The following is a 144,179-nucleotide window of genomic DNA, read 5'->3' on the forward strand; positions in this document are numbered from 1 at the left end:
TTGAAATTATTTTGGTATTTAATTTTAATTGCTTTATATATAAATATTGGTTTAATTATAAATTGCAATCTTACAATATACAAGTTGTAACTGCAAATTTACAATATACAAGTTGTAACTGCAAAAAACTGCTCAAAAAAAAAGTATTAATTTGTTCAGGATTTGTTTAGTAACTAAAATGTTTAGAGTAAAGTCATATATTAGCTATTGTCAGTATAATAGCCAATGTATGGTCAGGTTATCCTGCTACTGGTAACATGTAACCCAGAACAACCTGTTTCATATCATGCTGCCTTGCAGAATACGCTTTTCTAGGCAAAGGCTTGGAAAAGCCAACTCCGACTTAAAATATCCCCTGCCTTGGAGCTCTTAGTTAAGTTAAGGCTAGAAATAGTGACTCGATAAAAAGTACTCATCATGGGCAGATGTTAAACGCATCCGGCAACTGCCTTGTAAATGGCCTCCAAGGAGAAAACTTAAGGGGTAAACAGATTCTATCTGTTGACCAGCCTTGCATCCCTTCGTCGTCTATTAAGCTGGCGCAGATAAATTTTTAATACATTGTTTCCAGTTTAGGATTTTGAATGCTGAATCTTCTTGACTGAATGCATGGGTTTTGCTTGTGTCTTTGTTTTTATGACTAGGCAACTCATTCTATTATCTCCAAATGAGGGTCCAGTTCTAAAACTTAGCTTTGTTGTTCTGAGGCCGGCTGGTAGTCAGGTTTCCCGAACTCTGTGGTAGCTCTCAGAGAGGCTGATTCCATTAACAACTGAAAAATATCAGAGTATTAACAGAGCCATGTTGCACATGGATTGTGTTCCTGTTTGTACTTTTGGCGTGCATTATCAAGGTCACAATTGAAGTCCTTTGTTACGACTTATGGTTTATTAATAGTAATGAGGCAATTGCTTAGACTATTAAATAGTGTACTGAGATCTATCTATGCTTTGAGTCAAGTTCTTTAACAAATTTAAAAATATCTAAAGAACCAATAACTTTAAAACACAAAAAACCATCGTCATCACCAAGTTCTCTAAACTTATTATTCACTAATATTTGTGGTCTTTGAAGTAACTTTTCTTCTGTTGAGTCTTATCTCTTGCAAAGTTCAACAGACTTATTTGCTCTTTGTGAGATCATTTTGAATTCGGCTGTCTCATCTTGTGATCTTAGTGTTGATGGTTATCTTCCTTTAATTCGTAAAGACTCCAATGGTCACATGCTTGGCCTAGGCATTTACATTCGTAAGAATTCACGCATTTGTCGGGAAACTTGGTTTGAATCACAGACTATTCTTTTATGTGTTTCTCATTTAGCACTACTTCACTCTATCGCCTTTCTCTTTGTTCTATATCGCCTTCATCTCAAAACTGCACTCTTTTCGATGTTATTTCTAATCAAATTGACCAAGCCCTCTCTCTTTATCCATAAGCTAATATGGTTGTTGTCGGCAACTTTAATGCTCACCACACTGAATGGCTTGGCTCTAGTGTCACTGACTCTGTAGGCGTTAATAGCTTTTGCCTTTCTCGATCCCTAACTCAAGTAGTCAACTTTTCAACTCGCTTTCCCAACAACCCGAATTATTTACCTTCTCTATTTGACTTATGTCTTGTTTCTGATCGTTGTCAGTGCTTAGTTTCTTCATATTTACCCTTAAGTGCTTCTGATCATGGTTTGATCTTTCTAAAGCTATAATCTCATTCTTTTTCATCATCAAAATCCCCCTGTCATTGTACCTCTTACAACAACCTTAAAGCTGACTGGGATTCTTTCCGTGATTTTCTTCGTGATGGCCTTTGGGCAGAAATCGTTCGTCTTCCTGCTGACAAATGTGCTTCTTACATAACTTCGTGGATTCAGGCTAGTATAGAATCTTTTGTTTCCTCTCGACAATTCCAGGTCAAGCCTCACTCTCCTCCATGGTTTTCCTCATATTGTGCTGCTGCAATTGCCAATCGAAACCATTACTTCCATATCTATCAGCAAAATAATTTTCCAGAAAACAGATGTCTATTTAATACTGCTAGAAACTATTGTAAAAAGGTTTTGTCTAACGTCAAAGCCCGCTATTCTCAGGTCATGAAATCTCGTATTTTACCACAAAAATTCGGCTGTTGTGACTTTTGGAGAACCTTTAATAGTACCTATTATAAAGGCAAATCTATAATTCCACCTCTCTTATAGTTCAGATTTTGTCACCTCACCTAAAGACAAAGCAGAATTGTTTGCTAAAAACTTTTCATCAATATCATCTCCTGATTCCACTACTTGCGTTCTACCTGATAAACCCAATAAACAAGTTAATCCATTGCTTGACATTTGTATCATTCCAGCTTCTGTATCTAAAGTGATTTCCTGCTTAGACTCTTCTGTAGCTTATGGTCCAGATATAATACCTGTTATAGTCTTGGAGAGGTGGTTTCCGGAGCTGTCGTCTATACTTTCAAAATTATTTGCTAAGGGCTTAACAGTCTTGTTTTTCAGCCTGCTGGAAAGCGGCATCTAATATCCTTATTTTCAAAAATTCTAGAGAGTAATTTGATTTATCTTATGAGAGGAAAAAGACTACCATCCCGTTAGTCTTCTTCCTCTCATAAACAAGGTTTTTAAGTCTTGAATTAACAAACACTTAATCTCTCATCTTGAACCTAATAACTTACTTTCTGATCGTCAATATGAATTTTGTTCTTTTCGTTCTACAGTTGATTTGCTAACAGTAACAACCAATAGGTTTTATCGTGCATAAGACAAAAACGGAGAGGTTGAGCCCATTGCACTTGACATTTCTAAAGATTTTGATAAAGTTTGGCATGCTGGTTTTCTCCATAAGCCTTCTCCTTACGGTGTATCTGGCAACATCTTTAAGATTATTGAATCCTTCATTTCCAATTGTAGTATAAAAGTTGTCCTCGATAGACAGCACTCTTCTTCATATCCTGTAATTTCAGGGGTTCCTCAAGGTTCAATCCTTGGCCATATACTCTTTTTAATAATAATACATAATATTAATAACAAATGCATTAACGATCTTCCAGATATTCTCACATCTAAGGTAGTATTGTTTGCTAATGATACTACCATTTATTCTTGTCATGATAAAAAGCCAACACTCTCTCATTGCTTGGAGGGGGAGTTTGAGCTTGAAAAAGATCTCACTTCTGCTATAGCATGGTGCTCACAATGGCTGGTGAACTTTAATTCAGATAAAACTCAATTTTTTTCAGGCAATCTTTATCACAATAATTTAGATCTTCCTATATTTATAAACGGTAATGTACTAAATGAGTCATCTACCCTTCATATTCTAAGATTAACTCTTACTTCCTATCTTTCTTGGTAATCGTATATCAAATCCATTGAAAAATTTGCATCTGCTAAGGTTGCATCTCTTTATTGTGCTCGACACTTTCTTACTCCGGATTCTATTCTTTATCTCCATAAATCTCAAATTTGTCCTTGTATGGAATACGGTTGCCATATCTGGGGCGGAACTTCTAATGATACCCTTTCTCTTTTAGACAAGGTGCAAAAATTCATTGTAAACATAGTTGGACTTGCTCTTTCACCAACCTCCAACCATTATCATATCGATGTAATGTTGCTTCTCTTTCTCTTCTCTACAAATACTAAAACAGGCACTGCTCTAAAGAGCTTGTGTCTCTTGTGCCATCTACTAAAATTCATTCTCGTATTACTTATAATTAAATTGTCTCATCCTCTTTCTGTGACTGTTCCTAAGTGCTCTAAAAACTCTGATTCCTCTGGTTTTTTTCCTCGAACATCAGTTTTTTGGAATTCACTTTCTTCATTTTGCTTTCCTGATTCATATAATTTGCAATCTTTTAATGCTGTCAATCTTTCGTCTGTCAATCGTTATCTTGCTCTACAATTTTCATCTTTTCTCTTCAGTAACTTTAATAGTGGTAGGAAGAGAAATGCTTTGAATCCCAATTATAAAATCGATAACAAATGTTAGTCAGCAGCGGATTATCATTGAGGCAAATAAGGCCATAGCCTGTGGCGCCACAATTTAAGGGGCCCCAAAATTTAGTTTTTTAAAAGAAAAAAGTTTCTGAACACATATTATTTTCTTTAAGCCATATTGTCTAATTATACGAGTTTACAACCTTACAAGGTTATCACTTCTCAAGGAAGCCATGCAAAAGTTTAACACTGGATGTAAATACAGCCGCATTTCTAATGCATTCCTTAAAAACTTTTATAGAATCACTCCGCACAGAATTCAGCTTATTTAAGGAGCAAGGCATGATGTTAAGTAAAATAAAGATTTATAAAGAAGATAGTAGCAGAAACAAGTAAAGGAAAGTTCAGTTCAACGAAGGATTAGCCAATAATGAATACTCTAGGAACTCGGGTCAGACCAATCTCAGAAGAAACGTATTTCTCTCCATTCTCAACAAACTTATCAATGCCCTAATTCAACGTGTAGATGCATATTCTGCTGTTTGTGGCAATTTTGGTTTTTTGACCAGTTTAACTAATTTATCCCCTGACACAATAAATGAACAATGTGAAAATGTCAGGATGGCTTACAGTAAAGATATTGAACTAAGTTTAAAAGATGAAATGGTTCATTTTTCCATCTAAAAATTTAATTCGCCAAATTTGCAGAACAGTATAAGGACAAAAATTACAGTAAAGAGTTATTAATTTACAAGTTGATAATAGACTATGGACTGAAGGAAGCATTTCCCAATGTCGAAATTACATTTCGTATTTATTTGAGTCTGATGGTGTTCAATTGTTCTGAAGAAAGAAGTTTTTCTAAACTGAGTAGAATTAAGAATGAACTGAGATCAACAGTGACACATAACTGATTAAATAATCTGTCACTAATGTCAATTGAGCATGAAATTTTGAATGAAATTTCGATGAAGTGGTAGAAACATTTGCTATAAAGAAAGCGAGAAAAGTGATGTCAAAGGAAACCGAAGAACTAACTTAATTTTGGAATTCTCTATAGCATTGTAGTCTAAAATAAACGATACACCATGGATAAAAATAATGACAAATGTAGCAACGTCCAGGTATTAAACTAATTTACTTTATAAGGGCCCCGCAGAATTATTGGCCTCAGGCCCCTCGTGTGCTTAATCCGCCACTAATATTAGTATTTAAACTTTTAATTGAAAATCTAGAAAAAAAATCTCTGTTTAAACCCATCCCAAAACTGTATAACTCTAAAGGTTTTTAAAAATACTAAAACTCTTAATAAGTCCTCTTAAAAACGATTAGACAAAAAAATTGTCAAATTTAAATCAATAATATAATTATAAGTTCTAAGTTTTTGGGAATAGAAATCACACATAAACTTTAGTTCGACTAATAATTTATGGTTCATAATATAACCTATAATATAACCAATACTATAATACAAACAATACGTCGAAAGCTCAAAAATGTATCAAAAGCTTTTGATACAATTGATCATAAAATTTCATATAATTGATCATAAACAAATTTCGACATATACAAATAGCGTTGCCAGATATCCGGTTTTTACAAAGGAGAACACAGTAAAAAAAGTTATTTTTGGCGCTGATTTCTCCTCCGTAAAAACCGGACGTAAACCTATATACAAATTTAATACAATTGATCATAAAACTTGATACAATTGATCACAGTGTCACGAAATGATTTTTAATATGAACCTCGTGACCCTAGAAAATCCTTTTGGGGTATTATAGTGGAGATATATAGGAGTGCATTTGAAGTGATTTTGAGATCTTTTGTCATCGACGTGGAAAAAAAATTGATTTGAAGTTTGAGCATTTTTGAAGTTTTTTTGTAAAGCCAAAGTAAGTAAAAAGCCTATTTTAAGGCAAGAGTTTGTTATATTTTGTCATAAAGGTTGCAAATAGAGATATTGTTTACATTTTTACATGAGTTATATGCATTATTTATTTATTTGAAAAATTTCGGGAACATTTTTACATGAGTTATATGCATTGTTTATTTATTTGAAAAATTTCGGGAAAGGGCTGAATGCTAAAGCATTTGCTTAGTAAATTTTAGGAAGAGCAAAAGTGCAATCAACATTTCTAAAATGCCTAATCAAGTAAAATGTCATGATGAAAACAGGAAAACTGTATGTTTTCTTTGTTTCATCACACTGCTGCTATGATTGAAAGCTGCCCCAAAGTCTTTCGCTGACCAATCAGCTTTGAAGACCAAAGAGTTCCAGTTGGAGTTTATGAAAAATTTCGCACTATTCTTAGAAGAAAAGAGGCAGGTCAAGATGTCCAACTTCCCTCTTTGCCTGATTATCAAACAATTAAAGTTCAGCCAACAACAAGAGAATCAGTTTGTGATTCCTTGATCTGTTGTGTTGGGAAAAAAAGGTTCAAAAGCCCAGAACCAGTCAAGCCAACTCACCCAACTAATCCACCAAAAGAACTGCCAGCTGTTGAAAAACGCTGTTCTGGATGCTTTTCACTGATTGGAAGAGGGATTCCCCATATCTGCACCAAAAGAATGCTTAGACAAAACTTACTTGAAAATGTAACTAAAGATGAAAAAGCTGCTCAGAGGGTGGCTGCCACAGTGATTATCAACAAGACACCATCTCCTCATGGCAGAGTTGGCCTAAGCCAAGGGTTGGGAAAAAATCTTACACTGACTCCAGGTATAAATACTCTGACTAAAAATCAATCTTTTAGCATTTTTTAAATGAACATTGATGAAAGAAATAATTTTAATTTTAGGATCTTCAAGGCAAAGAGAACTTTTTCCAATAACATCCACTTTGACTGCTTAACAGCTCTTACAAGTTCAAAATTAAACTGGCTTATCTAACAGAGGAATGAACAAGCTTATTTCAACTCTCAACAAGTTACTCCACATCGCCTAGTTGAGAAAAACTTTAGGATAAAGTTTGAATCACTTGGAAAGCATCTTTCTGATTTGTTTGTCACCTGCAACATTATGGACACAACCAAAACTGACAGCCAGGAGTCCAAGAGACTACTTGTGCACAGCAAAGATATTATTGCTCTGAGAAACACTGATGTCCCAATTTGAGGTCCACATTTAAATGAACTTATAAAAATTGGAATAGATGGAGGAGAAGGTTTCTTGAAAGTTTCTCTAGGAATAATTGCCTTAGAAGCACAAAGTGTCTCCCCACCATCCAAAAAGCCTCTTTTCAAAGATTCAGGTGTGAAACGCCATTTGTTGGTAGCTGTTTCAGAAAATCTACCTGAAAAGTATGGTAATATGAAACAAATTCTTGACAAATTGTGCCTTGAAAAGTTGTCTTTTGTGATGTGACATGAAACTTGCTAATATCATCTGTGGTTTACAGTCTCACTTCAGTGCACATCCTTGTACTTGATGTGACATTGAGTCTAAGAATCTTCATCAGAGTGGTGAGCTCCAAACTTTTGGATCTATCCAGAATGACTACACAGGCTTCCAAGCTGCAGGTTACCAAAAAAAAAAGAGCACGGGACTTTGTAAATGTTGTGCATCAGCCTGCTATCAGATTGTTAGATGATACACTCATCTTAAACTTCATTCCACCAATGGAGTTTCACCTTCTACTTGGCATTATCAACCACCTCGTCAAGAATCTCTATTTGTTGTGGGAAAATGCAACAGAGTGGCCAAAGATGATGAACATTTAACAACTGACATTTCATTGAGGACAGTTTGCATGAAATTGTTGCAGAAAGCTTTTGAGAAAGTTAACAAGCTTCAAAAACTTGAAGAGGCAAATTCTTGTTTCTTGGCATTGCCATTCATTGATACATACCGAAAGTTTGATGCAGTTGTTCATGCCTGTTTTGGACGTGTATTTAAGAGCGTTTTAAAAAACTTATAATAATGGCGAAAAACTTTACACCAGCACAACTTAAAGAAATCCTTGAAAATCATGAGAATATTATGATGAAAATTTTTAATGATTGGATTGAAAAAATGGAAATTAAATTTAATAACTTAATAGATGAAAACTTTACGTTAAAAAAAGAATTATCTGAGGTACAGAAAGCTGTCGAATTTATAAGCAAAAGCTATGATAAAATAATAATTGAACTTACAGAATTAAAAAAAACGGAGTCGAAAAAATCACCAGAAATAAGTAATATTGAAAATGGAAGCAATAACATAAAAGAGAAAATAGCTGAACTAGAAGACAGAAGTCGTAGAAACAATTTGAGATTTGTTGGGATTGAAGATAAAGCTAATGAAACTTGGGAAGAAAGTGAACAAAAAATCAAAGAATTCCTCAATACAAAACTTAATATACAAGAAAAAGTTTTAATAGATAGAGCCCATCGAGTTGGAAAAGAAATAGGAAAAAACAGATCAATAGTTGTTCGATTTCAAAACTACAAAGATAAAGCCCTAGAGTTAAACAAATATGCGACGATGAAGCTTTGGAACGAGCTGTTGTACGTTAACGAATAAAGCTTTTCAAAGAAGCGAAAGAATTGAGAGTGAAAGGTAAGTTTGCTAAAGTAACTTACAATAAATTAATTACGCGTGACCTATAATTATAAAGGAATTCTTTTAATATTCTATAATTAAATTTAAAAACATAAAATGGATGACTACGAATCCTTTACTCTTAATTTTCATGATAAATACTTAAAATCAGATCTTAATTCAGATCCAGATGTCAACTTTTTTAATGATGTGAACACACGTTGTTCTCATCTTTATCCCAACAAGTTAAAAGAATTTCTTAATAAAAACGGCACTGAAATTCAAAAAATCAGAATCCTTCATATTAATATTAGAAGTCTAAATAAAAATTTTGAAAAGTTTTGTGATTTTTTAGATGAAACTGAAAATATTTTTAATATAATTTGCTTAAAAGAAACATGGATTTCTTCGAATGAGTTTAAAAATAATTCTATTTTCCATCTTCCAGGTTTTGAAACAATTTTGTTGAAAGACAAACAAATAAACGGGGTGGAGGAGTTCTGATTTACGTTAAGGAACACATTGTACATTAGGAATGATACGTGCGTTTCTGACGGCGATAAAGAAATCGTAACTATTGAAATTTTAAACAATAAAAAAAAAGTATTATATTAAGCTGCCGTTATAGACCACCTGATGGTGCGTCTGAAAATCTAAGTTTCTTTTTACAGCGTAATATCATTCACAAAGGTAGCAAAGAAAACAAAATTACTTTTATAATTGGAGATTTCAACATGAGCTGTCTAATTTATAGTAAAGATAAAAAAGTAAAAAGTTTTTATGATGAAATATTTATGGCAGGAGCTCTTCCTTTAATTAATCGCCCTACTAGAATAACCAAAACTTCAACGACGTTGATTGATAATATTTTTACAACAGATATTTATAATAAGAAATTACAAAAAGGAATTATAAAAACCGACATATCCGATCATTTCTCCATTTTTCTTACAATTCATGCTGTATCCTCTAATAACCCCGAAAGACAAAATATGATAAAAAAACGTTTCTTCAACGAAAACAATATAAAATCCTTACAATATCAATTATCACTTCTGCATTGGAAGTATATTAACTTTAGTGATGACGCAAATACAATATATAATAAATTCTTTGATACTTTCTTTTCAATATACAATGCAAACTTTCCACTTTGTGAACAAATAACAAAACAAAAAACTTGAATAGTCCATGGATTACCAAAGGACTTAGAAAATCCTCTAAAATCAAACAGAAACTATACATAAAATATTTGAAAGCAAAATCAGATGAAAACCAACAAAAATATAAAAATTACCAACATTTATTTGAAAAAATTCGTAAAAAACTAAAAAAAAATTATTATTCAAATTTAATTAGTAAATTTAAAAACGGCTCAAAAAATACTTGGAGAACGTTGAAAGAAATAACAGGAAAACAAAAAATAAATTAAAAGTCCCTTCCTAAAGTAATTAAAATAAATAAAAAATATATATATGAACCAAACGAAATTGCAAACGAGTTTAATAAATATTTTATTGATATAGGAACTAAATTGGCAAATAAGATTCCTATTACGGAAAAAAATTTATTGATTTCCTAGAGCCTATAAATAATTCGCTTTTTATAGATAATTTATATTCTGACTTATCTTTTGATGAGTTTGAGAGAGCTTACAAATCTCTCAAAGGAAACAAAGCTACGGGTGCAGACGAAATAAATGGCAACATAGTCATAGATTGCTTTGAAAATTTAAAATGTATTCTTTATAAAGTGTTCAGGGCATCTATACAGTAAGGTGTATTCCCTGACCAATAAAAAATAGCTAAAGTTACTCCAATTTACAAAGACGGAAAAAAATCAAATGTTAGTAATTATCACCCTATCTCAGTTCTTTCAACCTTCTCGAAAATTTTAGAAAAAATTTTATACAATAGAACATACAATTACCTTAATCTAAATAAACTTCTATATAAAAATCAATTCGGTTTTAAAAAAAATTGTTCAACTGAACAAGCCATTACACAGTTCATTCGTGAAATCTCCAATTCATTTGGTAGATCACAATATACACTAGGTATTTTCATTGACCTATCAAAAGCATTCGACACGGTCGATCACAAAATTCTACTTAAGAAACTCAAATTTTATGGAATTAATGGCAAATTAATAAAATGGTATAAAAGTTACTTGACAAATAGAAAACAATTTGTTTTCTATGGAGATTATTTTCAAAATGAAAAATTAATTGACATAAAATGTGGTGTTCCACAGGGTTCTATTCTAGGCCCACTTTTGTTTTTAGGCTATATAAATGATTTAAATAAAGCTTCTAACCTTACGAGTATCATTTTTGCGGACGATACTAATTTATTTCTTTCAAACAGTGACATTTATGAGCTTTTTTCAAATATGAATAAAGAACTCAATAACATCTCCAACTGGTTTAAGTGCAACAAGTTAACTTTAAACATTGACAAAACAAAATGGATCCTTTTCCACTCCCTCGCAAAAAAGCGTTTTTTACCAAAGAATTTACCTAAACTTTTTATTGATAAAATTGAAATAAAAAAGGAGTCGGTCACAAGATTTTTAGGCATTTACATTGATGAAAATATTACATTGAAGTATCATATCGACTTTATTTCTACTAAATTGGCCAAAAGTATTGGAATTCTCTATAAGGTAAGATACTATCTAAATAAACAAAATTTAATTCAACTCTACTACTCATTTATTCATAGCTATATAAATTATGCAAATATTGTTTGGGGAAGTATCTCTAAAAGTAAGTTACGAAATCTCTACCATCGTCAGAAACACGCAATGCGTTTAATATGTTTTTAAAATCATTTTTCTCATTCTAATATTTTATTTAAAAACGTTAAAGCACTTAACGTTTACGAACTCAATGTCTATAATATTTTATGTTTTATGTTTCGTTGTAAAAGTGAACAACCATTGTTCATTTTTAAAGATCTTTTTACCCATAAAGCTATAAACAAATTTACTTTACGAAATAATGATTTATTAATTGAACCCTTTTGTCAAACAAAGTTTAATCAATTTTGCATAAACTATCGAGCACCGTAATTATGGAACAAAATTGTTGTTCCAAATTTTGATTTGTCAATTTCGTTTTCCGTTTTTAAAACTAAATTAAAAACCTTTATTCTTTCTACTGACAATATATATAAATATTTTTGAAATGAAAAATTATTTTCTGTTTTTGTTCATTCTACATTGTTAATAGTTATTAAATCAATTGTATTTTTATGTTATATATACACGTTTGATATATTTTATATAGTTCGACAAGATCTTTAGGATCTTCTTTCAGATACCAAGTTTATATATTGTTATATTGTTATATTACGATTAATAACTGTAAACTAAAAAAAAATAAAAAAATAACCGCTCTTTGTGTCTGTATTCAGAACAAGCAACAAAATCGCTGCATCACAACTTCAACAATCATTGGCAATGTTTCTAAAGGCCTTGCAACCACCTAGACTACCCAAAAAATTTTCTTAGCTGTTTGATCGATTACAACAGCAAACATTCATTTCGATGTCATTACTTGAAAGAAAGAAAGAGAATTATATTTTCTTATGTGTGCTCTATGTCAGAATCTATATATAAATCTAGATCTTAGTTGAATTAAGATAGTAATTTAGGTCATTCAGAAAAAATATTGAAGTTTTTAATGAAAGTCAGACTTTCATAGCTAAAAATCAAATTATTGCTTTATTTTCTAAAGAAATTGTAATGTTTATTTTTTTGTTTGTCAATATTTGGTTTGGTTTGACAATAGAGTGTTTCGGTTTGGTTTGATAATAGAGATGCACAGAATGAATAAATAAATTTCAAATTTTTTTAAATGGAGACTTCTATGAAATTTAAAGTCATTATTTAAAGCAGTAATAATAGAAAACTTTGATTGGATTTTTCTTCCACGGACTATAATAAAAGATTTTATAATCACTTCTAATACACTCCTATATATCCCCAATATCAAAAAATCCCAAAAGGATTTTCTTGGGTCACGAGGTTCATATTAGAAGTTATTTCGTGACACAGTGTGATCATAAAATTCTACTTAAAATATTGAATAATAAAAATGACCCTGCCAATTTATTAAATACAACCTGTGAAGTACTCCAGAACTCTATACTTTGATCCCTTCTCTTGTTAATTTATTTTTGTTCCATAGTATACATTTTCGTGATTACATAATAAAGATTCGTAAATGTTGAATATACATATAAATATAAAAAATCACAAACATAAATAATAAACAAACTTCTGTAATACGAACTGTAAGAAGAGCGCGGGAAACTTGCAGAAGACCAAATGGTCTTATCATCAAGAGCCGCTTTACATTGTCATACATATATATATAGGTATAGAAAAATAAAAATATTTACAAAATTTTTACGTTAAATTGTTACATTATAATTGTATTAAAATGTAAGATAACAATTATACAAACATATATCGTTACTTTTTCTTAATATTACTACGTTTATTGCTAACGCAATGTTTGAAATATATATTAAAGTATATTAGAAAATAAGAGTTTATATAAGAAGTCAGCAGTGAAGAAATTTAGATAAAATCAGTAAGTAAATTTTTATACTTTAAAATACTCTTTTTAATAGTTTTTTTAAAGCCATTTAAGTTTTCAAAACTATAGTAGATTTGTTTGAGTAGTGGCTTTTTCAATAAATGGCGTGATCGATATATTATTCCGATACTTTTAGATATTTTACTACCTAAATAGGCGATATGTTTACTCCAATTTAGATTTTCGTCAATAAAAACACCTAAAAATTTAGTAACATTATCCCTACTTATTTCTCTATTTTCAATAAACAATTTTGGAAGAGAAGATTCGACTTCTTTTTTTTTATAAGAAGGATGAAATTAAGAAAACTTCGTTTTACTTGAGTAGAAAGTTTATTTGCCCTTAACCATCCAGAAATTTTTTTTAATTATTGATTCATTTCTACGCACAGTTCGTTTATAATTTTTCCGGAGATAAAAAAGTTGCTATCATCAGCAAACATTATAGTTGAAATTCTTTTTGATGCCCGATAGAGATTGTTAACATAGATTAAAAAAAGCAAAGGCCCAAGTATTGAACCCTGAGGAACACCACACTTTAATATAGAAGGATTAGAGAGTTTATTATCTCCATAGTATATAGATTGCACACGTTTGTCTAAGTAGCTTTCTATTCATTTGTTCGTTCTACCCCTTATGCCATACATGTTAAGCTTTGATAATAATATTTTGTGGTCGACTGTATCAAAAGCCTTAGAATACACCTAATGTAACTTCTCCGTTTGTAAAAGAGTTTTTTATTTCATCAACTAGGCGAAGGATTGCGCGTTCAGTTGATGAATTTTTTTGAAAACCGATGTGCTTGGAGTAAATAAAATTATTTTCTTTAAAAAAAGTATATACTCTATTGTGCACAATTCTCTCAAGTATCTTAGAGAATGTAGAAAGTATTGATATTGATCTGTAATTGCCTATTTCACTTGTATCTCCTGATTTAAAAATAGGTTTTACTTGAGCAGTTTTCAGTTTTTCCGGAAAGATACCTTCCTTTAAGGAGTGTTTAAATATCTTAAATAAAGGAGCTTTAAGCTCGTTTTGGCAGTTAATTATAATGTTGCTATTAATATCGTCGATTCCGGTTGCTTTGTTTCTTTTTAGGCTTTTAAAAGCATTGTCAAATTCTAACATGGTTAGTTTTTCGTTATTCAATTCATTTTTATTACGATCTAAATATTTTTCAAAAGATTTATTTACACTAGGAACTTGGGATGCAAGTTTAGATCCTATATTAACAAATATTAACAAAGAAGTTGTTAAATGTTATATATATTCACAAAGAAGTTGTTAAACTCATTTGCAATGACGTTTTCATCAACAATTGTTTTGTGGTTGATAGTTTTAGGAAAGCACGGTTTGTTAATTTTTGGTTTACCAATAATTTCATTTAATAATTGCCATGTTTTCTTAGAATCTGTTTGACACTTTTCAAGTAGTTTATTATAATAACTAGCTTTAGCGGTTCTTTTAATTTTCTCAAAGAGACTTGTAAAATTCTTGTATTCTGATTTTGTTTTATGGCATTTTTTTTTAAGGTACTTTATATATAATCGTTGTTTCCGCTTAGATGATTTTTTAAGACCTTTGCTCAACCAAGGTGAATTTATATCTTTAAATTTAATTGTTTTTACTACTTTGGGGAAGTGTTTATCATAAAGAAATAAAAAAATATCTACAAACGTTAAATTGTTTTAATTATTAAATTAATACATTAAATTGTTATCATTTGAGGATTCTAAATCTGACCAGTCAATATTGGCTAACTCACTTTTAAAGTTAAACTGGCTATCCAAAGAAAATTGCCGCCTTGTGATTTTATTTGAGGTATTTATTGAAATATATATCGGAAAGTGATCCGATATAGATGTTTGAATTACTCTTTTCTTTAAGGAGATTTCAAATAAAGAATTTGTTAGTATATTATCTTTTAGTGTTGCCGAATTTTTTGTAATTCGGGTTGGTTTATTTATAAGAGGAATTACACCAAATCGAAATAAATTGTTGTAAAAACTTTGTGTTTCTTTATTATTTTCATAATTTAGAGCATTAAGATTAAAATCTCCTAGGATAAATAAATTTTTTTTTTCTTGGAAGCTTTTCAAAATAATATTTTGAAGATGATTTGAAAATATTTCTGTTGATGTTTGTGGCGGTTTATAACAGCATGATATTAAGGTATTTTTAGAGTCATTGTTAATGATTTCAATAGAAACAAATTCCCTTTCCTAATCAGATATGCATAGGTCGTTTCGTAATTTATACCGCAAACTATTTTTGATGTTAATTACAACACCTCCGCCTCTTTTTTTCGATTACTTCTGCAAATGCACTCCTTCATAGTCATTTAATTGAAAAAGCGTGCTTTCGTTAAATTCGTCATCAGTTAACCATGTTTCGCTCAAACAAATAATATTAAAAATAAAATTGCTTTCTTCTGAGAATATTTTAAAGTTTTCAAAATTTGCTTTAGCACTTCTAATATTAAGATGAAGAAGAGAAAGGCTCTCATAAGGTTTACCATCTTTTAAATACTTATTTATTTCATCTGGAAACATGTAAGGTGTTTCCATATTTATTAATGAAAAGTTATCAATAAAGTTTTTGTCAAGGTCATATTTATCAAAAGTGTTTTAATCATTTATTTTAAAAACCTTATCTGAAATGTTTTCAAAAAGACTTTCGTATTCAAACGTTTTCGGATTCATTTTAAATGGTTTCGTTATTGATATATTATCAATAAAAATATTCAAAAAATAAATAAAAGTTAAATAAACCGTAAATAAAATAAGTAGAAAATTATTTTTTATTTGTCTTCCACTCGCGTTTAATAAGCTTGTCGTATGATATGTAAGCAAAATTTCCCGATTTTCTTTTAATTTTCATTTTTTCACGCAATTCTTTTCCTTTTTTATTCGTCTCCATGCAGTAACCTTCGTTAATATATATTTTTTTCCCTTTAACTTTGAGGCATTTCTTAAAATTTCCTCCTTATCTTTAGAGCCCAATAATTTCAGAACAATTTTTCTGTTCCCTTTTACGCCTTTTTTACCAGCTCTATGTGCTCTTTCAATTTTTACATTTTCTACACCCAAGTACTCATTAAATATTTCTTTTACTTTTTATTCGCTTTCCAGCCACGTTTCATTATCATCTTCTTTAACTCCGGTAACTCTTAGATTGTTCCTCCTTGTTCTATCTTCAATTTCTCTTAGCTTACTGTTAATTTTTTTGAGGTCAGTGTAGTTATTTTGTATTTCATTATGGTTAGATTTATTTTTTATGAAAATATTTAACGCATTTTTTTAAATATATTCCTCATGAAAATTTAGACTAAACTTTATTTCTTCAACTTCTGTTGCAAGTGTTGATACTTTTTTAGCGTTCTCTAAAATATTTTTTTCTACTTTGTCTAATCTTTCGTTTAAGATTTTGGTGTTTGCACTAACGATACTTATAAAGTTGCTTTCTTGTTGCTTAAGCGCAGTTTCCGTCTCTACTTAGTAGTTTGTAAACAACTCTTTTATCATTTTTTTTAATTTCCACAAGTGTAACTGCCATAATATCAATAATATTTATTACCACTATTAATTTAAAAGTTTTTTTCTTAATATATATAAAACATTTTTTTGTAAGTTGTTATATATATATATTTTTTCTCTTTTGTAAATTTTCAACTTGCAAAAACACGTCCGCTCGTTACGATAACCACGCACATTTGCATTAATGATTTACATAATACCTTGAATATAACGACAATAATGGTAATATTTGCTGATGATACAAACCTTTTTTTATCTGATGCTGGCATGTCAACATTATTTCAAAATATAAATAATGAATAGGCAAAAGATTTGGTAGGTTTAAAACGAATAAGCTTTAACTAAATGCTGAAAAAAACAAAATGTATACTCTTTTATTCAGCTTCTGAAACAAAACTTCTACCGTGCGATAAATTTTTATTGATAGAATTCAAAAAAAAGTGTAACTAATGCAAATTTTTTGGGTATCTTTTTATATGAAAACCTTTGTTGAAAATACCACCAGCGAAGGATCCAGTATTTTTTGATGTTTGAGATAGCTAACTTCCAGACATGGAGCAAACTCCAAACATTTGTATAATTATACTTATGTCATATAATGATGCTTTGCAAAAAATTACAATGATTGTAGGCTGGGAACAAAAAAGCCCTAAAATTTCATCCCCCTTGCCCAAAACGTGAGAACAACAATTTTATAAAATAATTTTTTTGCTATTCTTAACTAAATTTATAATCATTGATAAATTTTAAGCATTATTGTACAATCTCTAAGCGTTCAAAAATTATGACCATATAAAATATAAAGCCCCCTCAAATTGAGGGAGGTTTAAACTTTATATGGTCATATTTTTTGAATGCTAAGAGATAAAACTATAAAACTTAAAATTTATTGATGATTGGCAAAAAAATATTTTATAAACTTGTTGCTCTAACGTTTAGGACAGGAGGGAAGATAAAACTTAAGGGCTTTTTTTGTTCCAAGTCTCCAATTATCGCAATTTTTTATAAATCCTCATTATTTGACATCAGTATTAATATACAAATACTAAAAGTAGCTAAAAGTATAGGAATATTGTTTAAATTTCAGAAATAGTTTAAACAAACTTTGTCGTAATCAGTTAGATTTCTCATTGTTATTTAAATTATGCAAATATTTCTTGGTGTAATGCCAATAAATCAAAACTGGAGCTTCAACAGAAGCATGTTGCTTGTCTTATCAACTTTAAAAACAGATTTATTAGCGATAAGCCTTTTTTATTCAAGATAAAAATTTTTAATATATATTGGCTCAGTGTTTTAAAAACATACATTATTATACTTATTTTACTCCTAATTCCATTCTCTACTTCTATAAACATTTATTTTGTTGTATGGAATATCTTTATCATATTTGGATTAGTTATTTTATTAAGTGTCACAATTAGACAAGATTCTAGGTAATTGTTGTAAAACCTTCTTTAGCTGCTTAGCTTAAGCAGGTTCTACTAAGCAGGGTCTACTGCTAAGCCTTAAGTACTATCGTGGTTTATGCTCAAGCGAGCTATCGTTCCTTCCAACTCAAAATTTTTTTATTCATCTAGTTTTTTTTCTCAAACATTGATGAATTTAAGTTCTTTCCAATTTTTATGTTTTCCATGCAGTTTAGAGTTATAAAAGTCTTCTGTCAATCGCTTTTTTGCTCTTCAACTCGCTTCTTTGCATTCCCATCATAATCCCATAATAAATTGTGATTGCTAAAAAAATAAGATTTCTAAAAATAATCTCAGTAACTTAGAGTTAGTCAAAAAAAAATCTGGTAGATTGATTTCCTGAAAAACCTGATACATTGATTTCCTAAACCAAAAGTGTAAATGTTTTAGTTGCTCAGAAGTAAAATGAAACTAAACATGTCTGCCGACATATTTGGTTTCATTTTTCATGATGCTTTATTTTATCTTAAGAATGCTCTCATGTTTTCAGGAAAAAAATGTGCGAGTCTAAAAAGTAAATTATTTGACAACCCAACAACCCAATACAACCCAATGCTTGATAAGTCAGTCAATTATTCGCTGACCAACGGTTGCTTTTATTCCTATGATTACATAAAAAACATGTTCCAGCATTTTAAAAAGATTCATATACTGGATTTTAAAGTCACTTTGCTTTTCTTCATATATCGGATCTTTTATCAACTTGATTTGTGGTCCTACAAAAATACCCTTGTTTATCTTAGTATGACTTATTCTTGAAAATCTCATCCCATTGCCTTTACAAAACTTTTGAGCAGGTTTAATTTATTATGCAATTGTCGAAGAAGTATGGATGGATCTACAAGGTAATGCTTCCTTTTGTCTTAAAATTAAGGATGGACGCGTAGGCTGTAATTTTATAAAATGATAGGAGCTTGTTCTGCCTCTATCCATCAAATCTCTAATATCCATCAACACCAAATCCCCTGTCATGATTTTGAAAACAGCTGATTTTAATTTCATGATGTAATTTATCCATCTAATTCAGATCCAAATAATTCTGACTGCTTTTGACAAATTCAAGTCGAAACCAAATCGTTTAGATCTCCTTGAGTTATCAAGTGTGACTTGGTTAAGATTTCTTTTAAACTCATTAAGATATTGCCTTGAGGTGGAGGATTGTGAATCATCAATTTCAACGTACGCAGATGCAACTGGTATAATCAAAGTTTTACCGAGTAGTTTTATGGATGAAGGTAGACTAGAGTAAATAAATGCACGAGACATTTTTTTTTTTTAATTTGTACCATTTACGCTAGTGAGAAAAAAAAATAGTACTTTAAAATGTTATCTCTTGGTTAGGTACAAATCAAGGGTTTACAAAACATAAGATAGACGACTGATCGAAATAATTCTTCAGACGTTATACAACAAATAGAGACCCATGATTTGCCTTGATTTGGCCACAGTAAAACAAAAATACCGGCTCGCATAAAGTTTTATGTTAGTTTTGTGAAACTGGGTCTTTATTTTTTGAAAGTAATTCTCTAAAAACATATCAAAAAGATTCAGAACCCTTTACTACACTTTCTCGATATTTTGATAAAATTACATACAAATACGTTTATTTTTAAATTCTTTGAACTGTGCAACTCAAAAAACAGACGTATCTTAATTCGACACTGATTTATAGAAAATCGTATCTCACCGTTTAAACTTAAGCTTTTGTTTAAGTACAGATTTACAAATTTATAATAAATACAAACAATTCTATTGTCTCCATAAAATTAAGATATTTTACAATTTAAATTAAATTAATCAAAATTTAATAGAAGTGTTTTTTTATTGAAATTATATAGACAGCCTTAAAAATAAATTATATTTAAAATGTTCAAACTTTCCCAAATGGAAACTATACAAAACGTTTTTTTATATAATAGTACGTTGTATTAAACTTTTTTCCAAATGTCGCGTTAAACAAAGTTAAGTGGTGCATTCATAAAAATTTGATTATATTTAACAGTGACAATATCAATATCAAAATAGTGGATTCGTTCATTTGTTTAGTAGTAATTTCAAACACTATTTCTTAGAAAGTTCATGAATAAACTCAGGTAAATGAGATACTTTTAGCTTAACGGTTTCTGGTAAAGAATCAGACTTTGAATAACTAAAAAAAAGTATAATGGAATAAAAAAAAGCACAACAACAAAGAAACTTAAATATTTAAAAAATAAAATAATTTACTTGAAGGTATCGCCTTGATGATTAACATAACGTACTGTTACACCATTAAAAATAATTTGAGTTCCATCGTTAAACTGAACATCTATTTCTCCATTACGTAACTAAACAAAAGATATCAAAACGTAAAAAAATTCTAAAAGTTTTTGGTCGCTGTAATAAATTTAATAAGTTTTTTGATGCCGTACTGCAATATAAACTTGGTATCCAAAAGTTCTTGGCTAACTAAAAAAAACCCGTTAATATAGGTTATTTAAATTGATAAGCCTGTATTTTCAATCGCATATAATTAAAAAACACACTGGGAAGGGCAAAACCTGCATAATAATTATAATTTACAAGTTATACATAAAGATTTCTGTATCTGTTAACAAAGGCATTATCAAGTTTTAAGTTAAAGAAATTATTTGATAGTGAAAAAATTTAATTGGCTCATAATTTATACTTAATTCATCATTTGTCTGGCTAAGCATAAAAAATAGTTATAAAGCAAGTATATAACTATTTTTTTGATCCACATTTAAATGTGGATCAAACAAAGAAATCATAGTTTAAACTAAAAAATATGTCTATGCAATAACAAACTTTATCACATTTATTTATTTAGTTATTTTAAAACCGTTTCAAAACTGATGTTGTTAAAGTAATATGAGACATTTAAAAGAAAAAAGAAAAACAGAATCTTGCCTGAGATCCCCAACCAGCAGACGGTATAAAAGTTTTCTTAATTACTTCAGTTGTTTTAGCTATGCGATCCATAGAAGAAGTAGAACTTGCACGAATTGGGCCTTTAGGTCGACTTGGCAGTATACCAGGCTTAGCCAGAGTCAGTTTTTTGGGAATATCAGATAATAATGTTCCCTCAAATGACATTACAGAAACAGATACAGTATTTGATTGAGGTGAAGATGGGGCACATGATGACAAAGCATTGCAGGGTCTAATTTACAAGACAAAAATGTTAAAATCAATCAAACCTGTTGAATAAATCTAACATAAATTTAAAAATTAAAAATAATTAACTTTAAATTAAAAATTCTCACTCAAAAGTTAAGCAAAAAAAAAAAAGAAGATATTTTCACCTTGGTTCTGATTTTTTATTTCTTTTTCCAGTTAATGGTCTTTTACCCATGACTACAGGGTAATAGGAAGAGCTACATTTAAGATTACGCAAAGCAGATTCCAAAGTTAGACAATGTTGTTGACAAGTTCGAGTATGTGTTAAAAGTTCTTTTTCAGAGTTTGAAAAAGAATGATCTGAATGAGCATACTTACTACATCTGCCATTAACATCAATAATTTTTATAGCATCAGTTGAAAGACTGACTTTACAACCTAAAAATTGATATCTTTTTTTTATAAAACATTTACTTATATTATATACTTTTTTATACAATGTAGTTACTAGGACCACAATAAAAATTTTAAATAACAATAAAACAATAAGCAAAGCTTATTTATAATCCGACGTTTGATAAAATAAACCCAAGGCTAGGTTAATTGCTAGGGCTGCATTTTAAAGGCAAATAAACAAGCTTTTTAGAATTATCAAGGGGGGGGGGGGTCATATTTATATTTAAGTCATTGTGACTGGGGACGAATGTGTTACTAGGGATGGAACAACGTGTCAGAACCAGGTTGTTTCATCCCTGAACAACTAAAGACAACAACAAAAATATATATATGCAACCAAAAAAATTTCAACTCTTTGGTTCTATGAACTAAAATATTTTCTCTACACTAAAGTTAATTTGGGATTTGTATAATAAGTCGAAACAGATATAAACTTTGTTCTTTTCTCCCATAAAACTAATTACAAAAATCGTAAAAAACAATATAATATATAACAAATTAAATGTCATACTTTAAAATCAATATGTAGTTAATGATAGTATCATAAACATGGCGTATTATAAAAGTTTTTTTTTTAACAATATATAGTCTTTTAACCTGACTGGTATATATGCTGTTGTAGGGGGTTCAGTTGTTGTTGGTGGATCGATTGTTGCAGGAAAGTTTTTTGTGGTTTGGTGGTATTATTGGTTCAATGGGAAATTTTATCAATAGGAATATTTCTCATAAAAATCTTCGATTTTGCAGTGTGTGTCTACGGGTTCCATCTATTCTTACTCGATATTGTTGATGCGGCAAGGTTTCAACAACTTGTTCCATGTTTTGCCATTTTGTAGGCAGGTTGCCATGCTGATTCTGAATTGCTACGCATGAATCTATGGTTAGCGGGCGGTGATATTGGGGCTTTTTAAACTTTAATGAATTATGATATTGTTTTATTATAGTTCTTTCATGAATATTAGCTAATTCAGACCATTCCCTTCTAAATTGTATTGGATTTGTTAAGTGGTCATTTATAGTTCTCCCAAACAATAATTTGGCTGGAGATGCTCCAATATCTTGAACTGGTGTATTTCTGTGTAATAATAGTGCTCTTTCTACTTTATTAGTATTTAATGATCCACTTGGGTCACTTGGGTAATGAACACTTGTAGTCAATAAACATTTTATTGATTTTACAGCAGCCTCTGCTGACATTGCTTTGTGGGTAATAGGCGGAAGATAATCAATACTTTATGCCCCAATCATTTAAAAAGGATTTCATTTTGTAAGAGCTAAACTGTGGTCCTCCATCTCTTTATATTTCCTCTGGGATTTCAAAACTAATAAAATATTTCCTAAGTGCGCTACAAATACAGATGTGTTTGAGTTTGTTTTTGTTGATGCTACTTCAGTCCAACCTGAAAATTGAGCATATACTATATAGTTTCGACTTGTTATTTGAAATACGTCTAATACTGTTATTTGGAAAGGATATTCAGGTAGTATTGGTTCTGCAAGCAGCTCTTTATGATTTGAAGGCGCAATCTCATTACATCTACAACATTGAGCTTCGTAGTTTTGTATTTGAGCACTCATTCCTGACCAAAAAAATCATCCTTTTGTGTTTTCTCTCATTGCGGCTACATCTTGATGTCCTTCATGCAAACTACTGAGCAAAATTGATCTCAGCCTGTCTGGTATTAAGACTTTACCATCTAAAAACACAAGACTATCTATAGCATATGTCATACCGTTTAGGCCAAAATTCTCGAAAACGTGTCAGTATACTTGACTTATTTTCTGGGAATCCCTTTTCTACGAGTTGTATTAGATCTTGATGTGTAGGTTTGATTGATGATTCTGCAATAATTCTATCCATTTTAATAGGACCATTGAAATTATTAAACAGATAATGAATGGTTCCTAACAAGCTACTTTCAATGTCACTTACTTTGTTTAAGGTGTTACTGTTATTGTTATTGGCTCGTGACATAGCATCAGGTGTGTGATTATTTTTTCTGGGAATTGAAATAACTTTGAAATTATACATTGGTGTTTTTTTGCAAATTCTAAGGATTCGAGGGTTTTTTATCTCATTCAGGTTTTGATCGTTGAATATTTTTACCAATGGTTTGTGATCAACTGCAATAATTAGGTTTGGACATCCCATGACGAACATTTTGCAACTTTTTAAACCATATAATAATAAGGATTTGCTTTCAATTAGAGCATATCGACTTTGAGTGTCTTTTGTAAACCGGGAGCCAGCAGTGCATGTCTGGGCACCTGTATCAGCTATAACTGATGATGTAATAAAAACATTTAACATTTATCTCCAAAAAACATACAATATTTTTGTACACACCTTGTGTTTATAAAAACCTTGTGTAAATAATTCGTTGTTATCACTTCTTTTATTTTTCAAGTGAACATTAAACACTTCATGTTTATATATATATACATACATGTGTCATGTATTTTTTGTGTTGAAACTGTTATAGTACTTGCAATAATTAAAAAATTTTTTTTTCTTTCTACATTAATAATACAAGAAAAAAATGTGCCATCATCAAATATAATTAAAAAGAGGTTTTCAAATAAATTAATGGTTCTATTAAAAATGGTATGGATCATTTAACCTTGCCGTTAAATACAATTAAAGTAGGGATAGGGTAAAAATATCAGCAACAATTATTATATAAGGAAATTACTAAAAAATTTCTAAAGCTTTTTTCAGATTTTTATAGAAGATTTTTATTTCTTTGATAACATAGCATTGCCTCATCAGATATTTTATTATGCCAAACTTTGATTACATAATATTGTCTCATCAGATATTTTATCATGCCAAACATTGATTACATAATATTGCCTCATTAGATATTTTATTATGTCAAACTTTGCTAAAAGTTAAAAATAGTTTGCTAAATCAAAATTTGAACTATAAAAATTAATCATATAGTTTATATGGATAATATAATAATATCCTTTTTTAAATATTGCTTTTAAGTGTAAATGTAATACTGAACTTTTATTTCATTATACAGCCAGATGACTGTACATTAACTAATTACTAAAATTAGCTAGTCAAATTAGTTATCTTACACATACATTTATTTTTTTTACAGCATCAAATACATTTATTGTTTTGACAGCACTTTGTATCACTTCACTTATCTTGTCTACACTTAACCACATAAATGACAGTATAATAGAACTTCATTTCTCACACAACTATAAATTAGAAGCTTCATCAAATATAGTTAAGGCTTTGGAGAGATAAATATATTTTTAAAAGAAAGAAAATCAAAATATACAAATCACTTCTCGTGTATTTGATAAATGTGATTGATCCGCTATTACTCAGCACTTTGACATGAGATACTAAATCTTTCTAAATTTTTATTAAATACTAAACAATGGCATCCAATAAAAACATGTTTATTGAGCACACCATTCTTTTGTTAATAATATGAAGAAAACTCTTATTATAAAAACATTTTAAAATAGAAAATTGCTACCATTATAAAATGTAGCTTCAAAATCTGGAGGAATGTTTTCCATCAAAGAGCATTTTGCTTGATCTGAATAAAACGTAATCTGAAATTAAAAAAAGTTTATTTATGAATCACACAACCCAATAAAAAAATATTTGAAGAAATAAAAAAGATGTATAGTTTACCCTATCAAACTTTGATATGTCACACGCTTGTCTATTAATATTTACATAAGGAGAATAAATACGCAATTAAATCAAAAATGCTTCAAGTGCTTTTTAAGTGATGTAAGGATTAATTTGCATTATCAGCTTAATCAGTCAGTTTTTGCACAATTGGGTTTTTTAATTTAACTTTTTATCCCTTTTTTTTATTTACATTTTATCCCTTTTTTTAGCTTACATTATGAAAATAATTATATGTTACATAAACTTTATATACTAATGAGGACTTTGAAATAAGGTTATCTAGTTATGATTTATGATTTTTTTAAACAGGACGAGTTCCAGCAACACACAAGCATTTATTAAAAAATACAACCAACACATTAGATAAACAACCTTTAAGAAATGCTTGCATATGATTTTGCTAGTATTCTTTGACTCTACTTTTTTTAAATATATTTCAAATACTAAAATAAAATACTGATATTATATCTGACATCTGCAAGTCTGTACATCTACAGATAAAGGACAGATTTACAAATAATAGATATATTTAAAAATTATTATTAAATTGAAAAAATAAATATATGTTTATAAATAAAAATGTACGTATTGACATTCATTAAGGTTGCTTACATAATTCTAAAAATTAAACTCATTGATTTTTTCAAGTTATATTAAAACATTGTCAAGTATAATTCTAAAAAAACACAATCATTTTATAAATTACATTAAAACATAATTTATGTAATAACAAAGTATTACTTTATCAAAGGATTGTAAAAAAAGGATTGTATTGAAAGTTTCCTTCTTTTTTAAAATTTTTTTACAATTATAACTATTAATCAAATAACTTTTAAAAATATTCAAAAATTTCATGTTGTCAGACAACCTAACTACCAGGCTACCAGTGAATTTATAACTCAAAATTGTAAACATAAAAATTACCTTTGGTGTTTTCATTTTTACTAATCGCACAAATTTATCTGCATACTTATATTTCAACCAAAGTTTTTTTGGTAAGCCTGCAAATGCATGGCAAACTGCTGATGGTGGAACAGAAACAGGAGTGTCTTCTAATGGAACACCATTTGCTCCATTTGGATTAAATACTGTGACCTTAATACCATCTGATGATATTCGGAATACTTCAACAACATAATCAACACCGCCTCTATTTTGTAGAAATTCCAAACATACAGTTTCATCTTCAAGAATACTTACTACAGCATTTCGAGTCTTTTGACGTATAGGGCGCAAACGAGCAGTAGAAAGTGGTTCCATAATCTTATCTAATGATTGTGATGGCTTATTTTCATCTGTTTTAGTATGGCAATGATTTTCTTTATCATTGAAATAATTTTTCAAATTTTCCCTAGTTCTTTCATCTATAACGTTACTACAATCTTGAAGAGGTCGTTTTTGGTAATTATAGTGCTCAGAAATACTTTTACAGGAAACATCATTACTTTCATGCCAACAGTATGAATGCAAACAGTTTGATGAACAATTGCACAAGGACCTTGAAATACAATGTCTATCATTATCCCGGTGACATGTTGTTTCAGTTGAAAATGATGGGAAACCTTGTGTAGAAATATTTCTTTTCACATAGATTGAATCATCTTCAAACTTATCACTAAGTATAAAGTTAACTAAATTTTTTTTATTTAATTGAAATTTATTTAGTATATATTTTAAAAAGTTTTCCACTTTTATTCATATAAAGCATTTCAGTAGATTTTTTTCAAGTGAAAATGTTGTAAAAAAGTATATATACCTTTTCCCTAATTTAACAGGTGGTGAAGGGGGATGTCTGATTAAATATGAATTAGCCTTGTCTGAACTAGCTTTACTAATATTTGTTGACAAAGTTCCATGACCACTGTCAATTGAAATCAAACCGTCTTGATAGGAATTCTTTGTTAAGAACAAAAAGCATTCACAAAATAATAAAACAATAAATGAAAATATAACTTTAAGAACTTAATTGTACTTTTATTATAGAAAACAAAAAAAACAAGATAAAAACAGAAAAAAATAAATAAACAAGATTTAAAAGTACCATAAAATTTTCTTTTCCCAATAAGAAAGGGTGGTCCAAAATTCCTATACAAAATTAATAAAAATGACATTTACCATAACATTTACAGTAAATCATGTTTACTCTCATAAACTAGAAAAAAATATTACCTGAAAGAGTTATTCTGTCATTTGGATTCTATAATAATATAAGATTAAAAAATCTTTTAATCTCAAAAAACATTAAAAAAATTTTAATAATATGATAAAAAAAATATAACTTAAAATTTATGTAACAATTTAATATAAAAACTTCTAAAACCTTTTTAAGAAGTTTATCAATAAGATCTTTAGCTTCAAATGATAAGTATCTAGAGAAAAGATAAAATAGTGCAAAAATATCTAGTAAAACTATAAACATCAAGTGCAAATTTAGAGAAAAGATAAAAATCTAATAAAAATTTAAAAAATAAATAAATAAATGTATAGAAAAATGATAAATATTTAATATATCATTAAACAAAAAAAACAACTCATTTTATATTAACAGATATGTAGAAAAACTTGTTTTTAAGTAATCGAAGAATTTTTTAAATCCAAAGGCAATGGTATAAATACCTAATCAGCAGCCAAGATTATATAGTTTACCATTATTATTTATGACTCGGAAACTTTTAACTCTGCACCCCTGAATAATATATAAAAGTAAAAAAAGTTTAAATATACTTTGGTACACTGTAGTCAGCCATCACTACACGATTGAGCGTTGTTTTCACACCTTCTGTCTGGAATTAAAATAAATCAAAAACTTATAATAATTATAAAAACTATTAATAATAACAATAATAAAAAAAAAACAATGAAAAAAAATTGATTACATAGAAACCATAACAATAATTAGGTAAATTTTGGAAACAAAGAGAGAAATTAAAACAAAAAAAGCTTACATCGAAAGGAGGTTTGCCTACAAGAAGAGTGTAAAGCATGCAACCTAAACTCCATACATCTGACTCAAGACCATGGGGACTCCTTGTTGCAATTTCCCTAAGAATTATTTGAAATTAAAAATAATACAGCTTTTGTAAAATATTTTAAAATGTCTTAAGGTTTTGAGAAAACACTTGTTTATAAAACAAAAAGTAAACAAACTTTTTAAAAAACTTTAAAAGAAATGTAAACAATAACTTATTATTTAGCTAATTTAAAGAAGAAACTGACGGTGATATATAATTTGGAGTACCACACATGGTATAATGTTTATCTGTAGGCATATTAAGCTTTGCAGCGAGCCCAAAATCTGCAATTTTCTAGTAAGGAAACACAAGTATATTAACAATTTTTTATATTTACCAGTTATACTAGTTACTAGATCACTTATCATTTAACTAGTTACTAGATCACTTATCATTTAACAAGAAAATAATAATAAAAAAAAATCAATATTCATAAAAAGAAATGATAAAGACAGAAATAACCAAACATAATTATTTGATTTATAAATTCACATAAAAACCATTCATAATTACCACTACTTACAATATCCATATTTTTGGTTAAAAGAATATTTCCAAGTGAAAGATCTCTGTGTAAAATACCATGAGAGTGTAAATAAAGTAAGCCAATAATTACTTCTCGAATTGTTTTACGAGCTAAAGTTGAATGATAGTCATCATTAGCATCATTAGATGAATTTCTGTAAAGAAACTCTACATTTTTATGGAGGATTCCTATTTCACAACGATTGACAATGTTATAGTTTTTGCATTAATTGTTCAGAAATTTTTTAGATAACATTAGCATTAAAATAAATTAAAAATATAAAAGTTTTAAAAGATAGCGCATAAAATGTGATGTCTGTGTTTCTATATTTGTTGTTATCAAGTTTAAATTTGCTATGAATCAGTTTAACTTTTATTTAAGTATGTGGCTAGCACTAATCTTAAAAAACTAGGAAAATAATTTACTTGTTTCACTGACACAAAATTTCGCGATTTTTAAAAAAAGAGAAAAAATATTTGGTACTTTTTCAACTGTATATTTGTAACCATCTTGACTAGAAAATGTTTTGTTAAAGAATTTATTGTTTTAAATCAATGAAAAGTTTGTTGTTATTTTTAAGGAGGGGGAGGGGGGGGGAATAGTTTATACAAAAATTGTATAAATTATTGCTAATTGTATAAAACATTGCTATCCTAAACATGAAACCAATTTTGAAAATCTATTCTTCCGTTATATAATACATGCAAAATGTTATATATATAATAAATAATAATACATAATAATAATTAATACATGCAAAAATATTAATTTATAAATAAAATTTTCTTACAAACCAATATGTTAGTGTGGCAGAGTGGATTCCGCTTCAAACTAATAAACCAAGGGTTCCAGGTTCGCCTCTCGGTATCAAAATTATTATTTTTTAATTAGTGCACAAAGGTTGTTTTTTTTTGTTGCTGCACACTTTTGTGCACAACTAAATAAAGTTTTGTACTTGGACCATTTAAAGTCAAAGCGCAGAACGTGCACTGCACATAGACTGTTACAGCCATAACAGTCTGTTAACAGGCTGTAACTACTCTGTCAACGGAGTATACACACCGACTATGTAAGATTTAGACGTAGTTGATTTTACAATCAACATGTAGATACATCAACTTAGGGTTTTGGTTTGGTCAGATACTCTTTTAATTAAAAAAAAGTTTTCTCTAGATTTGAAACTAAAAAAAAAAAAGTTGCGTCACAAAATTGAGACCCCCTACTCCTCGTAACAAATCATCACAAAATCACCTATTTCCCCCCCCCCCCCAAGTGTGACAATTTATGGACAACCCCACATACAAGTCTGTATGATATCTGCATAATCATCACATAATTGGCATCTTTATAGAGAAGGGGTCAAGTGGTATATTATTAGGGGGCTCAAGTTTATTTAAGGGCCCAGAAAAAAAGATCAATTCTGCAAATATTTCTGCCCCAGAATCTGCCTTGGCTGATGACAGCAACTTGTGACGTTGTATGGTTTAAAATGATGATATTGTATGTTAAAACATGTTAGCAGCAACCAGCAAATTTTTAGGAGGTTCTTAGCTTTAGGTTAGAACAAGAAAAAATTTATATAATGGAAGACATTATGTCACTAAGTCTGACAGGAAAATATTTTATCACATTCAATTTTAAATGCTTTTTCCGCCATTATAGATGTAAAAAAAATAATATTGATGTAAAAAAAATCTTTATTTTGTTTATTTTTTAAAATAATTTCTCAACAGAAATATACAAGTTTTAGATTTTGTTCACATTTTATATCAAAAAGTGCTTTTTTGTAGTGTACTACCTTAAATCACTAATGATTTTCTAAACTCTATCTTAACTAGAAAAGCTAAATCTTCAAAAATCAGCAATTTGTTTATATTAAAAAATAAAACTAGAATAAAAACAACGCTAACAAATTATCTAAAACAAATTAAAAACTTTCAAACTTAAAATAAAAGTACAACTTTTTCAAAATAAGACGCAGAAGATTGTATATAATTTGAAACAAATCATTTTTTACAATTTTTTAATTTACATAAGTAACTTACATATCTATATATATTATTTATTTTCTATAAATAAAAAAGTTTGTAAAACTTTTTCTCAATATTAACAAATAAAATTGCCTCTGGGTCAAAATGCATGAGTTGTTGCTGATAATTTGATCTTATATTGCAAGGAAAATTCACCACTGTTTCTTAAAACTGCTAGAAATTAGGCAACTCTTAAGCTACCACACTACCATACATTAATTACTACATACAAATAACATTTCAAAATCAATACATAAGTATACATGACTTATTAAAGACTGACTGATCAGATTTTTAGGTTTTGAAGTTTCTACATTTCTACGACGCAAGAAAAATTACAATTTTACTGCCAGTGAATAATCTGAAGTTAAAACTTAAATAGATCTATAATTGAAATCATTGGACATTGGACATATGATTCAATATGAACAAAACTACTTTATCTTATACCAAATACATACTTTATGTCAGTAAACAATTTGCACCAGAAAAAACAATCTTCCCCTTCCTGTAGTTGAACATTCCATGTTAGTTTGAAATTAGGTTAGCTTAGAAAGCATACTTTATATACTATTTCAAGAACAAAATTTACGAAAAAAGTATTCTGATACAAATTTTAATTTCAACAAAAAATGTAAAAAAGAAACCAGCCAATCCGATGTAACACATCTTTACCAAACAGCCACTAGCACTTGTCGACATTTTATATGAATTACATTTTGGTATAAAATACAATTAGTTATAATACAAATAAAAAATACAAAAAAATGCATTTTCTATGTATTTTTATGACAATTTTGATAAATAAGTTAAAATTTTTCCAAATTAAATATTATTTTTGAAATTTTTATATAATTTTGCTTCATTTGAGTACCAGGTTGACATACTTTTAAAAAACTTTTTTTTTGAAAATATTAGGGACCCATTAAATATTCGAGGGTCTTGAGGGACCCCTTAAAATATTTTTTATGCAAAAACATTTTAAATCTAGTGTTTTTGTATTAGATAGAACACATTAAGGGGGTCTCTGCATGTTTTTCAAAAATGTTGTTTTTTGGGACACCCTTATTTATATACATATATATATATATATATATATATATATATATATATATATATATATATATATATATATATATATATATATATATATATATATATATATATATATATATATAAATACACACAGGGATACAAAGACCCAAAAGGACTCTGGCTATATATCTCTATTTTTTCCTAGTCTCTGGTTCCCAGAAGCTTTGAACATGTTGGTTGACTTATGATCTGCTATATAAAAAAAACTCTATGATCTGCTACATTAAAAAAAAATTTAATGACTTGAAACATTGTTTTTAAGCCTGGAGTCCTTGCTGCCATTATACCTAAGGATTCTGGGTTCAAAAAGTGATTGTTCCTCTAACCTAAAAGTCTTAATTTTTTTAGCAATACTAGAAATCGCCTTAAGCGATTTCACGTAGTTAGTTTTAGTTTTTCTTGCATACCAAGAAAACTAACTTTTTTATTTTAGTCATAATATATATATATATATATATATATATATATATATATATATATATATATATATATATATATATATATATATATATATATATATATATATATATATGCAAGATAAAAACAGAAATGTAAAGAAAAATGCAGGAATAATTGAACATTGTTCAACTATAACACAAGTCTGACCACAAGTTTGAGGACTGGTATCAGATCTTATGTCTGACACAAGTAACATGGTTTTTTAGTTTTGGGTATATTACATTAATAATAACATTGTCATGGATGTTCTACCGAAAGGCAGTCACAATGGAAGTTACTATATTAAGTTGACTGTAGTGTTATTTTGACAACCAGTCTTATATGTCATTACAAACAGTAAAAAGTCATGGAGCTCAGTCCACAAGGGTTTCTTAATCTTTACAACTTTGAAAAACAATTTTGAAATGACTGCAACACCATGAGGGTAGACTTTTAGGACTTGTATGTACCAAGCTTCAATTTTCTATGATTACAAATACAATTACTCTTTAAAACAAACTGTTACAAAATCATTTGCTTTGAGCCAGCTTTCAATTTAATTTAGATATAAAAAAGAAATTAGTAGTTTCGTTTTATGCAGTTGTTTATTAAAAAGATCATTTTTAAAACTGGAAAACTTTGTCATTGATGAATTAATACTAGAGATCAATAAAAAAAATTAAAAAATGATGATACTATGATTTATGCCGTATTTGGGCACCGCCTAAATTGGTAATAATATCTATAAATAGTTTCAATACAACTCTTAGATGTTTAATAATAGATAAAAATTTAAATGGATAGTGTTATTTAAATAGAAAGCTAATAAAAAAAAAAAACTCAACTAAAGAGTTTGTTCAAAAAAAGAAATATGTTTATAACACCATGCATAGCACTTTTCTTATTTTCTGATATCTAATATTACTCTGCAGAAAATATTTTAATGGCTGAACTAAATCAATATAAACGGCAAAGTGCAACTTAATAAAAAACTTCTTGATAGAAACTCTACCTTTCATTGTAGCTTTTCTATATATAATGTGTTGGTTTTCTATACATTTATGTAATATTTCTATAACACGTTGAGTTTCTATACAAGTTTGCCGAATTTCTATATAGTTTTTTTTAGAAACTCTACACATCCCTATCATCATCATCGTCATCATCATCGTCATCATCATCATCATCATCATCATCATCATCATCATCATCATCATCATCATCATCATCATCATCATCATCATCATCATCATCATCATCATCATCATCATCATCATCATCATCATCATCATCATCATCATCATCATCATTAAAAACAATTCTTTTATGTATATTAAGGAATAAAATAGTTTAAAAGGCATTTAAAACTACTTAGATACTGAAATCATAAGCAATAAAATGAACTGAATTTAAAAAAAGTTAAAAAGAAAAAAATCCTTCTATCTACCCCTAAATTTAATTATCCTTTCATCAATAGAAAAATTTTCATAAAGATAAAATGCTTTTTTATCTATATGAAAATTTTCATATAGTTAAAAACTGAGATTTTTAAAAATCTAATTGCTTCCAGCAAATCCATTGCTTTAGCAAAAATTCCATTGACAGAAAAAGTTAAAAAACTCATATATAATAATTGCTTTTAAGTTTACTTTCTGATTTACTATGATCTTTAATTAACCATTCAAGTATATATTTTAGAAATTTGTGCTATACATTACTTCCAACAACTTCATATTGATAGTAGTTTAATATTCAATTTTTTTGAGGAAACAAATGAAATAAGTTAGAAATACTAATTTATGTAAAAATATAAAATACGATAGTGAAGCATATTAGAAAGTCACATCCATTGTCTTGTGGTCAAAACCCTCTATGAACTCTTTGATTTCAAAACGAAATTTTTTGGTAGTACCATACTCAATTTGAGTGTGGTTCTATCAGAGACATGGTGGGGATTGAACTCATAATTTCTCTCTTATGAAACGAGCATCTACCACTAAATTACTAATGCATAATAACTATATAAACTTTACCTTGTTCTTCATTCATTGGACTTTTTTTCAGATACTGTTGTAGTTCTCCATTGTGGCAAAGTTCAAGAATTAAATAAACATAGTTGCTATCTTCAAATGATCCATACATCTAAAAACACGAAAATTTAAGTCAAAGAGATTCTGAAGCAATAAGTTTTTTATTTAAAAGAAAATAATAAGAAAAAAAGTTCCACTATAATATACCATACCAATTAAATTATGTACCTCAAGTATTGATGGGTGTTTAAGCTGACAGTGAATTTCTACTTCATTGCAAACTCTTTTCATCATGCTACTGCTTTGCAACTTTTTTTTGTCTATCTAAAGAAATTTCATTTTACTTACTTCTTTTCTATTTTATTGTGACGATTAAAATAAAATTCTAAAAAGATAATAAATCTAATTATTTTAAAAATAAGTTTTTATTACTTATTTCAAAAATTAAGTGTTTATAATTATTTTTATCAGTTAAAAATGATATTTATAGGGCTTAATTTAAATTTTATTCGACATATTACTAATTGGACATCAGTAGAGAGTAACAGCTTTAATTGGGTGTCAATGTTACCTAATTGATTATTAAATAGGCATTAACATAACCTAATTGGTCATCATTAAAGATTAACATATTTAGACATCATTAAAAATTAATAACACATTGTTGGATTGCATGAACATCACTGATGTCATACTAAAAAAGTGATTTGATATGTATCTTGACTCAACAATTAGGGCTAGTAATATCTATCAAAGTTCGGCAAAAAAATGAGATTTTTACAAGTTATACAGACTAGATACAAAGTTTCATGAGACTTCCAGATTTTAGTTGAGTTTAAAAAAAAAGTCATTGTTATAATAATTTATCTCGAACCTTGCAAAGTTTGAATGCAATCTAGTACAACAGCACATTTTTTTTTCTCATTTTTTTTCTAAATTTATTTACATCCAATGTTGGAACAACCAAGTCCTACTTGCAGAATCTGTTGTTATGCAATACAAATAAAACGAGTTAAAAAAAAGATTACATTGCAACTTCCTCAAATGACAATTAAATGACTTTTGAGTAAACTTTGGCGTGAAACAAAAGATATTTTAAATATAAATATAGCATAGTGTAAATATAAAACTTTTGTTTTATTTAGTTTAAATATAAACAAATTATTTGTTTAAATAAAAATATCCAATTTATTTTCAAGATTCTTATAAAACATCTGATATTCCAACTCATGATTTGAAGCTAAATATGGTGCAACAATCATGTTTTTAATTAAGATTAACCTAAATAAATTGCAAAATAAACAAGTGCTTCAAAACAAAAAAATATTTGAAAAATAACCATTTTAATAGCAACTTCTTTACAGGTAGGCTTGTGAACACCACGGTAAACTACTGCAAATGAGCCGCGCCCAAGAAGCTCAAAAACTTCATAGTTATCTATTGAATCTTCTTCATCTCTACTAGCAATGGGGGTCATTTCTTCTATGTATAATTAAACTTGTATCTAAAGAAAAAAACTAAACCTATAATAATATAAAACAAATATTTATTGTAACATAATCTACAATAAAACTTAAGCACACCAAAACACACACACACACACACACACACACACACACACACACACACACACACACACACATATATATATATATATATATATACACATACAAACACACACATGCATATATATGTATATATATCCTTAATCTTTTAGATTAAATATATATATATATATAATATATATATATATATATATATATATATATATATATATAGACACAGACCTCAATCTTTTAGAGTTAGGCATCAGGTCAGCAAAAAAAAATTGATACCAAGGACTTACCATAAAACATAGAAACGAGGTCAGCAATTTTTTGCCAACCTTAAACACTTTTAGGTTGGCATTGCCGAATGCTGACCCTAATTTAGAGGTGTGTGTGTGTGTGTGTGTGTGTATATATATATATATATATATATATATATATATATATATATATATATATATATATAGGCCTTGGCCAAAGTAAATGAGTGCAAAAGCGGAGAAATGCTCCCTTAAAACTAACATGGTGAGTCATGCGAACTGTTCCTCTTAACAGCTTTTTACAAGAGCTTTTGATTTTTTGCACAAGCAACCTGTTTATTCATAAAAAATTGCTTAATAGATACAAAACTTGATTTTACTTGTTATAAACTAAAGACTTGTTTGTAATGTTAATAGGCTGGGTGAATAAAAAAAGGCAATTGCTTTTACTCAGTAATTGGTTAGTTTTACGCGAATAAAAACTTAAGGAGTTTTTCACTAATTTTTATTCCCGTAAAGTTGAGCAATTTACTCAGTAATTGCTCAGCTTTGCGTGAATAAAAAGTTGACCAAAACTGTTAAAAATTTTATTCACATAAAGCTGACCAATTACTGAGTAAAACCAACTGCTTTTTTTTTATTCACCCGACCTAATGTTATAATATTTTGTTTTTGAAAAATTCTTTAGACAAGTGTTCTGTTTGAGTTTTTTAATTAACTACCCATTTATTCATAAACAACTTTACTTTATTGATAGAAAATTTGATTAAAAAAAAGCTAGAATTTTATTTTTAATTCCATTTCTAATGTATTTATATAAATATTTATTAAACTAAACTTTTCATAATAATAGCTTTAATATGAAGACATAGCATTGATTATGAAAAGATTTATGAGAGAATATTATCAATTTATTTTTTTATAATAGCATTTTTTTAAGAAACTTTTTATTTTGGAGTCTTTTTATTTTTATTTTATATTAGTTTTATTATTTTATGTAAGAAATCAATCAGTTAGCTTAATCTAATTTTAAAAAATTTGCATTTCAATGTTTTTTTTTCCAAAATAATTTATGCACAAATAATTTATGCATATCTTTATTGTTTTATTTCAAAAATAATTGTTTTGCGTTACATCTTATATACAATGATAATGCTTTTTCTTTTAAAAACAACATTGCAAACTTGACCATAAATTCGTAACAATTCACCCATTAATCTGGAGACTAGGTTTGAATCCACAGACTACTCTTTTATGTGCTTTCGTTTAGCACCACTTCACTCTATCACCTTTCTCTTTGTTCTATATCACTCTCCTTCATCTCAAGACTGCACTCTTTTTGATGTTATTTCTGCTCAAATTAACCAAGCAATCCCTCCTTATCTATCAGCTAATATTGTTGCTGTCGGTGACTTTAATGCTCATCACACTGAATGGCTTGGCTCTAGTGTCAGTGACTCTGCAGGCATTAAAGCCCACAACTTTTGCCTTTCTCAATCCCTAACTCAAGTAGTCAACTTTCCAACTCCTTTTCCAGACAACCTGAATCATTTACCTTCTCTACTCGACTTATGTCTTGTTTCTGATCCTAGTCTGTGCTCAGTTTCTCCACATTTACCCTTAGGTGCTTCTGATCACAGTTTGATTTCTCTAAAACTATTATCTCACTCTTCTTAATCATCTAAATCCCCCTATCATCGTACCTTTTACAACTACCTAAAAGCTGGGACTCCTTACATGATTTTCTTCCTGATGGCCCTTGGGTAGAAATGTGTTTCTTACATTCCTGGATTCAGGCTGGCATGGAATCTTTTATTTCCACTCGACAATTCCAGGTCAAGCCTCACTCTTCTCCATGGTTTTCCTCACATTTTGCTGCTGCAATTGCAAATCAAAACCATTACTTATATATCTATCAGCAAAACAATTCTCCAGAAAACAGATGTCTGTTTATTACTGCTAGAAACCATTGTAAAAAGGTTTTGTCTAACGCTGAAGCCCGCTATTCTCAGGTCATAAAATCTTGTATTTCATTACAAAAATTAGGCTCTCATAACTTCTGGAGAATCTTTAATAGAATCAATAATAAGGGCAAATCTGAAATTCCACCTCTCTTGTATAGTTAAGATTTTGTCACCTCACCTAAAGACAAAGCTGAATTGTTTGCTAAGAACTTTTCATCAATGTTATCTCTTGATTCCACTACTTGCGTTCTACCTGATATAGCCGTCAAACAGATTGATCTATTGCTTGACATTCGTATCATTCCAGCTTCTGTATCTAAAGTGATTTCCTGCTTAAACTCTTCTATATTATGTGGCCTGGACAACATACCTGTTATAGTCTTGCAGAAGTGTTCTCCGGAGCTATCGCTTATACTTTCAAAACTATTTAACAAGTGCTTATCAGAGTCTTGTTTTCCAGCCTGCTGGAAAGCGGCATCTGTTATCCCTACTTTCAAAAATTCTGGAGAGCGATCTGATTTGCCTAACTACCGTCCCATTAGTCTTCTTCCTATCATAAGCAAGGTTTCTGAATCTTTAATTAACAAACACTTATTCTATTATCTTGAACCTAATAACTTACAGTGTATGTGGTAACATCTTTAAGATTATTGAATCCTTCCTTCCCAATCATAGTATATAAGTTGTTCTCAATGGACAGCACTCTTTATCTTATTCTGTAACTTCAGGGGTTCCTCAAGGTTCTATCCTTGGCCCTATACTCTTTTTAATTTACATTAAAGATCTAACAGATATTCTGACATCTAAGGTTGCATTGTTCGCTGATGATACTATCATTTATTCTTGTCATGAAAAGAAGCCAACACTCTCTCATTGCTTAGAGGGGGGATTGAGCTTAAAAAGGATCTCACTTCTGCTACAGCATGGGGCTCACAGTGGCTGGTGAACTTTAATTCAGATAAAACCCAGTTATTTTCAGCCAAATGTTATTGCAATAATTAAGATCTTCCTTTATTTATGAACAGTAATGTACTTGATGAGTCATCTACCCTTCATCTTTTAGGATAAACTCTTACATCCAATCTTTCTTGGAAACCATATATCAAATTCGTTGCATAATTAGCATCTGCTAAGGTTGCATCTCTTTATCAAGACACTTTCTTACTCCAGGTCAACACTTTCTTACTCCAGATTGTATGGAATACTGTAACCATATCTGGGGCAAATCTTCTTATGACACCCTTTCTCTTTTAGACAAGGTGCAAAAACGCATTGTAAACATAGTTGGACCTGCACTTGCAGCCAACCTCCAACCATCACATCGTTGTAATGTTGCTCCTCTTTCTCTTTTCTAAAAGTACTATAATGGGGACTGCTCTAAAGAGCTAGTGTCTCTTGTGCTATCTACTAAAATTCATTTTCGTGTTACTCGTCATTCAATTAAGTGTCATCCCTTTTCTGTGACTGTTCCTAAGTGCTCCAAAAACTCTTATTCCTCTAGTTTTTTTCCTCGAACATCAGTTCTTTGGAATTCGCTTCCTTCATATTGCTTTCCTGATTCATATAATTTGCAATCTTTCAAGTTGTCTGTCAATCGTTATCTTGCTTTACAATCTTCATCTTTTCTCTTCCAGTAACTTCCAACTTTAATAGTGGTTGCTTGCAGCCTTGTAAGAAGAGAAGATGTTTAAATTTACACAACTCAAAAGCATTCAGTTAAGTATAAACCCTTTTGTAAAAAGTAAACCTCGAAAGTGTTCAGTTAGGGGAAAACTTTTTTTTTGGAACATTTAAATTATCTTTTAATTTAGAAATCTTTTGTAAATATTATTATACGCAGGTGCTGTTTTAAGGATGGACCAATTCAATATAAAATCATCAATATTTTTATCTTTCAATTCCCATTATGTACTTTGACAGAATGGTGTCTTTTTAATACTTTTTATTTTTAAAGGATTACTATGATTAGCATAACATATTTTCCACTCACCTTCTGTTAAGTCAATTGATTATCAGGTACATTCTTACAGGAAACAACACATTTATATACCACATTTTTTGATAAACATTTTTCACTTATTAGACAATTGTTTTTTTGTTTACAATTACATTTTTTTGTAGTTTTTTAATTTAGGATTTCTTTTTTGCTTAACAAAGCATTATTTTGAAAATTATATAAATCAGAAAAACAAGATGAAGGAAGTGAATTCCAAAGTACTGATGTTTGAGGAAAAAAACTAGACAAATAAGATTTTTTTCAACACTAAGGAGGTAACAGGAGAATGATTTTAGTATATGGCTAAACAAATTTTAGCAGATGACAAGAGACGCTAGTTCTTTAGAGCAGTGCCCATTATAGTATTTATAGAGAAGAGAAAGAGAAGCAACATTACAACAATGTGATAATGGTTGGAGGTTGGCTGCAAGTGCAGGTTCAACTATGTTTATATTATGTTTATATTGTTTATATGGAGGTTAATGATATCCTTTCTCTTTAGAAAAGGTTGGAACCTGCAAGAGCAGGTTCTAATCTTGTCTAAAAAAGAAAGGACATGATTCAAAGATCCACCCCAGATATGGTAACAGTATTCCATTCAAGGACAGATTTGAGATTTTTAGAGATAAAGAATAGAATCCTGAGTAAGAAATTGGCAACCACGATAAAGAAATGCAACCTTAGCATGCTAATTTTGCAATCAATTTGATATTTGGTTTCTAAGAAAGATCGGAGGTTAGAGTTAATCCTAGATGATAAAGGGTAGATGACTAATCAAGTACATTACCATTCATAAATATAGGAAGATCTAGATTATTGTAATAACGATTAGATAAAAAGCTGCTTGGCATGTCATTCAACATTCTTTTACTGTATTTGTCTCTCCATGCTTAATTTTTTTTTGGTTTTGCATAACAAACCTACAATTGTTAACTTTAAGGATTGATTTAATATTTAGTTATTCGCCCTTTGTTCTTAAGTACCATTTCGATACATTTTGGCATGCTTTCAGAGAGCTTTTGAAAATATTGTAAAGACACATCAAAAATTCAAATTCTTTTTATTTTCGCCATCACTTCTGGAAACAAAGTTTAGTACACTCAACAAATCATTGATTTTATTTTCTTCCAAATATTTTCTACTGGGGCCCGGACTGTTGCTGGGCCACTCCAACACATTATTTATTTGGCTCAAAAATACTTCTTGATTGTTTCAATGTATGACAACATGCACTATCTTGCATAGATAAAATTGATGAATTTCTTAAGGTTCAAGAATTTTTTTGTTTTTAGGAAGAAAGTATAGTGCTGCTACCCTGTTTTCTACTAAAGCTTAATCAACCTCAAACCATTACAAGGAAGCTATGTTTGACACTTCATTAGGATTAGTAAAAAATTTAGAGACTTAGTAAATAAGTGAATTCATTGGTGCCTGAAACATATTAAATTCCCCCACAGAGCAGATAAATTATACAGCTTAATACAGCTTCTTTTCAATTTTCATTAGGTACTAAATATTCTTCATGTCTTTGAAACCCTAATATACAGCTGCCAGATGGATGATAACCTTAAAATCAATGCTAATTACTAGCTAAAATAATATATTTTACTATAGCTTAAAATGCTAGAAACTAGAAATATTTTTGTTTATAATAATATACTTGTGTTTTATAAAGACATGAAATTTTAAAATGTATTCTACAAAATAGAATGCTCTATTTTTAAAAAAAAACAGAGCAATAATAAATTAGTAGAAAATCACTTAACAAAAACTTTTTTTTTATTTAACACTGTACTTCATCAATAAAGACTTATCAGAAATCTGATGAGTCTTTATTGATGAAACAGTGTTAAATGAAATTTTTTTTAAGTGATTTTCTACTTATGTATATATGTATATATGTATACCAAGTGACAACTTTTTTATGTTAAACTTCATTTTTTTTATTAAAAAAGAAGGAAAAATTTTCAAACAATATAAATAAACCAATATAACAGAACAATATAACAGAACAAATAATCAATAAACGATTTTTTTCTATTTACTAAATTAATCTATATGCATAAGACTAAATAGTATTTAGTCTTTGATCAGTTTCGAATTGTACTTAAGAAATATTAGACGAGCTGCATTATGTGGAAGAAGTGAGCTACGGTGATCATTGAGGACCTCCCCAGCCACACTGAACAAATGTTCTGATGGTACACTTGTCGGCGGTGCACCCAAATAAATGCGAGCTACTGTCGCCAGAGCTGGCAATCTCTGCATATTTTAACTCCACCACTGTAGTGGAGCGAGTCTGTTTATCAGCGAGTCTATTTATTTCTGGTTCTGCCAGATACTGGTTTAGCTGAATTTCAATGCTTGTTGGCAATTATAGTTCAGGTGCTGACGTAGATTGAACAATTTCATCAATACATCGCCAGAGTAATGATGATGATGTTGAAGAATTATCCAGCCGGATTTTTTTTGCTGGAACTTCTTCAATTTTGTTAATCTGCTGCTTAGCATGCTCAGATTAACTTTCATTTTACATCGATACCCTCTGCATTGTAATTTTATTGAATGCAAGCAGAACCGCTGCCTTTGCAGCTGTCAGTGTTGCCTGTGAAGAAAATAATTTAGTTTTAAATCGTGGATCAACCAACGTCGCCACTGTATAAAGAGGTTTCTCCTCAATGCCTTTAAAACGCTCATCCAATGACTTAAGTAGTGTTGACTTCATAGTCTTTACACCTGCATCATTGCCTTCATTTTTCAACAGGTTCCGCAGAGCTGTTACAATAGGGATGACCAGTGATATATGTGCTGTTTCATAGCTAACTTCACAAGTAGCCTCTTCAAACGGAGCTAGCACACAAACTACATTCTCCGCCACAGACCATTGATATGCAGTTGGGCAATAAGTTCCATCAATTTCTGAACAGTAGACAGTTAATGCACAACGCTGTTCACATAGTCGGCGCAGCATGTAAAACGCTGATTTCCACCTTGTACTCACATCTTGTATCAGCTGGTGGTCTGGTAAACAAAGTTCAGCCTGCAGCTCCTTGAACTGACCAGTCGCAGATGAAGAATGCCTAAAATGACTAACTAATTTCTTAGCAATACTTATTATATCTGATACTGCCCGCTGGTTGAGCAAGCCATCATGTACACATAACTGAATAGTATGCGCAAAGCACCCAAGGCTATCTATGTTGGCATCACGGAAACATTTCGATATGTTTGCCGCATTATCGCGAAGTATGACATGACAGCGTCCAACGTCAATGTTCCATTTGTCAAGCATCTGCTGAAAGGCAGTCATCAGTGCAAGGGCAGTATGATGTCCAATGAATGGCTTACAATCCAATACAAAGCTCATGTTTTCAAAGTGCTCTGTTAGCCAGTGGGCAGTTAAACCCATGAATGATTGCACAGTATTGCCTGATGTCCATGTATCAGTGGTAAATGATAGAAATGGAGAAGTTGCTGGATCTAGTATTACCAATAGTTGAGCACACACTTCATCGTTTATTTCAGGAATTAATCGCTCTGAAAAATATTTCTGTGATGGAACAGTGTACTGCCTCTCTAAAACTCTCATCAATTCAACGAAGCCTGTCTTCTGAACAACCTGAATCGACTCCATATCAGTTATAATCATCTTAGCAATGGCACAATGAATTCTAATTAATGAGCTGTTGTTATCCCATATATTCATGCGTGCAACTTGTTCTGGAATTGTGTACTGAACCATGGCTTTACTGGTTGTGGCAGTTGCACCAGGCTTAGCATTTGACAGTGCTACAGTTTCAGCTTTCTTCTGTGAGTCAGCAATTTTTATTTGCATTTCGTTGTATTCTTTAGGATGTTTTGAACGAAGATGTGTTATCATAGACGAAAATGAAAACTTTTTAGGTTCACCAGCTTTACCACGTGACAAGATGCTGGGACATAGCAAGCACTGGCATTTTGAGCTGTCGCTATTCTTTAATTTGAAGAATTTCCAAACTGGACTGCTTTTATCATTTTTTCCTTTGCCTGCCATCTAGTTAAAAAAAGTTAAAACAAATCTTATGAATGACTATACAATTTTTGCAAAGTAGTTGAATGTAATATCTCAACATAAATATAGCTAAACGTTAGAAAATTATTTATATTATATTCTTAATTATGTTTGAAATAAACAACTTTAAAAATTTGATATTTTGAATAAGCGTGAATGATTTGATTATTAAGCGAAAATAAAGTAACAAATTACTTCTAAAGATTGTTAATAATAAATAAATTTTATTTAAATTATCAAAGAAAATATTATATTATGTTAATAAGGTAGTTTTATTAATTAAATACTTTAAATAATTTAATTTTTAATTAAGTATGTATTTTTATAAATTTAAATCTTTCAGAAATATTTCAACGACTAATTTTTTCGAATTTTGAATTTTTTTTGCTCTAAAGTTACCAATTTTAATTGTCGCAATGAATGGAATCGATAACTTCAAAGGAGAAAAGGAATTGTAAAGAAATGTAAATACAGATACCTTTACAAACATGGAGTACATAGAATATAGAATTACAAAGAACATTAATTTGTATAAATAAAAGCAAAAAAGATGTAATAAATAACTGACCAAAATTCAGAAATCCGACTAAAATGTGGCCGGATTTCAAAACTTTTGACCGGAGCCGGATTTAGGCCGGATTTGTAAAAATGGCCGGATTTCGGCCGGAGCCGGAATCCGGTACAGCCCTAATATATATATATATATATATATATATATATATATATATATATATATATATATATATATATATATATATATACATATATATATATACATATATATATATATATATATATATATATATATATATATATATATATATATATATATATATATATATATATATATATATATATATATATATATATATATATATATATATATATATATATATATATATATATATATATATATATATATATATATATATGAAATCATTAGTGGAAAAACTGGCTTTATCACATTTGAAAAGTTTTGAAGAAATATTTATTGATCATTAATATAAATTTTTATACAAAACAAAGAAAACTAAATATTAAAAAAAAATTATATTTTGATTAATGTATTTAAAGTTTAATCAAAAATAAAATTTTTATAAATTTTTATTAAAATTTTTTTCTTTGCTTTATATAAAGACTTTTATTAATGATCAATAAATACTCCCTCAAAAAACTTTTTAAATGTGACAATACTGGTTTTTCTACTGAGGTCTTTATATATAAGTGTATGTGTGTGTGTTTTATTGTAAGTTTTATTTTCAAAATAAATTAGGCTAAATATTACCAAGAACAAGGAGTGGTTTGAAACCAGTAACTCCCGCTTAGAAACCATCCTACTATATCATAATTAGTCTCAATACTGATATCAAAAATAATATGGTATCATCATTATAATACTGTCAGATAAAATGCAGTAACCTTGTAATCATTCACATTAATACTTCTAGAGAATAAACCAATGATATCATTAATATGATTGACAGATTTGATGATTATTAGATCAAAACTTTTTGAAAATCAGTTAAACTGAATAAAACTTGATTTAGTGACATGCTAGTAGATGTGATGCTTTCAAATCCAGACTGGTTTCAGCACAAGAGGTATTTAGCCACAACTTTAATTATTAGTATTTTCTAGTTGTTATCTTATCTAAATAAAAAAATATACTATAAAACCCATTTGTCTAACAAATTTCCACAAAAGATTTATTAGGATTGGAGACAATACAACATCAATCAAATTAAGCAGCAACAGAAAAACTTGAATTATTGCCCACTATTTTAATAAACAAATTTTACATTTTAAAATGTCTTACTAATAAAAAAAGCAGACAACAATTTTTCAAAAAATAATTAGTTTCTTCAAAGTAAAAGTTGCTTTTTAGTAATGGTTTCAATGGTTATTTATATAAATTATTACAATTATAATAAAAATTATGTTATGTATTAATATAATTATTAAAAGAATTATGAATCTTTAGAGAGTGAACTGAGAAAGCGTTCTCAGTCCATGTATAGCAAATTTTTAAAACAGACTGATATCTAAAATAAAATTTAACACGTTTAAAGCATTTATCAATTTACTAAATTTAAACCTATCTAGATTCTTTAGATTTATTGATTTTTGTTGAGAGGTTAGGAGTCATCTTAAACTTTTTCGTTAACATTGACACCCAAATTTAAAGTTCTTTTTATATGTTTTTTATAAAATTGTTTAAACTCTCATTTATAAAATATACAGCATATTATATCATGCTACCCACATACATACAAATGAAATCATCCACCTGTAATAATATGTAGGTAATAATGTGCAGGTAATATGTAATAATATGTAAGTAATATGTAATAAAGTGAGATTGATTACATTATTATTAGTATTATTGGTACCATTTTTAAAATATTTCCGCGCTTTTCAATAAAAACGGCCATTGATTATTTTTAACGGGTTAAATATTTTTATTTAAATATTAAATGTGGTTTAACAATAAGAAATAACTATCATTTAAATAATATTTAAATAACTAAAAGCATAGGCGGATCTAGGATGGGGCGAAGGGGGCAGCCGCCCCGGGCGCTAAATTGACTAGGGCGCTAAATTTACCATTGAAAGAAAATAAATTTTTTTGAAGGATTTTTTTTATTTTCACTGATATTTTTATTTTTTCAATGATTTTTTTAATTAAAATTATTTTTAAAATCTATTATTTTTTCACTAATACATGAAGAGCATGTTTGATAGTATGGCAATTCTGAGATCAATCTCAACTGGTTTGAGGTTCGCTTATTAAGTTTACTACAATTAAAACAAACAAAATGGCGTAAATTGAAGAATAGAAGAACAAAACTGCAAAAGTAGATAAAGAAGTGAGAAAAAATCATTTATAGAAATGAAAAGACAGAAGACAAGCGGATCTCAAAACAGAAAAAGTGCTGCAAAAAGAGCAAAAGAAGATCCTTCATCCAAGTAGTTGCTTCAACAAATACCAATGTTACTCCTTCAAACCCAATTTTTTCTTCAAGTACTGCATCAACCTCTGCTGTATTGACTGGCATCTCAGCTTCAAGTAACACAGTTTCTACAGAAATTATTTTAGAAGTGGAACAAGAAATAGAAGTGTGTCATAATAAAATTTTGCTAGAGTTGCATGCAGACTTAGAAAAAGATAATTATGATCAAGTCAAAGAATTAAGAAAAAACAAGTCTCCTCATGATATTGGAATGTGGCAAATGATAATTTCCTCATCTTTTCGAGATGTAATGGTACAAATTGGACATTTCAAACATTTCAAAATCAAAACTTTCCTTTCCCAATTGATGAAGAAAAAAAGAGAACACTGCCTAAAAAATGGTTTACACGTACACTTCACAATGGAAAAAAATTCTTACGAGCATGGTTATGTTATTCTCGTACAAAAAATGCCTTCTGCTGCTGCCTATTTAATCGAGAATCTAATTGATCTACAAAAAATGCCTCCTGCTGCTGCCTATTTAATCGAGAATCTAACTGATCTACAAGAAGCAGCTTTAATCTTAAAAAAGGATTTTCACACTGGAAGAAGCTTAATCCACGATTTCCAAGTCATGAGGGAAGCTCCGCTCATCTTTCGGCATTTTAAAAGTGGAAAGAATTGGAAAGAGGCTTGAAAAATGGCGGGCTAATTGATGATCAGCTTCAGATTCAAGTCACTTGAATTTGAATCAGACTATTCTTTTATGTGTTTTTCGTTTAGCACTACTTCACTCTATCGCCTTTCTCTTTATTCTATATCGCTCTTCTTCATCTTAAGACTGCTCTCTTTTCGATGTTATTTCTGATCAAATTGACCAAGCCCTTTCTCTTTATTATTCAGCTAATATCGTTGTTGTAAGTGTAATGTTTCGTATTCTCGTTTATAGGAAATAGAATTTACTTAATATTTGTTTGACATTTATTTCTATATCTATATATTAAATTGTTACAAAAAATTACTATATTAATTGTGTGTAGACTTCTCATGTCGTTATTTAAAACTTAATTGAGTTTAGCGCTACAACTTTGAAGTGAGAATTTGTGCGGAAATAGGGAACACTTTAGCAATCATTAGGGAATACTTTAGCCATCATTTCCCGTGTCATTCTTCAAAGGGAATTACTTATTCTGTAATCGCTAATTGTTATTCTGAACGATTGCTAGAATTATTGTCCTGAGGGAATTGCTTGCGTAACAATCATTACACCTTCTTTCTTTTAAAAACGCATGTTGTAATCAAAATAGTGTTTGGGTTACGTCAAAATTATTTCTAATCTTGTGATAGTAATGTTGCGGTTTGTTGATTCATCATGATTTGTATTTCAATCATTTTTTGTGTTTTTTGACAGTTTACTTTTCCCATAAGCACGTCTTCTGATTCATTAGTATCGATGTCATCATCTGATAAACTTTATAATATTAAATACCTTTATAACTATTTTAACTAACTTTTACTTAGTTCTTATGGTATGATTTTATTGTTTAAATGTAAACAATTTTATTGCACAACAGTTTGCTAAAATGTTTAAGAAAAGAACAGAAAAAAAAATAATAATAAATAAATAAATTAACTAACTTTCTGATCTACTTCTTTCTTTGTTTTTAGTAGATGTCTTCTGTTTCTTCTGATAACATTTCCATTTAAGGTTTTTACATTAAAACTTCGTAGTTGTTTGCACATGTCTCTTTGCCATTCCGTTTGATTGTTGATACGGTGGGCTCCTAGTTATATCTTTAAACTCCCACTATTTATTAAATTTTGGAATTCTGAAGATGTGAATTGTGTGCCGTTGCAGCTCCTTACAAACTGCGGTATGCAAAGTCAGCAAAAGGTCATGTTTAGTCTCTTTAATCTCATGTTTAATCTTTGTTTGCGATTGGATGTAATCTTTCGATTTCCAAATAACGACCATAATAGTTGACCACTGTTATAAAATCCTGATTATTCGAGTAAAATAAATCAGTTCCTACGATTTGAAACGGATGATTTGGCATTTCACTTGATATCATTAATTTCTTACTTAGTTTTTTGAGTATTCTTTTTTTAACTCGTTTTCTTGTTTTCCTTTAATCCGTTTTACTTTGTTTAGAGTAGATAGTTCTTTTTGCTGTCGGCACTTAAGTTTGTTTATCTCATTTAGTAGTTTGATAGCTTGCAAGTCTTGGGAGATTTGTAAATGATGAACGAGTTTGCTTGTTGTTTCCACTTCATAAAATTTAACCAACTTTTTACAACTTTTGTAGTGACGCAACATCTTTGGTGTTCCAAGTACTGGAATAAAATTCCCTCCATAACCACGTAGTTTAATAACTGTATAAGTAAGGTTATCACGTAATGCTAATTGGTCGGAAAATCTTTTTGCAATTACATCAACTTACACACAACATTATTGTTTGTTACTTTGATGCTCATTACACTGAATGCCTTGGCTCTAATGTCAGTGAATCTGCAGGCGTTAAGGCCCACAACTTTTGTCTTTCTCAATCTCAAACACAAATAGTTAACTTTCCAACTCGCTTTCCAGAAAATCTGAATTATTCATCTTCTCTACTCGACTTATGTCTTCTTTGTGATCCTAGTCAGTGCTCACCCTTAGGTGCTTCTGGTTAAGATTTGATCTCTCTAAAACTATTATCTCATTCTTCTTCATTGTCAGAATCCCCTATCATCTAAATTGTATACATATATATTGTACCTCTTACAATTACCTTATAACTGACTTTAACTCTTCACGTAATTTTCTTCGTTATGACCCTCAAGTAAAATCTTTCGTCTTCCTGCTGAAAATGTGCTTCTTATGTAACTTCATGAATTCAGGCTGGCATGGAATCTTTTATTCCTTCGCAAGAGTTCCAAGCCAAGCCCCACTCTTCTCCATGATTTTTCTCGCATTGTGCTGCTGCAATTTCCAATCAAAACCATCACTTCTATACCTATCGCAAAAACAATTCTCCAGAAATCAGACGTGTGTTTACTATTGCTAGATACCATTGTAAAAAAGTTTTGTCTAATTCCAAACTCGCTATTCTCAAAACACAAAACTTTTTATTTCATCTATATTGCGTCTATAATAAAGGAAATCCGTTATTCCGCCTCTCTTGCGTGGTTTAGATTTTGTTATCTCACCTAAAGATAAAGCTAAGTTGTTTAATAAGAACTTTTTATCAATCTCATCTCCTGATTCCTCTAACCACATCTTACCTGATATGACCAACAAACAAGTTGATCCATTACTTGATGTTCGTATCATTCCAGCTTCTGTATCTAAAGTGATTCCATGCTCAGACTCTTCTACAACTTGTGGTCTGGATATCATATAGTTTGTTAGTGATAATAACTGATAGGTTTTGTCGTGCATTAGATAAATGTGGAGAGGTTACGGCAATTGTTTTCGGTATTTATAGAGCTTTTGATAAAGTTTAGTATGCTGTTCTTCTCCATAAGCTCTCTTTTTACGAAGTATTGGGTAAAATTGGGTAAAATCTTGAAGACTACTTAATCCTTCCTTATCAGTTGTAGTATAAAACCTGTCTTCGATGGACAGCACTCCTCTTCATTTCCCGTAACTTCAAGGGTTCCTCAAGATTCTATCCGTGGCCCTATACTTTTTTTAATTTACATTAACGATCTCCCTGAAATTCTCACATTGTGGCATTATTTGCTGATGATACTGCCATTTGGTATTGTCATGATAAGAAGTCAACACTCTGTGATTTCTTGGAGCATTTGAAAAAAACCTCATTTCTGCTACAGCATGGAGCTCCCAGTGGCTGGCAAACTTTAACACAGATAAAACTCAATTTTTTCAGCTAATAGTTATCGTAACAATCTAGATCTTCCTATATTTATGAACGGTAATGTACTCGATGTAATCTACCCTTCGTCTTGTAGAATTAACTTTTACTTCTGATCTTTCTTGGAAACCATATATCAAATCGATTAAAAAATTAGCATCTGCTTAAAATGTATCTTCTTATTGTACTTAACTCTTTCTTACTCCGGATTCTATTCTTTATCTCTATAAATCTTAAATCCGTTTATGTATGGATACTGATGCCATATCTGTAGCGAATCTTCAATTGATGTCCTATTTATGTAAAAAAAAATTATGCTTACAATTCGCAAAAGCAAATTGTAAGCATAACTTTTAATTGTAAGCATAGTTGGATTGCTCCTGCAGCCAACCTTTAACCAATGTCACGCCGTAATCTTTTTTTTTTTCTTTTCTACAAATACTATAATGGTCACTGCTCTTAGCGTCTCTTGTGCCACCTACTAAAATTCATTCTCGTGTTACTCGTCATTCAATTAAGTCCCATCTTTTTAATGCGATTGTTCCTAAGTACTCCAAAAATTCTTATTAGTCTAGTTTTTTTCCTCGAATTACAGTGCATTGGAATTTGCTTCCTTTATCTTGTTTCCCTGATTTATATAATTTGCAATCTTTTAAGTTGTTTGTTAATCGTTATGTTGCTTTATAAACTTCAATTTTACTCTTCCAATAATTTTCAACTCTAATATTGGTTGCTTGCAGCCTTGTTGGTAGTGAAGGTTCAGAATAAGAAAGGTCTAATTGAAAGTGAAGATTCAGAAGAAGGAAGGCCAGGTCAGAGTATCGTCTTCATGATTACCCTGCTACAGATAACATATAACCCAGTGCAACCTGTTTCATGTTCTGCTACCTTGTGTGATACGCTCTCTAAGTAAAGGCTAGAAGGAGATTGCTTTATGTCACCAGTACTATTTAAAATTGGTCATGCCTATAGATATAACGGGTGATGCGGAAGTTATCGGACAAATCCTAATTTCATTATTTGAGCATAATAATTAGTTTTTGTGGTTTTATGCGTAGCCATAAACGTTCTATAAAATATAAACTTTATTATTTGAGACACAATTATTTAAAATGAGGTTAAATGCAGCTGAACGAGAATCTTTTCGAAAGCGACTAAAAATGTTTTTTGCAAATAAACCTAATATAAAAAAAAAAAAAATCGTAAATCATTTTGAAAAGGAAGGATTTGTTCGAAGTACAATATATGATAACCTAAAAAAACTTGAAACTGTTCAATTGTTTTCTGATAGAAAGCACCCTGGTCGTCCGACATCCTGGACTAGAGAAAAGAAAGACTTAACGAGACTTGTCAACAATCGAAAAGGGGTCAGTCAGAGAAAAATAGGTATTAAATTCGGTGTAAATCAATCGACAATTAGTCGTCAGTTAAAAAAAATGAATATTAAATATAGAAAACGTAAAAAGACTCCAAAATACACTATAGAACAACAAATAAAGGCAAAGAAAAGAAGCAGGAAACTAGTTACCCAACTCAATAACACAAAATCGAAAAATACTTTTGTTTTGCAGGGGACAACATGCCTGGAAATTCTGGATACTACACAAACAACAAAAAGACATGCCCAGAAAGTGTTCGTTTTATAGGAAAAGAGAAATTTCCAAAAAAATGATTAATGTGGATAGCCATATCTGACCATTGTAAGTCCGAGCCATTGTTTCGCACTTCCAAAGCTGTAGCTATCAATTCATCAATCTATATTAATGAATGTTTAGAAAACCGACTTCTTCCATTTATTCACAAGTATCATGGAGACTTTAACTATTTATTTTGGCCAGATTTAGCAAGTTCTCATTATTCTAAAGATTCTCTAAATTGGATGGACCAATATGTCTATTACGTTGATAAAGAATCCAATCCCCAAAATGTGCCTCAAGCACGACCAATTGAAAATATTTGGGGACATTTGGCACAGAAGGTTTACGAGGGAGATTGGCAAGCTTCAACAGAGCAAGTTTTGATTGATTGCATTAAACTAAAACTACAAGAAATTGATTTAAACTTTTTACAGTTGCATATGAAAGGCGTCAGAGCAAAATTGAGATTAATTGCAGATGGTGGTGTTTTTTCATATAAAAAATAATATATTTTTATTAAAAGATAAATGCTTTATTTAAAAAAAATATAATAGTAGTTTGTTTTTTTATTTATAAATAAGTTATTGACGTTTTTATTTTGTCCGATAACTTCCGCATTACCCGTTATAAACATATATATTAATTTTTTTATTTCTATTCTAACTTACTACTCCCCAAAATCTGAATGAGACTCTTTTCATGATTTTTTTCGTAACGGTCCCTGGGTTGATGTCTTTTCCCTCTCAGCTGAAAATGTGCCTCCTACATAACATCCTGGATTCAGGTAGGAGTGGTAGGAATGGATGTTTTTTTTCCTTCTCATTGGTTCCAAGTCAAGCTCCATCTACTCCATGGTTTTCACCCTCTTGTGCAGCTGTTATATCTAATCATTTTTTCATCTTTTTCAAAAGAACAACTCTCTTGAGAACAAATAGCTATTTATTATTGCAAGAAACTGATGTAAATAAGTGCTTTCAGATGCTAAGCTCCATTATTCTCAGTTCACTTAATCTCGTATCTTATCCCAGAAGTTAGGCACTTGAGAATTTTTGAAAATCTTCAACAGCCTCATTAACAAAGTTGAGTCTAACATGGTATCTCTAGTTTGTAGACTGATGGACTGATCTTATTACCTCTCTCAAGGATAAGGCAGAAATGCTTGCAATGAACTTTTCTTCTGATTCAACTCTCAAATCTTATGGCCATTTCCTTCCTTCCATTCTAATTAAACAGGTTAACCATTGCTAGACATACAAATCACTCTAGCTTCTGTTGCTAAAGTCATATCTCGATTAAGTTCTTTTACGGCTTGTGGTCCAGACAACATTGTTTTTCAGAACTCTCATTAATTTTCTCTAAACTATTTAATAAGTGCTTGACAGTTTTTTTTTAGTCTTACTTTCCTTCCTGCTGGAAAATGGCATCTGTTGTTCCAATTTTCAAAAACTATGGCGAACATTTTGACCCCTCCAATCATCATTCAATCAGTCTTCTTTCTGTATAGCAAGGTCTTTGGGTCTTTGATAAACAAATTTTTCAAATCCTATCTTGAGTCAAATAACTTGCTGTCAGACAATCAATACGGTTTTCGATGCTCTCGCTCTACGGCTGACTTTTTCACTGCTGTGACCAAAAGGTTTCATTGTGCATTAGATGGAGGCTAGAGGTTAAGGTTCTTGGCATATCTAAGGCTTTCGACAAGGTTAAGCATGTTGGTTAGGGTGCATCCAACGCCCCATACATTCAAAAATTGATCTGTCCCTATTCTTTAAACTTTCTATTGGTTCTCACAAGACACCCTGTTAAATTTATGTTGGGTCTCAAAAGAAGCGAAACTTTATAAAAATTTTAAAAATAGTTATCATTTTTTTGTTAAAAATACCTTGAAAATTTTTTTTGACAAAAACATGAAAAAAAAGGTTTTTTTTAATTTTTTGTTAAAAAATAATAATTTTTATGCAATAAAACTTAAAATAATAATTCTTGTGTAAAATTTTGTTATTTTTGAAATTTTTATAAATTTTTGCTTCTTTTGAGACCCAACATGTCATACTTTTGAAAAACTTTTTTTCCTTCTGTTTAGGGTCTTGTTGCAAGTTTCAGACTTGAGGTGGCCCCCCTAAATCTCATTCAATTTTGAAAAAATTTAACAGGGTGTCTTGTGAGAACCAATAGAAAGTTTTAAGAATAGGGGCAGATCAATTTTTGAATGTATGGGGCGTTGGATGCACCCTAATGTTGGTATTCTCCATAAGCTTGTTTCATTTGGTGTATCTGGGAAATTTTTTGAGATTATCAAATTGCTTCTTTCTAACCGCTTTATTAAAATCATCCTCGAAGGCCAACACTCTTTTTTATTTCCAGTAACTTCTGGGGTACCTCAAGGTTCTATCTTTGGTCGTATTTTATTTCTTATCTACATTAATAATTTTCCCGAAAAAGTTACATCTAAAGTAGCTCTTTTTGCTGATGACTCAACTTTATATTCCTGTCTTGACAAAAAGTCTTCTCTTTTCGATTGCTTAGAGCAGGCAGCCAATCTTAAATCTGAACTCTGTTATTTGAACAAAATTCTGTTATTTACAGCAAAAAAGTATTACAGTACTGTTGACATTCCTATATTGATGAATGGCAACTCACTGAGTCCTCTTCTTTCCGTCTTCTTGGATTATCATTTACTACTTACCTTTCATGGAAACTATATTTATAATTGATTGCTAAATTAGCATCTGCTAAGGTTGCTTCTCTTTAAGGTGCTTGCTATTTTCTCTCTCCTGATTCCATTCTCTACCTCTACAAATCTCTTATTTGTTCCTGCATGGAATACTGTTGTCATATTTGGGCTGGTTCTTCTAATGATGCTCTTTTTCTACTAGAGAAGGCCCATAAACGCATTGTAAACGTAGTTGGGCCCGGTCTATCTGCTTAGCTTGAGTCACTTTCTTATTGTTGTAATGTTGTATCTCTTTCTCTTTTCTACAAATACTATAATGGACGCTACTCAAAGGAGCTTTCATCTCTAGCTCCATCAACCAAAACTCATTCTCGCTTGACTCGTCACTCATCAAAGTCTCATTATTTTAATGTATCTGTCCCTGCATGCTCAAAAAACTTATATTCGTCTAGCTTTTTTCCCCGCACTTCAACCCTTTGGAACTCTCTCCCATCATTTTAACATTCCTACAACCTTCAACTTTCTATGTTTTCTGTCAACCGTTTCCTTGTTCTATTCTTTTTTTCTAGTAAATCCCAACTTAATAGTGGTTGCTTGCTGCTGTGTTGGGACTAAATCAGAATGAAAAAAAAAAAAGATATTCTTTTCGAAAAAAAAAAAAAAAGAAAAAAAAAAGAAAAAAAAAAAGATTTCCGAGCTTTTTAAAAGGATGGAAAATGTCCCGACATCGTATTCCGATATATGTGTTTTACACCGGCAAAACAAATGTTCAAACAAAATTACTTACCGTAAAGTGAGTCTATCATTGAAAGAATTATTATGAAAGAACTATTATGAAAGAAACATTGAAAGAAACAACTTCTTTTATAGAAAATTACAATTTCAAAAATCAGTTATTTTTTATAGAACCAAGTTCAAGCTACACTTTTGTTCAAGATTTGACAAATTACACTTTATAATTAAAGAGTGAAGTCATTTTTCGTCTTTTTTCTAAACAATCCCTAGGCGCAGAACTATATTAATTGTATGTTTTTTTTTTCATCAAAATATCGATATTTCAAAATAAATCAACTAAGAATGACGTTAAATCTTGTCATTATGAAGTTTTTTTTACGAATATTTTCCGTATTATATTCATAGAGTTCCAGCTGTTATAATAAAAAACAAACAAAAATCCTAATAAAAAATAATGTATATTTAAATCAACCGAAAAAATGTGACAATGGAAGGTTTAGTTTAAATTCAAATGTTAAAGTTTTTGTTTCCTTTCATCATGTTTTTTTCACTCAGTATGTATCAACCTCCAGTAATGCTTTAAGGGTGCAAAAAAAAAAAAAAAAAAAGAGCAACATCTAATGGTTAAACTAAATGAGTAGTTGTAGCTGGAAGACAGATAAACGTGATATCATACTCTTCACACGCATTTATCACTTTTTTAGAGAAGTGTGATGATAAATTCTCACCAATGAAAATTGTATTTCCTTTTTTTTTTTTGTATTTATGGAATAATCATTTTGAAAAACCAATCTTTAAAGTAAAAAGTATTAAACCACCCACTTTTACTACTGTTATAAACAGTATCAAGTATACTTTTCACCAATTTTCCCACAAATTTCTTATTTAATAACAATGCAAATGGGTAACATAGTACCATTAGCAGCTCTAGGAAACATTAAATTTTTTGAGGTTTTAGAAATGTTTAGAATTCTTTCTGGATATCTAGGGCCTTGTTTAAAAATATATTTTTTACTCATCATAGTTGATGTAAACAGTTAAAACATTTGTCATATTTTTCAAGATTATCAGTTATCAGTTATACTAGATGAAGTTTTTGCTTTATCTGTGGCTATATAGGTTGCATATCTACTTAACAAAAAATTAATTGTTTGTTATGTTTTAAAAAACAATTCTTTTCCTGGATGGTTATCTTTTAGAAAATATACTTTCTTTCCATTCTTTTTTAAATATCTTTGGCCATAATTCTCAAATCTAATAAATCAAATGGGAGTTTCCACTCATTGGTAATTTTTAAATTGTAAGCAAAACTATTTTCCTCCTCAACACTAAACATCTTAGATCGACCTGCTGTTTTATGACCATTCATAATTTTTTTATGTTTTATGATTTTCATTCTATAGGTTCTACTTAGAGTTAGAAACTGGAATTTTTTTTTCTTTAAAGATTCAAAAAGAGTGAGTGTTTTGCTTTGCACTAAATAAACAGCCTTTAGCAGATTGTCTTTATTATAATTGTTTTATGCTTTGAATACTTTAACATTCCTGACACATCTATTTTATATTTCTGATCATTTATTGTATGCTAAATCGTAACTATATGAACATATATTATATGCTAAATCAAATATAGTATATACGAAATATGCATGATTGAGGTGGAGTTTCCAAATAACCCCAATATGCTTTCCAAATAGCCGCTTTGTATTTATCTTAAGATATTTTTTTGTCAAAATTGTTATAAATTTTTATTAAACAATCTTTAAAATATTACTTTTTATTTATTTTTTGCTTAGTAATTTTTTTAAATTGAAAAATATGGTTTTTAAATTAAAAAAATGGTACTTGCAAGTTTTAGCCTAATACAGATTATTATAAACCCTATTACTATTTTATTTTAATAACAGACAAGTATTTTAATAAAAATATTTAAAAAATAACTACTAAATCTAAAGAATGTTTAAATGATTAATTGTAAATTTTTTACTTTTTATCGAATTAATCTTAGATTAGTTTTTAACTTAGTATTTTTTTTTGATGATAAATTTTTAATAAATTTTTTAAAAAGAAGATTAATAATCAAACTTTTATTAATTAATATTTAATTTATTATTTATAAACTATATAACAACATTTATTAAAATATACTAATATATTCTTCTACATTATTATATTAAAAAGTTATTTATACAATGGATGATCTTTTGCTTGATCCAGCTATCCGTATATGGGTTATAGTACCTATTGTCCTCATTACATTTCTTGTTGGTGTAGTCAGGCATCATGTCTCCATACTATTGACATCACATAAAAAGATAGATGTAGAGCATTTAAAACAAAGGTAAATATAAATTCTAAATAATAAATCAATATTCAAATTTAAAAAAATAAGAAAAAGGGAGAGATTTTAAAATAAGGCTAAATGTGTTATCTTTTAGCAAAAATGTAATTTTTTCCTGAAGGCAGACTTTTGTGAACCAGTAGTTAAGCATTTTATAAAAAGATTTACTTTGCATCTGCATGATTAAAGTTGGACTTGTATTGGAATAAAGGGGAGAATGATTAAAAATAACATATTTAACTTTTATAACATATTTAAGTCTTCCCGTGTAACACTTTAAAATTATTTTAAGTCTCAATCGGTTACAATTGAAGACATAAGTGGATGAAGGCGTTATGTCGCAAAAATACAAAATTCCACTTTTTTCGTGTTAAATCCTGTTATGGGTGAATTTATATGTAACATAACTCCTTCATTCACTGTTAAAATCGTATTTTAGCACATTTTTGTGCGGTGTCATTATGTTCATGTGAAAGAGCGTTACTTAACACCTTTATTTGTGTAAAAAAGTGGAATTTTGTCTTTTTGCGACATAACGCCTTCATCCACTTATGTCTTCAATTGGTAACAAGGTTACATTATTTAATTAAATGTAAAATAAATAAACTTGATAATGCAGTAAATGTTTTTTTATTATTGCCCTATTGCTAATTATCATCTTTTATTTTATTTTTATTGTAAAATAACTTTGTCTCAATTGGTATCTTTGTCACAAGAAAAAAAAAAGTTTTAATTGGCAACCTTACATTTTTTTAACTTTTTATAGTAATACCAATTAGGACATAACATAATGTAACTGAATCTAGATTTGAGATAAAACTAATATATGTATCAAATATAGATTTTTTTGACATTACGTAATGTCTCAATTTGCTACATTTTCAAATGTAAAAAAAAAATAAGGGCGTAATGTAATAAAATTTATATTTGTGACGTATTTTAATTACGTTTCAAGTTTATAAATGTTTTACATTATGTCACGTTTCAATTGGTTACACTTTTAGAGATAATAAAACAAATAATTATGATTAACCTTAGATTGCTTAAGCACCATAAGTTACTTTAGCTTTTAAAACTTTTAAAGGTACTTTTTTTTATGTTTTATGTTACGTTACTTTCAAAGCTTTAAAATTTTTATTTACCTTCAAAAGTGTTTTTTTGTAAACAAACCCACAAGCTTGTGGGTTAGTTTTTAAAGAAAACTCTTTAAATTGCAATAGTTTTGATAAACCTATTAATGTGTTTACAATATTGTTAATAAATAATATTGTTAATAAAAATTTTTTGTTAAATACCATTACTCATTTATGAGTTACAGTGTTTAATAATGCGTTTGTAACTAAAAAAATTTTCTAACATTTGTAACTAAAATTTTTTTTTTTTTAAAAACTGTAAAATATCTTTCATTTTTATTATAAAATAGATTTGTCTTAATTAGTTACTTTATTTATTTTTTGTTACTAATTTGTCACAAAAATAAATAAAGTTTCAATTTGCGAAGTTATATCTTAATTGTTTTTTTTTTGAACTTAAAAAAAAACTGTGATGTAACATAAATTTTAAAAAATATATACGACGTATTTAAACTGTTTCATATCTAGATTTTATTACGTTACATTACGTTATTTATTTTGTCAATAATACAAGCATAATACTTTTATACATAAGTTTTTATAAACTCGCAAACAAAAAAGTATATAAAATGTCAACTTTTCTAATGTTTTTATAATACTTATTAAATACATTAATTAGTTGTAACTGACTAAATGTTTATTTTGCACAAATTTAACATATAGTGCAATATCTGTATGCTTTCTTTGAACTATCTTTCTAACTCAGCTTTTTCTGACTTTCACAAAGTCATAGTATCTATTTTCATATATATCATATGTATATCTAATATGGAGAAAAAAACATTAAATTAAAAAGATACAAATAGGTTACAATGTTACATCTCATTAGGTCAAAATGTTATATCTTGTTACGTATGTTATATATGTTATGTCTCAGTTACATAAAAATAATATCGTAACAAATCTCGTTTATGTTATATATACAATACGTAACTTTAAAATGTTATAGGGGCTTTTATATTGCATTTGGAAAGTTCTTAAAGATATACTTTTTTATGAACACCAACCATCTCTCTGATTTCTATGCATTAAACATGTTATTAAGTATCTCATAAGTCATTTGATTTCACAGAAGTCTGCCATGAAAAGTCTTTCAATAACAGTTTTAGTTTTTAATTTGTCATTAACTGGTTAGTTGGTTAGGACTTTAAAGGTAAAGGTAACTTATCTTATAAAAAGAACTTAAAATAACTAAAAAATTTATCAATAGGTTGAGTTTATAGACCTTTAATGGTAGTTTTTGTAGTGATGACATCATTTTAAAATTATATGCCAATTATATATAGTTATTCCTACATACCTACTAACTGTTTTCTTGCATTTGTTTACAATACAACCTGTATGCATAAAAAATTAAAACAAACAAAATACTTATTATTAAAAATCATTATATTATGAACTGAAAGTATTTAACATTAACTTATATTTGGTTTTGCTTCTCACTTCATTTAATAAAGTTTTTTTTGTATCTTCAGAGTATTTTAAAAATTGTTTTTAAAATTACACTGTACCATCAGTAAATTTTTTTACTGATTCTGACAATAGTTTATTACTCTTATCAGTCCTACTCCTAATTTTGCTCAAACTCCTTCTGAATTTGAGTTGTTTCCTGTAATCGCTAAAATAAAAGAACATTTCTTTTGAAATTCTAAACATGTTTCATTTCTTCAAAATATTTTATCCATTTTAAATCAGCTGGCAGTTTTGAAAATGGTTCTTTGTCTTTTATTTTATCGATAATTTGTTCAGATGTTTAGTTTGATCAAAGATCAGCAAGTCTTTTATATCTAAACTTTTTTCTGAAAGATATGTTATAAATTTCTTGATTTTTTCCAAGTAACTATGCATTTAAATATAATGTATCTTTTTGATAAAAGTTTACAAATTTTATGGTAATTATTAAACTTGCATTTTTTAAATTTTTTACTGTCTCGCCTGTAATGGTAAAAATTCTTTTTCTTTTCTTACCGTCATATAATCTTCAACTGTTTTTTACTTTCAATGGTAATGTAAGTGTCATTTAATGGGTTTCAAAAAATTTTGTTATTATAAAAGAGGGTTGTTCATGATTTAAACTCATATCAATTAATAAACTGTCAAGCCCATTACAAACACGTTAATCTAAAATATGGGCTGGACTACTTATTTCAATAAGGTTGTCCCTAAAATTATGTTTTATATGTTTAGAAACATTGTTGCTCCTTCTATTATTAATACCACCAAAATTTATATTACCATTATCACCCATAAATGTTATGCATTTATTTTTTTAAGTTTATCTTTTCTAGTGTTTGTATTAATGGCATTCAAGTTTTCTTCTTGTAAAGTAGCAAGCTTTAAAAGTTTATGCCTTACACCAAAAAACGCATTTATCTTAAAAAACTGAATTATTATCAAAAGTTTTCTTTAAAAAAAGTTGATAGAGCTCAATTTAAAACACTAATATATAAATTTGAAATCTATTTAAAAAGATGTTTGGACTTAAAAATTTGCGACTTTATAACCAAAACTAGAAAACTTGGGCAAAAAAAGGAAAAGTTTATAGTAGATTATAATTAGATTAAATTCTCAAAAGAAAGATCAAATTATATTTGAAACATGGCATATTATTCCTTAGAGATGCAACCAACTTGTGCTGCTAGCATTTGAACTCTAGACAAGTTTCTTATCTACATATTGTTAGCCTTAAAAGTTGTTTAAAAATAAAGAACTCAAATTATGAACTTGGGGTAAAATAAATCTAGTAATAAATTCATTTACAAAAATCTCACAAATGTTTTTTTTAATTTTGTATTTAACTACTCGCTTTATTTTTTTTTTTTTATTTATTTTGCAATATGTGACAATAATTATATAAGGCATTTAAATTTTTTATGAACATCATAAAATGATAATTTGTGGATAATGATCTACAGAATTTTTTACACTGTTGGGCCCTATGCAAAAAAATAAATAAATAAAGGCTCTTTATTTAATAAAAATTATTTTATTTGAGAAATTAATTAGTTTTAAATCAAGATATTATAAATTACATTGATAAACTTGTTCAAAACAATCTTTTTCTTACTTTTTCATTTGCGAATGCAGTTTTCAAATTGTCACAAATTAATTTCCTTAATTTATCATGATTAATTGACATAATTGCCTACTTTTGAGTATAACTTGACCCATGGGATTATGCAAATATTTTAAAATTAGTTTTAACTTTGAAAAAAAGCGCTTAGCGGAACAATTAGTAACCATTAAGCATAAGAATGTTTGCAAAACTGTTTCAGTGTTTGGAAAAATAGGGATCAAATGGTAACAAAGTAATTTTGTACATTATTGTATGAGTTTATTTGTCTGTAGCTTTTAGTTGCTCTCAGGTAAAATTGAAAACGAATCAATTCATTAAACAAATTTGCACCAGCATAATCAGGATTTTATCAAGTTTTAAAGTTTTTCATAAAATTCTTAGTTTTCAACTTCTTGGCTTCTATGTCGTCAAACTGCTTGTTTGTATGAGAAATAAACCTATTCAATGATGTAAGCAAGTCTAAACAAGTTTTTAGAGTCACACCCAAAAATTGTTAACAGTGCAAACTAAAGCTCTCCCATTTTCATTACCAAGTTGTGTGCATTAGTTCAAGATTTAGTATCACATAAATGATTCTCACTTCTGTCATCAACTCTTTTCAAGATTTTAGGCCAATAGTTTCTTTCATTTATAGTTTGACTTTGTAGTTGACTTGTAAGGCAATATTATGCATGTTGATTTTTTTTTTTTTTTTTTTGTTATTCACCTCCTCAAGGCCATGAAGGCCACTACAGATGAGGAGGCTACTCAATAGTGGTTATAACCCTCTCTCAACTCTATAACTCCGAAACAAGAACCTCGACGAACAAGGTCGCTGCGCAGAGAAACAAGTTAAGCGCGGTACTACCAGGGACATGGTGGGGATCGAACTCGGAACCTCTCGATATTCGATTCGATTTCTCGACATTCGATTTCTCGACATTCGATTCAATTGACATAGGCCCATGCTTCTATGCTCTGAAGAACATTTTTCATCGAATACATTTTTTTTACTTAAAATCCAGTTGTAGCCAATTGTACTAGGGAAAACAGTTTACACGTAAAACAAAAAATAGCCCCAACAGACAGTGAATACAGTAACCATTCTTGCTTCAAAAGATTTGCAATCAACTTTCCTTGATGAAAAACAAGATATGTTGCAAAAACAGTTTGTATCTTTCTATGACTGTAGAGACTTTTTGAAACTAATATTCCAATGTTGACATTTAGGTTGTCTGTTTTGACCCAAAAACTAATATCCGACAAATAACTCTCATAAGAATTAGGATCTAGTAATAGATCTTTTAATTAGTGTGGCAATTTTTTCTATTTCAATCTCATCTGAAGCAGCAGAAACATCATTAGTATTGAAAGAAATATTTGCAGTATTTATCTTCCGATTCTTTGTCGTAAAAGTGTGAAATAAAATTCTTAAATTTATTAATGCAAATAAAATAGATGATTAAATACTCACAGTAAAATAGTTTTAAAAAATTAGACAAGTAAAGATGAATTTTTACCATTTTTATGATTTTTCATGACTTAAATTTAAATAGAGGTGGTCCCAAGTTATACATATATTTTTTAACTAGTTATTCTTAATTAATTTTTTAAAAGTTTAAAAAACAATTAAGTTATAGCTATTTTTTTGTAGTTGGTCTTTTAGTTCCACTTTTAACATTTTAAAGATATAAAAAACTTAAAAAGGAGAAATCTTTGCAGTGCATTCTTTGCGTTTAAAGTTATGCAATTTTATGTCAAAATTTATGCAATTTAAATTTTGAATGGATAAATTTGAATGGAAATAAATAGTAGTTGCGTTTAAACAAAAACTTTTATCTGGTGTAAAAATTTGCTTTTGTTTTACTCCTAGAAAATACTTGGCTTTTAATTTTTTAAAGTAAATTTAGATACCAATTAAAATAAAAAGTGTTGCAACAAAAATTAACAAACTTCTTTAGAAACAACTTTCCCAGTAGTTGATTAATTTTATTATACAAAGTTGCCTTTACTCAAGGTTGTTCTCTTTAATGAAGTCAGCAACAAATATCTTTTGGAAAATTTCATTAAAGAAGATTACTGCTCACTAGTTATAGAAGCAGTTTGTAAATATGCATCGAAGAACTTCAATGATTATATCATTCTTGCAGATATAGCTTGGCGAAATTTAGTTATATTTCTATACAGAAAATAGAAAAGTGTTATGGCTTTAGAGAAAGATACAATGATAGAATAATTGATGGTTATTACGTTTTTAATCAAGTTTTTGAAGTTAATTAAACAATTAAAAATAACACTGAACTTGAGCAACAGTGTGGGACTCATTGCAATCAGCTTCAGAAATATTGTCAATGTCAACAATTCCTTAGTAGTAACATACTTATATATCCAAACTATTTGAGAAATGAAGATTCAGTAATTTAATATTTATTCAATAATTTAAAATTATTTTGTGAAATGTTTCCCATTAATAAAAAATTAAGAAGATATAAAATACAATTGGAACCAGCGGCAGATACTATTGAGACAGAGCGGGTTAGCAAATAAACAAAAATTAGCTTTACATCAGGCATTTTAGAGAAATTCTATTTTAGCTTGTTTAAAATTACAAGGTGACGCATTTACTTGTGAATCAAATGTCAATGAATGTATTGAAAAAGAGAAAAATATGTTAAATGCTAAAAACAATTGAAGAATGAGGTTATTTATTTTAATAGATACAAGTTGGTCATTGCTGCAAAGATCAACTAAATTTAAAATTGATTGTTGATAAAAAATACAAAAAAATGCATTCTTATGTCTACATAAGAATACACTAATAATTTAGAGGGTCTGCTTGGACAGTCCTCATACCAATTCACAATCACCTATGATGATCTTTTTTTTTTAAGTAAAAGTGCTCCAAGAGGAACTAATGGTCATATCACATAGCACCACAGAAGAGTATTTTAACCACGAATTTCACACCTTCCTTACCAATGTAGCTTCTTTACCAATGTTGCTTTCTTACCAATGTCGCATCTGGTGAGAATCGGCAAGTACTCAAACCATAAATTAAATTCAAATTACTTAATAAAAAATTAAATCTCCCCCCCCCCCTATTTTAAAGGCTTTAATAAATGGTTATCGATGGCACTTGTTATGATAGTGACACTTTTGAATTTTTAGAAATATTTGAAAATATGCTTAAAGTTCTTTTTAGTATATTTGTTACAATAACAAATACATACATGCATACATACTTACATACATACATACATACACACATACATACATACATACATACATACATACATACATACATACATACATACATACATACATACATACATACATACATACATACTCATATAAGTTATTAGAGAATATATTAAAAAAAATTATTTTAGTCACATTCTATTGCGAAGTCGAATGCTACGTGAACATGGAAAGTATATTCCAATTGAGGTAAACTTTTTTATTGTGTAAATATTTTTTTAATAACAAAATAAAGACTAAATTCTTTAAAATAAAATATAAAATTTATAAAAAAATTTCCTCTTAAAAAAAAGCACTAATAGAAAAGATAAATACTGCTAAAAATTTTCAGTTAGAATAAACTTTTAAATATTTTATTAAAAAAAATTTTTTATATAATTTTCATATTTACATTTTTTGTTTAAATGAAAACAATAAATTTAAATCAAAATATGTAAAAATATTAAAAAAAAAAAAGGCATAAAGAATATTATAATAATGCAGGTATTAACACAACAACATTAACTTTCATTAACATAATAGTTTTTCTGTTTTGTTGTTTTTATGCTATTCTTAAAGTTTTAGTGTTGGATAATTTATTTGATATCTAGTTTTTGTATGATGGAATATATGTATTATATACCAAACCATGTATTATATATGTATTATAAAATACCGCGTTAAATACATATATAGTATATATAACATACCATATATCTATTGTATATGTATTGTATGTAGCATGTTTTTTATTATAGCTTTTGAAACTATTTTTTTTTAGCCATTCACTGTTTTAATATTAATATTAATTTATATAGAAAATATAACACCTTTGTTATTATTTTGGATTTTTACATTTTAAAATTTTTACTTAAAAGGTTTTTTAATTAAGTTGTTCAATTTCAGATAAATTTTTTTTTTGAAGATAAAATAATTTTGTTTTGTTATTGAGGTTATCAATAGTTAAAAAAATTTCATTTCAGTCATTTCTTATGCGAAAGCAATTTTTTAATGACAAAGAAAATGGAATATTGAAAGAAGAAAAACCTAAAGCACCTGTTAAAAATCCAATGCAAGGTTATACTTTACTTTACTCATTGGTGGGATTTATAGAAATATTATTATCCTTTATGTTCTCTTATATTTTTTTAGTTTTTTAAAATTGATATGTTAGATCCCACAATGATGATGGACATGATGAAAGGAAACTTGACAAATGTGCTTCCAATGATTGTTATTGGGGGATGGATCAATTGGACATTCTCTGGGTTTATTACAAGTACGTTCATAAATTAAGTTTATACTCTTTTTTAAAAGCTATTTTCTCTTTTTTATTTTTTCGTTTTTTCTTCAATCATAATTTTGTTTTTATTATTTATAATTTATAATATAAAATATAGATTTTTGTATACTTTTATCAGTTAAATTTTAATTAAAAATTCAAGGTTTGGAACAATGAACTTATTTTGTTTCTTTTACCTTTAAATCGGAAGCTTGGTAGACAAGGAACTATTGTTGTATTACCAGGCACACTGGCCCTCTATTAAAACAGCTTTGAAGGCAGTATGCAGTAGTACTTGTTTTTAAAAATGTACTCAAATTAAATGTGAGAACAGGTTAATACAATCACAGCCTGCTTAATCTTAGCTCCAACTTCTGAATCATAAGTTTTTAAATCATATATTTTTTCTTAAACATTTTGAAAATTTTGTCAATATCTTCTCTTTTTTGTTCAAATCAAATGAATTGCTATTGAATCTTAAACTTTAAAAATTTAAGATTCAATAGCAAAAACACTAAGATTAAAAAATTTAATCTTATTGTTGTTATTATTTCTTCAGGCAGAATTTAACAGCACTCATGTTTTGGAGTTTAGAATTGAATGAGAGTTGGAAATAATTTTGTTTGATTTGAGCAAGAGTTTTTTAATTGGGTATTTGAAAAAAAAATTTATTTTAAATATTCCTGTTTTTTATTTTTAGCAAAAGTTCCATTTCCTTTGACGCTTCGTTTTAAGGCAATGTTGCAACGTGGGATTGAATTAACAAGTCTAGATGCATCCTGGTAAATATTTAATGTTTTCTTTTAATTAAACTTAAATTAGTTAAGCTTGAAATGGCCATTGTAGCCATTGAATTACTAAATACAGTTTAAAATGTTTTTTTTTTCTATTAAATTACTAAATCTATCAAATGCATTAAAAAGTCATTCAGCGACAAAAAATGCCACACTTTCTGGCAAATAAAAAAAGTTGATAATGTATACCAAAGTTATATAACACAAACAACAACAACAACAAAAAAATGATATAACTTATCATAGTTGTAAAGTATGATTTCAAAAATAATCACATCATCCATTTGGTGATTTAAATTTGTTAGTTTAAAATACACAAGAATGTTTAAAATTAATTAAAATAAAGAGTATGTACAATATTAAAACATGTTCATATTTATATTTAAAAATTCTATTTTTTTTTATATTTATATTTTTTATATTTATATTTTTAGAAAATATAAATATGAACATATTTTAGAAAATATAAATATATTTATATTTAAAAATTCTATTTTTTTTTTTATTTATATTTTTTATATTTATATTTTTAGAAAATATAAATATGAACATATTTTAGAAAATATAAAAATATTTATATTTATATTTAAAAATTCTATTTTTTTTTTATATTTATATTTTTAGAAAATATAAATATGATTATATTTTAGAAAATATAAATATATTTATATTTATATTTAAAAATTCTATTTTTTTTTATATTTATATTTTTTATATTTATATTTTTAGAAAATATAAATATGAACATATTTTAGAAAATATAAATATATTTATATTTATATTTAAAAATTCTATTTTTTAAAACTGTATTTTAAAGTTCTGTATTTTGAAAACATTAATCTCCTATTTATTAGGCTGCTGCTATTAAAACTTTTTTTTTTCAATTTTTTTTTTTCAATTTTGAAAGCTTGTAAAAGACTTCAGCTGCTATAGTGCTCTGTCTTATTTTTTATCTTTATATTAATAGAGTTTTAAATGCTCTTCTATTAATATTCATTTTGTTTTGACAACTGCTTAAGTATACTTTGTTTGAAAAACAGTTATCTTATATTTTTGTGTATTTCATTCTTTCTCCAGGCATTCACTGCTTATGTTCGACCATTTGGCAAATTTTTATGCCAAAATTTTAATATTTGGCCTTGCCTGTAAGGGATTTATATTTATAGTAAATAAATTTTAGTTATATTTAAAGTTATTTATTATAAATTTATATATCGAAATATGACTTTTTTTTTTTTCACCCTTAATAACTAGTTCCTTTAATTAGATAGATATTAAAATCAACATATATACTATGATGAAAATAGGTGGAAGGAGAAAAAAGTTTCTTTTGATCTATTTGTAATTACAAAGTTGTCAGCTGTTAATCAAGTTATTTCATTTTGGCTGAGTTGTTAACAGAGTATAGCTATCAGCACAATTTTGCATAAAAAAATTTAATTTTATAATATACAGCCTGTGAAGACAGTTCTCTAGGTTGTTTCTTTGACGTTGAATGGATAAGCAAACAAATGGATATGTAGAGTTAAATGGATGAGCAAACAAAGCAGACTTTAACTGCAAAAATGTGTCTGAATCAATCAACTAGCAGAAAAGAGAGAAATATACCCATAATATTATAGAGATTATGATAGATTAAGGAGCAGGATTTTTAAGGGTTTATTTAAGTATTCTTATTTGTGAAGTAATTAAACCTAAGGTTAAGTTCTCATACAAAGAGGATTTAAAGCATGACAAGTTAAAGGACTGAGGAGTTAAGAAACTTATTGTAATAGCTTTTGTTCAAGTTGTCATAGAGAATTACCACAATATCAAGCAGGTAATAGATCTATTGGGGATTTTTTTTTCTTTTTTAAACATTTTCACTTCCAACAAGGCTGCAAACAACCAATATTAAAGTTGAAAGTTACTGAAAGAGAAAAGATGAAGATTGTAGAGCAAGATAACGATTGACAGACGACTTGATTGATTGCAAATTATATGAATCGGGAAAGCAAGATGAAGGAAGCGAATTCCAAAGGACTGATGTTCGAGGAAAAAAACTAGATGAATAAGAATTTTTGGAGCACTTAGGAACAGTCACAGAAAAAAGAAGAGACTTAATTGAATGACGAGTAACACAAGAATGAATTTTAGTAGTTGGCACAAGTTAACATAAGTTGCTTCTCTTTCTCTTTTCTACAATAACTATAACACATAAAGTTGCTTCTCTTTCTCTTTTCTACAATAACTATAATGGGCACTAGCTCTTTAGAGCAGTGCCCATTATAGTTATTGTAGAAAAGAGAAAGAATCCGGAGTAAGAAAGTGTCAAGCTCAATAAAGAGATGCAACCTTAGCAGATGCTAATTTTGCAACAAATTTGATAGATGGTTTCCGTAAGAAGAAAGTTTATGAAGAAGACCAGCATGCCTGATTTGGTAACAGTAATAACTTTTCAGTTATTACTGTTACCAAATCAGCTGTAGAACAAGAAGATTGAAATCCATATTGATGATCAGAAAGTAAGTTATTAGATTCAAGATGAGAGATTAAGTGTTTGTTAATTAAAGATTCAAAAACTTTGCTTATGACACAAAGAAGACTAATGGGACGCTAGTTATACGAAACGGATCGCTCTCCAAAATTTTTGAAAATAGCGATAACAAATGCCACTTATCAGCAGGCTGGAAAACAAGACTCTGATAAGCACTTGTTAAATAGTATTGAAAGTATAGACGACAGCTCCGGATAACACTTCTGCAAAACTATAACAGGTCTGTTGTCCAGACCACAAGCTGTAAAAGGGTCTAAGCAGGAAATCACTTTAAATACAGAAGCTGGAATGATACAAATGTCAAGCAATGGATCAACCTGTTTGACAGCTATATCAGGCAGAACACAAGTAGTGGAATCAAGAAATGATATTGATGAAAAGTTTTTAGCAAATAATTCAGCTTTGTCTTTAGGTGAGGTGACAAAATCTTAACCATACAAGAGAGGTGGAATTACGATTTGCCCTTATTATTGATAGTATTAACGATTCTCCAAAAGTCACGAGAGCCTAATTTTTATGATGAAATATGAGATTTCATGACCTGAGAATAGTGTGCTTTGGTGTTAGATAAAACCTTTTTACAATGGTTTCTAGCAGTAGTAAACAGGTGTCTGTTTTCTGGAGAATTGTTTTGCTGATAGATAAGAGAGTAATAGTTTCGATTTGCAATTGCAGCAGCAAAATGTGAGGAAAACCATGAAGAGGAGTGAGGCTTGACCTGGAATCGTTAAGAGGGAATAAGAGATTCCATGCCAGCCTAAATCCACAAAGTAATGTAAGAAGCACATTTGTCAACAGGAAGACGAAAGATTTCTACCCAAGGGCCATCAGGAAGAAAATCACGGAAGGAGTCCCAGCTTTAAGGTAGTTGTAAGAGGCACGATGATAGGGGGATTCAGATGATGAAGAAGAATGAGATAATAGTTTTAGAGAAATTGGACTGTGATCAGAAGCACCTAAGGTAGAATGTGGAGAAACTGAGCACTGACTAAGATCAGAAACAAGATATTAGTTGAGTAGAGAAGGTAAATGATTCGGGTTGTCTAAAAAGCAAGTTGGAAAGTTGACTACTTGAGTTAGGGATTGAGAAAGGCAAAAGTTGTGGGCTTTAATGCCTGGATAGTCACTGACACTAGAGCCAAGCTATTCAGTGTGATGAGCATTGAAGTCACTGACAACAACAATATTGGCTGATGGATAAAGAGAGAGGGCTTGGTTAATTTGATCAGAAATAACGTCAAAAAGACTGCAGTTTTGAGATGAAGGAGAGCGATTAGAACAAGGAGATAGAGTGAAGTAATGCTAAACAAAAGCACATAAAAGAATAGTCTGTGATTCAAACCAAGTTTCTTGACAAATGCGTGAATTCTTACGAATGTAAATGCCAAGACTAAGCATGTGACTATTGGAGTCTTTATGAATTAAAGGAAGATAACCATCAACACTAAGATCACATGATGAGACAGTTGAACTCAAATTAGTCTCACAAAGAGCAATTAGGTCTGGTGAACTTTGCAAGAGATAAGACTTAACAGAAGAAAAGTTACTTCAAAGACTAAGAATATTAGTGAAGATAAGTTTAGAGAACTTGGTGATGATGATGGTTTTTGTTTTATAGTTATTGGTACTTTAGTCATTTTTAAATTTGTTAAAGAACTTGACTCAAAGCATAGATAGTACTCATTAAACTGTTTAATAGCCCAAGCAATTGCCTCATTACTATTAAAAAACCCTAAGCCGTAACAAAGGGCTCCAAATGTGGACTTGGCAAAGCACACAAAAAGTACAATCAGGGACACCATCCATGCGCAACATGGCACTGTTAATGTTTTGATAATTTGCTGCTGTTGATGGAATCAGCCTCTCTGAGAGCTACCACAAAGTTCGGGAAACCTGACTACTAGCCTGCCTCAGAATCATAAAACTGAGTTTTAGAGCTGTGCCCTCATTAGGAGATAATAGAATTAATTGCCTAGTCATAAAACAAAGACACAAGCAAAACCCATGCATTGAGTCAAGAAGATCCAGCATTCAACATCCTAAACTGGAAACAATGCATTAAAAATACATCTGCGCCAGCCCAATAGATGGAGAAGGGGTGCGAGGCTGGTCAACAGATAGAATCTGTTTACCCTTTAAATTTTTGCCTAGGAGGCCTTCTACAAGACAGTAGCAGTATGCATTTAACACCTGCCTAAGATCAGTATTTTTATCGAGACGCCATCTCAAGCCTCTACTCCACCATGAAAAACATTTCAGGGGATGTTTTAAGTCGGAGTTGGCATCTCCTAGCCTTTGCCTAAAAAAGCGTATCCTCCAATGCAGCAGGACATGATACTGGAAAACATGTTACCAGTAACAGGATAACATTACTTGACAAAATTGCAACAAAGAAGTGTTTCTTAGCATTTGACTCATAGCTAGCAAATATTTATTTTGGCATTGAAGCAGCCTCTACTCACTCCTGCAGTTGGTGTAAATAGTAAAATCAGAACATGCATGATTTCAATAACCTGTTTAAAAATTTAATAATGATACAAGGTATCATTATTAAATTTTTATTTTTGCACAATTAAAAAGTCATGCTGGATATTTTATTTTAGGATTTCAATCTTTTTTTTTTCAGAACTTTTGGTATGATAATGCAGAGAAAACAAGAGATAATGCAGAACAGTACAAAAGCGCTTGTGAAATGACAGAAAAAAAAGTAAACTCTCTGCTTCAAAAGTTGTGTACAAAATCTATTGATAGATCTTCCTGATGAGACATCTATTTCAGAAAACTTCTCCCCAATTGAGTTTTATCTATTTTCTGGAGTTACAAACTGTTTGTATAACATAGTTAATAAAATGCTGCCCAAAACAGAAACATCAGTTTCCATGAATATGTTGAATAAAGCAAAAGGGTTTAGTAAGCCAAAATTGCACATTGGCCAGTTCAAGGGAATAAAGTGTTCAAATCTAGTGGATTACACAGAAACATTAGACATTAAACCTGATAAATCAAGAAAGTTTATGTGTGCAATGATAAACTAAATCATGTGAAAAAAACTTGTTTTCTTTTAAGTTTGAACACATCTTACAAGGATCACATAAATGCCTACAAGAAAGCATATGTTGCATTGAAAGCAAAATCTCCTTAAGTGTATGCTTTAGTTACCCATATGCCTATTTTTCTGGAATCAATGGTAGACAAATACCTTGGATATAGTCATGGTTTTCTAGTCAGAGCAGGCTTCTGAAACTGCTCATTATGAGTTCAAACAGTTCTATGAGAAAGGATACAAAGTTCCAAGTTGTCACAAACTGTATCATTCGAAACTTTTAAAGTCAGTTATTATTTATAACAGTAGATATGCACATTGCAAAATTTAATTTGAGACATTTACGTATTTAGAGTTTTTTTTTTAAGATATTTTATTTATAAATTTTTTGTTTCAATTTTATCTTATATTAAAATTAATCTCTTATTCATAATTCATAAAATATAATATATTCAAATATCAAGTCTTAATATGGTTTCATGTGTCTTAGAAAATAATTAAACAGCTATTTATAATAAAAATAATCTATAACTTTCAAATAACCTTATAAAGACATTAACCTTACACAAGACATTAACATGATTTTTTTAATATTACATAGTAAAATTATTTCAAAATGTTTATCAAAAAATTTATTTTTACATTTTGTCCAATAACTGAGTAATTATTGATATTATAACATGTTATCCATTAAAAGCTCTTTTTATTGTGAACATTTCAAAACTTTCAAAGTTTTTATTATATGTAAAAATCTTGTAGTAACTCATGATTGAATAAAATATAATGCATATAAGTGAAAATACCGGAGTTTTGTGTTTTTACAATAACACATTTTTTTTCTAGGATCTCGAGAAAATTTTTCCTTGGATTTATTTTCTGTAAGTAGACACCAGTACGGTTCCAGAAAAGTATTACACTGATATTACCCTGGGACATATTTTTTGGCTTGTAGCTACTTTCTCTAGGGTGTGTTGTTATAATATTATGTGTTATCATGATAGAAAGTAAGACATTTAAAGATATTCAAAAATAAATTGTGTAATTTATTTTTGAATTTCTACAATTTATTATTGAATATCTTAAATATCCGGGGCTGGTTATTGTTCTAATCAACAAGTTTAAAACACTTTTATTTTTCACATGATATTCCTAATAAACATTGTATTTGAAAATATTGTTTGATGTATTGTTGTTGCATTTTCTCTTTTATAAAGTTTTACAATTAAGTGTTAAAACATTTGAGTTTTAAATCAAGTAAAAAAAAAAAATTGCAATTATTGTAATAATTTCCTTAAGAGCCGTTTTTTCTAAGAATCAGGCAAATTCCTGAAACTGTGGAAGTGACCTCCTCCAAATTGCTTGAATTTTTTATATATTGATCAGAATATAGAGAAAACCTGTTGGGGAAAAAAAAAATTTTCAAAAATGTTTCGTTCACTCGGAATCTGGGCTTAAATTTTTGAGATTTTTTTAAAAATTTTTAGAAATTTAGTTTTTGCCACCTTTGAACCCATTTTTTTGGCAAGGCAAAAAGTTGCACATAGCTTTTGTAGTTAATATCAGACGTAACCCAAAAGCTCTCTCCAAAAAATATAAAAAAGTTGCGTGACACTGTGCGGTTGGCTAATTATCATAGTTCAAAAGTAAAAAATCAATCAGTTTTGTCAACTTTTAATCGGAGTTAATTCTAGCGGCGAAGTGTTGCACACAATTTTTCTTTTAGGATTTGAAATTATCAAAGGTATTGAGTCTAAAAATGCAAAGAAAGTTATGTGATACCTAAGGCCTATTAATATATTAAGGCTTGAAATTGGAAAAAAATGTTTTAGTATACTTACAAAATGAACCATTACGCCAGAGGCGCTTAGTTTTGTAAAAATGTAAACATATCCAACTGTCAATACGAAAAGGTCCTAACATAATAATAAAAAAAATTTGTGTGATTTTGTCACACGCATGATATAACATGAATTAAAAACTGAACAAAAATCTAACATCAAGATAACTATATTGCTAATTAAATAAAACATAAATCAAACATTTAAATGTTTTTCCATTTAAAAATTAGTTTTTCATTTATTAATAGAGTCATTTACACACATTATCCACCACATCACACATAATTTCTACTCTGCTGCAGTAAGTTTCTCTAAGAATAATGATATGACTGTATTATAGTCTTCTTCGGATAATGAATAATCGCCACAACCACTGATTAGAAAAGGAGCATTTACTAAACAGATAATTTTATCAGTTTGGTTATTTATCTCCTCGGTAGTAACTGGCCAGCGAAAAGTATTCTTCTCTTGCCCGTTAATCATACAATTAACTCTGATCCCAGTTATAGATACCTAAAAGTATTAGCGCAACATTTAAAATAATATAATAAAGAGTTTATGATTTGTTTAATTTTGCTTACATTCAATAAAACTTGTAAAGTCTTATATAATGTCATTCTGAAATTATTTTTACATTTTATTTATATTCCTTTTATTTTAGAGCACTGTTTTGTAAAACAAAATAAAAACTTGAAACTAATATATACTTTGAATAATATTACCTCCACAATATATCCAATATTCCATTGTTTTTCATATGCAACAGCAACCCAATCATTCACTTTACATACAAGACAAATTTCTTTTGCAAGATTGGCGATGTCTTCCTCATATTTATTATCATCTTCATTGTCTCCTGCCAGATTAAAGTCATCATTTTCGCCATAAACTTCTTTGTTATCGTTAACCTGACTATTTTCATTATTTTCTGTTGTCGGTTCTTTTGTTCTTCACCGCTGTCGTATTTTAATTTGGTTATTCCATAAGCAACATCATGCAAAATACCGCTTGTAAATATAAAGTCTAAGAAATGTTCACACTTTGTTTGATCAAGACTAGATCGGACGAATACTTTCTTCTCTGGAAATGCCAACCCTTTATGAGATGCATGCCATTTTCTTGCTGTTTCTATACGATGTTTGGTACACTCAAATGTGTTCATTATAAACTTTTTGGTATACTTGGTATGGTCTAATAATGAGAGGATAACTAACTTTCCCATGGAATCACTTTGCTTATATACTTTCTGAGCACGAATAATTTCAATTGGGAGAGGGCTATTTATTTCATCAACATTTTTACTGTTAAGAAAATCTATAAGTATTTCCTCTTGTCCAGGAGCAACAGCTTCCGCAAATTTTTTCTTTAATAAGTTTTCTAGGCGAACATACTTGCGTTTTAACTTATCTTTAGTAGTATCTTCCAGATATTCGAACTTCCTTTTTAATCTAAATTTTATTGGACTTGCATTAAGAACCTCAGTTACACTCTCACGGCTTCTTAGAGATTCGTCCAAAATCTCCTGTGAAACATTAATTTCACCGGGATCAAATTCTTCATCTGGAGTAGCAGGTGTCATATATGTTTGTTCTTGTTGTGTTTGTGTTTCTGTACATAAATTGGTGTTTTCGTTGACTCTAGATAAAGCAGTTTCTTTCTTTAAATGGGTAAAACACAGCATTGCACCAACTGAAAATACTTCATTGTATCGCTTTAACATTGATATGACGACATGTATTGGTGACGCCCTTAAAGCGGGAGATTTTTTTCCTTTTATATTTAGATGGTGAGGATGAAAGCATGTTTTTGGAGGACTCCATGCAATACCAAACGTGTACCGGTGAAAAGCACATATTTGTTCATCCTTTTCAAGATTTCTTTTAAGTCTATTTGCAATAAGTCCATTTTCTTCCCAAATATTATTATCGTTTAATCGCATGACCTAAAAACAATTTTTTAAACAATTATTAAGTGTGTCATTTAAAGCATTGTTTATAATCTGACTCTTCACGAAAAATGTTTACAAGTTTGAAATACATTGTTGTTATTATTAAAATACAATATTGCAAGAGTGTGATTAATTTAGTGATTATTTATTAAAAGAGTGAGGAATTAATTAAAAGAGCTATTTTTTTTTGTTTAAAGAACTTTGTCTCAAAATCTTATTGCAGAGAAGTTATAAAGTATGTAATTATAAAAATTATATTACAGTCTGCGTAAATTTAAAATACATAATTACCTTTAAGTTGATGAGGTGTTTCTTAACATCAACATCTCCCAGCTGATGAATGTAGAACATTTTGTTTATAATTTTATGTTTTTTGAATGATCCACAATTTCCTTTTGAAAAGCAACAACAGTTTTCATAAAAATATTTGTTTTGTTTCATACTCAACTAAAAACAAGTTCTATTTATGCAGTACCTATTTCTCAATAGCAATGATAAAATATCTACTCTATTTATGCAAATTTTAAAGATCGTTAAAATAAAGTTAAGACATTTTTATGGTAAAGTAAACAACCGCCCACTAACTTGTTTCTCCACAATCGTGATATCAACGATTCTTCTTCCATTCGATCACCACAAGTTATTTGGTTATGACGTAAATTTAAATAATTCACTTCTGATCATGTATTGTTTTTTATTATTATTTATTTCAATTGTTATGATTTCTATATCATAGTCAGAAACGCTTAAATTTTTTCTTAACATTACGTGCAATGTTTTGTGTAATGCTAAATGCTAATTTTGGATGATAGAAATTTTATTGTGAGCGAAAACCTCATCTGTGTGTCCAAAAAAATATCTCTTCGTACTTAATCATTTTTAACAATTTGTACCTTTATTTTTAACTTAATATCTAAAGATCACACGAATTTTTTTTATTATTATGTTAGGACCTTTTTGTATTGACAGTTGGATATGTTTACATTTTTACAAAACTAAGCGCCTCTGCCGTAATGGTTCATTTTGTAAGTATACTAAAACATTTTTTTCCAATTTCAAGCCTTAATATATTAATAGGCCTTAGGTATCACATAACTTTCTTTGCATTTTTAGACTCAATACCTTTGATAATTTCAAATCCTAAAAGAAAAATTGTGTGCAACACTTCGCCGCTAGAATTAACTCCGATTAAAAGTTGACAAAACTGATTGATTTTTTACTTTTGAACTATGATAATTAGCCAACCGCACAGTGTCACGCAACTTTTTTATATTTTTTGGAGAGAGCTTTTGGGTTACGTCTGATATTAACTACAAAAGCTATGTGCAACTTTTTGCCTTGCCAAAAAAATGGGTTCAAAGGTGGCAAAAACTAAATTTCTAAAAATTTTTAAAAAAATCTCAAAAATTTAAGCCCAGATTCCGAGTGAACGAAACATTTTTGAAAATTTTTTTTTTCCCCAACAGGTTTTTTCTATATTCTGATCAATATATAAAAAATTCAAGCAATTTGGAGGAGGTCACTTCCATTGACTGCCTGATTCTTACAAAAAATGACTCTTAAGTAACAATGTATTTATGTTATGTTAAGCAATTTTAGGTAAACAATGTATGTATGTTATACTATGTTAATCATATTATTAGTAAAAAAATCTCAAGGTCAATTTATAATTAAACAAATTTACTCAATACAAATAATGTATATTATTTAAGTTTATTGATAAAAAAAAGATCTTAAAATAAAGATTATCAAAGAAACAAAAGAATTAATTATATAAGTTGTGACTGATGTCTGGCAGGACGTCCCAGAATGCAATTTAAAAAATTAACTGGAGATTTGCAAAGTGGTGTACAGCTGTTAAAATCTTAAAATAATAGTTTTTAATAATAATAATAATAAGTTTTTAATAATAATAACTGAAAAAATAAATTTCTATTACTTCAATCAATAAAATTCAATGGTTAAATAATTTAATTGGTTTATTTGTAAATTTGTAAAAAATATCAAACTAAATATGCATAAAAAGTATTAAAACTTGAATTTTTTTGAAATTGGTTTCATTGTCTCTCCTTACATTTGCGGTAAAGATGATTTATTGACATTTCTTTGATTATGTTTTTCGTTATTTAGGGTTAGCTCAGTATCTTGGTATTTCTTGAATGTATTTGGTCTACGTAGCTTTTATTCTCTTATTTTGGGACAAGATAATGGCAAGTTTATTTCTTACATAATCTGATATATATGTATATATATATATATATATATATATATATATATATATGCATTTCAGCATACTTTACTTTCCTTAAGGTATAGTAAATATGTGTGGTATACATATGTATAAAGGTGTATATATATATATATATATATATATATATATATATATATATATATATATATATATATATATATATATATATTTATATGTATATATATATATATATATTTATATGTATATATATATATATATATTTATATGTATATATATATATATATATATATATATATATATATATATATATATATATATATATATATATATATATATACATATATATATATATATTAGTTGAAATTTTTTTTGTTTAAATGATAATAAAATTATAATAAAAACTACCTCTGTTGATATTGCAAATATTTTCAAATTTGCTATAATAACTTTAACAAATGCTTTTCATAAAATTGATTTAAAAATGACTAAAATGGCTTCATTATAAACTTAGTTTTGTTTTTTCTTACATGTGAAATTTTTTTTAACTATACGTGTGTGTATACAGTAGATTCCTGTTAACTCGGACCCTGGATAAGTCAGACTTTTACTAAGTCAGACAGGATGTTTAGTCTGTTTAACTATATTTGTGCCAAATATAGTTAAATGTTAAGTTTGTTTAACTATATTTGTGCCAAATATAGTAAAACAAACTTAACATTTTCACTGATAACTTCGATTTAATTAAACTTTGATTAAATTGTATTTATTAAAAGTTTAGAAAGAAAGCTAACAAGTAAAACTATAACAGAAAAATAAATAATACTAAAGGAACTCAACAAAGGAGAATCATCTGGATCTATATCAAAGAAATATGGTATTCTATCGCAAAAAATGTCTGGATTGTGAAAAGAAAAAACTACAATATAAATTGAAAAAAAAACTTAGGATGCAAGTCTCCCTAAATAAGAGTTTGGAAATAAGGTTAAATTTTGGTTTTAAATACCCGACATTAAAATATTCCTGTGTCATTCTGTTTCAATAAGTCTCAAAATCTTGATAAGTCGGACTTTTTCAAAAAGCTGTCATAACAAGAGCTTTGTTTAATTCAGACATTCATTAAGTTGGTCAATATATATACCACTTCAGAGTCTGAGTTAAAAAGATTCTACTATATATATATATATATATATATATATATATATATATATATATATATATATATATATATATATATATATATATATATATATATATATATATATATATACAAATATATATAAATATATATATATTTATATATATATATATATATATATATATATATATATATATATATATATATATATATATGTATATATATATATATATTTATAGCGGCTGATTCAAGTCGTGTAATGCAAGAACAGATGGCTTGTGGTGGAGGAATGATGGGACCACAGCAAGATCCTGGAAAATCTTTTGAAGTAAGTAATTGATCACAGTAGTTTCATAAATTTTAATAAATAAAGTTTTAGTAAAGTGTGACAACTGGAAGTAAAAAAATTAAAGATTTGACTTTAGGCTAAAAATGTGTTTTTTGTGATGTTTCTTTATTAATTAAAAAATGATTAGTTGACATGTTCAAAAAATGTGTAAAAAATGTATATAAGATTATTCTAAACAAAATTTAAATGTTTATTATTTAAGTATGTAATTAAGTTTTGATTGAATTTTTTCTTTTTATAAAACAAATTTTGATTTAAGTTGATGACTCAAATTTATCATTTTTTTGCTTCACCTAACGTTATTTTAGAAGATGATGATTAATATTTGAGAATAACCTTTAATATTTTGATACCTTTACAGGGCAAGTGTGGTTTGTTCATTTAAAATTATGTAATTAATAGATTTATTCCTTTAAATTATGCGATTAATCATTTTTATAATTTATAATCATTATAGTTTTTTGTGGGAAAAAAAAAGTTTCATTATTTGCATAATTTTTCTGTTAAAATCTTTATAAGATATTTTTGAAAGTGTTTTATTGATTAAACTAATTGTGATTTATGCTGTATTAATGGGAATTTGTGATACTCTTGGAGAAGAGGGAGCAATATCTGCTTCCTCTAGCCATTGTCTAGAGGAAGCAAATATTTAAAATATACAGATGATGATATTACAAAAATAAAAGTAATATATACAGCTATTTCTCTACAAGAAACCTTGCATGAATAATTGGTTAAAAAGTTTGGAATGTCATTTGATTTGAGCAATGTTAAAACAAAGGATAGTTTAACTAAGTTTGCCTAAATATTGTGTAATTTTATCTGATAATTGCTATATGTACGTAACTTTAAGTAGTAAACATAGTTATAATATATATATATATATATATATATATATATATATATATATATATATATATATATATATTATAACTATGTTTACTACTTAAAGTTGCGTATATATATATATGTGTATATATATATATATACATATAATGTGTATATATATATATATGTGTATATATTTATATATATATATATATATATATATATATATATATATATATATATATATATATATATATATATATATATATATATATACAGGGCGCAACAAATTTTTTTTTTTTTTTAATGGATGTTGGCGTTCATATCTTTAATTATTTTAAGAGAAACATTTCAAATAAGGGAGTTTTATTTTCAAATAAATTTTTATTCTAGTTAATAAGTTATTAGATATATCAAAGATGCTTATTGAATTTAATTAATTCTCATATTTTCAAAACAATTTTTTACGTATTTGCAAAGTGCGCACAAATTATTGATTATTAAAATGCAATGATTGTAAGTTGTTATCCAAGGATACAAAACTTTTTTTTCAATTTAGTTCCTTAAATTTATTTACTCATAAAATAAACGTGAAGCAATTAAAATAAAAGGATCTAAAGAAATCACAAAATGATGTCAAATTGATGAATGTCAAATACCAACTGCTGTGTCAATCTAATTTTTGACATGTGTTTTGGGCAAAAAATCATCAATTAACTGGCCATCAAGCTTTATACGCATAATATCTTCTAAGGTGTTATTTTTTAATGAAGTTTACAAAACATTTTTTTGCACAACTTACTGTTGAAGCACTGAAAGTTAACATAATCTCTAACAAAACATTTATATTTGCCAATTCAGGTTTATTTTCCAGCAAGATATCTCTATGAATGCTCAACAGTTAATTTAAACTTTCTCCCTGAATAAAGGCCACAGTTAGAAGTTTCTCTGCTTATCATATTATTATGCTCATAAAAGTTGCAAACACTTTTTATTTCATTAAATCCCCATTTTTTTTCTCTAGCAAACCTGTAAAGGATTTTGGTCAGTTTCAACAATCAAAGATTGTGGTTAAAGATTTTAATGGCTTTTAATTGAAATTGCAGCAGAATCGTTTGTCTATATATTCTTTTGCTTCATCAATAATTTTAATAAAAATTTTTCTATTATAATAATCAAAATAATCATTTGGTTGTTGTCATGACAGTCTCATCAATTCTCTTTAGATTACGCTTTTTTAATGCTGTTAAATCAATACTCTTGTAGATTAACTAATCTTCTTTTACTTCTAAATTATCTAGTAAACGTCCAATATTCGAGCCTGAATTAACTGGTAATGCGTCTAGTACAGCAATTCTTGCATCAACTTTGCACAAAATCTCACAAATTAAATTTCTTCTTTTTGAAACTCCATTGACAATGTTGTTAGTGATTTAACAATATCTTGAATAAAATGTAAATAAAATAAAAATTGTGGGTCTTTCATGAAACACAAAAATCCTTTGGCTTTCTGTGCAGTTTCGTCTTTCTTATTTACCTTCTAAATCATAAATAATAACTTTATAGTCATAATAACTTTATAGTCAAATATCAACTTCCGGCTAGCTAACCAACAAATATTTTTCAATCTCCCAAGCTGTTTAAACTCTTTTTCTAAAAAAGAAGCTATTTCTTTCAATTCCTTTCTTCGCTGTGATAAATAATAGTAAAAACGAAACAAACTATTGATGTTGTCATCAAACTTCTTTAAATAAATATCAAACTTTATTGAATCTAACACAGAAAGTTCTATTCTATGAGCCATGCAATGGGTATATACTATACTGGGGTTTTTATTCTGCATTTTAGTTTGAACACCAGCTTTATTGCCAGACATTACAGATGCACCATCAAAGTTAACATTTACAGTTTTTGTGGCGTAACAAGTATGTTCTTTTCCAAAATTTACATCCCATTGTTACTGAATTGGTTGCATTGCTAAAATTTGGATACTTTTGGCAATAATTTTATTAACAATGATATGATAACAATGATTAACTAATTTGATTTGTCAATATAAATCCAGCTTTGTTGTTGCCTTTGTTTGTTACTGCTTGGTGGCAATCCATTTATGGTGTTCCAAAACATAAACTCAATATCTTTTGGCCATATATCTAATTTTCCCAAAGTCATAGTACAATTCAAGTCATTGCACTTTTTTTTTGCATGCTTAGTTTCTCTTCTTTTCCTTTGCGTTTAATGATGCACTCCACTGTACCTTTTTTCTTTAACATCAAAAAGATGCTTATTTGTTTTGATATTTTTTTTAAAAACTTCAAAAATAATATATTAAGTATTTAATAATAAGTTAATAAAAATATCATATTATTGGTGTTGTTAAAAAAATTAAAACTATAATAAACATAATAATTTTATATATTTTAAATTATGTATTTTTTAGCAAAACCTAAAAATTATTTTTAAAACTTTTGAAAGTTTTTTTAATATGCAATAATTTAATTTAATATGCAATATTTTAATAACACTTATAAAGTGAAGTAATGAAGAAAGCAATCATTTATGTTTAAACATGTTTTTTTTTAAAAAGTAATTGCAAATGCAGTCATTTTTAGTGAAATTTTGAATGCCTTTGTAAACACATGCAAAAACCATGCACGAACATAATTACTTTCATTGTTCCATTGAAGAAAGTAGTTTTAGCGTGGTTTCTTTTTAAGTCTTTAAAAATACGTTTAAAATTTTCATATTTAAATTGTTTTTTATCGCAGTTATGTGTTTTTTATAATAAATAAAAAACGATCAATTGCCTAATTATTTGGCAATAAAATTGCTGAAGTAAAGTGTTCATTTTGAAAAATTTTAAGCAAACGCCAACGTTTATGTAAGGAAAAGTAAAGAAACATAAAGTTTATTTTTCTGTCTTTTTTTTAGCAGATCTTTGAACGTTCGTTGATTTGTCGCGCCCTCATATAAAAAAAACAAAAAAACACCACTAAAAACTTTTGCTCCTCACATAATCTTTTTCCCTTTCATTAGTTTTTACTTTGGCAATGTTGCCAACACTGTTATTTCATAAATGGCAATATTGCTCATATCTTTTATTGTCATTCTTACCAATCTTGTCAGTTTTAACAGAATGTTGCATAGAACGGTTGTGTGAGGTGTTTCTTTTTACAAACAAAATTATTGGAATACCATGTTGTGAAGATTATTTTGTGGTTAATATTGTATATTTTATTAATCACAAAGGTGTGTATATCTTAATACTCCCATTTTTTAAGCAAAAATGTATAAAATTAATTTTTTATTGATAAGTACACAATCTTATTGAATATTCTCTTCTTTTTTTTAATAATGGGGAGTAGTAAGTGACCTGGGCCCCGGCTAAAAATGACACTTTTTGCAAACCCAGCCCCTGCAAAATGATAAGATTTAGCAGGGGTTGATAGCCGGGGCTAGGAAAAATGTATAGTACTTAATTTATTATAATTTTATGGTTACATTAACTATTTATTAAATACTGGCATACATTTATATATTTAAAAATTTACTTCCACCATTCCAACAAGATTGCAAGCAACTACTATTAAGTTATAAGTTACTTTAAAATAGAGAACAAGTTAAAAGAATTATGGGTTTTTTTTGATATTAAGGAAAAAAAACTGAATTAATAAAAGTTTTTATAGCATGAAGGAGCAGATACAGTAAAAGGATGCAACTTGTTGAATAAAAAGCCAAGCAAGAATGAGTTTTGGTTTATCGTTTTAAGAGATGATAGCTCGTTTGAGCATTGACCATGATTGTATTTGTAGAAAAAAGAAAGAAATACAACCTTACAGCAATGGGAGAGTGGCTAAAGCTTGGCAGATAAAGCAGGTCTAATTTCATTTATAATGTGCTTTTAGACTTTGTCTGACAGTAAGAGGGTTGTTATTCATCAATATAGGAATGCTAACAATATTGATATATTATTTTGCAGTAAATAAATGAGTTTTGTTGTCTAAGAAAAATTGTGGATTTATTTAAGTCCAGAATATATATATAAGCCACTGCAAGCCTTAGGCTTTTACAGAAGAGAGATCAGATTTAAAATTGGCTGCTTGTTCTAAGCAATTAAAAAGTGAAGATTTTTTGTCAAGACAAGAGTATAAAATTGAATCGTCAGCAAACAGAGCCACTTTAGATTTTATGAAGATTGTTATTATAAATAAGAAACAATACAGGAGCAAAGATAGAACCTTGTGATACTCTTAAAGCTATTTGAAATAAAGAAGAGGGTAGGCCTTCAAGACTAACTTTACTACTGCAGTTAGAAAGAAATAGTTTAATAACCTCAAAACCTTTATATAAAGAAACTAATGACAGAGTTACGACTAATCGTAGAATAGTTAAAAAGGTCAAAGTGTTTTCCAGAGTTTTGAAAAATTAGAACCGCCTATTTAGTACTTTTTAAAAGTTTAGCAAAAATTGAAGAGAGTTCTGGAGAACACTTTTTTAAGACTATGATGGAAATCTTGTCTGGAGCACAAACTGTAAAAGTTTTTAATTCAAAATTAAACTAAACATTGGAAGCCAGAGTGATTTTGATGTTTAACAAGGGGTAATCTGTTAAACTGTCAGGAAAAGTATGACCATTAAATTCAAGAGTCAAATTGGAGTAAGATTTCTTTGCAAATAATTCTGCTTTATTCTGGGGAGAAAAAAAAGATCAGACCCATGAATTAGAGATTAAATGTTAGACTTTAGTTAATGACACTGTTGAAGACTAACCTGATGACCACTGTTGAAGACTTTTATTCCTTCTGGAATAAAAGCTTCCAAGATGCACTTTATGCATACATTTATGGATATAACATTTATGTTTGCTATTTATTTAGATGCTGGCATACAATATCCTTTCATTGTATAAACTTTAGTATTTATATGGTGTAGTATTTATCGAAAGAGAATTGATTAGATGGATGGATGTGTGGTGTGACTCTGGCAAGACAAGAAAAGAAGACATGATCTTAGACAAATTAGAAAAAATGTTGTATCCAACAACGTTTGCTAGAAAAGATTAAAGTGATTTAGGTATCAGCATGTAGAGAGGTAGCATCTTCAGTAGAAAAAGGTAGTGATAGAAGTAGGAAAACTTGAAGAGAGTACCTTACATATTGTATGAATGAGCTTTAGTTAAGAAAAAAAAAATCTAGATTGTTTATATTAGAGCTACAGCATAAAAGAGGAAAGCTAAAGCCTGATGACGATATTTTATTAAACCTGGTCCTGGCCTTGGTCACTTAATAATGGGGAGGGCATGTGATATTTCTCCATGAAAACTAGGTGAAATTTGTGGATTATTAAAAAATTCAATCATGTTGCAATATAAGATAGCTGAGATACTCAACATTTGTCAAAGCACATTGAAGAGAGTGAACCAAAAATTTGATTTTAACATACCTTTACAACCTGCTTGTAAAGGCACTTGTAGCAAAAAGGTTATCAACACCCAGGACTGACAGAAAAAGGGGTATTGGTCTGCAACAAAGAAAACACCCTTTTAGCTTATTGATCAAGATTGTTAATGAACAGGAAATCTTCATTTCTCAACAAACAATCCAGAAACCTCCTAAATAATTTGGTTTAACTTCACGTTGGCAGCACGTAAACCAAAGTTAACACCCATTATGGTGAAAAAATGTCTAAACTGAGCGAAAAACTAAAATAACTTCACAGAGGATAATTGGAAGAAAGTAATGCTGAATAAAAATCTTTTATTGTAAACTTTAACTTATTTTTGGTATCTTTTCAAACCTTATTTGTGTGTGTTTTAGGTTTATTTTTCAAATGAGATCATTTTTGTGGCAAATCTAGCTTTGTTAGCAAAAGAGTGGGTGAAATATTTTACTCTGTCATAGTGTGGTTGTTAATTTATTTTCAAGGTACTGAAGACTGCATATAGTTAAAGGGACAATGAGACAAGATCAGTATTGGAAAATTCTTAATCAGAGACTAATACCACATTTGGCACAATGATTCCCAAATGAAGAAATGCATTTTTATGCATAATGGGGCACCATGTCACAAGGTTAAAACCATTAAAAAGTTTTTGAAAGAAAAAAACATGTCTTGGATTGGCCCAGAAATTCTCTAAATTTAAATTCGATTGAGAATGTATGGGGGCTGCTCAAGTGGGAAATGGTTAAAAACACAATAACAATAAAGCAGAAGTTAATTGAAAAGGTTGTATATGTGTAGGAACCACAGTGAAGAGCTTCAAACCATGATTAAAAAGTATAATTTAAGTATGCCATTGTGCATACAAAGCGTAATTGCAGCAAAGGGACATCATACAAAATATTAGCTATTTAACTCTTTCAAAACATTTTTAATTATTTTCCTTTTTTTTTTTTTCCATATTTTATTATTATCTGTTAACTATCTATTGCTAAGAACTTCTCATCAATATCGTCTCTTGATTCAACTAGTTGCGTTCTACCTGATGTAGCTGTCAAACAGGTTGATCCATTGCTTGACATCTGTATCACTCCATCTTCTGTATCTAAAGTGATTTCCTGCTTAGACCCTTCTACAGCTTGTGGTCTGGACAACATACCTGTTATAGTTTTGCAAAAGTGTTCTCCGGAGCTCTCGTCTTTACTTTCAAAACTATTTAACAAGTGCTTATCAGAGTCTTGTTTTCCAGCCTGCTGGAAAGCGGCATCTGTTATCCCTACTTTCAAAAATTCTGGTGAGCGATCTGACTTGTCTAACTACTGTCCCATCAGTCTTCTTCCTGTCATAAGACAGGTTTTTGAATCTTTAGCTAACATACACTTAATCTCTCATCTTGAATCTAATAACCTACTTTCTGATCATCAATATGGATTTCGATTTTCTCTTTCTACAGCTGATTTGCTAACAGTAATAACCGAAAGGTTTTATCGTGCATTAGATAAATTTGGAGAGGTTTAAGCCATTGCTCTTGATTTTTCTAAAGCTTTTTATAAAGTTTGGCATGCTGGTCTTCTACATAAGCCTTCTTCTTGCAGTGTATCTGGTAACATCTTTAAGATTATTGAATCCTTCCTTTCCAATCGTAGTATAAAAGTTGTCTTCAATTGACAGCACTCTTCTTCTTATTCTGTAACTTTAGGGGTTCTTCAAGGTTCAATCCTTAGCCCTATACTATTTTTAATTTACACTAATGATTTTCTAGATATTCTGACATCTAAGGTGGCATTGTTTGCTGATGATACTACTATTTATTCTTGTCATGATCAGAAGCCAACACTCTCTGATTGCTTGGAGCAGCATTTGAGCTTGAAAAGGATCTCACTTCTGCTACAGCATGGGGCTCACAGTGGATGGTGAACTTTAGTTCAGATAAAACTCATTTTTTTTCAGCCAATCGTTATCACAATAATTTAGATCTTCATATATTTATGGACGGTAATGTACTCAATGAGTCATTTACCCTTCATCTTCTAGGATTAACTATTACTTCTGACTTTTCTTGGAAACCATATATCAAATCCGTTGCAAAATTAGCATCTGCTAAGGTTGCATCTCTTTATTGAACTCAACACTTTCTTACTCTGAATTCTATTCTCTATCTCTATAAATCTCAAATCCGGCTTTGTATGGAATACTGTTGCCATATCTGGGGCAGATCTTCTAATGATGCCCTTTCTCTTTTAGACAAGGTGCAAAAACGCATTGTAAACATAGTTGGACCTGCTCATGCAGCCAACCTCCAACCATTATCACATTGTCGTAATGTTGCTTCTCTTTCTCTTTTCTACAAATACTATAATGTGAACTACTCTAAAGAGCTAGCGTCTATTGTGCCATCTACTAAAATTCATTCTTGTATTACTCATCATTCAATTGTCTCATCCTTTTTCTGTGACTGTTTCTAAGTGCTCCAAAAACTCTTAATCGTCTAGTTTTTTTCCTCGAACATCAGGCCTTTGGAATTCGCTTCCTTCAACTTGCTTTCCTGATTCATATAATTTGCAATCTTTAAAGTTGTCTGCCAACCGTTATCTTGCTCTACAATCTTTATCTTTTTTTTCCAGTAACTTCACAACATGCCACCCTGAAACATGATTTTCAGACTCTAATTAGTGTTTGCTTGCAGCATTGTTGGAAGTGATGATATTAAAAAAAAAATGTTTTTTTTTTAAAAAAACATTGATTTTTAATTATCCATAGTAAAATGACCTTAAATGATATAAAATTGTCCACAAAAATCATATTTATGATGTAATTTTGTTTATTTTGGGTTAGATTGTAATTTTATAAAAACTGTAATTAAAAAAAAAAAATTAAATTAGGCCTAAATACTTTCTTTACAGCTTTATACTTTGTAAAAATTTTGGACAATTAAGCTTTACATAAAATAGATAGAATGTTAAAACCAAAAGATTTGTTAATATACTCAAATTAACTTTTAAGTATTTATGAATATACCAGAAACTAATACAAAAAATATATACGGGTATCAATTTTCATTAGTTGCTAACCAACAAGTGTTAATTCCAATAATGGTAATGAAGTCTGATAAAAATCTTGATTCATTTTTTCAGAATGTCCCATATGGGAATAAAATAATTCTTTATCTTCCACATCAAGAGATGCAAAAAGTGTGCTAATCCTATGCCGATTTTTTGTGGCTATTATCTATTTTGGCAATTTTAATAATAACTTTGAACAAATTTTGTTCACAACATGCCACCCTGAAACATGATTTTCAGACCCTTTTGAGCTTGCAAATATAAACTTATTATTTGCAAGAATGCCACCAACTTTATGGAAACTTTCGTTAGAAAGTTTATTCATTGCAAGAATCGTATCTCCTGGAACAATTACTGCTACTAGATGGTTATTATTTTTTCCTGTCATTTTTTCACTAAAATACAGTCTAAACTGTCAAGTTTTTAAGATTTAAGATTTCTTAAGATTTTTATAGCTTCATCATCAAAATGAAATTTAGTGCAAATTGAACTCATTAACTCTAATATGTGATTTTTAAAAATAAGTAAATTATCTTCTTGTGGAAGTTGGTTTTCTTAAATTAATTTGTTGGTTTTTATTTAAATGGTATGTTTTTTTATTTTTTTTATTTTTTATTATTTTTTTTTTTAAACATCTTCGCTTCCAACAAGGCTGCAAGCAGCCACTAATTAAAGTTGGAAGTTACTGAAAGAGAAAAGATAAAGATTGTAGAGCAAAATAACGATTGACGGACGACTTAAAAGATTGCAAATTATATAAATCAGGAAAGCTAGATAAAGGAAGCGAATTCCAAAGAACTGATGTTCGAGGAAAAAAACTAGATGAATAAGCATTTTTAGAGCACTTAGAAACAGTCACAGAAAAGGGATGACACTTAATTGAATGACGAGTAACACGAAAATGAATTTTAGTAGATGGCACAATAGACGCTAGCTCTTTAGAGCAGTGCCCATTATAATATTTGTAGAAAAGAGAAAGAGAAGCAACATTACGACGATGTGGTAATGGTTGGAGGTTGGCTGCAAGAGCAGGTCCAACTATGTTTACAATGCGTTTTTGCACCTTGTCTAAAAGAGAAAGGGCATCATTAGAAGATCCGCCCCAGATATGGCAACAGTATTCCATACAAGGCCGGATTTGAGATTTATAGAGATAGAGAATAGAATCCGAAGTAAGAAAGTGACGAGCTCGATAAAGAGATGCAACCTTTTGCAGATGCTAATTTTGCAACTGATTTGATATATGGTTTTCAAGAAAGATTGGAAGTAAGAGTTAGTCCAAGAAGATGAAGAGTAGGCGACTCATCGAGTACATCACCGTTCATAAATATAGGAAGATCTAAATTATTGCGATAACGATTGGCTGAAAAAAATTGAGTTTTATCTGAATTAAAGTTCACCAGCCACTGTGAGCCCCATGCTGTAGCAGTGAGATCCTTTTCAAGTGAGATCCTTTTCAAGCTCAAATGCCCCCTCCAAGCAATCAGAGGGTGTTGGTTTCTTATCACGGCAAGAATAAATGGTAGTATCATCAGCAAACAATGCCAGCTTAGATGTGAGAATATCTGGAAGATCTTTAATGTAAATTAAAAAGAGTATAGGGCCAAGGATAGAACCTTGAGGAACCCCTGAAGTTACAGAATAAGAAGAAGAGTGTTGTCCATCGAGGACAACTTTTATGCTACAATTGGAAAGGAAGGATTCAATGATCTTAAAGATGTTGCCAGATACACCATAAGAAAAAAGCTTATGGAGAAGACCAGCATGCCAAACTTTATCAAAAGCTTTTGAAATGTCAAGAGCGATGGCCTTAACCTCTCCACCTTCATCTAATGCACGATAAAACCTGTCAGTTATTACTGTTAGCAAATCAGCTGTAGAACGAGAAGATCGAAATCCATATTGATGGTCAGAAAGTAAGTTATTAGATTCAAGATGAGAAATTAAGTGTTTGTTAATTAAAGATTCAAAAACCTTGCTTATGATAGGAAGAAGACTTATGGGACAGTAGTTAGACGAATTTTTGTGAAAAAAAAAACTTTAGTTAGACGCATTTTTGTGAAAAAAAAAACTAAATAAGCAAAAATTGAATCATGCAAAATATACAAATATAACCTGAAGAATAATATGTGAAGAATAATAGATTATAATATTAAGACTACATTAATAATAATTAAAGGTTTCATATTAAAAAGCACAAAAAAATCTCTTAAATATATTATATATATATATATATATATATATATATATATTATATATAATATGTATAAATATATATATTATATATATAATATATATATATATATATATAATATATATATATATATATATATATATATATATATATATATATATATATATATATATATATATATATATGTATATATATTTATATACATAAATGCATATATACATTAATATATATACCATATATATATCATATATGTATACTCGCAAAGGAGTGCTGCTACATCGACTAAGGGTTTGGTTGAGTCAGGCAGTCTATCAAATAAAAAAATAAAAAATAAAAAGTGTTTCCGGTCTTTAAAATTAAAAAAAACCTAAAATTACATTTATGGTAACAAATTAAAGACAACCATGCAAGTGTGTATATATATATATATATATATATATATATATATATATATATATATATATATATATATATATATATATATAAATATATATATATATATAAATATATATATCTTCTTTATAAAGCTTCCTTATGAACCTACTGATGGTGAAACAAGTTGTTGAAGAAAAAAATTAGATTATATATATAAATATATATATACATTTATATATATATATATGTATATATAATATATATATTTAATATATATTAATATATATTATATATATAATATATATATATATATATATATTATATATATATTATAATGATTTATGATATATTATAATATATATATTATATATATATTATAATGATCCAAAATGCAACTGTCGAAATAAAGCAGAATGCCCCCTGAATGGTAAGTGCAAATCCACAAATATTATATATAAATGCATCATCGCAGCAAAAAACCAACCCAGCAAAGTTTTTATAGGATTAACGGAAGGTGAGTGGAAAACCAGATACAACAACCAAAAATCATCACTCAACAATATTAAATACAAAAATCATCACTCAACAATATTAAATACAAAAATTCTACCGCCCTATCAAACTATGTCTGGGATTTAAAAAGCAATTTTAATGAGACCCCTATGCTAACATGGTCTATTCTCAAATCAGTACCCCCCTACTCAAATATTTCCAAAAAATGCCCACTATGTTTGTATGAGAAATTTACTATTATATCATATCCAAAACCTGAAGAACTGTTAAATAAGAGAACCGAAATTATATCAAATTGCCGCCACGAAAATAAATTCTTATTAAAAAATTACAAAGCTTGCTACAAACCTGACTAACAACTATGAATAAAAATATCTATACTAATCTGCTCCATATATCTCTAGGCTAACTAATAAATTACTCACATACACAGCTTTTGTAATATGTTTCATAATATTATGTATATTTTTATATCAATTTTAATTCTTATTTTTATTTTATTATTTTTTAATACACAAATAATACACATTAACACATACAAAATATTTTAAACAACATTAAACATATAACTATTTCACAATTATTAGCCAACTAAAAACAAATAATTAATATTATTAACGTAACTACTAATCAATTTCCGTCCTGTAACGATCTAAAATACATATATAAACCGTAACGTCCACTAAACAAATCGTAGCAAAATTAAACTTTTACTACTTGCCTGATGATTGTGATAACACATGAAACTCAGAGTTGCAATATTAAATTATATTATAAACATTAGCATTTAGCTAATTCCTGGTACTGCGGGTAACAAAAACATATATATTATATAGCTCTAGTTTATCTATTGAGCACTCTTTCAAGTATACAATATTATACATGATAATATAAAGATATTTTCTTTATTCATATATATATACACTTACGTATTACTCTCCTAATAGTTGTTAGTTGAGCACTCTATATTTGTATATTCAACAATGGATAACATCCAGTTTGATTATTCTCTTAAAAACATACCCACAACTGGAAAAACAAATTATAATATCAAATTAGTAGAAAAAATAGAAAGTTTCATAAAAAGAGTTCGTTGGAAAACTCATTTTTTTCTGAAAAACGAACAAAACAATAAAACAAACGATAATTACGGTTTTAAATCAAACACCCCCTCAATGTACCGAGCTAAATGACTTTGAAATCGACCTTTTAAATTTAGTAAAATCTATTAAATTCAGAAACATAAACGATCAATTTCAAACAAAAATAAAAAAAGATATCCTTAAAATTGTAACTAGCAAAGAAGTTCACGTATTTGCTGATAAAACCAATAATCTATATAAAATGTCTGCTGAAAGTCACAATAAACTGATGAACGAAAATGTTACAAAAACCTATAAAAAAGCACTGGATAATTTAGAAAAATCAGTCAACCTAGAAGCCAACCAAATAGCTTTAAAACTAAATTTAAATAACCGAATAGAATACCTAGCAAAATCTCCAGCATTTATCACCTTAAAAGACCATAAAGAAAACTTTCAATCAAAACCTGCTTGCCGGTCTCATTAACCCGGATAAAAGCGAAATTGGAAAAATAAGCAAAAAAATCTTAGACATTACTAACACATACTTAAGAAATAGCCTAAAAGTAAACCAATGGAAAAATACCACCGACGTTATTAATTGGTTCAACGACATAGAAGACAAAAATAGTTGTTTCTTCATCCAATTCGACATAAATGAATTTTATCCATCTATAACTACAGAAATATTTAATAAAGCCGTTTCCTTTGCAAAACAACACACCACAATAACAGACGAACAACTTAGAATTATAACACATAGCCAAAAATCCCTCCTCTACTACAACAATAACACATAAATAAAAAAATTGAACCATGAAAGTTTTGATGTAACAATGGGCAGCTACTATGGCGCTGAAATTTGCGAACTTGTTGGGATCTACATTCTCAACGAATTATCTAATATAATTATAAAAACCGACATAGGGCTTTACCGTGATGATGGCTTGTTGATAATACGCAATTCTAACGGCCAAGAAATGGATCGAATCCGAAAAAATATAATCCAAAATTTAAAGACATTGGATTTCAAATAGACATAAAAACAAATCTTAAGTCAGTTAACTTCCTTGATGTAACTTTCAATTTAGCCCAAAACACCCATAAGCCTTTCAAAAAACCCAACGATAATCTTCAATACATCCACATATGTTCTAATCATCCACCACAAATTATTAAACACTTACCTACTTCAATATCAAACAGACTATCGCAAAATTCCTCCAGCGAAGTTATATTTAATCAATCTAAAAACAAATATGAACAAGCACTAAAAAATAGCGGATACAAAAACTACTCCCTCAAATATCAGAACAAACAAAAAATGCCCCAGAAAAATCGTAAACACAATATCATATGGTTCAACCCCCATTTAATAAAAACGTCTCCACAAATGTTTCAAAAATTTTCTTGTATTTACTAGAAAAAAACTTTCCTAAGACACACAAACTTCACAAAATCTTAAACAGAAACACTGTAAAGGTAAGCTACAGTTGCACTGAAAATATAGAAAAAATTATAAAAAACCACAACAAAAAAATTATCTTCCCTAGAATTGAAGATAATGATCCAAAATGCAACTGTCGAAATAAAGCAGAATGCCCCCTGAATGGTAAGTGCAAATCCACAAATATTATATATAAATGCATCATCGCAGCAAAAAACCAACCCAGCAAAGTTTTTATAGGATTAACGGAAGGTGAGTGGAAAACCAGATACAACAACCAAAAATCATCACTCAACAATATTAAATACAAAAATTCTACCGCCCTATCAAACTATGTCTGGGATTTAAAAAACAATTTTAATGAAACCCCTATGCTAACATGGTCTATTCTCAAATCAGTACTCCCCTACTCAAATATTTCCAAAAAATGCCCACTATGTCTGTATGAGAAACTTACAATTATATCATATAAAAATACATATATAAACCGTAACGTCCACTAAACAAATCGTAGCAAAATTAAACTTTTACTACTTGCCTGATGATTGTGATAACACATGAAACTCAGAGTTGCAATATTAAATTATATTATAAACATTAGCATTTAGCTAATTCCTGGTACTGCGGGTAACAGTAACATATATATATTATATATATATATATATATATATATATATATATATATATATATATATATATATATATATATATATATATATATATATATATATATATATATATATATATATATCTTTATATATATATATATATATATGTTTATATATATAAATGCATATAAGTATACATTTATATATATACCATATATATATATCATATATATATATATATATATATATATATATATATATATATATATATATATATATATATATATATATATTCAATTTTTTATTTCTTTAAGGCTGAGTGGGAAGCTTTAGAAATATCTGAACACAAATGGGCTTTGAAAGATGTTGAAGAAGATTTAATGAATTCATATGCATACAATCTTAAAATATACGAAGAGTTAAAAGATAAAGATCTGTAATTTCAATAATAATTAAATGATTGAGATGCTTAGTGGGATTTTAATTTATGAGTTTTAATTTTTTTTAAGTAGTTGCTGTAATTAATACCACATTTAATTAGAAAAAAAAATTTACTGAAATATGTTTGTTTTCACAAATAAATTACAAAGTTCTCATTAAGTTGTTTTTTGGTAGAATAATTGATATTATTATCAAATAATTTTTTAAATAAAATTAACAATATATTTAATTTAGAAATAAGAAATTTGTTTATTTTCTTTTATATACTTTATTACTGTTGTTTCTTATATTATTGTTATTATTATTTCTTTTATATTTTGTTATTTTTATTTCTATTAATTTATTATGCTTTTGTTACATAATTTCAGTTAAAATATTTCATCTGATTTAAAATATTTTTAATTATAAATATTTTAACATAGTTATAATTAATGTCATTTCTACTTTTATATGAAGCTGTTCATTATTTAAATATGTTTAACATTGCATTGATTGATATTGCTGTTTGTTACATTCATTTATAATATATTAATGAATTTTATATCTATTCTAAATATATATCTGTGAAATATTACTAATACTATTTAAAAATAATTTTATTATAAGACCAATGGATTATGATTTGATATAAGCATAATAGAATTATTTTATATTATCCGAAATGGATATCCCACTTCAACTACATGAGTTTTATCCATTGAATCATGTGGAGAAATGTCCAACATATACAGAAACACTTCTTCGGCTTGAATTTGTACAATTCAGTGATTTGGATGCATTATACACAGATTTAGAAACTCTTCAAGGAGCTGCCAATATAAGATTGAGAAAACTAGAAGAAGAAGTAAAAATATTAAGTGAGTGGTGTGATCTGAAAGACCGTTTAAAATCAGATGTTGATTTAAATTTTACAAATTCTATTACCAGTAAACGAACTAGATCTGGTAAGAGTTTTAAATTATATATATATATATATATATATATATATATATATATATATATATATATATATATATATATATATAAATATATATATATATATATATATATATATATATATATATATATATATATATATATATATATATATATATATATATATATATATAATGACTTTTATCCAGGTCAAGTTGATGAATGTAAAGTTTTAAAGAAGCAAAAAATGGAAGAACCAGCAAAAGTAAATATTTCAAAAGGCAGAAGCAAAAGTAAGTTTTAACATTTAAAAGTTAAGACATACAAAATAAAGATCAACTCAATTTTTTTATTTTGTTTTGTGAACTTTTCAAGTGTTTTCAAGTTACAGGCTTGAGAACAAAACAATAAAAATTTATTAAAATGTACTTGCAAGATACTATTGCAAAATAATATTACTTGTATATTAAAATATATGCAAGTATCTTTCTAAAATTCTCTTTATTATATTTATTTAATTTAAAATGATAAGTTAAACAAAATCCGGTCTTTTATCAATTTAGATAAACATATCTATGTAATACTGATAAGTTAGTTTTTTAGCAATTTTTGTTTGTATAGATTTTAAATGTCATAAAATGTCAAATGAATAAAAAGGTATGGTTTTAGTTTGAGTTTATTCAAATATTTAGTTTGAAATAGTTTTGCAATAATTTAAAAATATTATTTAGGTAGTACAAACAGAACTTGCCTGACTCGTCATTTAGCAAAGTCTCATTCATTTACTGTATCTGTCCCTGCATGCTCTGAAAACTTTTATTTGTTATATATATGTATATATAGTCTGCATATATATATATATATTTATACATACATACATACATACATATATATTATTTAAAGAAATGCAAAAACCTTCAATTGATGAACGCAATCCTCAGAAACTTCTGTATATACTTGGAAATAGTTATGACACAGAATTTTCATCTATTGCAAAACCTCCTTCAATGAAAGCACGCGAACCCAGCACTGACGATTTAGATACCGCACCCAGCACTGACGATTTAGATATAGATTTTTATATATATATATATATATATATATATATATATATATATATATATATATATATATATATATATATATATATAGTCAAACAAATAGCACACACTATAAACATAATATATCTATAAACATAGAGAAGTAAACATCTCATTTTTGGCGCCAAATGTTTTTTTTGCATCAAAATATGGTAGACCATATGATATTTTCTGGTGACAAACAGATAGCACACGTCAGTCATTTAACATTTGACTCCAACAAAGGAATTGCTAACTCTATGTAAGTGATACGTATATTAACATAGACCAAAGATTATATGTGAACTAATCATATGTGTTACAGAGGACTACTATGAGACGTGGAACTAAGTTAAATACAGAAGAAGTCACCAAGACATTTAAGGCTGCCAATGTATCTACGTGTGAGATTTTGAAACATATGCAGCGAAGTCAGAAAGTGATCGAGAAGATTTTGAAGGATTCTGATACATATTTGAAAACAAAATCAACCAAAATGCTTCAAACATCCCACAATCTTTGTTTGAAATGGTCATTTCCCCCATGCCTAAACGTTGCATTCAGGTTATGAAGAAAGGTAAGAAGATTGACTATTAGGCACGTTTTTTGTTTTTTACATGTTTTAAACAAAAACAAAGACAATATTGTCCATTTTATTGTATTTTATTTCTTGTGTTAAATTGTATTAAATATGTATTAATTAATGTGTTAAACTTAATACTTTCATACACTTATTTTTATTACTAAATTATTGCATGTGCTATTTGTTTGGTGCGGACTGTATATATAAATATATATATATATATATATATATATATATATATATATATATATATATATATATATATATATATATATATATATATATATATATATATTTTTTTAAGTTTATTTTAAATACAAAGTTATTTTAATTTACTATGTCATACATTATAGAGCGCTTAAAGAAACAGTTTAATAATGATTCTTGATTACATTTTTGTTGTTGTTGTTGTTGCTATTATACCTTTTTAATCAATATATTCCTTGAATTATTTCTTAATACATCAGTAACTGATAATTAACAAATTTGAAAAGTCAATTGAGCATAATTTTTTTTTTTGAAATTGTAAAATGCTTTCGAGCATCTTTTGTCTATTTATTTGGAATTAAACAATCATAAATTCTTCTCAAAAAATGAAAAGAATAAGAATTTGTAATCTGTACACAAGTGAGTAATTAAGGTTTTTTTTTCTATTTCATTTATTGTGTTCTAACTTTTTGCATTTTATATGTGTTTATATTTTGATGTACCTTTTACCATGGCTTATTTATGTTTACTTATTATTTGATACTGTTAAAAGGTTCAAAATATCATAGTTCAATGTTTATATGGATGGTTAAACGTTATTATATTATTATTATTATTATTACGATGGTTAAACCAAGCCTATATTTACTATACTAAAATTTTTATAGAGCACTGAACAGCAATTACTTTTAGTTTGTTTGATAGCTTTTGTTGAAAGTTTTTCAACTTTATATCTAATAGATGATATTTGAAATAAATTTTAAATAGCGAGAAATATTTTTCCGTGCGTTACATAAAAAAAGTAAATATAAACAATGCAAAATGGAAATAAACGATAAACGAATTAGTTATTAAGATATCTAGTAACAATTTAAAAAATAGTTTTTAAAACTAGAACAAAAATATTTAAATATTTTAGAAATTTAAAAATATTTAGTTTTTTTTCCCTAAAAATAGCTTTGTAAATAATTTATCATATTTATCATCCCATTGCTTCATTTAAGTTAGATAAGCTCACTTTGAACAAGGTAAAATTATGAAACCACACAGCATTGGTAAAATTTCTCCTACTGAGAAACAAGATCGTAGAGGGCTCAGATAAGGGTTTAGCTGCAAGGTACCTTAATACTTTATTTACTTAATACTACAATAATAATAATTTTGTTTTGTAGTTGATTATTTCAACTTTTAACTTCTTTATTTCTAAATAACAGTTGATAAGTAAAGCCTAAAGTGTTAAAATTAAAAAGAGCATTTGAGTCAAAATAATTGAATTTGATGGAATATTATTTTCACTATCTGAGACAAACTAACTTTTTTATGCTAAAGTAGGAAGATTGCACGTCAATATTCCAAGAAAAAAATCAGGAAAACTTTATTATGTATTACTAAAGTGTTTTTGCTAATATTAGTTTTGACCAGTTTTGAAAGTAAAGTTTTGTAAACTATTTTTCTTAAACAATTTAGCATTTATTTAATTTACAGTTGTGATCACAGATGTAGTTTTATAATTAGAGGCGGTTATAATGGCTGTTTTTGTAAGAACATGAATTATAAATTATGTTGTAATTTCGTTTATTTATTGGCAGAGGCAGAAGGGTCTAATTTTCTTATTTTATTTAATCACTGTATCCCAATAGTTTGTAGGATATTTAAATTTTTCATTAATAATATGTTCTGAACAAATTCTACTATGCTTTTTAGCTTCCCATTGAGATTGAATTTACATGATTTATTGATTTTTTTAAATGGATAAGTTTAAATGGTTCAGAGTAGCAGCAAATAGGATCTTCTCTTGGACGTTTATGAATCTCACAAATAACTTTTTTCCACTTTTTAAGATTTTTTTAGTGTTTGGAAAAACCAATGGCAACACAAGAAAGTGATGTAGCCATTTTAAACAAAGAATTAAATTAAACCAAGTAGACTGTTATTTCTTATACGTGTTTCTTTATGCTATATCTACTTTTTGTGTAAAATACGCACAAAACATTCATGCTTCTTGATATCCGGGATTTAAATAAATTTTGAATATCTTCTATTATTTCATTTCAACATATTCGTTGTATTGGGTGGTTTGGCTCTAAGTCATTCATAAAATATTGAATGATATGCACATATCGACGTGCATATCATTTACAGTAATATATTTTTTGGTTTATGTGAATAATTTCAAGCCTTTAATAGGAATTTTGTTTTGACAGTAAATTTATGTATAAAATTACATTCATTATTAAATTACTCATACATTTTATTAGTAGACATTATCTTTTTATATATATTTCTTATAATCTTATAAATTTAAATTAAATCTTATTGATTTTTCTTTGTATATATATATACATATATATATATATATATATATATATATATATATATATATATATATATATATATATATATATATATATATATATATATATATATATATATTTTAATCGAGGCAAACCCACTACAGATTCGAGTGACAACGATGTTTGTTCTTCCAAACCTAAACTTGCATATGAAGCGCCAAATAAATTTTGGAGCTATGTTGAACCTTATTGTTCGGATATTTTACCGGAGCAAATTACTGCAATTGAGGAATCTCTTTCCACCAAAGCGGAAATCAGCGAATATTACAAGATGCCTGCATTAGGAGTACATTACTCCGACGTATGGAATAAAGAAGATTTCCTTGAAGAGCAACAGCAAAGCGCAAAAATTGATAAAAAGAGAAGTTCGCCAATTTCGAATGTTAACTTAACTGAAAGACTAAATAATGACAGTGCACTGTTAACAGAGAAAGAGGAATGTTCTTACGGATCATTTACACAGCGCCTTATATCAGCGCTTGTTGACGAAAATATAATGGCTCCTGTTTGCGAAAAAGATCTTCACGATGCCGTCAAACTTGATAGTAACAAAACCGAAATTAGACCTCATAGAAATCTTTCGAACAATAATCATTCAAAATCTTTAGAATCCGCTATAAAAGAGGAGCTTTACTCGCTCGGATTAATTGACTCATTAAATGAAGAAGAAAATAAGGATGACGACGATGAAATTTTAATGGAGTTGCGTAGACTTCAGAGTGAGCTGAAAGCTGTGCGATCCCACAATAAGCATTGCGTCAGTAAGTTAGTAGCTCGCGCTAAAATTGCTATGAAAAAACAAGAAGTTCGTCAAAAAGCAAAAATACTTGATGCTGAAGTTGTTGATATATTTCGAAAATTTTCTTCTAGTAAAGCAAAAAAAAAAGGTTTGTCTAGAAAAGATCGAGAAATGGCATGGAAGGTATATAATGAACGCAAAGCATTATGGGAAATAGTGGACAGTGAAGATGCAGAAAATAAAGTTGAATAGTTTGTATATTATAAATCAGGTCGAATATTAATTAATATAAAAAGCTTCAATTTTTTTAGTGCTAACCACAAAGTGTTTCATTTGTTTGCGAGTTTAAGTCGGTCCAGGCGTTGTATTAAGCTGGTTTTGCGGAATTTTAATAAATATTAATTTTATAAATCGTTATATTTTGTAAAAAGTAAGATATACTAAAGGGGCAAGGTGCATGGTTTTTTTTTTATTGGATTAGGAAAGGATTTTTTTTATTGTGTGGTGTGGACGAACCAATGAATTTAATCAAATTTTAATAAATGTATTAAAATTTGATTAAATTTTGCTTTTATTGAGTGAAACAAATATTTGGTTGGTTAGTTCTTCCTTTTTTTTTAACTTTTTTTGAGATTCGAAAACTTCTAGCTAGAACTTTGAAATATTTTTTTGATGTAGAAAAATTTGTATCCTATAATTGATGTCAATGTCATAAAATCGCCTCCCCAACCCATTATTGGTAGGCAATGACTTTTTTGACAAAAAAAATGTTTTGTCAAAAATTCATTGACAATTTTCAAATTTCAATAAAATATTTTTTAGCGTATTAAGATTGTAAGTTTTGTTAAGTATTGTAAGTTTTACAACTACTTGCTTTTTCTTGTTGCTTTTTTTTATAGATTTTTTTTTTTTTTTTTTTTTTTTTTTAATTTTAATTTAATTTTTTAGTTTTTGTTTGCTTTTAAGTTTGAAATTTACATCCTGTTTAAACAAATATATATATAAATAAGATAGAAAAAACATTGTGATTATTCTCAACCTTCACAAAATGATTCCCCGTGTGTTTATGGGCAATCTATGTTATGTTATGGAGAAAATCTATGTTATAGAGAAAACAAAGCTGTATTAATAAACACAAGTTTAAAAACAGACAAATATATATATTATTGTAACTTTTTGCATTTGTTTTTTCATACTAAAGGAAAGGATCGTAAAATAGCGACAAACAGATTAAATCCGGTTATCCGTTTATACAAATTTAGATGTCTTGAAAAAATTCAAGGTTATAAGGGTGAGTCAAGTTATTATATTGACACTAATATATGCGAAAACTTTTTATCTATAGTCTTATATTATACTCTGGGAAATCAATGATGCAAAATAGCAGTTAATAAAATATAACAAACTTTCTATGATATCAAGACTATGTGCTAGTTAAAAGTCCATAAGGATATCTTTAAAAGTTATGTAGTACTTACATGATAGATAGTCCAGCATGAAATTTTGTGTGAAATAATCCTATTAAATACATCTTGTAAAAATTGTATATATTTATGTATGTGTGCATCTATATGTTGTGGGTATGTACGTGGAAGTATAACTGTATATTTGGGTACATATGTATGTTTATATGTATGTGTGTATATTTACAATCAACCTGTTTGTATTTGTGTGTATATATGTATGTATGCCTGAATGTGTGTGTATATTTACAACCAACCGGTTTGCCAGAAGACTATATACAACCAACCAACACAACCGTACACAAGAACAGATGAAAAAGATTCCATTAAATATGTTATATTATACATCACATGAAGAATTTTCTTTAATGAAGAATGAAGTAAACGCTATAATGGCCAAGTACTGCATCTAATGAAGAAGATTATTTCTAATAAATAAAGTTAATTTGGTAGACCAGTCATATTAAAAATGTTTTTATGAAGAAGCTTATTTTGAATAAATAAATAATTTGGAAGATTAGTAACATTGAAAAAATGCATTCTAGTACCAATAAACTACTTAGCTATCGCTTCCAATATCGCAAAATCCAGCTATTTTACTAACGGCCTACAGCTTAATGATAAGTGATAAGTAATTAAAAAACATTACAATAGAGGGAAAATATTGAGGTAAACAAAACAAAAATATTGAGGTAAACAAAAGGTAAAAAAAAGTCTTGGCTCTATTTTCAGCGGTTCTACGTGACAAGACCTCATGGTCTTCTTTGATTGGTCTTCTTTGATTGGTCTTCTTTGATTGGTCTTCTTTGATTGGTCTTCTTTGATTGGTCTTCTTTGATTGGTCTTCTTTGAGTTTCCACGTTCTTTATCTTAATTTTTATCTTATAACGCTTTATTTTTTACTTTTTACTCGTAATTTCTTTTATATATAATTGTATTTTGTGTATTTATTTATGGAATCTTTGTAAAACCTTTCTGCTGACCAAGTAGATAGTTAAGCATTTTTAGATCTACGCAAATAATCCAGTTGTGTTCTTAATATTTAATCAAGTTAAGCACCATTTTAATGTATTCGTAAGTTACTCGCAAATAAACAGAATGACCATTGGTACAGAACCAAAAATATTTCCATTGTGCAAAATGACGCTTTTGAGACTTCGCTTTGAGCTATCGATAAATATCTCCTTCTTCTAAAGCAAGCGCTTGCTTTAGAAGCAGGAGATCCAGGTTCGAAACGAACTCTGGACATATATTCCCATCTAGGTAAGGAAGAAGGTTTCAATTCTTGTTCTAAAGTAAGAAACTTTTGCAAAGCTATCGAGTAGGTTTTTTCCCTATAAACGTGACGTTAATACTTCTGCTGTTTGCTTAGAAAGTCCTAAATCACAAACTAAGTCATTCAGTTCTATCTGACTAAAACACTGAGGCAAATTGAATTGTTTAGCATTATATGAGAAGTCTTCCAAATCTGGTAAAAATTCTTCTGTTTCTGAAGCAGACATGCTTTGTTCATCTTCTGACAAAAGAAACCTTTAAAAATTGGAAATGGAATCTCGTTAGAATGTTGAATTGGTCTAATTGCAGAAGGAATGTTGGGATAAGCTTTTTTTTGCCTCTTTATTTTGCCAATACCAGTAACAAAAAGACAAAAAAAGCAGTCGTCATTGTGATTTAGTGGTTCCCTCCATACCATGAGGACTACAAAGGTAAATTCTTTCTTTTTCCTTTTTTCCAATCTTGAAGAATTTCTTCACAAATATGGAACACAGTATGTGGAGCCCACATTTTGTCTTGGTCGCCAAGTTTAACATCGAAATACGATTTATATGCTAGTTTTACAAAATTAGTAATGTTTTGTTTTTGTCGAACAAGTGTATAGTAGATATAACAGAATGAGTTAGGATTATGCTTGCACTTATGTCGATTTGTAGAAGCCATCATATTATATATTTGATCTAATAAAAACAATGACATGGTTACTTTTTTTTTAACTATTAAATAAAAATACCTATGAAAATCATAATTTTTAAAAATTTGATAAATTGGTTATTGCAAAAAAACTAGTGCTTGCTAACAAAAACGGACCTTATATTTGGATTCAGCGTTTAAAAAAACATAAAAATCAGTTTAAATATCTCATGCAACAGGAAAAATGTTTTTTTTGTAAACCCTTATAATTTCAAAAACTGGTTTAGTATTTTTTTATTTTTATAGCTTTCTTTTCACTCACTGACGAGTCCGCATTTTTTTTTTGTGGAGGCCAAAACTTCACTGCGCTTTTTGAAGCAATTCTTTTGATCGTACAGCCCTGAAATTTTACAAATAATCTTTTGCCGACTAACAATAGCTATATTTGTTACATTTGATTCAATAAGTATTTTAGATTTACGATGCCCCACCTCCCCGTTGGTTAGATCTGGAACTCCGAAAAAAATATCGGAAACCGAGAGGGCATCAAAAAGTGTTAAGTATCAATATAAATTTAATTAAAAATTTTAAAAATATTCCACTTGTTAATTTCAGACAAATAAAAATGCGTCCAAAAAAGAGCAAATACATCAACCGAGAAGAAAACCCAACCAACATTTAAATTAATAATAAAAAAAAATATGCTCTAAATATTTTTGTTAATATTATATACAGAATTCAAAATAAATTTTTATTGAATATTAATCATAATCAATAAGTGTAATAATTCAATTTTATCAAGACTAAAAAGTAGAAAATAAAATAAATAAAAAAAACTTTTTAAAAATAGCTTTCTATTCAATCGACTAAAAAGTAGAAAATAACTTTTTTCGTTTCTGGTACTCGTACTCATCGAAGTAAAGGAATAGAAAGTTTGGCGCCTTTAGCTTTATGTACATTTAAAACGAATTTGATTTTGAAAGCATCTGACTTAAAAGACGCCAAACTTTTTATTCCTTTACCTCGATGAGTTTGTTTGTTTACATACGTACATGAATTGCCTTCAATGTCTTCCAGTATTGGCTTTACAAAAGTGATTATTACTAAGTACATGATTTCCACGAGTACCAGAAACAGAAAAAAGTTATTTTCTACTTTTTAGTCGATTGAATAGAAAGCTATTTTTAAAAAGTTTTTTTTATTTATTTTATTAAAGTTCATTATTCTTAAAATATGTTTGTTATTTTTATAGAGTGTATAGATCTAGTTTGCCTTTAGAAGTACTACACCATGCGATATTTGCGTAATTTAACTAACTTTGTATAAAACTTAAATATATTTATTTTAGATATTTTAGATTAGTATAAAATTCCAATACTTTTTGATATTTTATTGCCAATATAGGCAATATGTTTCCAGGTAATATTTTCGTCGATGAACCGAATATTAAAACTTTGATGTTATACAATAAACCGATCATGCTGAATCCAAATCTGATAACCTTTTTTAATTTGTTGGTTTTGTTGGTCAGATATTGTCTAATATGAATATGAAACTAAATGTCGAAAACATTAAAAAAAAAAAAATTAACCAAAAATAAATATTTTAGTTAAAATATTTAGTTTCAATACGGTGTTCTTTGAAATCAATATAAGTTCCTTTATTTAACTATATGCAGCTGTTTTTTATTTTGAATTATTAGGTGATCATATGTGTTCAAAATATACTAGAAATATGTAGAAAAATTTTTGAAAACGTGGGCAAGATTGAAAAGTCTATTTTTTCAAAATGATCTTTGTAAACGAAATATGAAGTTAAATAAAAACGTTAAATTAGGACCCATAACACTTTACAAAACACTTTACATAACACTTTACATAACACTTTACATAACACTTTACATGCTATCTATAAATATCTATTTAATTTTAGGTGAAATTTTTCTGTGTAGAATATTCATTTTTTTTGTTATAACTATTGAAACTTGTGTCACAGAAGGAACCAATTGTTCCTTTTGTGATTCTTTTTAATGTCTTTTATAATTCTTTTGAAAGTCTTTTGTGATTCTTTTGAATTTCTATAGCTCAAAATTTATAATTCTACTAAGAATGTCTTCACTTAAAACTGAATAGATATTTATAGATAGCATGTGAGGTATTATTGCCCCCTTCTAAACTTTTTTAGTTTTTTTTTTTGAATTTTCAATTTAGTTTACAAAGGTCATTCCTTTTGAAAGATAATACTTTTCAATTCTCCCCATTAAGGTGTTAATTTTTTGGTAATGTTTGGTATCTCCAGTTTCTTGTATAAAAAATAGATGAACTTTAGTTTGAAAGTAACTGAAAAGTCATCGGTTTTATTTACTTTTTGAAAAAAGCCACCCACCTTGACCCTTGATTACACGGTGGGTCAGTGGCGTAGCAAGGAATTTTGCGCCCGGGGCCAAAAATAAATATTGCGCCCATTTATTCCCATTAGGGAGCTTTTCTTATAGGTTTTAGATTCAGTACCAGTAAGTCTTGTGTTTTGCAGTAATATATAACATGTATATATATTAGGGTGCATCACAAAGTAACAATTTAAAAAATTGATTTTGTCTGACACCTAATTGTATCAAAAAAATATATAAAAAAAACAATGACTTAACTAAAAAAAATTTTAGAATAAGAAATATTTTTAGAGGTCCCCCGACACTCTTGAATATTTGACCAGTCCCTAATATTTATAAAATATATAGTTTTTTAAAAGTAGGTCGTGTTGGGTCTAAAATTAAGCAAAATCTTTAAAAAATTTCAAAAATAATAATTTAAAAAAAAAAACTTTTTATATTTCACTGCTATGTATATATAAAACTACAAAAAAATGCACCTTTTTCATTTTTATTTTAAAAATGTCATATTTATTGCAGTAAAATCTAATGTGAATTTCTTTTAATAAAATGATGATTATTTTTAAAATTTTTATAAAATATCACTTAATTTGAGACCCAACATGACCTACTTTTAAAAAACTATTTTTTTGAAATCATTAGGGACTGGTCAAATATTCAAGGGTATCGGGGGACCTCTAAAAATATTTCTTATTCTGAAATTTTTGAAAGTCATTGTTTTTTTGATATATAGAACACAATTAGGTGTCAGACAAAATCAATTTTTTAAATTGTTATTTTGTGATGCACCCTAATATATATATATATATATATATATATATATATATATATATATATATATATATATATATATATATATATATATATATATATATATATATATATATATATATATATATATATATATATATACATATATATATATATATATATATATATATATATATATATATATATATATATATATATATATATATATATATATATATATATATATATACATATATTAACTGTGTAAATAAAAGAAAATACAATGTTGTGCTATAATGTAATTATATTTCTCTTGTATATTTACAGATAATTTGAGATATTGAAGTATGTTTCAAACAATTTAACATATGATTATTCTAAGCTATCATACTTGCAAGATAGTTATTGATCTGCAAATTAATGAAAAAATACTGTTTAAGACGTAAATCTATTTAAGTTGAAGGGCACCTCTAGCTTTCAGTGATGCAAAACTATCAATAATTTTATCAAAGTTAATTTTGTTGAAATTTTATGTTCAACAGATAAAATGGCCAAACTAGATTAGCGTTCTTGTCTCATCGTTAGCTTTTTATCAATTTAGCTTAAAATAGCTTTTATCAATTTTATTTATCAATTTTAGCTATTTTATCAATTTTAGCTTTGAGAAGCTGCTTCACAACTAGCTACTGATACAGCTATTGTTAAAAAAATTCTTATGGCCAAAGAAAATTTGGTACACTTGCCAGTACCATTTGAGAATCCAAGACAAGACTTCTAAAGCACTCAAATTCTTTAACTCTTGCGGATCTATCTTGGTGTTTGTTTGGAACACTGTCCTATAAAGTCGAAGACGATTCACTACAAATAACATTTCCAATGGATTTAACTCATTGTAAGTTTTGCACATATATTCAATCTGGCGTTTAAGGAACTCATTATTTTCCCCACTCAGCCATACTGCAGTTTTAAAGAAACAAACTTTTCTCAAGTTCTTGCAAATTAAATGAGTGGTTCACAATTTCTGCTTGCAGCCTATCCACAACTTCGAACTGTTCTCGACTAACTTCATCAACGAGACTTAAGCAAGCATCTCTGGTTTGTTCATTCGGCATTTTCTTTCTTTTCGGCAAACTCTTTTTTCTGTTGCAATATTGTATGTTTGGCATATCTTCAAGGCATAAATACTTGCTTCCGTTACAACTGTACCTCATTCTTGGGTTAGAAACATCGCTAACGTTTCCGTCTTTAGGGCACAATGATCTAGCGGTAGTCCTTTTATTTGTAGAAACTTTTGTGCATCCTTAACATCAACTAAGAGAATGCTCTAAAAGTAAAGAAAAGCTAAAAAGGGATATGTCCTTTTGTTTCAATCTCATAATCACCATCTCTGAGCTCTTCAAGAGCATCTGTTATATCATCATGTGACCAAAGGGCATGAACTATGTTAAGTCTGGAACTTAATAACAAAATATCAATTTAGATGAATTTATGATGACAATGTGTGTCAACAAAATTTTGGACACCGTTTCTGGTGCACTTACGTCAGAAAAAGATGAAACCATCCCGTTGACATAAAACAGAACTGCCGTTTTAAAAATAAAATATTAACAAAAAAAAAAAACTTTTAAGCTGAAGACGCTGATCACAACAATCCAGCGAAAATTTCTTTTAAAAATTAAATTTAATATCGAGAGAAATTCGTATTTATTGAGGTTTATAAAAAATAATTTACATACTCTTATACATGATGTCTACATTTAAATTATATATATATATATATATATATATATATATATATATATATATATATATATATATATATATATATATATATATATATATATATATATATATATATATATATATATATATATTTATATATATATATATGGTACTTGAATATAGACGATCAAGTCACAAGCTTAAAAAATATTACAGTTTTATAGCAGAATAGTAATTATTGTATAACTTTTATTTCAGTTAATAAATATAATTAAAAATTTTTTTGTGTCCCCCTCGGCTTTGGCATTACGTTTTAAATTTATGGGGAGTCATTTATGGATAGGGATTTATGGATTTAGGAATTTATGGTGACTTTCTTTATATATATGAGTAATTATACAAAAGTTGTTTCTGTTTGACATCGTGATATTTTCCAAACATGTTTGTAGTATTGAGAATACACTACCAAGTGTGTCTCTACTAATTAAAAGCTGTTTCTACTAATTAAACCATCAAAACATTTAAGCCTGGACTATTCGGAGGTTGAGATTTCAACTTCAGGCTCCAACCTACTTTTACAAGTTCTTCTTGTAAAGCATAATCCGTATTTGTTAAATTAGGCTTGGCAGTGTCGTTGGTATCACCCAGTGCGGTAAACATTTGGTGTCACCCCTTTTAGACTTTCACTAACAGTGCCGACAACACGAGTTGTCGAATTTTTAAAAAAAAAAAGTCTTCAGTTAAAAGTTGGGGCTTAATACTTAATACAATCTTTTGATATTGAATAAAAAACGATTTTTGTGTGATAGCAAAGTTATTTATAAAGAAAAAAATTAAAACCAAAAATAAATTAACAGGAGCATATAGAGCATAAGCTCTGAGTCAGGTTGTGATAGCGTCACTAGGTGCAGCCCGCATCCCCTAGTCACGCCACTGAGGCTTGGCATTGAAAAATATTCACACTGTAAGACGAAATGTGATAAGTTATGTGAAACAAAAAAAAAGTAAATTGTTATGAGTAGTACTTTATTTCGTTAATTTATTAAATTTTTTTCTCTCTTAAATTTGTACTTTTAGAATATAATTACAATAATACAGTACAAATTTAGCAAACCTTTAAAAAAATTCCTAAATCGTGGAACGGACGCAGTATTTTTTTATGCTAATTTCAAACAAATAATTTATGCAAATATACAATAATAAAAAATTATTATAAATTAAATTTTAAAGAAAATCTTTTTTCAAAAAAGTATTTCAAACAAATCTCTATACTATAACATTTGTTTAAAAAAAATCTATACATATATGTATATAGGTTATAAATTTAAAGTTAATCACGAATTAAAAAATGTTAAATTTTTTTTGTTTTGTCCTGTCAAAAATCAAATTTTTCAGACTACTGTGTGTTGAGTAATTTCCTATACGATATTGGTTTAATCTTATAGGAATCCTGTAGATTTTAAAGAAATTTTAAAATTTCTATAGGAACATTAATATTCTTACAGGAATATAATATTAATCCCAGAGCAATTCTAAGGTCGTACTGCATATCTTATGATCTATAGGATCCAATAAGACTTTTTGACTAGGGAAGGGGTCCCGAAATTCTGACGTGTTAATTTAAGGTTTTTTTTACTTTTATATTATTATATTATCACTTATCATTATTACTGATTAATATTTTTTTTAAATACCAACCGCAATATTAACATTTTATACATCAAAATAACTAAATATTATTATTATTGAAATATTTCGACATGATTGTTAACAACTATTTTTATAATGATATTTTTAACTTAAACATATAAAACACAAGTAATTAAATATATTCATATACTGATATATGAAAACACTGGTATTTACAAGATTGTGAAAAAATTATTTAAAAAATAAATAGAAAAAGAAAACGAAAAGGATAAATGTTTAACCATAAAAATATTAAGAAAAAAAACTTCATAAAAGTCTTTATTAGAATATACACAATGTTTATAGTTTTTGAAGAAAATGAAGTTTCATATTTTAAGGAACCCAATGTTCAGGCTGTTAATAGCCTATGCATATCTTCTTCTGAATCTTCGTCACTGCTAAGAATTTCTGCTATGGTTTTTTTTCGAAACATGGCTACTACGTTGTATATCAGTCCAATATAATACACCTAATAAAAAAATTCAACTAATTAAAATGAGAAAAATATCATTACAAATAAACTTATTTTGAGTAATATATTTCAAAGTCAACGTATAATTTGACGCCATAGAATATGCAAAGGTGGACATCGACAATGGAACCACTGGCATATTTACAGTGTTGCTATTGCCACCGGCAGAATTTTCTGACTAGGAAATGTAATTGATGTCGCTGGTAACTTAACATCCATTTTATTACGTTGATACTTTATAATTACTACCAGTTATGTTTTTATGTTTTATCTTTATCATTTAAACTAATCTGATATAAAACCCTCACTCAAATGTGGGTATGGAAAGTGCTCATAAACCCAAAGATTAATTTTACTATTGATCGACACAATAAAAATACTCAGTTCTGTTCTGTAAAATTAGATTAACGTGGAAAAAGTTATAAAATTTGTTTTAAACTTAACCTAATGGTGTGTCTAATTAGAAAATGAAGCCGGAAACAGCTTAGGCCACACAAGAGTAGTAGACAGACACTTCTAGAAAATATAAGACAGAAGTAAGACTTATAGACAGTCTTTTGTCTTAAGCTCTTGACCAATAGAATGTAAAGGCCTATGAAAATATTCCCTGTATAATTGCAGCAGCTGCAAAAGTTACAAAAAAAAAGTAAATTTTACAAAAAATGATTTTTTTCAAACATTTAGACTTCAGTATTTTAAACCAATCATCTGCTACCATCATCTCTACCATCATCTGCTGTCATCATCCATCATCAACAATCTGCTAATATCATCCCTTGTCTCATAACAAAATCTTTAGTATGCCAAATTAAAATTAAAACTAAAAAGACAGTTAAAAAAACCTAAATGTAAAAACTTTATTTAGGTTACCAAGTCGTCAGCTGAGGACCAAGAGGCTGTAATCCACATTAAGTGTTTTTATGTTTTCTATCAATAAATATTCATTAACCAGTGGGGCGTGTGTTGACTAAATCTGGACACAATAATAATAGAGTTATTATTGTGTCCAGTGTTATTCGGTAAAATAAAACTTTTTATAGCTGAGAATGTCAGATCAACATTAGAAAAGGTAGGGGAGGTTGGGTAGGAGTAAGCCACGGGTAGGAATGAATCATTGATCCCATAGCTAAAACTGGCCAAATGTAAAATTTTTGGTACTTTTTGAAAGTTCTTTAATAAATACATCTGCTATTTCAAGACATAAGATAGTTATGGAAAAAAAAACTAATAAACAATTTAGTATCTATAACAAATCGTTTTTTATTCATAAACCTCATACTTATTGTAAATTAAACACTTTAGTCCAGTTGCATAGCTTGGGGAGGAACGAGCCATTCCTTCATGGGTATGAGTGAACTGAGGCTCACTGGTACTTAGTGTAAGTTTTACGTTAAAAGTGTTGTCTTTTGCGTAAAAACATCAAGTTTGATTTTAAATATTTCAAGTGTTACAATAAGTGCGTAGAAGAACTTCTTTAAAAGCAAAAACTTCCAGTAAAGATATGAAAGAAGCATTAGTTTTAATCCAAAAAGGAAAAAGTAGAGATACAGCAAAAACGTCCAACATACCATATGCAACACTTTGTTGTTATTGGAAAAAAATGCTGGTCGATGAAAATATTAGATTGACTCTATATTATATTAAATTAAACTATTATATTAAAGAAATATTCACAGATGAGCAAGAGCTAGAACTGAAGGAATATATTCTAACTTGCTCAAAAATGTTCTATGGCCTTCCAATAAAAGAATGTTGACGTATAGATTTTGAGATGGCAACTATTAATAAAATTAGTATTCCACAAAAGTGGTACAAGGACTCAATGACAGGCATCGAATGGATGAACAATTTTAGAAAACGACATCTAGATTTGTCTGTTAGAAAACCTGAAGGATGTTCGCTTTCTAGAGCAACATCATTTAATGCCCATAATGAAGCTATAAGTTCTTGCAAGATCACAAATGGAACACAGATTTTTAATCTCGATGAAACTAGAACTGTTACTGTGCAGAACCCACAAAAAGTATTGTAATTTTTAATAAATTGTGAATTTTTATTAATTTGTTTTTTTTAAAAAACTACTTGATTTTAAGGTTCTTACAAAAAAAGGAGTTAAAAGTGTCTGCAAAGTTACAAGTGCTGAAAGAGGAACCCTTGTCACAACTTGTGTAATAACCAGTGCTTCTGGACAATATCTTCCATCAGTACTTATTTTTCCATGAGTGCATTTCAAGGAGCATATGTTGTCAGGAGCTCCTTCTGGATCTCTTGGACTCGCATGTAAAACAGGATGAATGAACAGTGAAATCTTTTTGAATGTTATGAAGCACTTTATAAGATTTTCATTGAGCACTAAAGAAAATCCATCATTACTAATGATGGATTTTCTTTAGTGCTCAGGAAAATCAAAACTGCGAAGCTCACTTATCCAAAGCAGTATTAAATAAAGCAAAGAAGTATGGAGTGACCATTTTGACATTACCACCTCATTCCACACACAAGTTACAGCCTCTTGATGTAGGTGTTATGGGATCATTTAAAACTGCATATAATGCAGCAATTGATTCATGGATGCTCCACAATCCATAAGCCATAACACCTTCTAACATTATAGCTGCATTTAAAATAACAGGTATATTTCCTTATGACAGGAACGTGTTTACAGATATTGATTTTATGTGCAGTTCTGTGACAAACAGATCTTTTGATGTTAAAAATAGTTGTATAAGAATAACATAAAAATTACATCTGAGAATTTAGCTTATCCATATCTTTCAACAAATGGAAACCTCACTGCTTTTAATATTAAAGATTTGAACATACTGCCATCTCCACTTCTTTTTGATTCAAATAAACCAGTTGATACTAATGTTGTCATGCTTGATCCGTCTATATCATCACATTTTTTATCAGCCCTAAACAATTTAGAAACTTTCCTAAAGCTAAAAAAAATAATTTTAAAAGAAAGGAAAGTAAGACGGTTCGATCTATGATTACCACAGACACTCCTGAGAGAGATTGGATTGAGAAAAGATCCTGCAATAAAAATATAGTCAAAATTACCAAAGAAATACAAGCTAGTTTACTGAAGAATTATAAAAAACCACCTAAAAAAGATAGCTCAGTATTAGAGCATTTGAAGATCTTAGATGGGAAAAGTTTAATAATTCTAGAAGATGACTTTTGTGATTGCGATATTAACCCTAAAGAAGAGGACTTTGTATTAGTTAAATTTAGAACAGCAAAAAAGACTATGCATTGTATTGAAAAGGTATTATATTCAAATTCTGTTATAGAAGAAGTTACAATCAGTTTTCTTTGCAAAAAAGGTGGTATTTTTTAAGATGCCAGATTCACCTGACATTTTGACTGTTATGTTTATGTAATGGATGTTAAATTAATACTACCTTAACCAATATTTTCTGGAACAAGTAAAAGGCAGCATTGCTATTAGAAGTTTGAGGATGTGCCTGACTACATTCATTAATATTCGTTAACTATTAATATTATTGCTAAAGATTATAATGTTGCGAATGGAACTTTTACTTTCTTAACATTTATCTTTTGACATTTTTTTTTGTTGTTATTATTATTGTTATCAAGACATTATTAATATAGATGTAAACAAATTATTATTCTTGTAGTTTATACATTTTATTTCATTAAATGAATTTAAAAGAATGTTAAAATTTATTTCTACATTATTACTTAGTTGCTATGTTTATTAGTAGATTACTTGATCCTTACCTAATTTTTAATTAATCAGTTAATCACTTAATCAGACAACACCTAACTTTAATTTTTAGGCTAATGACTCACTCCTACCTGTTACAAATTATTATTCTTGTAGTTTATAAATTTTATTTCATTAGATGAGTTTAAAATAATGTTAAAATTTATTGTTACATTATTACTTAGTTGCTATGCTTATTAGTAAATTAGTTGATCCTTACCTAATTTTTACTTAATCAGTTTAAGACAATACCTAACTTTAATTTTCAAGCTAATGACTCACTCCTACCTGTGTATGGGTAGGAGTGAATCAGCAGGAACACCTGAATTATTTTATGTCTATAAAAATCTGAATTTTTTAAAAATCTGATATTTTGATTATTATATTTTGACTTTTTTTTATTTCTATTAGAAACTCAATACACCAAGATGAAACCAGAAGCTACTTTAGGCTCCTTATCCTATTTTTTTTTTTCACTTTTGGTTTGTTTGTTACAACCGTTTAAAAAAAATGTGGCTCCTACCCGTCCTCGCCTACTTTCAAATAGTAAACTTTTATACTAAAAATGTAAGATCATTATCGTCTCACTATCATAAACTTTGCTTTGTTAGCTCAAACAAAACAAAAGTTGTTTTTGCTAATTATTATTACAATAATGTTGATATTCCTATATTGATGAATTTCTCAGATTATCTCTAACCATTATTGCTCCCTGATGTCATTTTACTCCTAACACCATTTTCTATTTTTATAAATCTCTTATATATACTTGTACTGAGTACTGCTATTATGCAAGCAGCTAAGCTTGAACATCACATTTCTGTAAAGTTGCATGTCTTTCTCTTTTCCATATATGCAACTATTATTGCTGTAAAGTAAAGCAATTATTTTTTTATTCTTTTTTATTATTGCTGTAAAGTAAAGCTATTATTATTATTACTGTAAAGTAAGCTATTGTCTCTTTTTCCTGTCAAAATTTGTCTTGTAATTACCAAAATTCTTAATTGATTTGTGACAAATTAAAGTCTTTAATAGTAACATCTACTTTATGCCAAAAAAATTTTATTAATCTAATTTTTTTGTGCGAGCAGTGCTTAAGAGCTAATTCTGACCTTAATGTTTTCCTGACTTTTATAATTACAGCATTCTCAGGGTTCCCATATCCCGAAGATCTCTAGATTTTGAGGCTACAAATAAGACTCTGGGGGATTTCAGAAAAAAACAAGGAATCTCCTCTTTTTGGAGGTTTCTATAAAAATTCCCTTGTCTTGTAAGTTGGTGATAAATTAAAGTTGGTTAAATTTGGTAATTGTAGGTACCACAATCATAATATTGCGATTTTTAAAATTTTTATAAAATTTTTATAATTTTTATAAAAATTACAGTAATAATAATAATAGCTTTACTTTAAAGCACATTTTAGTTAGATTATGAGATTGTTTTTGTAAACAATTAAAAAAAAAGTTATATTGTGAATGAAAATGCAGGCTTAATTAGTTGTTAATACAACTATTATCTGTTGTAATTAAGCAATTGTTGATACATCTTTTAACTGCTGTAATTAAGCAATTGTTGGTAGAGCTAATCAGTTTTTTAATAAAGTGACTTGTAAATTTTAAAACCAACAAAACTCACAACTATAGCAATACTGTTGACATTCCTATTTTAATGGATGGCAACCCTCTCACTGGATCCTCTTTATATCATTATGGATTATCATGACCATGGAAACCAAATATACAATTGATTACTAAACTAGCATCTGCTAAAGTTGTTTCTTTTGCTCTTTCTCTTCTAGCCAAGGTCCAAAAACGCAGTGTAAACTTAGTTGGACCCACTCTATCTGCTAAGCTTGAGCCTCTTTCCCATTGTTGTTGCATCTCTTTCTCTTTTCTATAAAAAAATTCATTCTTGCTTGACTCGTCATTCAGAAAAGTCTCATTTGTTTACTGTATCTGTCCCTGCATGCTATAAAAACTTTTATTCATCTGTTTTTTTAAGGAAACAGTTGACAAAAGACTACAAGTCTTCTGACAACTGTTTTCTTGCTCTATAACTCTATTCTTAATAAGTTATTTGATGAATGTCAAAATACATATTAAAACACTATAAAACCCAAAAAAAATCCAGCTTATGGAAAACTACCTAACTGTTAGTTCTACAGAGAAAAAAAAAAAGAAAAAAAAAGCTAGGAGGGCAATGTAGCTATGTAAGAAAATAAACATCAAAAAGTCACGAGGTATATTCTTTTTTTAGTTTTTGCAATCAAAAATATCTATACTGAATGCAATAGTTGAGTTATTAAATTTAAATGTAAGATTCTTATCATAATGTATTAAGATTTTCATTATGTGTTTGGTTGTTTTCTCCTATCATGATGTTATCAAGAAACCTTCCAGTTACCAATTTTTTTTAAACAAATTTACTTCCAACAAGCCACCACTATTTAAGTTAGGAGTTAATAGGAAGCAAAGAAAACAGTTAAAGAACAAAGTAGTTCTCAACGCTTAGAATTGCCACCATGTGGCACCAAAAACCACCAAAAAAGAGGAGATTTTACAATGCATGGTAAATGAAAGGGGAGTCCCTCTTATTTAGTTGGGTGGTACCAGATGGTAGGCAAGCTGAATAAGTGCAAATTTGAAGGCATGCAACCCCACATCTTTATATGACCACACAAATATTACTTTGTTTTGACAATTTAACCACAGCTTTTTACATATCAAAAACAGAATAAAAAAGATCTTTAATAATGCGTTATTATAATGTTAATGAGCAAAACACTTAAATAAAGTAATGAACTACTAGTAATCAATTAATCGACTAAAACAGAAAAAAAGCCAAAACCTAAATAAACCGAAATTTCAGGTACTCTAGTTTGGTGCCAAAACCAAAACTGACATTTCAGCAAATATTTTACCAAAACCGATACCGACATTTCGGCTAGTCAAAATTAATTTCATTAAAAAAATTTATTTAAAAATGCAATTTTACACTTGTAATTTTTAATACTCGTATTATGTTAGAATTGATTACACGCGAATTACAAATAAAAGCGAAAGTTAATAACTGGCAGAATCTGGCAGTCTCTGCAAAACAAGATAATTTTTTGAGATATTTTGTGAAAATTCTCAAATATTTTGTGAAAAGTCTCAAAAATAAGTGTTTTTCTAAATTAGATGAAAATTTAAAATCTTACAAATTTTTCGGTATGTTTTTGAACAAAAATTTTGCTTTTTACTGAATTTATAAAAAGTACCGAAACTGAAATTTCGGTATTGGTTTAAATTTAAATTTTGGCCGAAACTAATACCAATAATTACGGTTAAAACGAAAATTTTATTTAAAATTAAAACAAGAGTAAATGAATACCAAGAAAAAGTAACTTTTTTATTTTAGTCGAAGCTTACCTTATTCATTTTATTGTAGGCTTCGTTTTAAAAGTCAGCGCATCTACAGATTTGATAATTTATTCCAATGCGTTTTATTATTAAGAGTTTTAGTACATGACGCCATTGATTTTTTTTGTTTGTGCAAGAGATTGATATTTACATAATCGATATCTTGCGCAAACAAAAAAAATCAATGACATCATGTACTAAATATCTTAGAAATAAAACGCGCTTGAATAAATGATCAAATCTGTAGATTGTGGCGAATATTACGCTGACTTTTAGGCCTACAATAAAATGAAGAAGGCAAGCTTCAACTAAAATAAAAAAGTTACTTTTTCTTGGTATTAATTTATTCTTTCATTTTAATCAAAAAAATTTAGTCCAAATATTTTTTTATATCATTCTCTTTAATATGAACACATGTCTCGGAGGTTTGGTATCCCTTTAACAGTCATGGTCAAATCATCAAAACAAAGTATTAGTAGTGTGGTCATATAAAGATGTGCAAATGCGTGCCTTACTGGGCAATATATAGGCAATTCCATGGTGGAAAATAAAAAAGTAGTCAGATTTTATTCTTTTTTTTCTTCAACTTTTAGCAAATGAATATTGATGTAGAAACATGAAAGTTTATTTAAAATATACCTTTAGTACTAAAATTAATTTATTAAGTCATTTTTATGCTTCCAAAAGTTACAGTTTTACTAATTGTTGCATCATAAAAAAGTAAAAATTGTAAAATGCCATTTTAACCATGAATTTATTTGCATAGTCCAAATTAATTTAGTGTGAAAATGGATCTAACATGTTCAATTTGTTGTTGATCAGATTTTATACTTTAAAAAATATATATTTCAAAAAAATAATGAAAGAACTTTTGCAATTTTCACGTAATGTTAGTTAACAAAAATATGATTAAGTTTTGTTTTTTCTAATATTTAGATAAAAAACTTAAATTTTTTAATAATATATGCGAAAGAATATTAAATGTTAAATTTTTACATTCAAAGTTTTGAATAACATTTGAATGATGCTTAGTTAAAGCACATTTTAATTTTAAATTTGTGTAATGTAAGTTAAAACTACATGCTTTTACTAAAGCTCTGTCCCTTTTTTGTAAAGTTTTTAATGCTTACAAAATGAACACTTGAGTTTTTACACAACTCTTAATTGGTTAATATTTTTGTTTTAGTGAACAAATCTTTTGTAAATGCAATAAAGGGGGTCATCCATAAAGTACGCCACCCTATATTTATAAACTTTTAACCTCTTCCCTCCTGTCACAAATGATCACATATACACTCTCCCTCCTAAACTGTGATAGTAGTTTTTACGTCAAAAATGATTTAAGACTTAAATGTAAATACTTTGCAGCATTTTAAAAATTTAACCTAATGAAAATAAGGCAATACGCATAAACATAAGAAGTGTGTAAAATTTTCGAAAAACAGATTTTTTATTTAAATGACTTTATAAGGTCTTGCGGAAAAACTGTTTTTAGATTTGATAACTTTTATAAATGTTATGAAAAATCACTCAGGAAGAGTGCCACTAGATTTTTAAAATTTCCTTTGTTAATTTCTTTTCACAAATGAGTTCAATACTTTTACAATTCTTTTGTTACATAACTCTTAATAACAGAAATAAAAAATTCACGATAATAATCGCTCGGTAACATAAGTGATGTAATATAAGTTAAATATATAGTATCAAAAAAACAAATTAATTTTCCTTAGCCGGTCACCTCTGATGAAATTTTAAATATTTTTAATTGGTATGGAGTTCTCAACATTTTGTAAAAATTTCAAATACAATCTTTACTGATTTGCAGAAATCTGACCTAAAAGTTAAAATTTTTTTAAATGTAAGTTAAGTGACATTTTCAGTATAAAGTTTGACCTCATTCAACCAGACTCAAAACTTTTTAGCTTAATTTATTCTTCAGAATAACAGCTTTCATACAAAATAAAAATTTACAATTTAAATAGGCAAATATTTAGTAAAGTTGTTATTTGTGTAACGAAAGTTAAAAATGGAATTGCCCATATATATATATATATATATATATATATATATATATATATATATATATATATATATATATATATATATATACATACATATATATAATCATATATATATACACACACAACTATAAGAGGACATTAGAATGACAAATGTATGAATATATATATATATATATATATATATACATATATATATATATATATATATAAGCACTATAGTAAAAAAAATAAATATATATATACATTTATATACACATATATAGGCTTCGGCAGGAATGGCGGGCTCTAGTCCACACCCGCCTCCACACCCGCTCAAATAAGTTTACACGGGCGCAATAAAGTCCGTGCAAAATATAAATTTTTGGTAAAAATAAAGTTAAATATTTTTATGTTTTTATTTAATTATTCTTTTAAAAACTTCTCAAATGATTTAATTTTGTAAAACTGTTTATTTTACTAGCTAAAAAGCAAAACTATACCATTCAGGATATGCTAAAAAATTATAAATTTATTTTGAATATTCCAATGTAAAAATAAAAATTGAACAAGTTATTTCAAACAGCTATAACTATTCCATATAATTCTGTATTATGTTAAAAGATAAATAATTAGTATGCTAAAAAGCAGGCAAAATATAAATGTGTTCAAAAAATATTTAACATAATAGTCCAGGTTTTCAGTATTCTTTGGAAATTTGTAAACTTATACAATAAGAACTGTTAGATAGTAAAGATAATTTATTTTTTGTATAATCACACATTTTGCTTGATTGATTGATAAACTAGTTTGTCATACTTTAAAGTTGTTTAAAGTAGTGCATATTTACCTATATACTTCCGTGTTAATGTGTTTTTTTTGAAAAAGATGGCAGTTTATTTTATATGCTAATACATAACTCGTTATTATAACGTCATAATAACAAAAACTCACTAAGTAGAGCGCACACTAATAACTCTGAGCGAAAGATAAAAACTGCAGTGTAACTTCGAAAAACAATTATATCAACTTTACTAGTATCCAACTATTTAACGTTTAATTACTAAAGTCTTTTTAAATGATTTGCCACTCTCCTACTTGTTAATAAAGCGATTCTAGAAATTTTTATATACGATGACATTTTCATTCACAAAGAAGAAGAGAAATGAATGAACTTTTATAATAATATAGTTAAGATTATTCATTTTTATAAAACAACTATATGATGTATAACAGTTTTTTATATATTGTTGTTTTATTAGAACGATTAATTATATTTTCATATTTGAACATTGTTTTTTATGTATTATTTAATTAAATTATTAAATAAAAATTAAATATAAAAAATTATTTAAAATAAAAAGTTGTTTTTTTTTTTTTTTTTGCAAACAAACTATTTTTTACATCAAATATTTATAGCTATTTTTTCCAGTGAATATTTATCGCTAAAAAAACTAGCTGGAAAACAAGACTCTGATAAGCACTTGTGGATTAGTAACAGGTATGCTGTCCGAGCTACAAACTGTAGAAGAGTCTAAGCAGGAAATCACTTTAGATCAGAAGTGATACGAATGTCAAGCAATGGATCAACCTGTTTGACGGCTATATCAGGTATGCAACTAGAGGAATCAAGAGTAGCTATTAATGAAAAGTTCTTAGTAAACAATTCACCTTTGTCTTAAGGCCAGGTGAAAAAATCTGAACCATACAAGAGAGGTGGAATTACAGATTTGCCCTTATTATTGATACTATTAGAGATTCTCCAGAAGTTACAAGAGCCTAATTTTTGTGATGAAATATGAGATTTCACGACCTGAGAATAGCAGGCTTTGGCGTTTGACAAAACCTTTTTACAATGGTTTCTACCCAAGACAAAAGATTTCTACCCAAGGGCCATCACAAAGAAAATCACGCAAAGAATCCCAGTCAGCTTTAGGGTATTTTTAAGAGGTACGATGATAGGGGGATTCAGATGATGAAAAAGAATGAGATAATAGTTTTAGAGAAAATAGTTTTAGAGAAATCAAACTGTGATCAGAAGCACCTAAGGGTAAATGTGGAGAAACTGAGCACTGACTAAGATCAGAAAGACAAGACATAAGTCGAGTAGAGCAGGTAAATGATTCAGGTTGTCTGGAAAACGAGTTTGAAAGTTAACTATTTGAGTTAGGGATTGAGAAAGGCAAAGGATGTGGGCTTAAATGCCTGCATAGTCACTGACACTAGAGCCAAGCCATTCAGCTTCATTCAAGCCATTCATTCACCAACAACAACAATATTGGCTGATGGATAAAGAGAGATGGCTTGGTCAATATGATCAGAAATAACATCAAAAAGAGTGCAGTCTTGAGATGAAGGAGAGCGATATAGAACAAAGAGAAAGGCAATAGAGTGAAGTGGTGCTAAACAAAAGCACAATAAAGAATAGTTGGTGGATTCAAACCTTGCTTCCCGAAAAATCGGTGAATTCTTACGAATGTAAATGTCAAGACCAAGCATGTGACTATTGGAATCTTTAAGAATTAAAGGAAGATAACCATCAACACTAAGATCACAAGATAAGACAGCTGAACTCAAATTAGTCTCACAGAGAGCAAGTAGGTCTGGTGAACTTTGCAAAAGATAAGACTCAACAGAAGAAAAGTCACTTTGAATACCACGAATATCAGTGAATGATAGATTTTGAGAACTTGGTGATGATGATGGTTTTTTGTGTTTTATAGTTTTTGGTACTTTATTCATTTTTAAATTTGTTAAAGAACTTGACTTAAAGCGTAGATAGTACTTAGCACACTGTTTAATTGCCCAATTATTGCCTCATTACTATTAATAAACCCTAAATCATAACAAAAGCTCTAAATGTGGACTTGGCAATGCACACCAAAAGTACAAACAGGGACACCATTCAAGTGCAACATGGCACTGTTAATACTTTGATATTTTTCAGCTGTTGATGGAATCAGCCTTCTGAGAGCTACCACAGAGTTTGGAAAACCTGACTACCAAAAATCAAAATCCACACATTGAGTCAAGAAGATACAGCATTCAACATCCTAAACTGGAAACAGTGTATTAAAAATACATCTGCGCCAGCCTAATAGATGAAGAAGGGGTGGGAGGCTGGTCAACAGATAGAATCTGTTTACCCTATAAGTCTTTGCCTAAAAGGCCTTCTACAAGACAGTAGCAGTATGCATTTAACATCTGCCCAAGATGAGTATTTTTATTGAGACACCATCTCTAGCCTTTACTTAACCAAGAGCCCCAAGGCAGAGGGTGTTTTAAGCAGGACATGAAGCAGGTTGTACTGGGTTACATGTTGCCAGTAGCAGGATAACCTGACCTGACCTTAAGGTGAAGTAAAGTTCCATTACTTTCAAGAAAAGTTCCATTACTTTCAAGAAAGTTCCATATATATAATACTCTTAAATATATATATATATATATATATATATATATATATATATATATATATATATATATACATATATATATATATAATATTCTTTCATATATATATATAATAATATACTCTTAAATATAATTTTTCCATATATATATATATATAATACTCTTAAATAATTTAAAATAATCAACACTTACTACCTTTTACTTGAAAATCCTAAAAAGGGAGACTAAGGCTAGTTTGCAGCAGGGGTAAGTTGAGGAATTGTATCTATCTTCAGAGGTTTTTATCAAAAAGGGTCCAAAAATTAATAAGTTATTTTAAACAGGTGTTCAGAACAAAACTAAGACACAATAGTAAAGCACAATAGTAAAAAAAAAAGTAAATATATATACATATATATACATACATACATACATGCAAACATATACACACACATATATATTAACTTAATATATAAAAATATATAAAACATATCTAACTATATATACATACGCATGTATAAAGAGAAAACAAAAAATAATAAAATACAGTATAACTATATATAAACCAAAAGGGAAAAGAAGAAAGATAATAAAAATCACTATTGAAAGATCCAATTAAAATTAAGTAGTGGACTAATGTTGGTAAAACTCCATCCTCAGAGCCACAATATATTCACCAATGATGTTATTTCGGTCACAACTGATATACTATTTTCATTGAGCTATTTTTCAATAGTTTTCATTAAGCTGTTTTTCAAGCATTTTATTGAAAAAAAAGCATTTAGCATTTACTATGGAAAAAAATATTTTTATAAACATATTATCTTTTTCTTTTTAAATTTGTAACAATATTGAGAAAATTTATTTTTTACAAAAAATTTCAGGGGATTTTTTTATGTAGAAAAAAGTGGACTACTGTTTTGGCTTATTAAACTAACAATAATTTGCAACTAGCCAAAGTAATATTAACTTTTTGACTTGTTGAATTTTTTGAACTGTTGCAAAAAATAAACATTAAAAAATTTTTAAAATAAATTTTACACTTAAATAATAAAACTTAAATAATACATTATTATTCATTTTTATAGTTGAGCGCTGACCCTGGGAAAGAGTAAGTTTTAACTTTAGAAGATAAGCCCCAAGAAAATTTGTATTATAAAGAATGCAACTTGAAAATGTTACCTTAATTCATACTATTCAAGACTTTAATATTTACAAAAAATGTGCAGTTAGGGCTACAGAAATCGAAGAGCAAAAACCAGGGCAACTACCCCTGGTCTCCCATATCCCAGGAAATTTGCTATCCCATCAGACTTTTTATAGACAATTATTATGCATGACACCCAACATCTAAAATAAAAAAAGCATATGAAACTTACACCAATAAAAAGCCATATACTCCAGTAATAAAAAGCTCCAAAAAACCAAGCTTTGTAAAACAATGTATTCAGGATTATTGCCAATCGACTCATAATACAGTGTCCTTAAACAAATAAATTTAAAAAAAAATCAGCATCATTATTAATATTTAATAAACCAAATAAATAATTAACAATTTCTTTTAAAGTCCAATTTTCCATCTTATTATTATTATTTCAGTCTTTTATATTAATATTCAAACCAAGATTTATATTCGGAATTTTCAATTATTATTTTTACCAAAACCAGAACGAATGAAAAGAGATAATAGTACTCTTAATACGATGCTAAGGTTATAATAAAGAGAAAAAACAAATTAACTTAATAAACAATACTTTAAATTAAATTTTCTTTCTCTTTGATAAGGAAAAAGAAAAGAACAAAGAAAGTTAAGAAAAAATGTTCTTGAGTTCTACAGATTTAATTCTATTTAAACTCTATTAAAAACTCTATAATTATTTTTATATGAAATTTTTATATCATATAAGGGGGCATCCATAAGGTATGCACACAGTTTAGGAAACCACTGTTTTAGGACACCCCCCCCCCCCACCCCTTTGTACAAATCTGTATGCTTTCGAAGTGTGCCCCCCCCCCCGCCACATACATACACATTACTTTTTTTAAAAATAATGCCTCCCACCATCCCCAACGCATAAATATTACAAAACATTAAAAACAAAAAAACATTTAGTTTATTTGACATTTCTCAGTAATTAATTAAAACTTAAAATGTAACTTAAGTACTTATTTAAATCTTAAGTTGTTTTTAAGATTTAAATAAGTACGTATTTTAACATTTTAGGAGATATGATAAAAACCAGTTTGCGTACAGTAATTTAAAAAAAAGAATTCAAAAAAAGTTTACTTTTATTTGACGCCTTTGTGCATCTCATCTGGTTACCAATCAAATTACGTTGCAAAAAGTAAAAAAATGATATTTGGAACGATTATCGCTCAATTACTTTTTTCTCTCCTCATTATTTATAAAGAAGTTAAAAAAAAAAATTGTGACTGAAGTCAGAAAAAAAAACATAACACTGATTTGTTACGCACGTGAAATTCAATGTTTTAAAAAAGGAAAGAAAAGAAAATTAAGTTTAGGAGAGATAGTCAAACCGCATATGTACTCACTGTCTTTAACACCCCTCCCCACTTGTACACATTTGTACGCTTTTGGGAACCCCCTCCCCATACCTGCGTACTTACTTTATGGACGGCCCCTAATATATCAATACTGAACTTAGTGCTGCCATTACTCATTGAGGATCAAAATCGGAACTTCTTGCTTATAAGGCAAGTACCTTGCCACTACACCACTACTGCATAACCTTTTATAAGAAAATGTGGCAATGTCTCTACCACAACACCAACATGGCATATCTTTTATAAGTAAATGTTTAACTGATGTAAATATAAAAAGTTTATTTTAAGGTTTTGAGCTTTAATTTTTTGCAACTAAGTTGAGTTTGTGTAAGGAAAAGGGGTATATAATATACCCTTTTTATATAATTATAGAAAAAAAAAAGTTAATTTATAAATAGTTTGTATATTTTGCAATTTAAAAAAAATCTGTCTGTAGAATTTTATAAACTTTTTCGAGGTGTTAATGGGTGATGCGGAAGTTATCTGACAAATCTGAATTTAATTATTTGAGCATAATAATTTGTTTTTGGTTTTATGCATAGGCATAAACGTTATATAAAATATAAACTTTATTATTTGAAACACAATTATTTAAAATGAGGTTAGATGCACCTGAATGAGAATCTTTTCGAAAGCGACTCAAAATGTTTTTTTGTAAATAAACCTAATATAACCATTTCTGATAGAAAGCACCCTGGTCATCCAACATCTTGGACTAGAGAAAAGAAAGCCAAATTAACAAGACTTATCAACAATCGAAAAAGGGTCAGTCAGAGAAAAATAGGTTTTAAACCCGGAGTAAATCAATCGTCAGTTAAAAAAAATGAATATCAAATATAAAAAACGTGAAAAGACTCCAAAATACACTATAGAAAAACAATTAAAGGCAAAGAAAAGAAACAGGAAACTAGTTAACCAACTCTATAACACAAAATTGCTTCTGGTCATCGATGACAAAAAATAGTTTTATTTTGCAAGGGACAACATGCCTGGAAATTCTGGATACTACACAAACAACAAAAAAACATGCAGAGAAAGTGTTCGTTTTATAGGAGAAGAGAAATTTCCAAAAAAATTATTAATGTGGATAACAATATCTGATTGTGGTATGTCCGAGTCATTGTTTCGCACTTTCAATGTTGTAGCAATTAATTCATCAATCTATATTGATGAATGTTTGGAAAAATGACTTCTTTCATTCATTCACAAGTATCATGGAGACTTTAACTATTTATTTTGTCCAGATTTAGCAAGTTCTCATTATTCTAAAGATTCTCTAAATTGGATGGACCAATATGTTTATTACGTTGATAAAGAATCCAATCCCCCAAATATGCCTCAAGCATGACTAATTAAAACTTTTGGGGACATTTGGCACAGAAGGATTACGAGGGAGATTGGCAAGCTTCAACAAAGCAAGTTTTGATTGAATTAAATTAAAACTACAAGAAATCGATTTAAATTTTTTACAGTCGCTTATGAAAGGCGTCAGACCAAAATTGAGATCAATTGCAGATGGTGGTAATTTTTCATTTAAAAAATAACTTTTCATTAAAAGATTTATAAATAGATAAATATCTACAACATCAAATTTCGCTTCATTGTAAAATTAAAATATAATGTTGGTTAGATTTTTCTAAAGGGTATACTTAACCCTTAAAATATTTCTCATATATCATTTTTCATTAATAAATATTTAAAATGTTTGAAAAGCATGTGAGTAAATAATTGTCAAAATAAAATTTATTGAATTAGATTTTTTTAAACATTTTTAATTAAAAAGATTATGTATTAAAAAAACTTTTTTTTTTTAAATATATTTATAGTTTTACCATTTTATTATCTCGACATTATCTCACCATTATTATCTCAAGTTATTATTATCTCAAGATGGAATGATTAAATTTTAGGATTAACTATCTGATTTTTTTATTAAAACAAGTCTTTTCTTTTTTTTATCTTTTTTTAATTTTAACTTGTCTATTATGTAAAAGTGTATATTTTGCTATGCTTAACAATTTAAATAGATTAACTTAACAATGTAAATAGATATATGGATATTTATGTATATGTGTCATTACAACCTTGATAGCATAGCAAATTTATATATACATGCCATAATAGCTGTAATCTTATTATATAATGCAGCATTTATGAGAAGAGAACTGGGCTATGCAATAAAACTCGATTGATGGTTTGTGGAGTCATATATTTTTGTCAATAAGAGGGTATAATTATAAATAATAATTATAAATAATAATTCCTCATTTACTGTTTTTCATTTTTTATACAATGTTTAATCTCTTGCATTAAAATGGTTTTAAACAGTTAAATAGATTTGTAATGTTGAATACTCCTTTTATATTTACATATTATAGTTGATGTTTTTTTATTTTAGATTTATCTTACAATGCTTTTTTAGCATATCATAGAATACCTAAAAAGCCCCCATCCCATAGGGTGTGGGGCCAAAGTAAGGATGAAGACTATCCCTACTTTCATTGGAGGAGTGGCTCCTCTATATAGTGAAATAAAGGTGGTGGCAAAACATTTAACAACATCTACAATTAGTATTTTGTAGTTTGTTTATATATTTGTTGTAGTTGTTGTTAAATGTTTTTTAATATCTTTTTATATTTTGTTTTGTTATTTTGTATATATATGTATTGTAATTGTAAATAATATAAATTTGTTTTTGTTTAAAAAAAAATTATTTTATTCTTTTTTGTAATAAGAACTTTTGCTATGTTTTGTTAGTAAATACATTTTGTTAAAAGAAATGTTTTTTTTTCAACAATTGATGTTTCTCTAATTGTAAATAAAAATATTTACTTATATAAGTAATCAAATACATTTACTTATGTAAGTAAATAAATACATATACTTATATAAATAAATATATTTACTTATATAAGTAAATACATATATATTTATACAAGTAAATAAATATATATACTTATATAAGTAAATAAAAACATATACTTATAAAAATAAATAAATATTTTTGTAAATACTTATATAAGTAAATAAATATATTTACTTATAAAAGTAAATATATACTTTTGTTTTGCATTTTATTATTTAGGTGAAACCTCTTGATTTAAAATCTTGATTACTAATTATTAAAATAACTATTTTGTCCTATGTTAGAAAAACTTATGTTATTAATGTCTTAATTTTTTCCCATGTTAGAAATACTTATGTTATTGCCGACTTAATTGTGTCATATGTTAGAAATACTTATGTTATTAATGTCTTAATGTAATCATTGGGTAAAGTTGTGCATCTAATGCGACAAAGATTTTCATTCATAAAATAGGTAAATGTTGGTAAATTTACCTATTTTATATTATTAGACTTGACATGATCCATATCACATTGGTCTGGACAGCTAGTATTAAGGGTGTGGAAAGCTAGTATTAAGTAATAAAAGAACTTGGGTGTGGACAGCTAGTAATTAAGTAATAAAAGAAATTTTGAAAGTACAAGCACACACAAATACAAATTAATGGAAAAATATCTGTTTATTTTTTGAAATCAGTTAATCTTTTAAACCCACTAGCTAGGTGAATTTTACAGTTTAATTAATATATATTACATTTTTATTTACTAAATAATGGTTTCAATATTTAACAAAAAAAATATTAAATGTTAAAATATAAAATATAAAAAAAAACTGAAAATATTAAGTTAATAATATAAAGAATGTTTGTGCAATATAGCATTGGAAAAAAGTACGTCAAAAATATGACATAAATTGTAATGAAAATTTAATTAAACCTTCAGGAGCATTTGTGCTGCATAAATAAGTTTGAGGTTTAATATCTGTTTCATTATGACGAGAGCTGTTTGTGCTGTTTTGACTGTATAGTAAATACTTTTGATTGCCAAACTGCATATATTGAGGAATAGCTGTTAACAATAAAATATTCAAGGAGACAATCATCAGCATTAGAATGAAGACCATGAATATTAAAGCCTGAGGCATTGTTCGACCAGGACGTATTTTAAACATCTTTAAAAAATAATTTAAATATATAATAAAAATAATAAATATATAATTAAATTATGTTTAAATATATAATTAAATATATAATTAAATAACTTTGTATTTAATAAAAATAAAACAACAAATAGTTTTTATTTATTTAATAGTATATAAAAATAATATAATACTATTATGTATATAATAAAGTATATTATAATAATCTACTTTATTAATTACTTTTATAATATTTTTAAATCAAAAATATGACATGATTATTGTTATTATTAAAATTACCTTAATGCAGCAGCACCATATACCAATTTTCTTAATTCCATTCATACAACCAAAGACAAAAAAAAGAATTACACCCGTAAACAATAAATAGTCAAGAGGAAAGACCTTTTAAAGAAAAATAATAACAATTTTTAAAAACTGATATACTAACGAAATACAGTACCTTTTAAACAAACAGTGCAGAAAGTGCAATTTACATCAAGTACATGTTACATCAAGTGCACTTGATGCAAAATAAACAAATCTTATTAAAAAAATAACAAAATATTATTAAAAAAAAGAAGATATTTGATAAATAATAAATACCCTTAATACAGATCACCATTTATTTGAATCATTATTAGAAAACACTCTTAAATAAGCAATTTACGTACAAAACTCGCAGTTTACATTGTACACTATTTTAGGTAAAACAATTTTATTTAGAAAATTTTAGAAAAATAAATTTAAATTAAATTTATAATAAATTTAAATTTATATTAACTTAAATTTTTTAAAAAAAGTTGGTGCAAAAGCTTTAAATATTTTTATTTTTATCGGTTTTTATCACTTTATCTACTTCACTTTTATCATTAAGTGAAATTATTACTTAAGTTTCCCCCTATTATGCTGTTTTTCTAATACAAACAATATCGAACATCTTCTTTCCCTAACTGAAGCTTCTTCATATCATATTGCGACGCCAGAATAACAAGGTTATTCTGGCGTCGCAATTAACCCACAATATTGAAAAAGATAAGATTTTTGTATCAAAATTCTTGAAATAACCAGTATCAATTTGGTATTTGTGAGGACCATATTAAAAGAATTTTCAGGGCATCAAAGTTCAATCTTTAAATTAAAAAAAAATCACAATAGCATGATTTCAATGACTGTTGGAACCTTGTAACCTAAAGATTACAAAACTTTATTTTTTTTTTATAGGGCAACAACATTCTATTCTGCATTTGTAGCCATTACTATTCACATAGTACAGATTTCAAACTCTTGTCTGACTTTCAAGTAGTTTATTTGTTTATTTCTTGGAGTTTTTTCGTGTGTTTTACCACTAATCACATATTGCAAAACTTTTTTCTTAGTTTCAATTTTTCTAAGTATCAATTTTGCTAAAATGAATAGATTCAGCAAAAGAACAAAGATGTTGGTGGAAATGTCATTGTAAAAATTGTTAGAGAACACAGGTATGTTTATGTTTTCTTATATGCTTATGCTTTAACCAAATAACTTAGCAGGAGAGAAAATTAACTAAAATTATGCAATTTTTTGAGTTTTTGTAGAAATATACTTTTCAATGAAATACCGCATAACTATCAGAACTTAAAGCTATTCAATCACATTCCACTTTTAAAAAAAACTATCCAGTGATAATTTTTCAAAAGTGAACAAAACATGGCAAACTTAAAGAAAAAAGTTCAGTAGATTTTATAGCAATTTATACTATTATTACTATTTTTTTTTTTAAGCAACTATTATTAAATGTCTATACCTTTTTGATTCAATGGATTAAAAGTTTATAAACTTCTTGCTTTGTTTGAATTAAAGTTGGAATAATATACATTTTATGATTATGTTTTTCAGATTTTACTGGCATCACTGGTGATATTGTATATTTGAGAACATCTTGTGTGGTGAATTATTCAATGATAGAGGTATGCACGCATCATATTATAAAATGCTCAACTTAATGCTCACTCGTGCGTGTTTGCACAGAACTCATGGCAGCCATTACACCCAAGTTAATTGTGAGAAAGAGTCGCATCACTTTTTAATAAGAAAATGCGAACAAAAGTGTTTGCAAATATCTAACTTAAGTAAACTTCAAATTATGTAATGTTAAAAATTATATCAATTTTTAAAGTTTTACTTTTACTTGAAAATTGCATTACGGCAATATCTCCTTAATTTTGATTTTCATTATTTATTTATCATTTTATAAAGTTTTTACAAATTTAATATAAATTTTATAAAATTATAATTCTTTTGTTTATTAGCGTATTTTCATAGAGATTTTAAAAATGTTATTCATTTGTAATAAAAACAAGTATTTTGTGTATTTTTGGTGAATAACATTCTGTTGACTTTTTTTTTAAAAGTCTTTAGCATTTTTTCACATAATTTTTTTGTCAATAAATTTTAAGGAAAAATATTTATGTTTTCTAAAATCTCTATGAAAATACGCTTCGTTTGAGACCCAGGTTGACATACTTTTGAATAACTTTTTTTTCGACAATATTAGGGACTTTACCCTAAATACTTAAGATTTGAACCTAAATATCTTTACAACTTGACCTGATGGTAAAAAAAGAGTTACATATTTGAAATCAAAATGAGAAATGCTATACAAAAAACAAATTGTTTGCTCGGCACCAGAAAAATTTTTTTTTTTTGTTGACCTGTGTTATTAATGTGCTTAGGTAATTAGTTAAGTCTTTCTTATAGTAACAACTTTCTTAAGGGAAAAATGATTTTACATTCAGATTTTTATTATCTTCAAAATTAAGTAAGGGGTCGAGGGTCCTAAAAAATTGCAAATGGTCTGAAAAAAAAATTAAATATAAAATTAATAGAAATTAAGGCTATTCCTTTTTTTTAAATAGAAGTTTACAATTTGACAATGAAAATTTATTAAGTATTGAATGTTAATTGTTCAACTCAAATCAAAGATTTTTAAGATTTTCATTTTCTAGTACCTACTAAAAAATATTGAAATAACAACTATATAAAGAATAAGTATAGAAATGGTCGAAGTAGAACCTTGACCATGACCTGTATTATATAGGTCATGACCATGACCTGTATTATATAGGTCATGACCATGACCTGTATTATATAGGTCATGACCATGACCTGTATTATATAGGTCATGACCATGAGCTGTATTATATAGGTCATGACCATGAGCTGTATTATATAGGTCATGGTAACTCTATTATTCCGCATATTTTCAATTCTATTTCCACAAATTTAACAATTTTAAAAAATAATTATATAATTTTTTTTCTTTTTTTAACTTTAAAAAGTAGACAATATGTACAGTTTTTCTCTATTCATATATAACTATTTTTCTACTGCTTACAAAAAAAGGAAAGTATGGAAATGGTTGGTGTAGAATAGTCTTACTGAAAACCGTATTTTACAGGTCCAGACAGCTAGTAATATATTATTATATCACCTATTGAACAATTGAAACATGCTTCTTGTGGATTTAGTGAGCAATGTTATAGGTACATAAGATTTCTGTGCATTCAAACTATTAATGTTAAATTCTCTTTGATGCAGATGTTATCAGTATCATGAATGGAGGGGCTAACAAGAACAATATAATGTATGTGATGACTAATGTAGGTTTGTAAATTATTTGATAAGTACATCTAACATTTTATCAAAACTTCATTGAATTCTCGATGAAAATACTCAATTTGGGCAGTTCTTTTTGCTGAAGACTCAACTTTATACTCCTGTCTTGACAAAAAGTCTTCTCTTTTCAATTGATTAGAACAGACAGCTGATCTTGAATCTGATCTCACTTCTGTAACAGATTAGGGCTCACAGTGGCTTGTAGAACTTAACTCCAACAAAACTCAGTTATTTACTGCAAACAACTAATGCAATACTGTTGACATTCCTATATTAATGAATGGCAACCTTCTCACTTAGTACTCTTCTTTATATCTTCTTGGATTACTACTGACCTTTCATGGAAGCCATATATACAATTGATTGCTAAATTAGCATTTTCTTTCTCCTGATTCCATTCTCTACCTCTACAAATCTCTTATTCATCCCTGCATGGAATACTGTTGTCATATCTAGGCTGGTTCTTCTAATGACACTCTTTCTTTTCTAGACAAGGTCCAAAAATGCATTGTAAACGTAGTTGGACCCTGTCTATCTGCTAAGCTTGAGCCTCTTTCCTTTGGCGTAAAGTTGTATCTCTTTCTCTTTTCTACAAATACTATCATAGTCGCTGCTCAAAGTAGCTATCATCTCTAGTTCCATCAACTAAAGCTCATACTCGCTTGACCGTCATTCATCAAAGTCTTACTCTTTTACTGTATCTGTCCCTGCATGCTCCAAAAACTTTTATTCATCTAGTTTTTTTCCCACACTTCAACCCTTTGGAACTCTCTCCTATCTTCATGTTTTCCTGACTCATACAACCTTCATCTTTTTAGGTCTTCTGCCAACCATTTCCTTTCTATAACTCTATTCCTTTTTTTCTAGTAACTCCCAACTTAATAGTGGTTGCTTGCAGCCTTGGCGGGAGTCAGAAATTCAGAAAAAGAGTCAAAAAACAAAAAATCAGAATTTAAAAAAAAAGAAAAAAAGTATACAATCATTATTAACATTATTTTATATTATTTTCAAATGAAAACTGACAATGTCATGGTAGAAAATTCACCAAATTTCTACCATGACTTGACAAATTTTCTACCATGACAGTTTTCAAAGAGAATTTTCTATTCTAGAGACAACTATTCAAGCGTTGAAAAAGACATTTAAAGGTGAGATTTAGGTGAAGCTGTTGAACTTAGATTTAAAAATTGTTTTAAAATTAGAAGTAATAAATAATAATATATCTAAACCATTTTTGCTTTCAGTGGTGCAAAAATAAAAAAAAAAAAAAAAAAAAAAAAAAAGATGTTGAGCGCCAGAAATATGAAAATGTTTAAAGTCACCAATAAGATAAAAGTAATCTTAGGTGAGAGAAACAAGTATCCAAAAAACAGATCAAAAATTGCAATAAATGTTTTTACCCCCAAGCCACACAATAAAAGGAAAAAAAAGCACTACAATTTCAGAAAAGCGAAAAGACATGGTAATGTTGCATATCAACTCATTTCATTGAGTCAGTTCACATTATTATAAGGTAAATGTCCAAAGAGTATTTAGAATTTAATTTTAATATCCACAAAATGTTTGAGCTCTATAAAGAATACAAATCTGCTGGAAAACAACCTTTAAAACTTTCCATGTAAACCTGTATTTTTGAAAAAAAATACTTTCCATATCTTGAAAAGTGACAGATGTGTTGCTTGCAAATTGTTAGAAAAACCTAATCCTGAGAACATTGATCAAGCAAAGTGTCTGGAGCATGTTTGCGAAAATAACGACGGAGGAAAAAAATTAAGATAACAGTGGGGTTATTCTCTAAGTCATGTTTGGTTTGCAAAATGTTATAACATGCCCAAGAACTGGAGTGGGCTCCTACTATTGAAGAAAAGTAAATATGTACAGTTTGACAGCAAAATTTTAGCAAGACAATAACAAAATAATGCGTTTTATGGATGGAAACAGCTTCAAGCAGATGTTTCCACCCATCAACGACTTAGCAAGCACTTTTAGAATAATATTTGACAAAATAATTGGAGAAAATGATTTTGCAGAATTAATAACATAGACTGATACTAGTGTCCAACAAAACCGGAATAACATATCTTGTGGCATTGGATTTTTTGAAAAGTAATCTGAAAGTGGTAAAAAACGATGAAATATTTAAATCAGGAATTCAAGAAGTTGACAATGTTTATAGCCAGATTAAACAAATCATGAAAGCAAATGAATTTTATTCACCAATTAGTTTTATTTAGTTATTAAAAGGGGCAAATCAAAAAAGCTATTTCACATTATTCAAATGCAACCAAATGATCTAAAAGATTTTAGCGTGTGTGCTAAAATCTTTAAACAAAATCAAAAACACATTGTTTAAAATAGACACAAAATCTTTTTGAAGTAAGATAATTTTTGAGGTAACAAAACCTCCTTTTTTTTCAGAAGACAGCTCTCCAATTGTTAACATCTAGAAAAAAATACAAAAAAGGAAAATAACAGGTAACACCTAAAATCTAACAGAACCTAAAATATTGACTCAAAAGATCAATTTGTGTAAAGAGAAAAGTTATTCTTTTATATAATAATCAACCCCTGCTAAATATTATCATTTTGGTGGGGCAGGGTTTGTAAAAAGATCCCATATTCAGCCGGGGCTGGAGCTGCACTTATGATTTCCTGCATGAAACTTTTTCATGTGATTTTTATATTATTATAAAGTTTATAATTATTTAATTTATTTGTAACTATTTCAACTATTAATTACAAATAAATTGAATAACTATAACTATTATACAAAATAAATTACATCAAAAATATTTATCTTAGTCCATTATTTTTATTAAATTTATAAAAATACAAGAAAGATTAAAATTTTTTAAAAACAAACATCTTGTAAAATATATAAATATAAGTAAGCCATTTATAGCAAGCTTTTTAATCGCTCAAGTTATCAAAATATGAAAAAAAACCATGGCCAAAAAAAAAACTGTATGTGTGGTTATATAAGGTGTGCAACCACACACCTCTTTTGAGAAGGTTTGTATATAACTATACATATATATAATTATATAAGTCATTAATTCAAAACTTTCAAATTGTCTGTCCTTATTTTTTAGAGTTTTTCAGAAAAAATTTTTTATTTTCATCAAGAATTCGCAGTTTGTATATCTTTCTTTAAATTCAATATAAGCATTAATTATGATTAAATCCATTTAATTAAAGTACAAGAATTTTCTTTTAAGTTAATGATGATGAGGAGGATAAAGGGGTCGCAAGTAAGTTTAGTTTTTGAAAAAACAAACATTATCTTTTATAATTAGTTTCATTAACACCTTCTTGAATTGATAAAGTTACAATTTAAAAAAGTATTATATTTTTATTTACATTTATAATACATATTGTAATCCCCCTCTAGCCTGCTGTTATAATTAGTTTTAAAAAGTAGCTTCATAACTAATGTTATAAAATCTTTAAAAATCTTTATAAAAGCCAAGATAAAAAAACAAGAACAACAAAATAGATTATTTATTAAAAGTTTATACTGTCTTCCCTAATCCTTATATGATGAATCAAAATAAACATTGCTTAATTTGTAAATACTAACCAACTGTAATAACCCATATTAGGCTTTGCTTACTAGCAGCGAGCAACACACTATCTTACTAGCAGCGAGCAACACACGATTAAAACTTTTTAATTTTTTAATGGTGTATATAAAACTTTACAGTTACGCAAGGTTTAAAAGGGTTTGGAACACCATTAATATGAAATATCCATAAACACCATTTTGAAATATTCAAAAAAGTTCTAAAAATTTCTTCAAACAAAATTTTTCTAGTTGTGAATAAAATACAATTTTTCTTACTTGTTGAGTATAAACCATGACAATATTAACAGGATTAGGAAAAGTTGGTTTAGGCAGAGCATAACCTGATTTCAATCCCAATGAATGTAAAGCTTTATCAATGCTAAAAAGTTTAATAAAAAATATTTGAATAATTATACAAATTTTATTTTAAAACAGAAAAAAACTATTAAAAATAAATTTAAAAAAACCTGGTAATGGTTAGAGAAATCATAATAAGCAATGAAATGAAAAGGAAAAAAACTCCAAATAACACTTGAAACGGCTTCAATATTTGTAAAAATTTATGAAAAATGCCCTTTTCCATTGTTGTTTTTTTTCGATCAATCCTGTTTTGTAACAATTCATCTTGCTCAATTCTTCGCATCTCATTTCTTTCAAAGCGAGTGAGACTAACTTTAGCCTTAATTTTTGCTCTTAGCATATTGGCTTTTTCTTTATCTTTTTCTTTTCTTGTTAACTTCTGTCTACTTTCAGGTTCCTTAAAAATAAACCATAACCAAACTCAAAAATCATAGAAACGAATTTATATAATACATAGCTTATTGTTTAATCTCATTTACTTCTCTGTATATTTTACCACATCTAATCATTCCAAGTGGTAATGCAGACATCCCAAAAGCCTAGAAAAAGTAAAATTTAAAATATTTCCAAACATTGCAAACTTAACTGCATTGTTTAAACAATGGCAATGAAATGCCAAGTAAAAGAAAAATACCTACCACATACTGAATTAGCATCAACATTCCAAACATAGAAATTACACCAACAAGGATGGACATAGTCTGTTTTATATCTTAAAAATAAAAATCCAGGTATTATAAAATATAGTTGATTAAACTAACATGTTATTCATAGAATTAATTAACATAATTAACACTTTTTAATTAACATACTTTTATAATTTTTTAATTAACATACTTTTATAATTTTCTAACTCATGTTTAAGAAAATTAAACTTTTCATCGAAAGCAGTCATATTTGAAGGCAATGGTTTCAATGGAACAAAGGCACTGCAATAATAAATTGAAGATTTATATTGAAAAAAATACATATAAATATAATTATAAAATATTTATAGCAAATTCACCCTGTTAGCAGTATGACAAAAGCTGCCAGCAAAAATACCATAGAATACTTTAATGCAGTACAACATCTCTAAAAATAATTTTAACAATGTTAAAAAGAACACTGTTAATACACACACACAAATACAAAGTTTAACTTTTTTTAAAAGATTTTTATGAATAATTTGATATATTTGGCATGCGACTATGTGTCTGTCTTGGCAATCATATATATAAATTAAATAAAATAAATTAAACAATCTTTTTTAAAAAATAAATTCTTAAATAAAATCTTTGATTAATAACATGGAAAAGGGCCTTCTACTTTCAATTAACCCTGGGCCTTGTCTTAATCCGCCACTGAGAATATATATATATATATATATATATATATATATATATATATATATATATATATATATATATATATATATATATATATATATATATATATATATATATATATATATATATATATATATATATGTATATAAATATATAAAATCTTTTAAAAAAATTTATTGTATGCAGTATTGGATTTTTCAAAAAAGATTTTAAATTTTCAAAAATCATTATCATTTTTTTTAATTATTACATAAAAATGTAACAGTTTAAAAAAAAAAAGTTCAAAAATACCTCTTTGGTTGTAACACTATCATCTTTTTCCTCATAGAAAAAGTACATAAAAGGCAATATTACAAACACAAACAAAGCAACCAACCCATATAAGCCTAAAATAAATGCACATTCAAATTATTTTTTAAACTAATAAGACAATAAAGGAACACAACTTTAATAAAACTTTTCAAACACTGCAACCTGACTCATACAATTTACATTTTTTAAATTCTTTTGTCAACTGTTTTCTCTGGTATTTCCCAACTTAAATAGTTTGCAGCTTTGCTGGGGGCAATTAGTTAAAAAAACAACCCTTTAGAACAAACCTTACAAATACTTTATAAGCACTACAACCTTGATTTATGCAATTGACAGTTTTTAAAGTCCACTTTTAAAGTCCATTTTAAAAATATTTAAACTATTTTCTAAATTTTAAACTATTTTCTATTTTAAACTATTTTCTATTTTAAATATATTTAAACTTCTTTCTCTTTAACATTACTCTTTGTTCTCTGGTAACTCCTACCTTAAATAGTGGTTACTTGCAGTTTTGTTTGGAGTAAATTATTCTTTAAAAAAAAACAAAATTTTTTAAATACTTGGCACCAACTTGAACTTAAAATGGGGTTTTGGAAATTTGCAACTATTAAAGTTTTAAATGGATTTAGAGCATTTATCGAAGAACAGTTGAAAAATTAAAATATTAATATAGCCAATGTGGACAAAATCTGCTTTTTAAGTCTTATTACTGATTTTCAAAACTAAAGCAACTGTCTTAGAGAACAACTAAAAAAAAAATAGAAAATACCTCATTTTAAAAAAGAAAACCTGTTTTTAAAAATTTTTTTTTTTTTTTGGCAAAATTACTTATATTAAAATTTAAATATCAATTTCATAATCAAACAAAAAAAATTATTGTAAATCGCATACAAATACCTGTATTAGTAGGGTAGGGCAAACCTAAACATTTTTATATAACAAGCTGTTTTTGAGGCTAAATTTTATGGTGAATTCAAAGCTAAAACAAATTTTTGCCTTCAATTTTGGATTTGAAATTATCTTTTCTATAAAATGGCTGCAAAAAAATTGTAAAAAATTGTTTCTTTTTTGCAAATATATACATTCAATATACCATTTCATACATTTTTATGGTTGCTAAATTCAAATATTACAGAATTTTGCATGTAAAATGTTTCAGATTCAAAACATATATTTCTTATCCAAAATGGCAGCAGAAATGATTGAGAAATTTTTGAAACAAATATTTCTGATTATGAAAATGGATCTTTGTGGCTACATACCTAACCTACTCAAACCACGGAATTAGGGTCAGTATTCAGCAATGCAAACCTAAAAGTGTTTGAGGTCCGCAAAAAATTGCCGGCCTCGTTTCGATGTTTTATAGAAAGAAATTTGTATCAAATTTAGTCAAAATTTGTGTTGAGAAAAGGTTGTAATCACAACTAAAGCAGCCTCCTCATCTCTATTGGCCTTTTCAGCCTTTGGGAGGTGAATTTACATTTAACAAAAAGCAGTAACACTAACCACATAAATAATTTTTTAAATTCATTTATGTGGTTAAAATATTATTTACAGTAATACTTTGTTTTACAGGTGCCCACTTCTTGCGTTCTAGACACTAAGCCCACTTCTTGCGTTCTAGACACTGTACCCATTTTTTTTTTGTCTGCTATTAGCAAAGGACTCACAGCAGTACAAGCAAATAATTGTCCTCATCTTCTGACGAAGTTTTTTTTTTTGCAGCTTTGCCTTTTCCTTTTGCAGGAATCATTTTTGATTTGCCTATACGGCCACCTTTATCAAATAATTTCTTTTTAATCTTAGTTCTCTCACTTGCTAGTAATGTCTTTACACGGCAGTCGGTCGCTATTAGTGATGAATGCCTCTTCCTGCATCTGGTAGAGGTTATTTTTGGCCCTGCTTTTGGAAATAGTCTTCTTCTTCTTCTTTCTGGGGTGACATATTTAGGCCTACTGATATCAGCGCCTAGATCAGGTTGTAGGCCTAAATTCTGCTGAAGAGCATTTTCCTTTTCTAAAATATCTACTATGAGTTCATCGAGTTCCTCAGAACCCTGAACTTGCCCTTTAGATGAGCCTGGTTGAGCATCAGAGTTAGTGGATGGACCTACATTAGGCATATCAACAGTTTGAAAGGTTATTTCAGAGTTCCTAACAAGATGTTTTCAAAATATTCATATGATCAGTTACACAACTGAGAGCAAACTCATCATCAAAAAAAATATCTGCATTCAAAGGAAATATCCCTGTTGAAGCAAAACCACTAAAAATATTTCCTGGAGTAGCAGCCATGGGAAGCGCAACTTTCATAATTGTTGGAATGTAAAATTTGGTCAATGTTTTTCCAGGATGCATAAACAACCAAGAATCAACTGCAGTGTTAATTTGTGTCTTAAGTGGGCCTTATACTGTTTTGTCCAATGGTTATAGTTTGTGTGTGCAGTGTGGTAGAAATGTCAGCATCACCACTCCATTGTCAAAGTCTAAACCTTTAATACTTAAGCGTGTCTTGTGGTTGTCAACGGTAAGTATTTTTTGGTTCATATATACTACAGTGGACAAAATTCTTGGTGGAGTCTTTGGTATGATGAACTTATTTTTGCTTAATTTAAAAAAA

At 28.2% G+C, this 144,179-nt stretch overlaps 6 protein-coding genes across 9 annotated transcripts in view; 3 read left to right on the forward strand and 3 right to left on the reverse strand.

Annotated features, from left to right (window-relative positions):
- Positions 1 to 19,791: 19,791 nt before the first annotated feature.
- Positions 19,792 to 45,920, reverse strand: LOC100206873 (serine/threonine-protein kinase PLK4). Of its 4 annotated transcripts, none has more exons than XM_065812192.1 (18): positions 45,675 to 45,920; positions 35,777 to 35,941; positions 34,666 to 34,761; positions 34,441 to 34,549; positions 28,842 to 28,954; positions 28,524 to 28,612; positions 28,253 to 28,349; positions 28,032 to 28,090; positions 27,628 to 27,676; positions 27,477 to 27,504; positions 27,349 to 27,392; positions 27,064 to 27,203; positions 26,232 to 26,922; positions 25,144 to 25,222; positions 21,370 to 21,622; positions 20,975 to 21,227; positions 20,291 to 20,391; positions 19,792 to 20,213 (listed from the first exon to the last, which is right to left on the reverse strand). In XM_065812192.1, the coding sequence occupies exons 2-18, from the start codon at positions 35,912 to 35,914 to the stop codon at positions 20,126 to 20,128; spliced, it is 2,427 nt and encodes an 808-aa protein (XP_065668264.1). In that variant the 5' UTR covers positions 35,915 to 35,941; positions 45,675 to 45,920; the 3' UTR covers positions 19,792 to 20,125. The 4 variants fall into 4 exon arrangements, with proteins under 4 accessions (XP_065668264.1, XP_065668266.1, XP_065668265.1 ...); XM_065812194.1 differs by having other exon boundaries at positions 34,650 to 34,761; positions 45,675 to 45,907; XM_065812193.1 differs by having other exon boundaries at positions 45,541 to 45,907.
- Positions 42,735 to 44,237, reverse strand: LOC136087958 (zinc finger BED domain-containing protein 4-like). Its single transcript, XM_065811590.1, has one exon. It carries the CDS (start codon positions 44,235 to 44,237, stop codon positions 42,735 to 42,737), a length of 1,503 nt encoding a protein of 500 aa, XP_065667662.1.
- Positions 45,921 to 52,738: 6,818 nt separating the features above from the next.
- LOC136087959 (uncharacterized) lies at positions 52,739 to 53,206 on the forward strand. Its single transcript, XM_065811591.1, has one exon. It carries the CDS (start codon positions 52,739 to 52,741, stop codon positions 53,204 to 53,206), a length of 468 nt encoding a protein of 155 aa, XP_065667663.1.
- Positions 53,207 to 58,269: 5,063 nt separating this feature from the next.
- On the forward strand, positions 58,270 to 97,119 carry LOC100211604 (ER membrane protein complex subunit 3). Its single transcript, XM_065812196.1, has 8 exons — positions 58,270 to 58,449; positions 66,027 to 66,084; positions 66,858 to 66,951; positions 67,049 to 67,153; positions 67,857 to 67,938; positions 79,446 to 79,525; positions 80,902 to 80,990; positions 96,874 to 97,119. The coding sequence occupies exons 1-8, from the start codon at positions 58,301 to 58,303 to the stop codon at positions 96,997 to 96,999; spliced, it is 783 nt and encodes a 260-aa protein (XP_065668268.1). The 5' UTR covers positions 58,270 to 58,300; the 3' UTR covers positions 97,000 to 97,119.
- A 456-nt stretch (positions 97,120 to 97,575) lies between these two features.
- Positions 97,576 to 103,172, forward strand: LOC100203150 (transcriptional adapter 3-A). Its single transcript, XM_065812199.1, has 3 exons — positions 97,576 to 97,944; positions 98,125 to 98,208; positions 102,228 to 103,172. The coding sequence occupies exons 1-3, from the start codon at positions 97,662 to 97,664 to the stop codon at positions 103,127 to 103,129; spliced, it is 1,269 nt and encodes a 422-aa protein (XP_065668271.1). The 5' UTR covers positions 97,576 to 97,661; the 3' UTR covers positions 103,130 to 103,172.
- Positions 103,173 to 112,845: 9,673 nt separating this feature from the next.
- Positions 112,846 to 144,179, reverse strand: part of LOC100199552 (probable lysosomal cobalamin transporter) — a 65,628-nt gene continuing 34,294 nt past the window's right edge. The window contains exons 4-14 of the mRNA XM_065812200.1: positions 141,540 to 141,634; positions 140,927 to 140,994; positions 140,758 to 140,849; positions 140,559 to 140,632; positions 140,400 to 140,459; positions 140,028 to 140,317; positions 139,837 to 139,939; positions 132,639 to 132,743; positions 132,137 to 132,371; positions 127,171 to 127,274; positions 112,846 to 113,267 (exon numbers count right to left, since the gene is read on the reverse strand). Coding sequence (XP_065668272.1) covers positions 113,148 to 113,267; positions 127,171 to 127,274; positions 132,137 to 132,371; positions 132,639 to 132,743; positions 139,837 to 139,939; positions 140,028 to 140,317; positions 140,400 to 140,459; positions 140,559 to 140,632; positions 140,758 to 140,849; positions 140,927 to 140,994; positions 141,540 to 141,634 — 1,346 coding nt within the window. The 3' untranslated portion in view covers positions 112,846 to 113,147. The remainder of the gene's footprint in view (positions 113,268 to 127,170; positions 127,275 to 132,136; positions 132,372 to 132,638; positions 132,744 to 139,836; positions 139,940 to 140,027; positions 140,318 to 140,399; positions 140,460 to 140,558; positions 140,633 to 140,757; positions 140,850 to 140,926; positions 140,995 to 141,539; positions 141,635 to 144,179) is intronic.

This window comes from Hydra vulgaris, chromosome 12 (genome assembly GCF_038396675.1).
Source record: "Hydra vulgaris chromosome 12, alternate assembly HydraT2T_AEP".
Taxonomy (NCBI): domain Eukaryota; kingdom Metazoa; phylum Cnidaria; class Hydrozoa; order Anthoathecata; family Hydridae; genus Hydra; species Hydra vulgaris.

Excerpts from the sequence above, each read along its gene's own strand:
- LOC100206873 (XM_065812192.1), bottom strand. The coding sequence starts at position 35,914 with ATGACCCCCATTGCTAGTAGAGATGAAGAAGATTCAATAGATAACTAT. Across the intron at positions 34,550-34,665 it reads AACACCCATCAATACTTGAG|ATGTATGGATCATTTGAAGA; the intron begins GTACATAATTTA and ends TCGTGTTTTTAG. Across the intron at positions 27,505-27,627 it reads TTGATAAACTTCTTAAAAAG|AATCCAAATGACAGAATAAC; the intron begins GTTTTAGAAGTT and ends ATATTATTATAG.
- LOC136087958 (XM_065811590.1), bottom strand. The coding sequence starts at position 44,237 with ATGGCAGGCAAAGGAAAAAATGATAAAAGCAGTCCAGTTTGGAAATTC.
- LOC136087959 (XM_065811591.1), top strand. The coding sequence starts at position 52,739 with ATGTGGATAGCCATATCTGACCATTGTAAGTCCGAGCCATTGTTTCGC.
- LOC100211604 (XM_065812196.1), top strand. The coding sequence starts at position 58,301 with ATGGATGATCTTTTGCTTGATCCAGCTATCCGTATATGGGTTATAGTA. Across the intron at positions 58,450-66,026 it reads GTAGAGCATTTAAAACAAAG|TCACATTCTATTGCGAAGTC; the intron begins GTAAATATAAAT and ends AAATTATTTTAG. Across the intron at positions 79,526-80,901 it reads TATTTTGGGACAAGATAATG|CGGCTGATTCAAGTCGTGTA; the intron begins GCAAGTTTATTT and ends ATATATTTATAG.
- LOC100203150 (XM_065812199.1), top strand. The coding sequence starts at position 97,662 with ATGGATATCCCACTTCAACTACATGAGTTTTATCCATTGAATCATGTG. Across the intron at positions 97,945-98,124 it reads CAGTAAACGAACTAGATCTG|GTCAAGTTGATGAATGTAAA; the intron begins GTAAGAGTTTTA and ends ACTTTTATCCAG. Across the intron at positions 98,209-102,227 it reads TTCAAAAGGCAGAAGCAAAA|GCAAACCCACTACAGATTCG; the intron begins GTAAGTTTTAAC and ends ATTTTAATCGAG.